Source organism: Thermobia domestica, chromosome 15 (genome assembly GCF_964235325.1).
Source record: "Thermobia domestica chromosome 15, izTheDome1.hap1.1, whole genome shotgun sequence".
Lineage (NCBI taxonomy): Eukaryota > Metazoa > Arthropoda > Insecta > Zygentoma > Lepismatidae > Thermobia > Thermobia domestica.
In genome coordinates, this window is record NC_137468.1 from 5,407,599 (window position 1) to 5,535,881 (window position 128,283).

General features: G+C 36.3%; 1 protein-coding gene across 1 annotated transcript; it reads right to left on the reverse strand.

Annotated features, from left to right (window-relative positions):
- Positions 1 to 5,064: 5,064 nt before the first annotated feature.
- On the reverse strand, positions 5,065 to 120,385 carry Exn (Ephexin). Its single transcript, XM_081741262.1, has 17 exons — positions 118,219 to 120,385; positions 113,914 to 114,025; positions 103,249 to 103,349; positions 41,449 to 41,582; positions 38,839 to 39,022; positions 35,111 to 35,324; positions 33,760 to 33,977; positions 28,659 to 28,784; positions 25,829 to 25,938; positions 20,453 to 20,621; positions 17,774 to 17,956; positions 16,640 to 16,811; positions 15,278 to 15,482; positions 13,126 to 13,382; positions 12,578 to 12,740; positions 9,007 to 9,211; positions 5,065 to 6,418 (listed from the first exon to the last, which is right to left on the reverse strand). The coding sequence occupies exons 1-17, from the start codon at positions 120,326 to 120,328 to the stop codon at positions 6,225 to 6,227; spliced, it is 4,857 nt and encodes a 1,618-aa protein (XP_081597388.1). The 5' UTR covers positions 120,329 to 120,385; the 3' UTR covers positions 5,065 to 6,224.
- Positions 120,386 to 128,283: the final 7,898 nt, after the last annotated feature.

Below are 128,283 nucleotides of genomic sequence, written 5' to 3' on the forward strand. Positions count from 1 at the left end.
TGGTCTGCTAATCTTGAGACAGAATTTGTCACCAAACTATATTATATAAGCTCCATTCAGTAAATAACCGGGAAGTATTGAAGATTCAAAACTCTCGCAATGTTGTTGTTCATGACACCACAGACATAGCGTCCTGGGCGTGGCGAATCTTCAACACTTGTTACACCCCGTTTGAACTTATCTGCCCACTCATAGACTTGTGTTCGATTCAAATAACTTTTACCATATTGCACGGCCAATCGACTGTGATCTTCGATTATTTCAACCCTTCCACTAACGTGTCTAATGATACTCCGGTGCTCCACGTTGGTGCAAACCTGCAAGGGTGCTGCCATCTTGTTTCACTGATTCCCATCATACCATTCGCGAGGGAGGCATGCCAGACCCATCTGATACTAGTAGTATCACACCACCAAAAATAAAGAAGCACAATCTTAGTCGAAGTTTCGTACTTTTTATACAACTTTTCCGGTTATTTATTGAATGGACTATATATAGTACACAGGAAGTTCTATAGTGACATGATATGGGGTTGCCGGAAAAATAACAAGGTCATTGAACAAAACGGTACATATGTGCTTTCGTAATGTTATTTTCAATCTATAAATACTGTATATTCAATTTTTACCTTCATAAGCTTACACAACCTAATAGCGAAGACAACGTAAGGTACTTATTTATGTATTGGCGACACTAAATTAGCTCCATTTCCGCTATTCTTAAACTTCCTTGTTACTACGTAATGCTTATTTGAATCATCCTTATGGAACTCGTATGTTGCATCATCATGTATAAGAGTACTCTTATGCTTGTGGCGTGTTTCTATTTCATTTCCTTCATTAAAGCAAGTTGCTTTCAGCTTAACTCACTGTACATTGTCAATATAAATCAGCGTTTCCCAACCGGTGTGCCGTGAGGAATCGAAACAAGATTATTAATTTTAGAGGAATCAAATTCTAAAACGTACGGAAAAATATATATTTGTATTTCACATTACTATGAATCTATAATTTTAAGTTTCATACCGTGTTACTGTTCTGTACATTTCTAATGTTGACAAAAGTATTTGTTGTCATTGTTATGACCATTATTGCTTCTTTATTGTTGCAGACTATTTCGTAACTTGAAAATTTAAAATATCATTCAATCCTTTCGACAAAGTATCTACATGTGTGTTTTAAAAGTAAATGAGATTTGTTTGTTCGTTCGTTATTTAGTGATCTACCTTCTTAGTAAAAGGTTGGATACAGTTTTTAAAAAGAAAGCGTATTTTTAAAAACCTGAGTCCAATATTTCATTGCAGTTTTCTATTTTTAAATTAGAATGAAAAATAAGCATAATGATTAACCACGGGGAAAACCCAGTGATAGAGCTTTCTTCTCTGTGAGAAGGAGACCAATAATCACAGAAAAAATACCACTATGTCATATTTACAAATAATATCTATAAGTGTGCCGCGAGAATTCAAGTAACACCCGTAGTGTGCCGCAAGTTGAAAAAGATTGTGAAACGCTGAAATAAATTAAAGAATTATAATGGATGTATTTTATATACTTCTTAATATTCTTGAAGACACCCTAGAAGGCACGATGGTTCAGTGGTAGAGCGTTCATTTCGGGTGCGAGGGAACCCTAGTAGGGTGTTATAAATACGACTCCATGGAAGACGTCCAAAGGCCAGCGACGAAGGTATTCAACGAGATTCCAAAAACACTTTCCGAGACGCCCCCAAACAATGAGAAAATCGCTGGATTCACTGTATTGAGACCGAAGATACTTTCTTGAAGAATACTAGGCGATTAAAAGATTTTGTCAAAGTTTGTTTGCTATACTCGGTCTCCTTACTTTCAGGACATCATCTGTAATTAAAATTTTAATTGGTCTGTACTCTTGGATTCCAATATAATCCTTTGATTTATAGCATCCAAACTTCGAATTTCTAGAAAGAAAGAAAGAAAGAAATGGTTAATGAATGATTATTATCAAAGAAATGGTTGAACAAAAATGTGGGAGAATACGGGAGAAACTAGAAAATCCAATGACATGATGCTGTCCACGACAAAATCAAATGGCCAGGGGCTCCCTGCACCAGAGGGGAACGCTCTATCACAAAACTTTCATCAGTAACTAGGGAAATTCAAATAATATTGACAATAATAACCAGAATAATTAAACGTTAAAATTTTATTTTGCTCAATTTAATTCTATATACAACTCCGTAATCTAATTACATCAGTCAATTATACATAACAGTTCAATGTACAAAGCACATTGTAACTGGGAATGCCTTACGAGGAGGTGTAGTTATTTGAAGCTTCTTTTACGCAGATTTACCATCCAAAACAATACACATACAGCATTATTGTCATAAGAAAAAATTAGGTATTGTACGTGGTAATATCTCTGTTGACCTTGGCTAGTACTTTTTTGGTCTAAAATGTTTCCTTATAAATCAAACGAAGTTACATCCTACAGTAAGGGATGGGAAAAATTTCGATTTTCAATGACAAGCAATTGTGTGTAGTGTCCCAGGAATAAAAAAACGGTAACGTCGCATATAATTATTTGTCCCAAATTGGTTCATTTTTCTTCTGCAACATTTTCTTTATCACTTAGATCGGAGTTGGAAAACTTTTAATGAATATTAGGTTAGTCTTTTAGCATTATACTTAAAATTAGGGCTGCTACGTGTCTCGAATTAGACGTGACATCCCAAATTTTAAGAGAATTTTCCGAGTCCTGAATTATGACTAAAAGGCATGCATTAAATAGGACACCACCTAATTACTGAAAACACTTGCAGCATATGCAAGTGATATTTGTAAATGTTGACGCACGACCACTGAGGTGTCAATATGGTTCTATAGACTTTTTTTTTTTTTTTTTTTTTACCACCCGCAAATGATTTTTTTTTTTTTTTTTTTTTTTTTTTTTTTTTACCGGTTCAATGGTCAGTAACTTTTGTGGAACTAACCTGAAAGAAGCTAACGCTACGAGCTTTCTGTTTCTGTGTTTTTAATTTTCATTGCAATTTTTGTATTACCAATCTGGGTATGACCACCAGGAGATTTGCATCTGTTTGACAAATGGATCCTGCTTTAGGATTACCAAAAGATGACAACCCTACTTGAAGTATCAGTTATTTAAATATGAGAGAGCTGTGTTATTTGTTGACTTACATTTTCAAATTTTCACTGTCAATTCGAACAGTTCCAAACAGACTAGCCAAGTTCAACATCTTTTCAAGGATGTAAAATGTTGTTCGAGATTAAATTTTATCAAACTTTTAGATTTTAATCCGGGAACACTATTAATTACTGTACATAAACGTAGAATAAACTATTTTATTACAGTAACACATTGGGCTAATTATACTGCAATAAGTTTGCCACCAGTACGAAATATTTTTATACTCCGCGCTAAAATATCAGCACACCCAATTCTATACGAACTATCCTGTTTCTCCTGTTGTATATTGTACGTAAATTCATTAAAAAAATATAACTATTACATTAGGACAGCTGGGACACTGTGCACAATGTATTTTTATACCGTATACTCACATTAGAAATTGGGGAAACTTTTTTTTTTTTTACTTCTTTTTAGAAACACCAAATCCAGCTCCAGTTGCACTTTTTTTTTTTTATCGAACTCCCACACTATTATACTCAGGAGAATCTGGAAGAGTGAAACACCAGTCTCTTATCGACTAAGAAACAAAGTCAAAACGGCCACCATCAATGTAAAAACTACATGTGTCGATCAATCTTATCAGATTTTCTCTCTGTAATAACTGGTTACGCATTTAGTTGTGCAGCCAGAAGAGAATTTATTACCTTGAGAAGTGATAATACGACAGCTTTTCAGACTTTGCAATCTTCTATGAGAGTTGGCAATCTTAATGCTGTTAATATTCAAATAATTTTCGTATTGAAATAATACAATCTTCGAATAATAAATGTTCGAACAAATATTCGAATCACGAGTTATCCGAAAGAAAACAATTGTTTCAATAACTTTTATTCGAGTAATTTTAGCAGCATTAACGAAGATTCGTGTTACAACAAGTCTATCGCTAAATTCCCTTTTGATAGCTGATGCAAGAAAGAAAAAAAAATTGGCTGCATACAACTTTGAGTTAAAACAATTGAATTCAAATGACTGTATTCCATTTGGCTCAGACGAGGCCGAACTTGCTGCTTCGACAATATCTTTAATACTATGTTTGCTGTAAGATATTTGACAGTCTTTACATCTTGCTCAAGTTATGCCTGTCGAAAAAGTCCCAGATGTTTTGGCCTATCACGGCAATGGGCGGGCTAGAATCGCCATCTTGGTGTCAGAACGTTGCCACTCAGTATGCATCCAGCTGTGGTGGTAGAATGAGGACTGTAATGCTCTTACTGTGCTTTCTGTGACGTGTTACAATGCGTGCTGCAATAGAAAATCCCGTCTTTTGTGAGATGCGTTCTGTGATTAGGTTCATGTTGGCACAAAAAAAAAAAAAAAGCCAGCCCCGGGGACAACTTCGCCTGAGGATTGTATTGGATGGGAGGTGTTCGATCACCCACCATACAGCCAGGATTTGGTGTCGAGCGACTACCACCTCTTCCCTTCGATACTGACGTCGAACTGCATGCCGGTGTAAGCCAGTGGTTGAAATCGCAGGCGGTATATTTCTACCGCGACAGTATTGAAAAACCTGTGCCAGGGTATAGTAAGTGCCTTAATTTGCATGGCGATTAATTTGAAAAATAGTTAAAGAGTGTACCTTTCAAACGCATATAATGCAATTTGGTTTGTTCATTCTGTTAATTTCTGGATAGCCCTCGTATGATATTTCACTTTCTCCTGATACAATCCCAGCGAAATCACCTTTGTATAAAATGCTTCACAACTTAGTAAAAGATAGAAATAAAAAAAAAAGTTACAAATTCAAATCAAATAATACACAAATTCAAGTCCCATGTGTTCTTCAGTATTCCTAAATTCGTACATGAAGCACCAATTCTTGACTTGGATGCAGTCACAAACTAATCACATTTGTATTATTTGAAAAAAAAAAAAAAAAAAAAAAAAAAAAAAACGCCTAAATTTCATTAAGTGCACTTAAAAGTTCACAAATAATGCAATTTGAAAAAGAAAAGAAAGAAAAAAAACATGCAATAAAAAAATCTTTTGCAATCCTTATAAATGTAATTATTTGAAATTCAGCTTACGCAACAGAATACCTTGTAATTCTTCCATTTTGCAAACTTTCACGTTTGTTGTACAATTTCTTGAAGTCGCAGTTACACTATACGTACTGCACTGATAGCAAATAATGAGATTGTTTCACAAATAAGATGAGCAAAAGCTGCAAAAACGTTGGAAAGCATGCAAACTATTTTCACAACACAATAAAATGATCAGCAGTTTATTTCCTGTAAAAGAATTCGATGTTGCCAGGTTTAGTGAAAACTTGTCAAGTAGTCAATGGAAGACAAGCAAAGAAATAAACACTCATAAAACACAACAATACAAAAATATCAAATCGCCGTTAATATATTAGACTATCTTTGTTTAAAAACAACATTTACACGAGCAACAAATGGCGTGCGCTTTTTCAAGAACTGCTAAATACATCTGTCGCAACAGAGAGCGAGTATTAAAATATTTATTTCTTGTACATATAAACAATGACTCACAATTGAAGTGCTTAGCGCAAGGATGTGTCAAGATCAACATTTTGTCGTCAACAAAAGGAATATAGATATATATATCCATCTATGTTTGTCAATATCTTCACAATAAAGGCAACGATCTAAATATGGTTTTCCATAACTATGATAAATTACTATGTATGGGGTAAGTTCGCACTTTTTCTGGTGATTTCGCATGACTTATTACAGGAGTTATAATGCTCACATTATGTTAAATTTGTGGTAGTTTAATTATCGACTTTTCATCACGATACTTAAATGCGCATTCAGAATTTTGACATTTTCTAATTAAGATTTTTTTTTTTTTTTTCAAACTATTTCGAGTCCTTGCCACTCAGCACCTCAATTATTGCTAATCGAAACGCTCAACATAGAAATTTACATTACCATATACATATAATCTATCAACAAGTGTGTTTCGTGTACAAATCATTTATCATGCATAGGAATAAAAAAAAAATACAAGTTGTATACATGTTCTTATGGCAACAAACTTAATCTCTGAATAGAAACCACATGAATATCAGACGACTTTCTCTCTGGTCTTCCTGTCCTTTTCCTTCCTTTGTTTTTCGATATAATTCCCTGATAGCGCTAGTAACCGGTAGCGTTGACGTAAGTTCTTGGCGCGAATATGGGCAGACGCGATTTCCACACAGAAGTTCCCTGGGAACCAACCTTTTTCTCCGTCTCGAATTCTTTCCCCTTGATACCAACCTAAAAAATACAAAATACAATTATTACATTCTCTTATATACAACATAAACCTTCTCGGGAGATAAAATGGGATTAATGAATATATATATATACCGAAAGAAAGGAAACTTAGGTGTTTAATAATCCAGGATATCCGCAAAGTCTCACAGCATAACGGCAAAGAATTTTAGGAATTAAAAGGGGAAAAAAATGCGATTTTGGCTAAGAATTTTAGGAATGATCCAAAAATGTATCAAAAGACTGCAATCTTGGGCCAATAATTAATTTTTGGATTAGGGACCACAACATTTTTGAACGGCCTTTTTTCTTTCTTTCTTTCTTCGGAATAAGCACATCATACTGAGTTAACTGATAGTTTGGGTTTGGCTACGTTATATGTAGTTCTCCAGATATAAGGCCTACAAGAAAATTTTTGATTGAAATAAAATTAATCTTTTGATCCAAAAATTAAAAGTTTTGCTGTAGTGAATGATGCTGTCGCTGGATGAATGTGTAGAAATACTGCTGTGTGGGCGTGAAGGTTAGTTCATATCGAGATGCTGCCAATGAGTTCAGTCGATACGATCCTGAATAACCAACATTATCTCTACACTATCGTCACGATACAGGATTTGGAACTAACCAGATTGATATTAATAAACTCAATGTCTTGGAAGATATAAGCAAACACATATAATCTTCTAAATAAGCCTTTGGTGCAACCACAAGGCACTCTTAACGGTGTTTCCATTGTCGGTCTGCCTTCACAATGGACCTCAGTTGCGGAGGTTTCTCGTCACGGCCTTTTGAATAGCTTCTATATGTGTCCTTTCAGGTCTCTTTTCAAAGCGGAAAGACAAAATCGCGGGGAGATAGGCTGGCATTTTGTTGTCGGTCAGAAACTCCCTCTTGTCAATAGAGTGTGCTTCGACGCATTCTCATAGTAGAGGATCCAGTTGTCAGAGATCTCGCGAAAGATGAGATTTCGAGGTCTTGCGAGTACTTCGATGTAAAAAAGCTGCATTCATTTTCGTTCAAGGGGGTTCAAACTCTTTGTGAACGACCCTTTTCGAATAGCGCAACAGCATTGTTTTGATCTTGAACTTCCTCATCCGAACCTTCTTCAGACGGGGTGATTATGATAAGTTCCATTCGGAACATTGGCGTTTTGTCTCCGGATCAAATTCAGAGACTCACGATTCGTCTCCTGTGGTCACATGCTGCATAAAGTTTGGCTCTGCTTCCACACACATTCTAACAATTCCAAACACATTGCCACTAGTGTGTGCGTCTGTCTTGCCGTCGGTCAGAACTTCCGGCATTAACTTTGCACACACACTTTTCCCATGCCCAATTTATTCATCACAATTTTGTCAACTTGCTTTTCGGGAAACTAGCTCGTCCCCACATTCATGTCAAGCACTGTTCAAAAGTTGCCCAAATTTTCGTCCGTTTTGATCATGGACGGTCAACCCTTCGGTTTTTCATTCTCCACGTCCTCTCTCTCCTCTTTGAAGGCCTTAAACCACGTAAAACCTTCTGTTCTTTATAGGCACTCGTTTCGAAAGATTGTCTGTGTTGGGTAGGTCAATTAGTCGGGCAAGGTATTGCTAGTAAATAATCGGACAAGGTGTCAGAAATTTGTAAGAACAAATGAAGAGCGTAACTATGTAATTCAAACAGTGTCTATTTGTATTGATGTTGGAATGGAGCCATAAGTGGCTGAAGTTGTTAGTAAAGTGGATATGAGCCAATAGAGGCTGAGTGCATTGTGAAGTTGTTAAAGTGTAGTATCTCTGAACCTTGATGTTTGTAACAGAGTATGTAAATGTACCCAGAGATATATATATAGATGGAGTAAAAGGTTGATGCAGTCAGGTAGTTGTTTACACGTGCATTGTAGAACACTAGTAAGATTTGGAAAGTTATTTAAGATAAATACCCTTGCACTGATTATTAGATTAACATAACAGTCTGCAATATGTCAAATGTCTCCGTCCCAAATTTTCCGAATTGCATACAAACTTGATGGTGTAATGCTGCAGTTTCTTTCTTTTTTTTTCTTTCTTTCTTTCTTTCTTTCTTGTGACACGTCACTTGCACAGAGGTCACTAGATTCACGATCCACTCGTTCCCACTTGTGGCCGGTTGCGATGTGTTGCTAAGCCCCCCCCACACACACACAATATTCTCCCATCGCAAGTTTTCCCTCCCACAACGCTCTAAAGCCGGTCCGGTTATTTATAGGACAAATCTTATATGGCCCATCTTTGCATAAGAATCAAGGACGTATGCGAAGCAATTGGTACAGATTATTTCCCGTGGGCTTGATAATATAACATTCCATCTACAAGCATCCGTGAAACTCAACGGAGAGCATATTGGGCAGATAATGATTTTCTTACGTTACAACAACACTTTTCTAACATATCGAACATAAAGTGGTAACTTATAAGAGTTATAACACGTTTAAAGAGAAAAAAAATATGCTAGCCAAGTACAGCACAAAAATACAAGACATTTTACAATACAAAACACATTTTACACAGAAATGATACAATAAAAAGAGAGAAACTTAAAGGAGTGCACTCATTAACTCTCATACTCACCGTCAGAAAGCTTTCTAAGCACATTCACAACGTCCGAGACATTGAGTGAAAGCTCGTCTGGCTGTTGGGCAGTGTACGAGTGAATAGCTTGCACCTGGGGACAATCCCATTCCTCATACACTCGTTCGTCGGGGTTATCGGACACGGGGGGAGTAACAGCGGCTAACCAACGGTGTCTGTCCGATTCCAATGCACATGACAGGAGCTACAACAAAAAGAAAAGCAGGTTGGTTCATCCGCAACGATATTTACAACAACTTCTTACCTCTAAATGCGTCTTACTTTCGAAGTCTCCGTACGTTTCAACAAGTCATTTTGTCTTTCTGAGTGGCTCTGAAAATACTAGTGGCTTTGAAACCAAAGACGAGGGCGTTAGCGACTACCACTAGTTGAATTTGTCATCTGAGTAGTACCGATAAAAAGAAGATTACATTTAACTGTCATAGGATGTGATGTAAGTTTATAGGAGGAGTTTGAAAACTACTTAAGAGAGACGAGAATTTGTTGAGACTTATGGAGATTTCAGAAGTAACATGCACTCAAAAGGTAAGATTTTCTGAGTAATGTGTCAATTCAGTTCTTTGAGTCAAATATAACTGCAACTGACACCTCAACCACATGACGTATTTACTATTACTACATGAAGTACTGCTACCCATTTATCAGATTTTTCTTTTTATTATTATTATTATTATTATTATTATTATTATTATTATTATTATTTATTTATTTATTTATTTATTCAAGAGCATTTTATTTTTTGAGCTTGTGTCCTTCCAAACCTTAAGAAATGAAGGAAACGGGCATAGCTTTTTGAAACTGGCTGACGTAACAAAAGGTCAAGTTCGCACAATCAACACCACTCGAACCAAAAATCTCCAGAATGAGATAAATATGATACATATAACACCTGTGCCTTTTAACAGATTCTCTTTCACTTCGGCATAATCAGATGTTACGTGTTGAAACACTAACTACTAAAATATTTTACAGAACACAGAAAATACTCGCCTTTTTTCCCTCCTCTTTAAACTCAATGAACGAAGAAATAGTACATGAAAAACTAAAATCTGACTTCAAATTTACCTCATAGTTTACAAATCATAATCAAAATTGGTTATCCAAGTCTGAGTCAGCCACAAGTAGTTAGGTATACGTAATATACAGGGTGTTTCAAAACAATACCGACAGCGTTTGGGAGGTGATTCCTGACATCAAAATAAGATAATGTATAGACCAACCTGGGTACAGAAATGCTTCCATTCGAAGTTACAGGCTGCCGAAAACATGAAAAAATAAACTTCAAGGTTCCATACCTCCAAAACTGTGGGACCTACTGAAGTCGGTTCCAGACTTCACTTAGGAACTAGTATGCACCCTATCTAAAAATCCATGTTTCAGAATCCGAAGTTACTCACGCAACAATTTTTATAGAGGGAATTTGGCTACGGGCATATAATTTGAAGTACTCACCAACTACCTTGATAAAAATTGTTACGGAAGTACCGCAGGATTGATATATGCCTCATCTTTTGATAAGATTACAATTAAACATGAACAGTTAATAATGATTTTGGGTTCTCTCTCATCAGCCTTACATTTATTATATTTTACGAACAGATAGATCCTAAGGGGTTTAAAAGAAAACTCAATTATGTCCGGGAAAAAAATCACTACCAGGAAGTCTCCCAACATTTCAGATTAAATAGATGATAATTTTATGTTACTAGGTTACGATGTACAATGGAAATCAACATTGAAAAATCGGAAGTCATGAGAATATCCCGTGGAAGCGTGCCCTTACGGATGTGAGTACAACAAAGAAAACTTTAAGAGGTCTGTGGATAGTGTCTAATGAAGCCAAGTGGATAATTGGCGAAACTGTTACACGTTATTGATTTTTACAATAAACATACTGTTTTGCTCAGCGAGTAGTTAAAACAGATTGAAGAGGTCGATCATTTCACGCATCTGGGAAGTATTTTGACGAGAGAATCTTACTACACCAAAGAGACTAGGTCAAGAACTGTGTGATGTTTACCCCATACGATGGAGATACAAGTAGAGTAAGCATTACATTAGGTAGTCATTGATCGAATATTTCGCCCGAGTATTAACAACGAAACAAGTCATCACTAGAGTAATAGCTTCTTTCACCGCTAACCACACATAGGCAAAAATTCAAACAACAACCTTAAACTTATGAATAGAATAAAACTTCATCATTTGAACTGAAAATAAAAGAAATCTAACTTTTACGTCCCACGATCATGCCGGTTAGGCTAAAGGAGACGGTGATGCGAGATGAGTTAAATGGCGGAATGAAGAAAGTGGGAGGAAACGGAAGAGCTCCGAGAAAACTCACGAGCACGGTGTTTGTCCGCCACAAAGTTCACTTGGCGGGGGCTGGGATCGAACTCGGGACTGCGAGCACCACAGGTGAACGCTCTACCACTGAGCCACCGCGCCCCCTCATTTGAACTGAAAAAAAAAATAATAATTCGTTTATATCAATATATCTCACCGGGAATACAATGGACGAGCATGAGGTGACAATTTCCGGGTCAGAATAATGCCAATGGTACGCATAAAATGGTGATTATATTTGATATTGAACACTATACTTACATCTCTACAAGTGACATAAAATTCTAGCAACAGAAAATGTGGATGTATTCTGAGTATAAAAATACAAATGGATATGCACAACTTTACATTTTTCTATGAATTTTGTTGAGCAGCATATGTAGTGCTGGTCCAGAATCGGAGTCCCCGCGCCCAATGCCGGCTACGTCATGCAGCTTCCTATTTGTCCCTGCTGCTCACGTGAGTCCCACCTACCAGAGTGACGTAAGCACAGGTAGAATTGTGATTGGCTGCTGGCGACCTCTAAGGCCGTCGACTGCTATCATCTGCTCCGCTGCTGATATATCCGTTGCGAAAACGTACAACGATTACTTACACTATGCGTGGAAAAGTAGCAGCATTTAAAATGAAATGATTAAATTGTCTGAGGCGGGCACACCAAAAATAATGCACATATAAGTTTATTACAACTGTCATAACCAAAGAAGCATTCAACAAGAAAAGATCACTCTTAACTAGCAGCCTTAATAATGGACTAAGAAAGGAATTGGTCAAGAGCAATATATGGAGTACTGGACTGTATGGTTCAGAGAGTTGGACATTACAAAGTTAAAGAAATATTTAGAGCGCTTCGAAATGTGGTGTTGGAAGAAGACGGAGACGATAAAATGGACAGAGAGTAACAAATGATATTTTCAAACGGATAAGAGAGAAGAGGATGCTTTTAGTCAGCATCCTTCGTAGGAAGGCCAATTGGATTGGACACATCTTGCGAAGAAATTGTCTTCTTCATACCGCCATAGAACGAAAGATGGAGGGAAAGCAAGGAATAGGAAGAACACACTGATCGATGATTTTAAAAACGTAAGAAAGTATTGGGAGTTAAAAGATGAAGCTTAGTCCCAGGACCTGCCAACAGAAATAATAATAATAATAGCAGCAGCTTACATTTAAATACAGTAAGGATACATAAAAGGTTACTCACCATCTCTACAGTCTTATTCTCCCTGTTTTGTAACATTGTAAGGAGCATCATATTCTTCACCCCCTCACCAGAGTATTTGATTGGAAGTTGCTCAATGCTATCAGCACTCGCCAACTGAACCATATTCCGTGGGCAGTAGTCCACAACCGAGTAGTTTTCCTCACTAGAAGGAGACAATTATATAAAAGGATTCAATTTCCTTACAATTCTGTCAAACACAACGAACTCTTGCTTGATAATTCAAAACTGAAAATAACTAATTTTTCAGACTTCAAGAGACAAGGAAAATTAGGTTTAGTGTTTAGATTAAGTGTGAAAAATAAAGTGTGTTAAAATAATCTTATTTTGAATAATTAAATTGGAACAAAGCAGTTGTAAATCAAGCAGCAATTAAATCTGCAAACTGCCTGCACGCTAGCGTCATCTATTAGAGCGACATAACTATTAGGAACGTTATACACAAATTGAGACGTTCTTCTATTATAATAACGATTAATTTGTAGTAATATAAACAAACTCTTACTACTATTACAATTCTGAATATTCACCTTTTCTTCTTTGTAATGAGAAGCAGATCTGTAAAAAGAAAGAGATGAAGAGTTTGTTTGGTGAATTTCTTTCCAAAAGTAAGTTTGGCTTCTTCTTTGTACACCAGTTGTATTAGTTCTCCACTTTTGACTAGCCACCGAGTACCCGAGATCACGGGAATAGATTTGCCTTCACCGAAATCCAGCTGCTGGCTTAAGATCAGCATCTCCTCCATTCTCTCCATCTTACGAGCTTCCTCGTTGCAGTCCTGCACGATCTACAAAAAACAACACGTTACGTCAATACATTTAAAGTTATTTAATGACGTAATAACATGGATATTAATAATTTAAAATTGAGATTTACAAACTAAAACACCTAAATATTGACGACAAATCATCTTTATCTGGTCAAATTTAAATGGGATTTTACAAAAGGAAGACTCACTCGTTCCTCAAAGTTAAAATAACATCCACTGTTCGTGATAAAGGCTGACTATTTCCAGTCAAAATATTTAAAAAGCAAATACCGTAATAGTCGCACCTTTTATGACAATTTTTAATGTAAAAATCCAACTGCGAATATTACGCGAGGGAAGATGCCATTCAATTACCACTACGATCAAAACAATTTTGAATTTTGATACATATAGCAATGTGTCAACATAAAAAAATATATAGCCTCTGCTTCCGTAAGTAGCACTCGAATACGTAATGCCCAGGCTATGCTCTCTTCCAACTACCGTAATGATGAACGTCAATGACCTGAAAGTGAAAGTCGCGTAACAACGAAGGTGGCTTGTATCGCTTTGGCGCCAGAGGATGTCTGCAAGTCAGGAAGTGATTTTTGGAATCACAACCAGATGTTTGAAACCCTCGAGGCAATACGAAGGAATGCCAGAACAGACGAGGTGGTTGTAAACAGGTGCTATACTGGGATGAGTCACACTTGGAGAGGATTGCACAGAATGGAGGGTGGAAGTAAGTGCCTGATCTCTGTTGACAGGTAAGTCACGATGTTACGTATCTGTAAACATGAAAAATTCTTTTGCTCGGACTCGTGCGACTTTTATGCGGGGAAACTTTTATGGCGAATGTTTTTATTTCAAACTTAAGGTGCGACTATTATGCGAGTAAACACGGTATATAACAAACGATAAACTGTGGTAAGAATTCTTTTCTTTTTAGGTTTGATTACATTCAAATGATCGCGTAAGCAATAATTTCAATTGAACCAGGAAGCTGTAGCAACAAAATCTACGAATAAAACAACGCTAAGATTCCGTCAGAAGTCTCGAAAGACATACTGGTTCCCTATCGTTTCATTCTTTACCTTCTTTACTTCTAAAACTATAATGCAAATTTAAAAGACACTAAATTAAATTTAATTTTGATGGGAATGTCAAAAAATAGTAAGCTCTGACTAACAAGAATACTCAAAAGACAAAAACTAAGTAATTTTATTATTATTATTATTATTATTGGAAATTAAAGATTGCAGCCATCTAATGATTTAGAGTTCAATGTTTTATATTTTAGTTTTCAACATTAGCTGCTATAAAGAAAATTCGGACGATAAATTTGCCTGGATAAACTACCAAAAACGAAAATAACGAAATATCGCTTCCAACTGAACGCACTCACAGGTAACTATTTTAAATATAAATCTGTGAATGCTTACATGCTATCTTTGACATTTTAATTTGGTTATTTCCACGCACTAGAATTGACTGGAGGATAAAGTTTTTCTAGGAATTCACAGATTACACGTCAACTGGGAAAATATATCAAGAATTTATCCACTCTCACTTTTTAATACCACAGTTTAACACAATTAGGCTACAATAAAGTTTAATACTACTTCCTGATCGTATTTTACTATTTTAAAAAATGCACCCTACTTTAAATCCCCTACAATGTTTTAGAAGTTTTTCAGAAAAGTAAATGTGAAAGATAAAAACTAAGCTAGGCTATTTGTAATATAAAAATCTGAGGCATTACTTATACTAAATTTCAGTTTTCATACAACGTAAATCTAACCATTCTGGCTATGAACTTTCTAACTTACATATCGCAATGTTTGATGTTACTAATATTACAAGAAAGTCTCCCCCCCCAAAAAAAAAAAAAAATTAATTAAAATCCTTAAAATACATTAATATTGAACTCTTACCTTATTAAGAGTGGCCAAAGCCAACTTACAAACTTCATATTCAGCATTATCACTAGAGATTCGTCGGAAAATGGCATCAACAAGCAGTGGCATTCTGGTTATCCTCTGCATTGGCAACATCAGAAACGAATGAAGAGAGAGTGACTGACACACAGAACTACCTTCCAGAGTATTTAAAACAGATGCAAACTGCAAATTCTGCTCCCTAGAATAGCATCAAGTGATTTTATTGAGCTTGACACAAGAAAGCATTTATACCAATAATATTTACTTGACAACATGTAAATGAAAAACAAAACATTCGCAACAATTACCCTGAACCGGTCTCAGAACTGAATTAGCTTTGAAATGGAATACAAAATGAAGACATTTAAGTTTCTTGTCAGAGCGAAAATTTATATTTTTATGCAACTATTTACAATATTTTGTTTTACTACTTAAACCACAGCACAATTTACTGTAAAACTGTCTAGAAGACCAAAGAATGCTTATATAATTAAAGTCACGGGTTCATCACATTAATTATCTTGCTCAACTGATTATGAAGTTCCGATTATTCCTAAACATTTTACTCTATTTGCAGAAAAAGAAAACTTTCCTCCCAACCCTAATGGGGAAGAGACTGTTATACATTCCTAATAATATATCAATTTACTATTACCTATTTAAGAATTTAGTCATACCTATGTGAAAGCTCTGAATTTAATCATCGACTGGCACGGGATGAAGTCATGGTGTGACAAGCAGGAAAATTAATGTTCTATCTTTGATACAGTAGTCTACGAAACTAAAAAGGATACATAGTTGCTTTTGTTTAACTTACTAATGGTCATAATAACAGAAAAAAAAAAAATAGTAGGGTTAATTTTGTATCTCATCTACTACCAACACAAAGACAAACTGCCGATTACTGACAGCCTATGACGTCACATGGTGACGTCTAATCGAACGTTAATGGTTCTTTTTCGCCGGGTGGATATTTAAAACTGATTTCCTCAGCGCATATATGAAGATTTTTTTGTTTATATTATCATCTATGACTTCTATCGTGTGGAATCCCTGGTTTGATACCAGCTTTCGCCAAGTGGACTTTGTGGTAGACAAATACCATGTGCATATTGTATCTCGGGGTTCTCTTTTTCCTCCTCCTTTCCTCACTCCACTATTATCATTATTACACTCAAAATTCAAGGCGTGGAACCTGTATTTCTGCCCATATTGACGGACCGAAACAGAAAATTAGCTTCTTCCACCATTACCTTTTTCTATTTCTAGGCGCTAAGAACAAGATGATGATAAATTAATATTAAACAAAAATAAGTTTCTGAAATTTGAATTAATCAGCTCATTGAGCTCTCTTACCTTAAGCGCTTCAAAGTTCTATCTAAATAGACTTGATTTGAGCAATATTTGATGTAAACAGCGAAATTACGCTTAGCGTGCCTATATACAATATCACACATCCCACTGAGAAGAATATTGTCTTGCCAACACTTCTCCAAATCAGACAGGAACTTCTCTGAACACTGTTTAACTGAAATAGGAGAGGTAATAAATTCATTAGAAACACATATAAAAATCACTGAAAAGTGTTTGTCTTTCTCAATTTATATTTCAATATCATCTCACATTAAAATGTTCTGCAAATCACAAAAGATAGCAAGAGTATATTAAAATACATAAATCTACAAATCAAGTTATAGATTAAACTTTGGTAAAATGTTTCACCACACTGGGAAAGATACTATTATTTATTTATTTGTATTTATAAGCTTTTTCTATTTCTGGTAATTTTTTTGGATGCCTACTTCGAGATTCCGTTGTATATGGTAACACTTATGACAGGTAAGGAATATATGGTAAGAAATTATCAAAATGGAATATTTTGCAATAGTAAATCCTATTTTTTAATCCTAAACACATTTTCTCCTCCCTAATTTACTTTCCCTGAAGCCTGTTGTAGCTGCTACTAAGCAGGAAATGCAGTTTTTTTTTTCCTATAGAAGAGAGAAACGTTTGTTGCACTACAAATCTCAACATACTTAGAAAAAGCAAAAAAAGAAAACGAAAAAAGACAAAAAAAAAAACATGGCAATGTATTAGCTTTTGTAAGAATTTATACAAGAATACTACGTATAATGTGGTTAATTGGCTCCGTGCTACGCAAAAACCGGTTTCGGCTTTAAAACTAGTCCAGTTCTCTATCAAAAATCGGTTCGGTTGTCTATCACATCGATTTTGGTTTATTACCAAAAACCAACACTGTTTTGGAGGAAAAACAAATGTTTCTCGAATTTTATACAAATCGCTTTTTATTTTTTATAAAAACAAGTTTTGTCCATCCGTAATTTCTACACCCGAGTAGCAAAGAAGATAGTGAGGGAAGAAATAACGCACTTGATATTCTACATCCGCTAAAACTAATGAAGTATAATTACTCGTTTAGTGTCTATCTTTCTACTAGTTATATTACTTCAATACAATATTATGACTTACCTGGTACAATGTTGGAGAATAATACATGGCGATCATGCTTGGAAATAATTTGTTGATCTTGAAACTCTGGACACTGTACAAAATGTTTAATAAGGACCCGTAATGATTTCAAGTAAGAGGCTTCCGATGTTATCACTTCAAATTTGGCTTCTTGTAATTTTCTTTGTGACTGGCTTAATGTATCTGAAACATTTAAATTTATAGTAATAAACAGGTTTATATACATTACGATACACGTTACTGCTCGATAAACAAAATATTTACTTTGATTAAAAAGAGAAATTATCTAAGTGTATGCACATGACCTAGATTACCTAGCTTTACAACATTCGAAAAAATTTAAAATACACTAAAAACTCCATAAATAAACTAAATATTGAAAGAATAATAATAACAGGACAGAATAAAATTGAAATTTGTATAATTTACGTGCAAGGAATTACAAAAATAATTCTACACTTTATTATTATTCATCGAAGTTGATATAAAAAGCACAACACAACGTAATACTTGAAGATTACGTTATACATAATAATTTACTATTTAGACAAAATACAAGAAAAGCGGTACAGTCCCATAATTTAAACGTAATTCTTAATAAACGCAACTTCATACTACAGTACATTTTCCTTTAACAGATTTTTGTTTCCAAAAATGTGTATTATTAAGGGACAACACCCCCCCCCCCTTCTCTTTTACAGACACGAACAGTTTTCTTTTTTTTCCCCCCAACGTTTTAGTGGCTTCTTTATAACTGACACGAATAATTCTCAATGCCGTCCATAAAGAGGGGCAATCGACCTCCTTCCCCTTTGGCAGCTTAAACCTTTTACATCTAAGAAAATAAAAATAATACACGTAAAATGAATATTTCATTTTCACATACGCATGTAACTTGTCAATTGATTTGGAATCGTAATATCGTTGTGCTCCCATCAGAACCACACGTACTGAAGGTCAATACCTTCGTCACTCGGCTACACAGGAGCTTAAGTAAAATAATACCGCAGCTCTTATTTATTTATTTTAATTTATTGTTCACGAAAACTATCAAAATGGCAGTGCATTGTGCAATATACTGCAAGTCGGTTGCATTGGAAATATTTTATTAAAATTTTTAAGTTTGTTTTAATAGAGGAAACGAACATAGTATTTGATCTTTAACAATTACTTTGTTCAGCTCCTTCGTGGCTAAGTGATCTGGGTTCGATTCCCGGCGGGAGCTCTTGTGGTTCGGATCCCATGTTAAGTTGTAGGTGCACGTCTCATATACTCTCGGTACTGAAAGATACTCTAGACTTCGAATGAAACCAAAATTACATTTATTGTTTCATGTATTTGGTCTAGGAATTAATTCGTGCGGGTGGACAAGAGATGGCGCAACGAACGGAGCGTCCCACAGTTCCGTGTATCCACACGTGTTGCAAACCCCTGTCATCGCGTATCGTTCGTAGTATAGGGCAGTGGATTAAAGCGGCAACAACACCAGTTTGTAGTTAAGTGAACATGGCGCAATTTGTGCCTGATAAAGTGTTTTTGCGGGGTGTCCTGCTGCATTACTTTAACATGCAGAAAAGTGCGACTGAAAGTCATCGTATTTTGGTGGAAGTGTATGGTGACCATGCTCTAGCTGAGCGAACGTGTCAGAAGTGGTTTGCACGGTTTAGAAGTGGTGATTTCGGCTTGGCAGACCAAGAGCGAGCTGGACAGCCAAAAAAATTTCAAGACGAAGAATTGACAGCATTGCTCGAGCAGGATTCGTGTCAAACGCAGGAACAACTTGCAGCAGCATTAGGCGTTGATCAAACAACAGTCTCCAAACGCTTGAAAGCCATGGGAATGATTCAAAAGATGTCACATTGGGTTCCACATGAATTGAAAGACAGAGACGTTGAAAGACGAAAAACCATTTGCGAATTGCTGCTTCAACGACAGAGCAGAAAGGGGTTTCTGCATCGAATTATTACGGGTGATGAGAAGTGGATCCATTACGAGAACCCTAAACGAAAAAAGGCCTGGGTGAAACCAGGTGAACCATGTCCATCACAACCAAAACGAGATATTCACTATGCAAAGGTTATGCTGTGCATATGGTGGGATATGAAAGGTGTGGTGTACTATGAGCTGCTGCAACCGGGTGAAACTATGAATGGAGAACGTTATCGACGACAATTAATGCGTTTGAAGCAAGCTCTGGCCAGAACACGACCAGAATGGGAGAACAGACATGATACACTTATTGTTCAACATGATAACGCTCGCCCATATGTCGCAAAACCGGTAAAACCTATTTAGAAAATGTCGGATGGGAAGTTTTACCCCACCCGCCGTATTCACCAGACGTTGCTCCTTCGGACTACTACTTGTTCGATTGCATGAACAACGATTTGATTGGACAGCGGTTTACTTCTTCAGAAGATATCGAAACATGGGTCTCTGACTGGATCGCTTCCAAGGATGAGGACTTCTTTCGCCACGGAATCCGTACATTGCCTGACAGATGGGCGAAAGTGGTGGCTAGCGATGGACAATATTTTTCTTAAGGTATTTATGTATTTTGTGTTTGTACTACAGCTTCAATGTGTGCGTACCAACCGCACGAATTAATTCCTAGACCAAATATAAAAAAGTGAGTGTGTTAACAGATTATAAATAATATCAATAGAGCAAGATCTTTACCTAGGATACCACTGCTTATGACTTCCGGAATCTCGCACCACAATGTTCTATGGCTCTCAGATGGTTGAACTAGATCTATGGCCTTTGGCCGAGTTGTAGGTTTCAATGTATTGCCTCCAATTTCTTCATAGCCATCGGAATCAAACTCATTTTGTGACCCTCTTGCTCTCTACAACAGACATGAAATATTGATTAGAAAATCAACAGACATGAAATATTGATCAAAAGTTGCACCACAATTTCTGTTTCGCTTCTTTTGACTATAATTTATTATGTATAAATTGAAACACACTATCACTTGCAGGAAAGCAAAATGCCTTGACTAAAATATTTTCCTAACAATAAATGTTGCTGCCTAAACTTATTATTATAAATAATCTTCAATTCACTGACAATTTCTAACATGAACTATTTCAATATAGAATTCTGAATAAAACTATGTACGACTAATTTCTGAAGTTTTATTGCCAATTAATTCACAATATATCGGTTCAAAACATAAAAAGCATGTAATATAGCTACCAAATGGAAGCAAAATAAAATCAGTCACATATTGACCTCATAAATAGCAACAAATAAGAGGAGAGCACAAAATGCAAAACTGTAAATATTCTTTAAAAGAGACAATCATAATCATCGTAACACAATACATTTTCACCTATTCATTATATATATATATATATATATATATATATATATATATATATATATATATATATATATATATATATATATATATATGGTGTTAATGAACTATACCGAGAAACTGTAAGAGATTGTCCCTCACATCAAAATAAGAAAGTTTATATGGACCTATGGCGAAAAGTGCATAGTTTCAGAGCTAGGGTTGTCCAAAATTGCAAAAGAGAGAAATTTCAAGAGGCCCTATTTTGAATTCGAGAGACTGTGGATGGTGGTCCTTATCAGCGTAAAGGAAGTCACGCATACGCAATCCAAAAATGTTCATTGGGTGTACAGAGTATTCCGTGCAGAGTGAAATTCCCAGACATGCCATCAACCGAATTTTGAGATACGCTCTGACTTCATGATTGGTCCAAAGTAGGCAAACGATAATACTTGATAGCAGTGAACACGGAATTCTTTGGCGCGGTGTCGGAAGTGTTAATGATCGCCAGCAGCACGGTCTCTCGTACTCAAGAAAACGCATGGTGTGATGTTTTCTTTCACACTTATAAGTGAAGAATACGTGAAATATGGCGTGACAAAATACATATCATTACACGTTATTCTGAACACAAAAAAAACATGCAGCTGCCAGTTCCTAACACTTCCGCCTTTCCTCCGAAGCATTGGATGCCCATTGTAGTCAAGGCTTACCTGCCTACTTTGAACCCTTCTTGAAAGCAGGGTATATCTGAAAACTCTAATGAAAACATATCTGAGAATTAAACCCTGTACGGAATACCCTCTACACCTATTGACAATTGATAAAATATGCACTTTTGGAATGTGTATGCGTGGCTTTCTTTACGTTGATAAAAACCATCATCCACAGTTTCTGGAATTCGAAATAGGACCTATTGAAATTTAGCTTTTTCGCGATTTTGGTCAGCCCTAGCTCTAAAATTATGCACTTTTCGCCATAGGTCCACATGAACTTTTTATCTTATTTTGATGTGAGGAATCATCTCTTACAGTTTGTCGGTATAGTTCATTAACAAGCATTACGATCGTGAGTCAGTCACTTGCACTCAAGCGCATTCTAATATACACGAATATGTGTACGACTGAGTCGCAGAACAGTTGACTACACGGTGTGCGCGTTGGTGGACATTTATGCTGCTAATAGAATCCCCCAACAGACTTTAAACAAAACAAAAAACGAAAAACAACGATGAGAAACCAATCAACAGAGCATATTGAAATGAGAAAAATGTTACGGGTGAGGAATAATCTTCACGTGTCGACTTCGAGTTGATTTTGAGTTTAACGCCCCTTTCAGCAGAGAGGCTATATGAGACGCGGACCTACTGATTAACGTGAAATCCCAACCACATGAACTCCCGCCGAGAATCGAATCCAGGTCTCCCACGCGCGTCGACTTCGAAAGGAGAAAGAAAAACGAACTTTTCATAAACCTAAAAATCAATGCTGTACGGCAATCACGGCATATATTACGACGAAACTGATATTGAAGTATATTCTCATCGAACTTTTGGTAAGAGTTTCCTATAGGCATTTCATTCAATTGAAACGTTCAGTGAACGAAATGTCGGTAGGAAATTCTTGCCGAACTTTTTATTAGGATACTGACAAAGACAATACACAGTAAAGCTAATTAGATATAGCCCAAAATTATGACTTACTCTTGAACTTCCAATTTTAGTTCCCTTAAAATACTGTCCAATTATAAGACAAATTAATCGGTAAATCACATCGAGCTTCTTTCTCTAACGGTGACGCACATTCTATTTGCAAAAGTGACAGGAATCTGGAATCCCAGATATCCATTCCTACATTTGAACCTCACCCAGACCCATGCAACTTCTACTATTTAGAAAAGATGATAGATTTCATTAAATTCTGGGCAATCAGCGTGCCGCACCAAACATATTGCGCAGAATTTCTGAAAATGAGTTTCAGGAAATTGCACAGGCGTTCAGCAAAATAGACTGCTTCACAAGACAACCACAGCTGTTAATGTATAGATAAGTACGCAACAGATTCCAGGAATTAAATAGTCACACTTCGTACTTATTTGATTGCAGTTCACAATTTAATAACTTAAACGGAGTTATACTCTTTAGTATTTTCCATCTCTAGCAAAACAAGTAACACTACACAAACAATCGCATTAAAAGCAACAGAAACTAGCAGGAATACATGTAAACAACTAAGCAACAAAATAAGATGTTCAACATGCAGAGCGTAAGGAACAAAATATTCAACTAAAAGAGCAACTGCGTCTTAACAAGTAACCTGAGAGTGCTGCAAGGAAACGTACGTGATTTACTCCCACTGGAAAAAATCCATTCGTCAAGAACCTGTTAGAGAAACGCCATACTGGTATTACAAATCTAGTATTTCCAAGAAGAAAACTAATTTACTTCATGGTGAACATTTTATAATTCCATCTCCCAGAAGTTGAAAGTAAAATTGACACTTTTTATATTTTGTAATAATTTAGTTTAATTATTATATTTATTCTCGATCACACAATAATTAGTTACGGACAATAATTAATATTCTGTTATTTTGATTCAGTAGATTTATATTTTAGAAACTTGAACTATTGAAAGATTATTGCGTCTTCTATACAGAATATCAGTTTTGTTTATAGAAAATTTTATTGTAATATTTTTACTATTCAATGTCGTATACACTTCATTTTCCAAAGCAAAACCTCACAAATGTATAGTAGATTAAATATATTATTTTATTATTATACTTTTTAATATCAAGGTAAAATAAAATTTAGTTTAAACTCTTAAGAGATATCTAGGTTTAAATGTCGGTTGTCTATGTTAGTCAGTCTCTACGAGGGTAAGCGATAGACAAAAGTATCACAGAAAAAAACAGTAGTACTCTTAAATGAAAAATCATTCATGATGATAGCCGCCTTATATTCAGTTTACAGTCTTTTATAGTTAAGTTACCCCATTTCAAAACCAGACAACCTAATATTAGCTATTAATTTAGACATTAATTGATGAAGATATGTTTTATCTTCCCAATCAGAAAAAGGAAATAAATACAGAGTGAACTGCAGTTTAAGAAATAATCCCACAGTAGTAATATGCTCGACACTGCTGACAGGAATATAGTTAACGAAATACAGCAGCATTTTCTCAAACGTCACGTCACAACACATCACATCAGGTGAACGAACTGACTTATCAGAAAATAGTGCCTTGAAATGCGTACCTTAACCTTATTCATCTAAAGGTTATACAATTCAACATACCCAGGTGTTTGACTGATTCTTTCGGACTTAATTCATTCACCAGGATATACAGAGTCTAAACATTAATCCACGTGAAATACAATGTGTTATGCCTTACACCTTCTATTGTCTATTTTTAAAACTGTCCAAGTTTCATAATATCGGTTTAGAAGGTCCACAGAATCCAAGTATCAAATACAAGTGAAGTCTTCACCAAGACGAACGACCCGGACACTTGAATTCCACCCGAGATTTTCACAGAGTTAATATTTCAAGAGCGTAGGTTTGCATCTTCGAATAAGGATTATGTGAGCTAAACTTTGTGATAGAAAAATTACAGATGAGTTTCCTCCAGATTCGCCCGTTCTTCCATCATTCACTTGTACTGGCCACAGTCTCTTTCAATATAAAAGCTTAACCACGAGAGATTACAATCACAGTTTTAAATTTGACAATAATACGCATGCATGCAAAGTATTTTTTTTTTTTTTTTTTTTTAAATCTGTAAATTAATTTATTTTCTGAACGGAAGATGTTTCTTAAGTTTGATCAATACTTTGTTGTTTTCCATGTATATTCACTAATTTCAGCCATTTACATAAACCCTCGTGCTTCAACCATGTTGCTGATTATACTTAAATTACTTGTAACACGCAGGTAGAACTTACGAACTCTCCACATTTTTTGGTTACTAACAACATTAGCTCATTTGGCAGGGAAAAACAAGACGCAAAATGAAGTGCTACTCTTTCACAAAAATATGTTTATTATTATATGTATTCATATATTTATGCTAGAAAGATCCCTCAAAAAGACACTGTTCTCTCTCTCTCTCATATGTGTAAACATCTGGCTAAAGAGAGCATTCGTGAGTATCGAAAACTTCCGCAGAACACCAGAAACGTAAGCAGAAAAGTACACAATTGTGTACACTGTTACACTTCCTACATGGACATTATTCATAATCTTCACTGTATATTTTACGATAGCAATTTCAAAAGGAAACTACTGTCTGATAATACATAAACCTAAAACTTAAATATTTAAGGGTCTTCACTACAGCGAAATTAAACTACCGCTAATTTTAGTGTTTTTCTGTAATATCTTCAAAACAAATAAAAATATTCGAAAAGCAGAAACGTAGTGAATTAGACAATACGGTTTTTCATGTGATATCTTTACCACAATTCACCGATCTGCTTTTGGTATACTGCTATTTACAGAACCCGCAAAAAAATACTAAATCTATCTACAATGGAAAATCGAAAGCAGATAGATGAGTTGTGATAATGGTATCACATGTAAAATCGTATTGTCTAGTTCACTACGTTTCTGCTTTTCGAATATTTTTATTTGTTTTGAAAAAAAAAAAAAAAAAAAACTCAAAAATTAGCGGTAGTTTAATTTCGCTGTAGTGAAAACAAAAGTGCCACAAAAATTCTCATATCGTGTATACATAGAGTAAATCTTACCTCCACAATAGCAGCAGTATAGAATTGATAGAAAGGTTCATCCATCATTTGTCTATGGAAGTAATTCTGTCTAATAGATGTAGTTTCACTGTCAGCAGTTGAGCTCTTATCTGAAATATAATAAATACATTACTATCAACCAAATCTCTCAAATCTATGAATTCAAGAGCTGAAATGAAATAACACAGTGTTACATTTAAAATACAAAGTGGATACTTTCAAACATCAAGGATCAATATTAACAGACCCAAATCATATCCACGAAGAAATAAAACGTCGACTGAAAGCAGGGATTTAGTGTTATTTTGCGGTTCAAAATGTTTTATCGTCGCGAATTCTGTCGAATTTAAAGCTTAAAAAATATATATCGGGTGTTCTAAAAATGGTGCCCATGGACTACAGAGCACTCTTCTACAGGTCAAAATAAATCGAAAATGTTATATGATGGAATGCCCTCCGGGGCCTCCTGCAGCCGCTATGGGGAACTTGGAGCCATTAGCATTACTCTATGAATACAACAAAGCAGTTGAATAGATTGCTACACTAATAAATGATGCTAGTATCAATTAATATTAACTTTAGTTGCCATCTGGAAAGAATCGATATAACTATTTGATAGATTGATACATCTAATCTATGGTTCTTTATTTGCGACGTTGCCACATAGTGCAATTTGTGTCTCCAGACGATGACTCGAAAGGTATACAAATAAATAAGTAATAAATAAATAAATAAAATAAATAAATAAATAAAATAAAATAAAATAAAATAAAATCAATAAATCTTTATTTTGACTTGTAGAATAATGCTCTGTGGTCAGTGGGCGCCATTTTTAGAATACCCGATATAAAACGATAATCAAGCCTGTTGTACTGTATATGGTTGGGAAATATGGTCGCTTGCACTGAGGGAAGAACGCAGACAAAATATTTGAAAATAAAATCCAAAGACGAATATTGGGACCCAAGAAAAACGAAAATGAGGAATGGTGGAAACTTCATAACTAGGAACTACATAATTTATACCGTTTACCAAACCTTGTTAGAGTCATCCAGTCTAGAAAGATCAGCTGAGCAGAACGTGTAGCTAGAATGGAAGAAAGCAGAAGCACTTTCAAATTTTTTTACTGGAATTCCAATGAAAAACTACCATTAAAAAGATCTAGGAGGATAAATAGGAGGACAATATTAAGACGGATCTAGCAGAAATAGGAATACAAAGTACAAACTGGGTCCAGTTGGCTACGATAGAAGTCAATGGAGAGCTTTTGTGAACGCAGCGCTGAACCTCCAGATCCCATAGGCCATAGAGTGAGCGAGTTACATCTAAAATAAATAAAAACCAGATAATTTAAAATGAAACTACATACTAATTCAACGTTTCGTGGTTACGCCGCGCTAAACTAACTGCAACTACTGATTGACAAATTTTTAATGACCCTTTCAGGAAACAAGGCTATATGAAACGGAATGTAGTGTTCAAAATGCGGGTCGGACCACTACCCGGGCTTGTGTTCGAGGAAGCACGGCTACCGGGAACGAAACCAGGGACAACACGCAGATGCCAATCAAAAATAAACGGAAGTTATGGAGAAATAAAACAGATAAAAGAACATAGACTGATCTTTACAAATATTTTAAGAAATCACTGAAATTAAAATTAAATTCATACGCTTCAACAATGATTAAATCTTTTTTTGATAAAAAAAAAAAGGAAAAAGGAAAGAAAAAAGATTCACTAAACAACTAACCTTTACTCATATGTCCTTGGAACCTTAATTAGATGATTGCCTATCTAGTATGATTTCGGCAACTAATCGTGCTGCCATAAACTGCCAGACATCTGGAATATTTCACTCCACTTTCTTTATGTATAATCATTACCTCCAAATTCTGAATTAGGATGTAACGGTGATCACCAATAAATGAAAACAAGTAACTGTTTCCTTTGTAGAGAACTAAGTTAAATAACCAGCGGCGCACATCTGTCTTCAACATTGGGAAGGGACAAGTAAGACTTTTTTTAAAGCGATGCTTAAAATATTTGTGAAGTTGAGAAACAAAAACAATCCTGTGGAGGACCAGGAAGCAGAGTTGTCTTCAACATTGGGAGGCGGGCAGATTTAAGGCTTATTCTGGAGGGACATCAATTTCATCTCACTTTCCTTTGTGGCAATCGGACACAAATCATCACATTCCCCTCCCCCCCCACACACAAAAAAGACATTTCAAATCAGATTATTGGGGGGACAGTCCCCCCAGTTTCAAGACTGGAGGGGACATGTCCCCCTCATCCCCTGGGATTTGCACCAGTGTAAATAACATGTAATAATCTTCATGAACACCATATTCTTTAATTAGTGTCTGGCAGTCAATGGCAACAGAATTGGTTGTCGAAATCATACCGGAAAGAAACTACCTGATAAGGATTCCCAGCGCACACCAAAGAAGTCAGTGATTCTAAACCTTAAATTCATATAGTTATGTTTGCGCAGCCACTATTTACACAAGTCAAACACGTCTAATATTTCGAACGTATGAATGAAAAATTAAATACAATGGAATACGAAGAATGAAATGCATGCTTGCATCAAACATCAAACCAGGATGTCTGCTTATCGTGCCTTTGCACTAATCACTGCGCTTCTCACATACGCAATTTACTGTAATCATGTACGGTATGTTTATGCTTATAATTGCGCTTATTCTTCTATGTACTTTCCTCACCACACTAGAAGAGCTCCTCAAAGACTTGAAATTTAGTGTTAGATATTTTGAACAGACAAATTGAACATTCTAAGTTAGTTAAAATTAGTTGAACATAATCTTACCCGTGTTGCCTGATGTTTCCGCGTCGGGGCTTTGGGGGCTCGAAGGTGCAGGAAGATCGAATAAACTTATATCAGCGTACCACGAGGTAGTAGAGCTCCTTTCATTTGCTTTGTTCTTTAGCAGTTCTACAACACAAAATATAGATAACCACATAGTTCCAACAGAAGAAAGAAAAAAAAAAAGTCTTATTTTATCTGTTTAGGTGAATGAGCAAATTCTCCTCAGAACCTAGATTTTATTAACCTAGTAAAACTACATTAAAATACGAAAATAACGAAATTTTGTATACTTCCGAAATATTTATACTTCGTTAAAGTAAATATTTTGTTGTACTAGAAAAAGTCAACTCTCAGGGGCTCATCTTTTATATCTATTATAGATTCTATGTTACGACGGCTGTCCACAAAGTAACAGACGTTTTGAAATTAAAAAAAAAAAAAAAAGTAACAGAATGAACAAATTAAAATTGTATTATATACATCTAAAAAGCACACTCTTAAGTTTACAAAAAATCGCCATGCAAATTAAGCCATTTATCATACCGTGGCACAAGTTTTTCAATACATCGCGGTAGAAATCTGCTGCCTGCGATTTCAACCACTGGCTTACACCGGCATGCAGTTCGGCGTCAGTATCAAACAGTTGTGTAGCGAGCCATCTTTTCATCCTTGGAAAGACGTGGTAGTCGCTCAGCGCCAAATTCGGGCTGTATGGTGAGTGGTCGAACACTTCCCATCCAAAATCATCCAAGAGCTCTCGGGTATTCTTGGGTGTGTGTGGACGTGAGTTCTGAAAAAACGTATACGTATTCCATGTCCCTACACTTCATACAGTTGGCGATGGATTTCAATTTTTTTTTTCTTCAACAAATCTAATTACAGAGCGCACATCACAAGAGGCAGGATTTTCTATTGCAGTGCACACTGTAACACGTCAGAGAAAGTACAATAAGATCGTCACAGTCCTTACGTTGCCAGGGCCGGCGCTAGCAGTTTTGCCGCCCTGGGCGGTACTATCACATGCCGCCCCTTTAATCTGCAAACCTTATTTTGACAGATGTTCAAATGTCATGAAAAAGATGCCCCGTTTAAAAGCATGTATGAAATGGAAAAGTAAACAAAAACTTGAACTACTTCTCTCGAATGCTTACGTAATATTTGAGGGCCCACGATGGCTCAGTGCAACAGTGTTCAGCTGTGGTGCATGTGGTCCGTGGTTCGATCTCAGCTCGCGCCAAGTGAATTTTGTGATAGACAAACACCGTGTGCGTGGGTCCTCGGGGTTCTCCCGTTTCCTACCACTTTCTTCATTCCACCATTTTCATAATTTCTCATCATCACTGTCTGCTTTAACCTAGGTCGGCATAATCGTGGGACGTAAAACTCAAAGATTTTTTAAAATTTTGCTTACATACTCCATATATGACACAATATTTAGTATGCTCGATTTTGCTGTGTACCTGTGATGTACAGCAGCGCATACAGAAAATAAAATAAAAATGCTTTAGTCACGGCTAAGAATTTTAATTTTTAAGCTTATTTTTATATCGAAAGGTGTTTCCAATAGAGTATGGAGCATAAAGATAATAGAGTGAATCAGATATTACGGCAAAACTAAGTGATTATACTTTAATTGAAAGAAACTTCTTGCTTTGATACGAGCAAATTCCATTATCACATACGCGTAGTCCAATGTTTCAGCCAATTCGTATTCTACTGATTTCGCTAGACTGCACAAGCGTGTTTCAGACGTGCAAGAACGTAAGTAGTTTTTAATAAACTTAAGTTTCGAGAAACTTCTTTCTCCACTTGCCACTGTTACCGGTAAGGTTAACAGAATCCTAAGTCATGGGAGCAAACTCATGTCCCTTAATTAATTTTTAAGTCCCTTTTGGTGACCTTTCGGGCTTAATTATAGCGGCACTTTCAGTTCGTCTTTCAAATCATTGAGGTTAATATCTTTCGATTAGGTGTGTTAAAATGCTGGCAAGTTTAGTCACTTTTCAGACAAACGTTCAGGTGGTATATCTTTAAGATTATTTATATCGTAAAGAAAATCGAAATACTCGCTGTGATGTTTAAGTTGCTCAAACCATTCTCTTAAAGCTAACACAATCACGTCTAGAACTTTGTAATAAAAATCGATCTTGTATCTTATTTGTGGATCTTCAATAAATTTATCCTCTGCCTCGCACTGAAACTGTCTCTTATTCTTTCGACTTCGAGCATGCACTGTATTACCTATCTGTGGATCATCCATATCTAATGCTGATGCCAACTTTATCGCATCAACTAAGTAAGATTGAAACTTTGCATCATTTCTTCTCCTCTCAAAGTACTCAAATACATTTTCAAGAAACCCGACTGTATCCAGCACATGACAATCAATGCTTTGGAGACTTTTGCTTACTATGTTTATGTGGAGTAAAAAGTCATACCAGATAACGAGTGAGCGAAGGAAAGTAGCCACGCAGCCGGTTTGCTATACACAGAGCATCGTGAGTGACCATTCTATCTGAACTATTGTCGTTACTTATTTGAAGTAAGGCATCATAAACCTCCCCTATTTGATATCTAAGTGGAGTCAGAGCATCAATTCGGCTTTCCCATCTTGTAGTGCTTAATGCTTTTAAAATGAGACTGCTAATATGTTCCTTTAGTATGGCCCAACGTTGAACTTATACAAAAACAAACGGCGTACTGAGGTGCTGTGGCTGCATCGTTATCGACAAGGTTTAATTAATGACTACTGCAAGGAACATAGAAGGCTCGTGAATATATTTCTAAAATGCTTTTCTGAATACCTGAATGTTTGCCTTTCATATTGGAACCATTGTCATATCCTTGGCCCCTCATGTCTTCGATAGGAATGTTCATTTCCTTTAGATGTTAATTATTAGTACTTCTGTCGGTCCTAGGCCAGCGGTGTCTGTTACCGGTACGAAACCAACAAGTTTTCAACCAATTTGTAAATTAATTAAAAACTCGCTGCTAGAACCTAAATGTCTCTAGATACTGTAGGCTAAACGCCCTGTCTCAAGTGGAAGTGTACCTTTTGCATATTTGGAGTGGAGCGTTAGAACATTGCTGAATAGAAAAAAATATAAAAGACACCTTGAAAATCTTATCCACCCTAGCTGAAAATCTTCGCCGCAGCAAGGGAAATATTGAACGAGATACCTGTGGCTGGTAGTTCGATAACTGAAAATGAAGGGGAATGCTGTGAATTTCCTGAGTAAGTAATTTCCTGAATGTGAGTGAAGTAAGTTCAATTACATTCTCAGGTAAATACAGTTTTATGTTTCCATTTGTGGGCCTATTACGAAGCATTATATTTTGATAGTATTCTTTTCTTTTTCAAATTTTGCCGCCCATTAGACTTGCCGCCCTGGGCAGTGGCACGGCTCGACCCCCCCTCGCGCCGGCCCTGTACGTTGCCACAGTTGAATGCGTACTGAGTGTGGCAACTTTCCGACACCAAGATGGCGACTCTACACTGCCGCAATAGGCCAAAATGTCTGGTACTTTCTGGATAGCCATCGTACTTTACTAAGATTGACAGACTAAAATTATTATTATTATTAATAATAATAATAATAATAATAATAATAATAATAATAATAATAATAATAATAATAATAATAATAATAATAATAATAATAATAATAATAATAATAATAATAATATAGAACAAAAAGAAGGAAATATATAACTGAACAATGAAAGCGTATAAGTGCAAGAACGAGAACCAAGTGCAGTCGCTCGGTATTTATTCATTCATTCATTCATTGTGTAACTGTATTGAGCATATAAATAATTAAAACTAATCCTTAATAATTGTACGAGATTGTCAAGAAGTAAAGATACAAACGAAAAATAATATGTACAAAAAATATATTGAAAGTAAGGAAAGCTACACTACATATATTGGTATAGAGGGTGGGTATATAAATCTCGTTTCCTCTGCTCTTCATCAATGTTTAGGTTCTCTATTCTTTTCTCCATACTTTTTAAGAAATTATTCTTCGTACCCTCATCCACATCACTTCTTTTGTGACAATACACTCCCGCTGCACATACTTTGTGGTACCAGGATGTAATGAATCCCTCTACCGACTTCTTTAATTTAAAGAGATTTAAGAGATTTACAGAAGTTTTGGACACAACTAAAGCGAAATGGATACAATGAAGAGAGAAAAATAAGAAGAAACGTAGCAAGAGAGAAGAAAGTAGAGGAAGAAGATAGAGCAAAAGATTGTTTGGTATAGAGAACCTAGGCAAAGAAACGAGATAAAGAGGATACAACGGAAAGCAGGAATTAGGACATACAAGAAAGGAGGAAGCAAAATAACTGAAGTAGTCAGAAGAGGAAAGCAATTATGGACAACGATGAAACGGAGGGTAATATATAAAGTGGGTGCGCAAGGTGCAACAATATTTACATACGAGAAAACAAAAAGAAAAAAGAAAGGATAAAGCACAAGAATGATGTTAAGATTGAAAAGGGACAATATAACCATCAGAAAGAGATAAACCACGGGATGAGGGGAGGAGAAAGAGAAAACAAACGAATATGGGAGCATAAACAAAAATAATTTAAGGAAAACACAAGCGTTGCTTTTAAATGAAGGGGCGGAGCCTAATTAAGAGGATCTCCGGAGATATACATAAGAGGTGACGAACTCCAAGAAGGCAGGAGGAGTGGAAGTCTGATAAAGACAATTATTGTGTTGAAACTGTTACGTGATTGATTGTTTTATATATATCACATAGTCTTGTTCATGTGTTGTTGTGTTTAGTTTGTCAATATGGAAACAGGCCTGATAGAATAGTTATAATTTCTTCTTCTGTAATTTGTTCGAGTTTTGATAATTGCTTTTATAGTTTTCCTGTAGTTTTGAAGTTCTCAAATACACTGTTCAAATATTCCTCATTACGTAGGATAGAATAAATTTCTATTGGGTAAACTGATTAAAATTTAAACTCAGCTATTAGAGCACACAAGAAGCAAACTGATCTTTTACAGCTCACACTAAAACAGTACCAAGAATGTTTAGTGTTTCATATCACTGATCATAAACATTTCTGAAGTGGAAATTACCTGTTGGAGGAGGCGGAGGAGGAGTCTTTGGTCGAACGACATTTATTCGCGATGAAGAAGGTTTCCTTCCCAGAGCGGACAACCGTTTTGAACTGCTGTCCTTAAAGCTATCGCTACCAGTGAGTGTTCGGCCACTACTCGCTGACTGACTGGAAGATAACGAGTCCATGCTACCAGGAGTAAGATACCCTGCAATTACGTTGCCTTCGCTAGCATGCCTGAAAAATAGATAATTAGCCAAATGAAAAATGTTTCCTAACAATTCAAAATTATTATTTAAACATTTCACATAGATACCCAGAAAACAACTTAGTCAAGAAAATTTCAGTAATTGCTAACTGAACGTAAGGAACAATTATTATTACAATACTCTATTCCAGTGAAGATCAAAAATTCCTCAAAAAATCATCTACATTTCAACCAAATTTATCAGTTGTTGTTCTTCAGGATGGTTTAAATTGTGCTATGTAGATGGCTAGTCACATAATAAGTTATGGTACTTAAGTGGTAATCAATTGAGAGTGTGTATAGATTCCGGTATTAAATACAGTAATAGACACTTCTCTATAGATTGTTTAATGTACACTCACTTTAAACTCAAGTTGTGCAAATTACTAAATAGTGTACTACTTTAAGTCAATAATTACTTTTTTATGTTCTATTTACATATTTTAATAATATTAACATTTTATGGGCAATTTGTGTAAAAAATTATCTTCACCACGTAACTCTTAGGGGTACAAAAATGCAGCAGCCATTTAAGATGCCGCCTCGGAAAGCTACTGTTTCCAGTATATAATTATGATCAAATTGGAGAATATTATGACAATTTGTTATTAAATTTTGTACAGAATCACAATTTGTTTTAGTAGGTTAAATATTCGCTTCGAATTTTTTTTTTTTTTTTTTTTTTTTTTTTTTTTTTTTTTTTTTTTTTTTTAATGAAATCATTAATCATGTTATCCTAGTCTGTCAAGATTTCCTTTTTCCATGCTAAACCTCGGGGTTTTTTCTGTGTAAGATGTAATAAGCCTGGAATAATTCCTTCAATTTAAGAAGTAGCGCGGTGCAAAATAGGAATATCTAACAGTGTTTTGATATTTTAGATGTTCATCTGTCAAGTTTTCTATTACTGTATGTAATACAGGATCCATAGACACACTCAAGTAATTTATTTCGACTGGGAGACCGTATGTTAGTGTATGATTGATTAGCCAACTATATAACACGATTTGAGCTTAAACTATACTAAAGAAGAGTAATAACTTTCTGTGTAACTTTAGCATTTCTTTCATACCTACTGACATTAAATGCAAATATCCGTGTGTTCTGAACATCATTCAATACACACCTATTTAGTATGCGTGGTTCTGGAGGGCCATCAACGTCCGCGGACGATGTGATGTAGAAGATGGAGGTTTGCCTCTTTTTGTTGTTTCCGGTGCCAGGCTCCTCCAGGGATTTTCTGCCGAACTTTCGGAAAGACCAGTACTTTTTCCTGCTGAGTTCTCCCGGGGACTTCTCTTTGTCTGGTTGGGGCGAAGGAGACGAACACACTGAATTATCTGGAAGAAAAGAAATGTGTTACTAAATATTCTATGCAGAACTATGCCTTACGATAAACTTACAGGGCTCATAGTGGTCTGGTCTCTTGTAAATAGTTGAAAAGTGACCAAAAAGTGACCAAAAGCACACGAAAGTGACCAAAATCTATCATGCCTCTTTTTCCCTTGGTCAATTTCTCCATCACCTCTCTCTTTGTTGTTTTCTTTCATCTTTTCTTCTTTACTTCTTTTTGAGCTTCCTCCTTTCTTAGGTTTCCTAAGTATGCTTTGTAGTTACGGTAAGCAGACTTAGCAGATGTAAGAAGCTTCTGAGTAAGTGGAACTAGTTCTGGCCTATTTCCGAATTTCTTCATCCCAGACATTATATGTAACTTAGCATTGAGAGTTCTCAAAGCCATGAAATATTCAAATTCGTTACCTACTCTTAAAAAGACCATACAAGAAGCATAACACACAAAACGAACGTGATGAACCACATAATCTCACACAACGTTGAGCGGAACGTTAACTATTACGAGAGAAAACTAAAACACTATCATGATAGAAGAAAGGATAGACACAGAAGGGATTTCAACCCCACCTTGAGAGCTTAAGCATCCACCAACCATCCACTGTGCTTTAGAAAGAATAAAAGCTGAAGTGAGAAAGCCGACTGTTTCACATGTGGCGGCAAGTACTGAAGCTTTCAGAAGAGTAATGAGTAACAAGTTTCTGCCTTTTTGCATTTATTTTTATAATATTTTTCTTAGAAAACTGCCAATGCAAACATAAATCACAAAGTCACTTTACCTCCCCAAAAAAGTAACTTTTAGTGACAAATTTGAAAAAAAAAAAAGTAACTTTTAGTGACCAACTTAAAAAAAAGTAACTTTTAGTATAAAAAAAAAATTGACTCGCTATGAGCCCTGAACTTAAAGCCTTTACGAAACCAAATGTATTTGCTCCGTACCTTCCTCAAAGTTATGTGAATCCAATAAAATTCAAGAAATAAAAAAGATGCAATCGGATCGAAGATTCATATTGGGTCTCCGGCTTTCCATGTCAATTAGATAATAATCATGCTATTAAGTTACTCCTCAGACTAGCTACATATTTACACTCCTAAAATCGATATTTAACTATTCTCCTATTATGCTTAGACTACCTAGTGTTTTTATATAAACATTTATGATGGAAAGGGCCACGGTGGCTCAGTGACTGTGTTTGTGGTGAACATCTCAATAGGTTTTCTCACGTGTCTCTAGTTTTCTCACACATTTTCATATCCATTCACTTCCATCAATCCTCCTCCTCTTTTAGCCTTAAGGCAAAAGTGTTGTACGTTGAAGATTCCCCCCCCCCCCCCAATGATGGTTGTTATATACATATTATAATATCATATTCTAAATCCAAGATGACTTTTCCCTCCTTTTTAAACAAAGAATTACAAAAAATGCATCTACAACACATGTTGGATATGCTTTCAGAACTGACCATAAAACCATACTAAAAATAAAGTCAGATACTACCTTCCTTATCTTCCTCACTATATAGTGATCTACCAATTTTTAGAACACTCATTTTGTGCAATAGCCTTAAAAGACTCTTTGTTCAAGTTTGAACCTCATCCGTTGGAATCTCAGACTTTCCTTGTACGTCACGATAGTGGTCCAGTCAATGAGAGTATCTGCAGACCGAATAAAAATTTGTATGAAACTAGGGTTTCGAGAGTACTTTTTAGGCCTGGGTTATAGACTCATGGGCAGTGCTTCGTCTGAGATGCGGCAAAAGAAAGAAAAAGATGGCAGCGAGACAGTCCAACATGCATAGAACTGTAGTCAATTATTTAGTAGTGAATATTTTTTTTTAACCTTTTTATGCCATTAGGTAAGTATGTAGAAATAAGCTTAAAAACACACAAAAAATATACAAGACATCATATCATATCGTCGCATGAGAACCAGAAGAACGTGATTCCAAAAATGCGGTGTTCGTTTTCTTCATGTTTGGACATAATTTTGAAAGCCTCACTTGGTGTAAAATGGAACGTAACGCCATCTGTTCTCCTTGTCGATCATCTCGCCTTTGGCGCGGGAGACCCGGGTTCGATTCCCGGCGGGAGCTCATGTGTTCGGATTCTACTTTAATCAGTAGGTCCACGTCTCATATAGCCTCGCTGCTGAACGGGACGTAAAAATCAATCAATCAATCTTGTCGATCATCTGTTGTAATGTAGATCAATTACCATCTTATTAAAAACACATCTTTCTAAGAAAATGATATTTTTATCCTCTGGCCTGTAAACCTACGAAAATGCAGTTACGTTTCTCTGGTTCTCATGCGACGATATGTGTAATTACAATATTTTCCTCGGTGCTCGTTATGCGCATAGCCCGCTAATTACGATGTATATTATGTTCTTTACAGTGAACTCATTGCTGACAATTTTCAATGTAACTCTTAATATTGTGGTTTATTGTGGTTGTTTATGGTGAGTTTGAAACAGAACTCAGTTTTGTTTGAATCGCATCACAATTTGCATTGTAACAGCATTTGTGTGCGGAAAGCTTTATATGCAATTAGGTAGACATTAGCGAAGCTGTGAATGCACGGGTGCCGGACGGATTCCAAGTTCGATTCCCGAGCTTGGTTATTACGCTTGTTTCCTTTGCCGTCCGTAATATTCATAATAACTAGAAGAGTAAATTGAACGGCTAAGTGGTAGGCAAGGAAGAGAGAAAAGTTAGAACTTAATGGAAGCACGTGGCTCTGTTCAGTAAAGAGAAACTCTGCATCATATATCGCTAATGCAAGGTGATCCCATATTTTTAAGCACGAAACTGCGGCTAAAAACCTTGTTTTGTATTCAGAAATATAGTATATGGGCACGAGGGGAGTAATTTCATTTCAGAACTTTTTTGGAAAGTTCGCTGGATTGAATATCTCTTTCAGCACCAAGCCTATATGAGACATGGATCTACAGGTTAACGTTAGATCCGAACCAATTGAGCTTCCACCGGGAATCGAACCCGTATATCCTGCGTGAAAAGACGCGTACGCTAACCATATACCCAAGAGGGAGCTATCGGAATTCATTTAGCTCTCATTATCGGAAACATTTACATTTCATTCATCAAATCCTCCAAATATTATGCTACTTGGTTCTCAGAATACAAGTTTCCCAAATAGCTATTTTTACAAAGTATACATTCAGAACACTATTCAAACAATAACAACACAAAGTACGAAACTATATACAATCACGAATTACATTGATAGTCGTTTAACCAATGTAATTATTATTGAGGATTTATAAAATGTTCATTACATTTTACGGTACAATTAATGTTCATTACAACTTCCCATACGGCTGACTTGCTCCGCCCGCCTTAAACGTCTAACATGTGATAGTTGGAAACAAATCATTGTCAAGATTCGCCCTGTGTCATTTTCTGTACCCTTCAGTTTGTTAATCTGTTTCTGTGCAAAATGTTTCGAAATATTAATTTAAAATATACAACACTTTTGAACTAACCAGCAGATCGTCTCTTCATTTTCTTCAGACTTTTGCTTATATCATTTTTGGTCAAGGACCAATTTCTTCGGATCTTCTGCATTTTCTTCCCGGCCACTTCGGCAATCCTTGTGAAACCATAGGTATTCTGGCATCGAGGAACATCCGGAAGCTGCCCAATATGGACATTAGAATTAAGTGGTTCCTGAAATTAATATACAGTAAACTTTCAAATAGGAACAAGAGATTACAATGAACAGAAGTAAATGAAGATGTAAAGAAAGGACGTAAAAACTACACACAAGAAGAAGTATTGATTCGAAACTGATGTCAGGTGCCGACGAAACTGTAATCGGAATCGACGAAAAAGGAATGCAGCACATAAGCTTCTTTATTATAAATGTAATATGCGGTAATTTGAAACTAACTTATTTCGTATATACAGTTTTTATATATACAATTTGAGTCTTGAATAAGGCTTAAATTCAAAGTAAACAAAGTTCTTGCTGTTCTAGAGCGGTGATAAAGAATAATACAGTAGACGTTTAGATTTAGAAGTAACCTCCATCTACATCCAACCTCTTCTGCCAACGTTCATCCAGAATGCAAAATTCCTTGGATGATAAAACTCGGTGGTCGTGGATGTAAAAAAGTCCGCCGCCAGTGCGTTTCGCAGGTCTCCCTCATTTGCGAAGGATCTTCACAGAGGTGGTTGTAGAGTTAATGAAACAGGTGGTAACCTGTTCGCACAAGGTCCGATAAATATGGTGTATGGCAGTGTCTCCCAGTCAAGTTGCTGAAGGGTCCTCTTTCCCACATGTGGTTTGGCATTGTCGTGCAGGAACAGCACACATTTGCTATTCACCAATGCGGCTCCTTCTGCCGCAATGTATAGTGCACCTTTTGTAACTGCTGCGAGTAGAGGTCGGCAGTGATGGTCTGACCAGGTGGAAGAAGCTCGTAATGTACACTCAAGTCCAAAATGATTGTCTCATATCTATAACTGTCTTCTTGTAAGAATATAATTTGATAATGATTTTGCAGGTTACTTTTAATACTGATACTATGTGTATAATCGGGAAATGCATCTTTGTGATTAATTTCATAGGAAAAGAATTACAAATACGAACATTAGAATGAGTAAAAGAAAATGTTACTAAATGGACAAGAAAATTTTATTTTCGTTTTATTGTTCTTATTTACTGCTCTTTTGACATGAAATTTTCCACATACATGTCCACATACTATGCACATACTAACATTGTAAGAAATACCGGGCGAATTAGCTGTCAAATTAAATTCCTGTAAACAACATATTTATAGACATGCGACAATAATTTTGGACATGAGTGTACCACTTGCCAACAATTCTACTGTACAGAGAACGATCTTTCGTACGTGCAGAGGTAGTCTTGAGGTGTAATGAACAGGATCACGTGGCGACAACCAATGTCTGAGAGTCTCAGAGGACCCACTTTTCGCCACCAGCCCAAGCTGAGTGTGTTCAAGCCCAAAGATGGGTGTGTTCAAGTGCCGCATGAGAAAGGACAGAGGCTGTGACTCGTTGCTTGTTCCTACTTCCTTAACTTGTACTTCTTTGTCCCATGCAGGTGCAGTCTGACTCTTTCAGCGGAAACATGGAACCTTTCTGCAAGTTCATCACAAGTTAGACCACTATTCTCAATAGCTGCTTTAAGGGCCTCGTCATCCAACACATGTGATCGTCCACTGCGAGGTTCATCCGAAAGATTCACGTCTTCCGAATGGAATTTCTGGAACCAATGTCTGGCGCTGCATTCGCTCACGACATTCTCCCCAAATGCCTGGCATATGTGGCGACTTGATACGGCAGCTGACAGGTCCACTTTCAAATCATACAACACATACACGTGAACAAGATGCTTCGATACCTTCATTCCTCTTCGATATTGGACGAGCTACGATTGCTGTATGTGCGCAACGTACACTCATGTCCAAAATTATTGTCGCATGTCTATAAATATGTTGTGAGAATATAATTTGATAACGAATTCGTCCGGTATTTCTTATAATGTTAGTGTGTGTAAAGTCGGCAAAGACATGTATGTGGCAAATTTCATGTCAGAAGAGCAGTAAATAAGAACAATAAAACGAAAATAAAACTTTCTTCTTCATTTAGCAACGTTTTGTTTTACTCACTAATTTTCGTATTTATAATTATTTTCCTCTGAAATTTACCACAAATATACATTTCCCGATTATACACATAGTATCAGTATTAAAAGTATCCTGCAAAATCATTATCAAATTATATTGTTACAAGAAGACAGTTATAGATATGCGACAATCATTTTGGACATGACTGTACCTGTATTATTGAAGATCGATAGTCAGACTAACTACCGATCGATTGGCACGTACGTGCGTCATTTCGTCCCCTCTCTGTCGGCACATGATTAAGGGGACGTCAAAAACGACACGAACATTTTTGGTTGCCTTGTATTTACTAGAATTGGCGCATTTATAATTTGGTATTCTTATTGAAGACTTACTGAATTCTAAAATTTATTTTCCTTCAACCTGTTGTTAAACAATTTTGATTACGCCAAATTAAAAGCAACTTTCAAAGTTTACTATAAGTTTCAAACTTACCTTCACAGAAGGCGTAGTAGGTGAATCTTCCGATTCATCCGACTCAAATGAATCGGAGTAGTCCTCATTTTTATGATCGATTGCCTCGTACAGAACTTCATAATGATTTTCAGTATCCGAATCAGAATTGTCACCTGCAATACGAATTAAAGATGATATTAGAACACAATGAAAATACTTCCTACATTCATAATGCCAGTAACTTGACATGCAACAATAAAATTATTATTACATTTAAACTAGATTCCTACAATAAAATCATGTTACGCCTGTGTGGGAATTATCAGGAGCTTTGGAATGCTTGTCTGGTTAAGTAATTCTCGAGCTATTTGGAAGCTTGAAAATCAGATATTGTGACACGAAATACGCAAATTGTTTGTCTTACTGGATATTCTTATCCTTTCTCAGTACAGAAGTTACACGATACATATAACATTACATACGACGAAACCCGGTCTCAAACATCAAAGGCAAGACCGTTGGCCACTAAATCACGAAGAAGCGCTCACAATTTCTTCTCGATTACGTCATTTACAGCGTCCGAATATAAATAATTTCCTGATTTGCGAATTAAATCGAAAGATAAAATAAAATTTAGATAAGAAAGCTCTTCTGTAAAAAATAAATTCCACAACTAGTATGTTGTGAGCAGACCCTGTGGAAGGAAGCTACGAATCCTCTTCTTTCCCCGTTTGATATGTTCGTAGAATAATGCTAATTTCTTTTAATGATAGTTTTAAGAATACATTTGAATAGAAATTTAAGTGAATTTCAAGAGCTAACCACGTAAACACTAATAAAAGCTTGCTTGCTACACTCCTAATTCAACATTAAGAACCTGACATACTAAAAATAGTACAAAGTTTACCATTTTTCTTTTGCTTGTTTTTCGTAAGTGAAAGGAGATAATGAAATGTAACTTACCACAATCATATATAATGTTACTCTACAACAGAAAATATGAACCTGAAGAATATTCAGTGTTTCCATCGATAGAAATTACGGTGTTGCCAGAATAACAATTCCCCAAAAATCTAAGTTAAGGCAGTAACTAGAGGAACGAACTCAACTGCATTTGATTACGTATCATGTTATTTTTGAATCCTGTGAACTGCCTTTTAAATAATAAAGTTTTTTAAAAAGTAGTTCACAGGATACCAAAACAATATGATACGCAATCAAATGCAATTGAGTTCGTTCCTCTAGTTGCTGCCTTAACTTAAGATTTTGGAGGAAACATTTTGGCAAGACTAATTTCTATGGACAGCAACATTGAAAATTCTTCAGGTTCATACTTTCTGATGTAGAATTATATTAACTATAATTGTGCTAAGATGTATCTCATTATCTCCTTTCACTTACGAATAAACAAGAAATAGAAAATAGTAAATTTTGTAATATTTTTTGTATGTCAGGCACTTAATTCTCAAATATTTTTTGCTTGGCTGGTGGTAGATCAGTGTACCTTTTCAGCAACGATGCTATATAAGACGTGAATCTACAATTTAAGGTAGGATCCCAATTACCATAGTGCGTTTCAAGCCTCTCCCCCGGGAATCAAATCCGAGACATTGTGCACAAAAAGAAACTTCAAGTATGCATACAGGAACACATTTCGTGTTTTGTAACTTTGAAACTTTTATGCCGGATGTGATATACAGGGTATTTCAAAACAACACTCACAATGTTTGGGAGGTGATTCCTGACACCAAGATAAGACAAAAAGTATAGACCATCCTGGGTGCAAAAATCTGTCATTTCGGAGTTATAGGCTGCCGAAAACATGAAAGAAATGAACCTTAAAGGTCCATAGCTCCAATACTATGGAACCTACCGTAGTCGTAATCGGAACTTCACTTAGGAACTAATATGTGCGCTATCCAAAAATACACGTTTCAGAATCCTGCGGCACTTCCGCAACAATTTTTATAGAGGGAGTTTGGCTACGGGCATATAATTTGAAGTACTCACCAACTACCTCTATAAAGATCGTAGCGGAAGCACCGCAAGATTCTGAAACATGGAAATTTGGGTAGAGAATATACTAGTTCCTAAGTGAAGCCTTGACCCGACTACGGAAGATCCCATAGTCTTAGAGCTACGGACCTTTAAAGTTCATTTTTTCATGTTTTCGGCCGCTGGTAACTCTAAAATGACGGATTTCTACACCCAGCTTGGCCTATACTTTTAATCTTATCTTGGTGTCAGGAATCACCTCCCAAATGTTGTGTCTTTGTTGTTTTGAAACATCCTGTATTATTCTTCTTGAATTTAAAAATGAAATGAAATCTTTAAGTTTTACGTCCCACGGTTATGCCGGTTAGACTAAAGGAGACGGTGATGATGAGAGATGAGTGAAATGGTGGAATGAAGAAAGCGGGAGGAAACGGGACAAACCCGAGAAAACCCACGAGCACGGTGTTTGTCCACCACAAAGTCCACACGGCGCGAGCTGGGATCGAACCAGGGACCCCAAGCACCGGAGGTGAACGCTCTACCACTGAGCCACCGTGCCCCCCACATTCTTGAATTTATTTTTCAGGCAGCAAATCATTGAAGCACGAAGCTGTCACAAACTTATCTGATGTACAAGTGAACTGAATAACAATCTTGTACTAAATATTATAATATAAAAGCAATCAAACTCAAAAAGAACTTTGTTCTTCCAAATTATTATATAAATAGATTTAAAAGGAGAAGATGAAGACGAGAGGAAGAAATTAGAATAGGGAAGAAAGAGTAAGAAAAAACTGCAGCCGACTAGATTACAGCGGATTATAGCACACACAATTATACCTATCACTTTTCATTACATTTAAAACAATCTATTAAAATGCTACAATAGCAACAAAAGCGCCTGAGCTCCAACCTATAAACTTTGATTTACGGTTATTCGTGATTTCATATTTAACAGAAACAAATATTTTAAACTATGTGTACTTTAAATAAATTATTTCAGTAGACCTTTTTCATATAAAGTTTATTTTTTTTAATTATTGTTCAAAGCCTTTGCATTTTAATAAGCCTTTTCCAAAATCAATGCAAATGAATTGTGCTGTCATCTTTGGAGTACTTTTAAACTATACGTTTGTGGGCGTTTATATGTTTGTGGCCAATCCTTTCGACAATGAGATGTCGGAAACTACAGGACCTAAAAAGATGACGTTTCCACTGATCGATTGCAAATTTTGCGTAGAGTATCTAGTTCTAATTGAATATTTAAAAAACATGGCAATTATTTCTTTATTACATTTTTACGGGCACACTGAAGGTCTTGAAACATTTTTTTTAAAAAAAGCATCATATCCTACGCATTATACATTCCAACACCATATAATTGTATATAGGGGTTGTATATGTCTGAGGAGTTTGATTCATGGACAAATGATAATGAAAAGGAAGGATAACCATTTCTCCAGTCTATGATTTTTTTTTTTTTTTTTTTTTTTTTTTTTGAGTGTTTTGCCTAATGAACACAATATATCACTGACATAATTAATTGTGTATGTACTCTATTTGCTTATTACATACTGCATGCAAAAAGAAAGAAAACACTGATCATACATGAATTAGAAACTTCAACCGTAAGTAGGTTCATATTTTGCAAACGGTGCGATATTGAAAGCTTAATAAAATTTAAAAAACCTCCCCTTTATGGTACAACCTTGCTTTTTTTTTAAATCAAGACGTCTCATTTGTGTCTGTAAAGGGACATGTACAGATGTGAGGAATGACAAGGAGATTTATGCTCATATGTGAATCATGAGCTACGTAGAGAGCGCAGGTTCAGCTAGTAATAATAATAATAATAATAATAATGTAGCCATTCCTACCGCAACATACATATCCGACGGAAGTTCCAACAGTAGCTGAGAATTACCTCAGAAAAAGTCTCTATATAGATATTAGTAAGTAGTTTCGAGTCATATTTCCCAAATTCTTGTTCCTGGAGCACCAAGTGCTCTGTAAAGAGGTTAGAAAAAAAATTAAGTGAAATATTGTAAATGTGAAGAGATCTTACTTAGTAATATATGTTTCAAGAGTAGTGCTTCGCGATTCAGCAAAACCTTGAATTACTGCTCTAAAAGCAACTGTTGTTTCAAGTGTATTTCATGGGGATTATACCACAAAATATGTTTCACATGCAGTTATCTCTAGTGGTGGCAATTCCAGAAAAATGTATGAACAGAGAAACAGAATTATTGTTTCTACAATCGCTGACCTTCTGATTCGAGGAAAAAAGTAATTTCTTGGCATTCTTCTTTCTGCTCCCTCTTGCTGATAGTTCGCAATGCAACGGAGTGTTTTAGCACACATCGTGAGAGATAATGGTCAACTGCGGAGTTTAGATTGTTCGATACGTGAGACTCATTACTGCATATATAAATGTATGAACTTGAAGATAGCCACACTGAAAGAGAGATCAATTACACTAAATACAATAATTATTTTACACATATTTAACTCCTTTATAGCAAAGTATGAACTATGTAAAGACAGTTTATTGTTTTACATCAACTATATTACATAAATTTATTCTTCATCTTAACTTTCTTTACAGATTCACCTTGTATGCACTTGCTGAATTACCAACAGCCGAAATACAAATTTTTATCGAATTTACTTCGTATTTCATCTAATTTTACCTCCCGCCCAACAAAAAATAAAGAAAAAACACCTAACCCATAGCTTGAGATCCTAGGATGAGGCCCGAAGGGTGTAAGACCAGCCACAAAATTTTTAAGCAGATGGGTGTGTGGTCAGTGTACTGCGAATCAACTCACCACTGATGCTGGTTTTCTTGGCTGAAATCTTCAGTGGTTTCATTCAATTGTTAGTTGAGTTGGAATTGAACGTCAATACGGGGCTAGCCGAGGCGTGCATCAATCTACAGTTTAAGATGGTTTCCGAGTCACTAAAATGGGTTCAAATACTCCCAACGGAATTGGAGCCCGGGATCACGTGGAACGAAGGCCACGCACGATAACCACTTAGAAGCAAAAAGAAAGGACAGAGAGGACAACATGATTTGTTTCTGATCAGAGGGAGAACATATTTACACCCTCCATTCCGAAAGAAACCGAACGTTTTAAAAAAACAAAAAAGCAATGTACATTTTGGAACAAATCATTTTTATTAATCAATGTATTCCCCTTCTGCATCGATACACATATTTGCACGCTCCAACAAGTTGTCAAACGACTTCTCCATGTCCTTTATTGGAATGGTCTTTAGGACGGCGGTCGTTGCCTTCTCAATGGCATCAATCGATGCGTGCCACTTTCCTTTCATCGCCAAATGCAGTTTCGGGAACAGATAGAAATCGCACGGAGCGAGATCTGGTGAATAGGGCGGATGATGCAACCGAATAATGTGATTTTTGACCAAAAATTCAGTCACAAGTCGCGAACGATGTGATGGTGCATTATCGTCCAAAAGAGTCCAACTGCCGATTTCGCGATATTCGGGCCGAATACAACGAATTCTTGCCAGCAAACGCTTCATGACGCCCAAGTAAAACTCTCCAGTGACTGTCTGGCCGGGCTGAACAAATTCTTTGTGGATAATTCCTTTTGAATCGTAAAAACAAATCAGCATCACCTTAACTTTTGACTTCACCAAGCGACTTTTTTTGGGTGTTTCTTCATCCGGCGCTCTCCATTCAGCACTTTGCCGCTTTGTTTCAGCCTCATATTCAAAACACCACGTCTCGTCACCAGTTACAATCGATTTCAAGAAGTTTCGATCCTGCCAAGCACTTTTAACGATGCCTTTGCAATGCGCAATTCGATCAACTTTTTGGTCTTCGGTGAGTTTGTGTGGTACAAACCGCGAATTAACCTTCTTAAGGCCCAAAACTTCGGTCAAAATGCGGTATGCGGTTGTTTGAGGAATGCCTAATTCCATTTCAATAACTTTCACCGACGATTTTTTGTTATGTTTGATGAATTCACGCACTTTTTCGATGTTTTCTTCCGATAATCCGGTTCTGGGACGGCCTGACCTTTCGTCATCATCCAGCGTCTCTCTACCCGATTTGAATCGCCTGAACCACTCGTAAACTTGCGTACGGGATAGACACTCATCACCATATGCATTTTGTAGCATTTGGTGCGTTTCACTAAAAGTTTTACCCAGTTTAACACAAAACTCAATTGCAGCTCGTTGTTTGAAACTCATTTTCCGACCGATGTAAACAACACACTGACAGTTGAAACGCAATAACTTTGTTGCCGTGCATCCAAATGTCATGACATTTATACCAGTTGTCAATGAGGGACTACGCCATCTACCAGTAAAATATTACAACAGATGGCACTAGTGGTACTATTTGTTTTCAAAAGTTCGGTTTCTTTTGGAATGGAGGGTGTAATTCGAACAGCCCTTCCCCTCTTTACTTGTCCTTACGATGCTAACTGAACACCACACTGCCAACACCACCTGGTTTTCCCAAATGGTTAGACAATCTGGAATGACAATGCTGACTACACATACAGCTGCCCATGCTGTTGAGACAATTCAAAATTTCGGTAAGAACTTTACATACAATTCCGACTTTGCCTCTACTTTTATTATTATTCTTTCTTTCTCTCTCTCTCTCTCTCTCTCTCTCTTTACTTGAAAAAGTGGGTTTGCTTCCCAACGTTTCAATGACAATGAAGTTATCAGGACATGAGTTCTCAGCTGGCCAATTTCTACATAGAGGGTTTATTAAAAAAAAGCTTGGGCCATTCCTACCGAAAATGTTAGAAGCTTCACAGAGACTACGCAGAAAAATAGCCAAGGTATGTGCTTGTACAGAATCAATCTTTTTTTTTTTTTTTCTTTCTTTCTTTCTTTCTTTCTTTCTTTCTTTGTAATTTTAAGACGAGCTTCGGATATTCATTCCAAAGGTGTTAACACAAGAGGAATCGAGAATATAATGCAACTTTAAAGTGAAACAGGCTTATCATTTTAGCTAGCGCATACAAGGAATATAAACTAAAAACTTCCATACAACGTTCTTTGAGGGTTACAAATTTCATGTGCACAAAACACAGAACATCTTCGCAAACTCTTTCTGTACACCAATTTCACAATATTTACAATAAACTAGGTGTGTCAAAAGTCCGGGGTCATAGGCCATCTCCGTTCCTAGTAAGATATGAAACAAATGGATAGAGCGGAGAGCTCTTGGAAATAGATGGGTTTCAAATTAAAATGGTGGATTTTTTTCAATTGCAACAGCCGTTTGGGTTCCAAATTGGTAAAGAACCCTATACTAATTGAAAAACCAACGTTTCCAGTTCAGCAGGCTATTCGAATGATAAGGGCACAAAAAATGACACGGAGAACATGCACATTGTTATATGAACGGAATTTTGAACATAAATTCACTTCCCAACAACGTTGTATTGCCAGTATGATGAGCCCAAGGAAAGAGTTCGCTGAACTATCAACGCTTCTTTTTCATTTAACAAGGGCACATTACTCGTGTGGAACCCAAACGGCTGCTGCAGCTGGAAAAATTTCGCCTTTTTAGATTAAAGAAATTTCTAGAATATTTATTGATTTAGAAAAGGCGTTTGACCGCGTGAATTGGGAATTGTTGTTTGGAGTTCTAAAGAAGATAGGGTTAGAATGGAAAGATCGAAGACTCATAAGAAACTTATACATGAACCAACAAGTACGTGTTAGGATAGGGGAAGAACTAACGGAAGAGAGTGCAATTGGAAGGGGAGTTCGACAAGGATGCTGCCGCTCGCCAACACTATTTAATGTGTATCTAGAAGAGGTAGTGAAAAAGAGATTACATAATGATGACGGCATTTCGATAGAGGGTAGAATGATTAGATGCGTAAGATTTGCAGACGATATGGCGCTTGTTGCAGAATCTGAAAAGAAAATTAACAAAATGTTAGAAAACCTGAGGATGGGCTTTGAAGAATATGGGATGAAAATAAACGTTAGAAAGACAAAAGCCATGGTGACTGGAACGAAGAGGTCTGTGTTAAATATAAAAGTGGGATGGGAGCAAATAGAACAAGTGAATAGTTTCCGATATCAGGGTAGTATTCTTAGTAATGACATAAAGGGTGGACGTGAAATAAAAGCAAGGATAGGAATGGCGAAAGAAGCCTTTAGGAGGAAGAAAAGTGTTTTGTGGGACCTTGAATAAAGAGTTGAGAAAAAGACTCATAAAATGCTTCGTGTGGAGTGTTGTACTGAATGGGGCAGAAACGTGGACATTATGTAAAGGTGATGAAAATCGACTGGAAGCCTTCGAAATGTGGGTGTGGAGAAGAATGGAAAGAATTAGTTGGGTCGAGCGGAAAACGAATGAGAGAGTGTTAGAAATGGTAGGGGAGAAAAGAACACTTTTAGATATTATTAGGAAGAGGAAGAGAAACTGGTTGGGACATTGCCTAAGAAGAGATTGTATCATGGGGGACGTCCTAGAGGGTATGGTGGCGGGAAAGAGAGGGAGGGGGCGAAGGAGACTACAGTTAGTGGATGATATAGAAACAGAAAGATCATACGTGAAGACGAAGAGGTTAGCGGAGGATCGTGGAGCATGGAAGCTTTTCAGCTGCTGCAAGTGACCTGCCAATAAGGGCAGAATACCTATGATGATGATTAGATTGAGCGCTATCTATTTCCAACAACTTTCTTCTCTTTCGATGTTTTCGTATTTTTACTCATAAAATGGTTAGCCTATGACCCCGGACTTCCGATATACCCGGTATACTTTCATATAATGAACTAATATATTTCCTTAAATCATTCAATACAATAGTAACAAATTATGAATTCAACGCTAATATCTAGGGGGCGGAAGTTTATGAAGTGTCATTTTTTTTTTTTTTTTTTCTGGTATTGTGGATACAATGCCCATCAAATACATATATTACTTTGTTCAGAAACAACTGTAATTTTGAACTGCATAATTTGTCAATTTTCAGCTTTATTATTTATGTTTCGGTCTTTTTAAAGATTCTTACTATTCTTTTGATTTCGGCAATACGATGGAGAATGCACAGAGGTAACCAGAGTTCCTACTGATCTGGACAAATCTATTTCCCTGACAGGTGTTGGATGACGTTGACATAAATAAGGAATAAATAACCGTGAATATTTATATATGAGAACATTTATTCTGTAGAGACAAGTAATAATCAATTGCTCATACGTATATTCCACTTACTACCCATAAGAATCTGAGTAACATTCCATACTGTGATCATTAATGGTTGACTAAGCTAAATTGATGCATAATTAATGTTAAAAAAAAAAATACATTTTATAAAATCTCCCTGACCAGTAGGAACCCTGTAAACACATTTTCTATAAGATGATAATTTGCAAGAAAAAGAAACAGGATCTGAACTCAGAAATTAGTCAACATTAAATTTTTATGTTGTTAAGATAATGGTGCTGTTCTGCAACCACATGTAAAGTGGAAAAACCTGGAGTTTTCCTTTCAATTAAATATTTCCAAAATTAATTTGTGTATGTGTAATATCTTTTAAATCATTTCTGAGGTTTAAATTTACTTTTTCGAAAGTCTGTATCTCGATGGAAAAAGGCAGCGTGCCTAGAAAGTCTCCCCCTTCCCGAATGTATCCCTGATTTTTCAATTTCCGATTTTTCATATATAATTTGTTAATTCTAAATAATAATAACATTATTTACGTGGAGGCATTATTTCCTTATGTCTGTAGTAAGGCGCAGGACATGGAAACAGACCATGCTACATAGTAGGTCAAGATGCAGGAAAAAGTATATTTTACGTTGAAAATTTGTTGTATCTGTCTTAATCATTAAATTATTTAAATTTATAATTTATTTGGTTGTTTTTATTTAAAATCAAACTTACGTATTTCAACTGAAGAAGCTACCTTATTATTTCTCTGGTATCGCGGATACAATGACCATTTCGTATGTTTCTTGTACGGTATTCTTTTAATGCTCGAGTTTATCATTAATCATTGATTTCACAATTTTTACGTAATTTTTTCATGTTTTTAAGGGCATTTTATAGGTGATATATATTTATACTTTTTAGGTCATAAACTTCCGCCCCTTACTAATAACAATACACAAATTATTTCACATTTGTTGGAAATTTACCACTCAGCTTCCAGGAAGGATAATGCATACTAATGATTCACGATTAAATTTGAACATAACATTTTGGAAAAGTTCTCTCTCACAGCTTCTTTGCAAAAATATAATTCAACTAAAAATGTAACTCTCTCTCACTGTTGTGTGTGAAAAAGATACCAGTTTGGAGACTTATCTATATAAATCCAAATTATCTTGAGAATTACAATTTCATCATCAATATTCAGAAAATTTAATATTTTTCGATTTCCTGCAAACATTTGCTTCAGAGATGTGCCCTTTCGAAGTTCCTCATTTGCATACTTCCCAAAGCACTTCCCAAATATGCACATTACATATTGAGCGAAACAGACCTTGCTATCAAAAGATCTGTGTTTGTAACAAATAGAAGGAATTATTTCTTTTTAGTAAGAAACTGACCCAGTTAACTCTCTTTTGAAAACTAGGTCTCTTAAAACTAGCTTCAAGAACTAAATTGGCCAAAGATTATTCACATTTAAGATCGAACGCAAGGTACCCACACTGAATCCAAAAATGTTTTTGCTTACCCAACTATGTCCCAAATCCTTGATATTTCGATAAAAAATACCCACTTCTTCGACAAGTTAAAACATAAGACGTATATAATCGAATATCACGAATAATTTAAGTCCGGAACATAGTAGGGTGGATAAACACTAGAATTAACATTCTTTAATTAACTTACTAATAGAAGACATAGCTTTTTCAATAATTACCTCAATTAACGCAGGATAAGTCTAGTGCCTTTAAAAAATTATGAAAATAGTTTCCCACAACTTTCTTAACTTACAGAAACCCACAGTAACACGATTTTATACAAGTTAATACTAAGAATAAACTACACTTAATTTTCAGACTGTATGGAGTCTGATTTTTACAATCTTCAAAATGTATTAACTTTCAACTAAGTCTCTCAATGTTAAAAACAAAGAAAAGTATGGAGGCTACTGACTTCTTTATCGTTAAAAGGTCGGAATTCAGTGCAACCGCTCGTAAACGCCATATTTTATAGTAATATCGGAACGAGAGGATCAATTTATGTCCAGTTTTCTTTACGAGAGAATAATTCTCCGTATGTTGTACGAAAAAACTATACTGAAATTTGTCAAATCATTACTGTAAGAATTATTCTGAGTTCAATATTGAACACCCGATTCACAGCCAAAGTAGCACGTAAACTAATTTCCATTTTAACGTATGAGTAGACATATTCTTTTGCTGGTGACTGTGCATACAAGTTAGAACAATGCATAACATTTTAAAGTAGAAAAAATTACCGTAATTTAGAATAAAACTAAGCTTTCTCCAAACTGGAATTCCAGACTCACCACATGCGAAACATTGTATCATATTTTCGCAAATAATTATTTCTCCAGAAGAATGTATTTTAAATTTAAAATTAACGCAAAATTTCTATTGGTACTACTGGTACACAAATAGCTCAATTCTCATTCAAAAAGTTCCATTTCTTTACTCAATTCTCAATTTCATTAGTTTGTAATAAAAATATCGATTTGTATTACCTTCAATAACAATAACTAACCTGGATCACTAAAACGCTGCTTGATTGGTGGAAGCCTTTTCTGGACAAAAGAAGAACTATTATGCAAGCGATGATTGTTAAAAACACCACTATTCATGTCTTCATTGTCCACCGGTTACCCTGCGTCAGAAATAATTCATTTTTATTTTTCTTACATTTTTTTTTTATCGGATCACCCTGCGTCACATCAACTACATCACTCAATATCCCACTGCTGTAACTTCACACAATTATTTCCTCATAAAAGCAAGCAACAATGTCAGTTTATTTTTTATTTATCTCACTCTGTTCCAATTACAGGTCTTAGAAGACAAAAGACTGACAAATGTAACTCAGTTTATAAAAAAGAGCAACTAATATATATGAAGTTAGTTTATCATTCATAGTGCAACAGGAGTGATAATTCATCAAATATACTAAATAATCAAATCTGAAACAATATAGACTTTTGATGCGACTCTTACTTCAACGTCCTCCCCCCTCAGGTTGTTATTCAACCAAACCTAAAGTCTAATGTTACAAATCAATATGTACTGTTTTACGTGATGAACTAAGACTGCCAAAAAAGATGGATGTGGAAATTCTGGTTTACGGTTGAATTTATATACAGGGTGTTTCAAAAGAATAACTTTTGGGAGGTGATTCCTGACACCAAGGTAAGATTCAAAAAGTATAGACCACCCTGGACATACAAATGCTTCCTTCCGGAGTTGCAGACTGCCGAAAACATAAAAAAAATGAAGTTTAAAGGTCTATAGCTCCAAAACTATGAGACTTGCTGTAGCTGGGTCAAGACTTCGTTTAGGAAATAATGTGCGCGCTACCTAAAAATACATGTTTCAGAATCCTAAGGTACTCACACAACAACTTTTATAGAGGGAGTTTGGCTACTGGCATATAATCTGAAGTACTCACCAACTACCTCTATAAAAACTGTTGCGGAAGTATTGCAGGATTCTGAAACTTGGATATTTGGATAAGGCACATACTAGTTCCTAAGTGAAGTCTTAACCCGACTACGGTAGGTTCCATAGTTTTGGAGCTATGGACCTTTAAAGTTCATATTTTCGGCAGTCTATAACTCCGAAAGGAAGCATTTGTGCATCGGGGTTGGTCTATATATTTTGTCTTATCTTGGTGTCATGAACCACCTCCCAAACGTTGACGGTGTTTTGAAACACCCTGTATAATGACCCTCTCGATAAATTTCACTTTAACCCTTTCATAAGCATAATGTGCTTGGTACATTTCAGTATCAATGTTACTTTTTTTGAAAATAGGAGTAGTCAAAATACATAATATGCTCCCTTTCAATAATTAAATATTAATGTTGTTCTCAAATTTCAATATCAACATAACCTTTTCAATACACACTAAACACTAACTTAGATTTTTTTTTTTTTTTTTTAAATTTGCCTTTCAAACATTGTCTATCAAATTATGAATCCAGATTTTCAAATTTCGAATCATAAGAAGAAAACAACCATATGAGAGAAAAATTGAAAAATTGTGCCTAAAATAAATTCCAGAGTTAAAATACTAATAACACCCATAATTTAAATTTTATTTGAGAGATCTGGATCATCCAACGAGTGAACAAGATGAAAACTTGTAAAGCAACCACTCGTGATGTTCTTTCTTTAAAAATAAATATGTTCGTCCAGTCTCTAACATCATTGACCCACTGTTATACAAAAGTTATTAATACGAAAAATCCAGACCCACTGAATCATTTGCTATGATTACTGTCCGGTAAAGTTATACTGATTATGAACTTCATTATACATGCCTAATAGAGCGAACGTAATACACATTCCAAATAAAATTCGTACTAACCTTTTTTTTTTTTTTTTTTCGTAAGAAAATTATATTCAATATTTCGGATATTTTACTGAGTATCTATTATCAAGGGCTGTAGAGAATTAAAACAATGCAGCAACAGCATTTTCATATGCCTGAAGCTTCGACTTGAATGAAAATCTTTGATTAAAGAACGTAAATTTTTTTCACCCAAGAACTTGTATTTCGGAGGACTACCTTGTGTACGCGTTACTCCTTTCAGGAATTTAGTGCAAATGCATTTATCAAATTTGATAGCATGACTGCCAATATTTTAATCCATTTAATATCTTCAGTCTCCCTAGATCAGGGCACAAAATTTTTGGTCGCAAGGTCGCCATTGGCGACTAGAAATTTAGAGCTGGCGACCCGTGTTTAGTAGGAATGGTTTGTGCCTAAACTTTGCATGCAGATCCCCGCGTACCACTTCTAGTACTTCCCTAGTAAGTGAGAGAAAACCCGGAATGTGAAGTCTTCACAACGAACGGACAGGAAGGTGAAGTTCTTACAACGTTGTAATTCGCACAACTCAACATGTATATGAATTGTCCCATTTAATATTGATTATCTTTAATCTAATTGAAATTTTATGCTTTGGTGCAATCTCTTTGTCAAACCAAAGGCCGTAGAGGGAGGACCTCATAATTTATACGAGGTACTGGCGACCAACACTTTTGGATTGGCGAGTGCGTCTGACTTTGAAATTTTGCGCCCTACCCTTTAGGCTAAGGAAGACTACGATTATGCCCTTTAGGCTAAGGAAGAATTGGTGGAATGAGAAAGTGGGAGGAAACGGGTATGAGAAAATCCACGAACACGATGTTGTCCGTCACAAACTTACTTGGCCGGGATCGAACCAGAAACCCTACACATCAGAAGTAAGCGCTCTACTACTGAGCTACCGTGCCTCCTCTTGCCTGGAGCACTCGTACCAGAGGTGAGCTCTCCCCACTCAACAGTAGAAGGATCTTAGGTTGATTGCAGTTTAACGTAAGATTAGCAGGCATCCCCGAATTCACAAATCTTGGGATAAGGGCAAATATGGTGTTTGTTGATAATAGATGCCATAGAATATGTATCAAATGATTCAGTGGCGTACTCAAAATTTCATCAAGGAAGTACCTAAGCATTGAATCTCATCCTTTCAGGACAATATGAGCTTGAGTGCTTATATATATTAGATTGTCTAAAACGTACTATCTTTGGTGGTCAAAGTTGAGAATATATCTTTTGTGCTTCGAAAATACCGTTATGAAAACACACCGCGTCATTCTGTTTGATGATGACCTGCCATTTTTCAGCCAAACCCATAATTCCGTCGATATAGAAATTCTATGGTTTGTGATCAAAAAATGGAGATGTGTTTCTCACAAGCCTCTTGTAAGACTAACTTAACATAATTCAAGGAGTGCTCCACCGAACCAAATAATAATCTGGTTGTGCCAGGTCATAAAGTGTTAAAACCTTCCAGCCAAGTCTTCTCAATTCCTAATGAGTCGTTAAACATATAGCGTGATATGTAACACCTTTTCTGTTGACCAGTTGTGACAGTTTCTTTTGCATTGATAGGTGCACTCGCGGTAGCTGTCGATGATACAGATCGGCGTCTATCGTTCTGATCGGCGGCAGCATTATCATCTATGATGCTCTTACAATCCCACAAAACGCTCAGCTTAACCTTCCTGGGTGTCAATATGGGCCTTCCCCGCACTTCAATCATTATCCTTTCCACACATTGTTGTTACTCCATTGTTGTTAAAATTGCAAAATGAAATTTCGTGACTTTCTCGTGACCGTTTCTTTACCAAAGCATACAATTTCGCAACATTCTCAAGAACGAATTTGGGTGCGAATTAGTCCGAATTTTCATACATGCGATAGAGGCATGCTTTGCTTGCGATTTGGTAGTGTCTAAAGCTGATACATAGACAATTTTGGTGATGGATTTTGACGTTTTATAGAACAAAATTTTCCAGTCTGTACTTATATTTGTACAGATTTAAAATATCGTGACCCAAAAGCTAAATTTCGTGACGTTTTCTTGACTTTCATGACCGTTTTCTGATTTCATGACTTTTCCACGACTTTCGTGACCGATAGACACCCTGTACACATTTAATTTATTAGGAAATCAAAATTTGAAATGTAACAACATACAGATTTAAACGTGTTTTGTTTCCCCGTAACTAATTTTAACAACGATCTATCAATAGAATTCTTGACCTACATTCCGGAGATCTGATGAAAATAGCATCTCTGCATTCAGTTTACACGAATTTACGACAAAAAAAAAAAAAAAGTATAACGTGAGCTCTGTGAATCGAACATTTTATATATGCACAGTTTTTTTCCAAATCAAATATCGGGGCCACGGCGGCTCAGTAGTTGTTTTCATTTTTGGTACAAGGCACTTGTGGTTGGATTCCATGCCATCTGAGTTTATCGTAAGTAACATTGTATCCGTAGGTTTTTTTAGGTTTCTTTCGTTTCCTCCGCCATTTCCATTCCATGCCTTCATAAGTTTATTGACATTAGTCTATTTCATGACATTCTTCGACATCTTGAGATTTGAAGTACTGCTAATAAAAAGTAGGGAAAATAATTTTAGGTAAGTTGTAGGCAACAATTTAACTAGTTATAACCAATGCCACCCATTAAATTATATCGATTGGTTGTTATAGTTTAATGGGGACGTGTGTGTATGAGCTTCCCCGGGGTTCTCACACTTTCATCATTCCGTCACTATCATCCATTTCATCATCGTCTCCTTAGCCTCGGCACATAACCGTTGAGCCGTTAAATTAAAATAAATAAATAAATAAATAATGAGGATGACGCCACAAGTGAGGCTATTTTCCCCTCCCCTCCCCATCACCATAAAAGCCATATAAAATTATATCATTTTTTTTATATATACACAACCACTTGTGGGCGCTACCATTATTTTTTTTTTTTTTAAAAAAATCTCACTAATGTATTGACAGGCTCTATAGTAGATATAACGGATGATTTGGAGATGGAAAGAAATTCGAAGTCGACACTGCGATATTTACCTCCCCCCCCCCCACCAAGAACGCAATTCAGCACCCATTGCAACTTAATGATCTGGGTGCCACCACATTTCTATAGTAATTTTTTGACAAAATAGTCCCCTTGTGTCTTAAAATACTAGGGTAATCCTACAGATAAGCGTCATCGATTAGAATTTATAATTTGAATGCCGCCAACTATTGCAAACTACTTATTACGAAATTCACGTCACCAACGGAAATCGTAACTACAAGTGGCATCCTGCAGGGCTATCATTTGGGAAAGGCTGTGGAGCAATACTCCCCACCCCCTGAGTTTGATAAATATTTTTTGATAGATTGTATACCAATAATAAACCTGAAACGCTTGTCAGTTCAGAAATTATAGGCATTCCTACAAGTATAGATCTACAGTCCGTCACACACACACACACACACACACACACACACACACACACACACACACAAAGCACCACTTTGAGAAAACTTATATTTTTTAATATTAGCACTATTCTTTTCTTCTAATAGTACCCTATTTTTTGTGTTGCTACTGTAGTACACATATGAACATTAAAAGAAAACTGTAAGCTTTACACATTAAGTGGCATTACAATCCACAAATTCAATGTAACGCATATCAGGGAACACGTACTATTGTTCTCAGTGGTGCAATTTTTTGTGCTTAACTGTAAAATACCCTTTCGAAGCAACTCCTGTTCTGCTCGGAACTTCAACGAAGAAATATTTCACCCCCTTTATCTTAACTCTCCAGAAATTCAGTGGCTTTCTCACCATAACCCCATGTAATGTTTTCTGTGGAAGAACTTTCAATTTCGACAAAAAAGAGATCAGCAGCATTTCAGATTTTCCTGGCAGGGGAAAGGCAAGGCCGAGGAAAGGCGTTTCATGTTTTATTATTAGTATACAAATGATTAAAAATATTTCTTACTAAGGGAGGCAATTCCCCCCTTCCCAAACCCAAATGACGCCACTTTCAGTTATGATTTACATTGACAACGCCTCGCTGCTGAACGGGACGATAAACTCCATCACCTCATCTCACCGCATTTCGTTATTAGTAGGTTGCAATAATTGGCGATCAAATTATAGATTCTAACTGGTAATGCTTATCTGCAGAATTACTAAATACTCGTTTTATTAGATATCCTTGCACTAGTGAATGTTTCGTAACCCACCGGGAGTGTGCAAAACTGAGTGAAAGAAGGTATACGAGTAACACAGAGGGGTTACGGCTCCGAAAGATAGAATGTCCTTATTTGCGATGTGACAAAGTATAATACTCATGAAATTTAGATTTTTCGAGTGTATATACTGCATGTACAATTTCTTTTCTGAAGAACTAAACAGTGGTAGTCCTTATATTATTCGTGACACTTCACCACTTTAAGAGGTACGGCATGATCATATTTTTAGTTGCAAAATATATTAGGCCTTGCACCTAGTACTTAATTTCTACTGAGTAAATTAAGTAAGAGTTATTCTGAACGTTTACATCACACGAGTGAATTGACAACCGAACATGTCCTTGACAGCACTCCCACACGCCTCTGGAATTTAAGGCACAATCTTTTAACGTGAAATACATATTTAACTATCAGACATTTAGCTTTTAACTAGGTATAACTACTGGCAAGCAGAAATCAAATAAATACTAACAAATCAATGTAATTATTTTCGAAAAACAATTACTACTTGGAGCTTTCTATACATTAATACTGATCTCCCATAATTAAGTTTAACAATAAGCATATTGGCAACAAATTACTTATTTTCGTGTACTGTAATTCGTACATCGAACAGTAATTATCCACAAGAATGTAAGTAATGTATGCAAAACGGAGAAAGTTATTTCGGAAACAAAAATTGACAACTATCACTATGTATATGTTTACAACTTACATAGTTCATTTACAAGAATGGACCATACCTGAACTTGTTGTCAAAATATAAAACATCACATTTGTTTGTATCAAAGATCAATTCCATTAACTTAATTCGTCCTTATTTCACTTCCGTTTGTTTCCAACTTTTCCTTTCCTATCTTCGACCAACCACCTGTTACATCCTTTTCGTCGTCTTCTTTTTCTTCACCAAAGCGAAGCGAATTCTTGACACCCACAGTGGAATAATTCCGCCGCTGCAGCATGATGGCGCTAGTGTCGCGCTTAACACCACACTCATCAAGAACCTCACAAACCCATAATCACAATTTAACTTTACAAAATATTTTCTTAAAAAATTCTATCCAAGATACTTTCATTGCAGGAAGGTCCACAAGGTTTATCGTACGTTTTGTTCTTTTGGCCGTGCTCGTGGACTCCAGAAGAAATCATGATTAATAACATTTTACAGTACTTTGATAACTTCTCAAAATTAGGATATCTTCGTGACAACTAAACCAATCAACTAAACACATGTCTCAAAACTCATTACAGAGACGTACGCAGGGGTAAGTCATGAGAGTCCAGAGCCCCGAAATCCTGACTTCTCTGTAAATTTAGTCTAATTTTAGAGGTAATTATGCAAGTTTTAATGTGATTGATCATAATTGAATTTGGATCACCCGAAATAAATTCCTGTGTACGTCTCTGTTCACACATGATATTGAATAAAGTAGTAAATAATGTGATGGAAAGTAAATACGAGCAAAATCGGTCCATGTGATTACATTACTTTGCTGAAATCAGGAAAAAAGATCGAAATATTCTCCAAGTAGTTTTCAAACTGCTGCGCAGTGGGGCGAAAACGCAAAAAGCTGGCCAAAATATGATAACTATATTCAGATTGAATGAAATTTAGTATTAAGGGGTTATTGAGGTTGCTGATTACGATTCTGCAACTAACGATGAAAAAAACAAAATGGCGGATCCAAAATGGCGGAATAAAATTTGCAAACGTCGAAAAAGTCGTAGAAATGTTCTCAAAAGTGGCGATAAAGGGGTTATTGAAGTTGCTGATTACGATTCTGCAACTAAAGTTGAAAAAAACAAAATGGCGGAATAACAAGAAGGTCAACATACTTCGTAATTTTCACAATGTATCTTTAACAACATTCACTTTTTTCACATATTTTGATGAACAATTACTTGTTACTTACGTTCTTATTTATTAGAAATGTATTATTACTTAAAAGACACAAATTATTGGTATTTGATTCGGTTATGATAACTGCAACGGCTTGTCACTATAACATTAATGAGCAATAATTAACATCAACACGTTTCGTAATTGGCACGTTTTGGCAGCTACGTTTCCATCGACAGCATTAATTAATATTCAGACTATCATTCTACAAAATATGAACGTGGTGCACGAGGGTGCACATAATGCTTTCAACGCTTTAAGTTAATAAAATATATAAACAATGTGAAAATTTTGTCTGACTTGCGATTCAAATTATAAATTATTACATCATTATTATTAATTTTTCACTTCATACACTTATTCTACTTACCAGTACGATATAGGAAAACTTTACAGATTTAAAAACTATGAACGCGTTCGAAAGTTACAACCGTTTAAACGGACGCGTCACAATTCTTCTATTGTTCTCTACGCATTTGATCTGCTGAAGGGTCTACTTAAGAGTGGCTCAGGTAGTCGGAATAAAGTAAAAACCCTATTCTATTTATGGATTTGGGCCCTTCTAACATCACTCTAGCCAACTACATTAAAAAATTCCTATATTGCTAACTTACTTTTGGCCAGCTTTTTGCGTTTTCGCCCCACTGTGTGCTGGTTGGTTGTAAAAAAAGGAATTTTCTTGAACATTTGTTTTACGTATTGGTTATCTTGGAACCAATGTCGCAAACGACTCATGAATTACAGTTCTTTGTGAGTAAGACATTCTAGTAAATTAACTTAAAAGTTCGCTGTAGAGTCTTCAATAAGATACAAGTAGGCTTAATCTCCAACGAAAAAGAGACTGTAATAATGGCTCTTGTGCAAGGGTCATTCAATATTGAATGACTGACTTTGTACTTCAAGACAGGTAATTCAGGCAATGGCGTAACTTCTGTGTGGACAGGGTGGACAAAGGCCACGGACCCCGAGCCCCGTCCAGATGGTGAGCGCTCCCCCCCCCCCGGGGTGAGCTGGCACTCCTATTAAAATAAACGATTGGATAGCTTCTAACCTATACCTACCTACTATGTTTCACAATAAGGTCAAATTTGTGGAGACCCTTTTCAGTAGCTGTCATTCAACCATGAGTCTTTATAAGTAAAAATGGCCAATTAGTTACAGCGGCACTTTTTTGGTATCTCCTACATTATATATGTTATTCTTGGATTTTCTATACTGTGTTTACATTCACGAGTGTTTGAACTGAGTTTATCCTATACTGTGGAGTGAATGAGACTACGGCTGGCGGGATTTTGTTCATAGAAGAAGGCAGTTTATTTATTTTTTTAAATATTGTTTCAATTTAATTTTCATATTAAAGAGTGCTGACAATACTGAGGTAAGAAATATAATTAAGGGGAATTAGTATTAAACTGTTAAAATAAGTGTACTTTAGCGGAGTATTCCCTTTACATATACAGTACATACATATACATTACATATAAAGTCGGGAAATCCATTCACGAGTCAGCTGGGAACTGACTCTCCAGAATTGAGTCTTCTTATTGATATGTTGAAGAAATTGATCGAAATATCGAAAACCGAGAAAAACACCGAAATTGACGACGTTTTTCTCTCCACTTGCACAAGCTACAGGTAGCTTTGAAGCTGAACATGATGAAGGCCAAAAAACGTAGTCAGCAATAATGAACAGTATGCTAATATCCCAGGACTTGAAGATTTTGCTCATTAAATTGAAATTGAAATGGGCGAGTGTAGTCAATATAATAGAGCTGAAGAAAGTGTGGCTGCATCGAAACAACAGGAAAGTCGTGCTACCAGCACTAAAAGTGATGAAGATAGAAAAACATGAGTGTTGCAGAGACAAGTGAATCCCAGTTGGTTTTGTTTGATATTTATCGAAAATATCTGATAGAGGTCCCTATCCAGCTACAATTACAAGGAACGAATTAAAACACCTCATAATTGAACATGGTCCGTGCCAACCCACTGGTCCATTTAAAGTACAGAAACAGAATAGGCCTGTTTTCTCAACAAAACATTATTCCAGTGTAACAGCAGGTGGACTACAAATTCACAGCGAGGTATGTTGGCTTTTTGGTGATCAGTCATCACCTGACATGCGTTGGGAGTGAATTAACGGAGTAAAAAGCTAGAGCAAACTTCTATCTTTAAAGATTCGTCGGCATGAGACAAATGTCTTCCATCGACAAATCAACAATCGTTGGAAATATTTGACTCCTGGAAAAAAAGGAAAAATCATCGACAAGCAATAGGAACTCCAATGCCGTAAAGAGACCAACTTCTGGAGGCAAAGTATTACCGAGAATCGTGGCGATCATTCTCACTCTTGCTGTGCTTGAATTGCCATTTCATCGCCATGAAGAAAGTGTTAGTCTAGAATTTTGTGAAGGTTGAAATTTTCTTAGCATTGTATATCTTGTAGCTCAGTTTGATTTAGTGCCACAAGAATTATTAAATCGTTCTGCGCATAAAGTTAAGTATCTTAATGCCAAAGTTCAAAATAAAGTTAAGTTGATAGGTGTTATAGACAGTGGCGTGCCGTGACTTTTCTCACAGGGGACTAGGTTCGAAGAGAATGTGTGCTGTAGAGTGGAGATCCTGAGTAGTATTGTTGACACCAAATAACACAATTTATATGTTTCTGTAAACGCTTCTTCTACCAAGCCTCTTTCTTTCAAGAAATGGATAATTTCAGTCAGTTTTATTTGAAAAATCTAAGAGTCTGTAAACCTATATTAATTCACTCCGCAAATTGTTAAAATTAAAAAAGAAAAAAAGAAAACTCCTGTAAATTGATTTAAGGGTCAAAAACAAGCAATCAGGAAATCGAGATTTCAAGCACTGAAATTTCTTTAAATCTAACAGCTCAAGAAATTGTAACTCACTGAGATCTTGAAATCACAGTATCAATAATGTCATTGAAGATACGCACATTTAATTTCTGAATCTGTTCAGTCATCTACTTTACGTCTTTTATTAGAAGGTTCCCGTTGTCATCCAATTCTACTTTTCTATAAGTCTTCAAAATCGTTTCTTGCATTTCTAAGTTGAGATACCATCTTTTGTACTTTCTGGATGCAATATTTCACATCCAAGGTTTTACTTTAAAGAATGTTGAATAGTATATCCGTGCGGAGAAATGCAAAATCGAAATCCTTCAATGATAACTCTCACATTTTTTTTTATTTTTTTAATTTTATTTATTTATTTATTTGTAGTCATGAAAGCTTTGGTGTCGCAATTATCTGAATCTTCTACAATGTTCTCAGAACACCGTAAGAGTTCTATTTGATTTTCATTTACTGCATTCACAATTTTGGAATTGTAATTCCATCTTATAGTGGCAACCATTGGAAATCGCTTAGTTACTTCTGATTCAGCAAGCGCGTAACAGCGTTTCGATAAATATGAAAAGAAATTTGGAATGCCACTTATTCTAAAATATATTTCACATTCCTTGATGTGATTAACAGACTGTGGAACAACGAGATTGAGTCTGTGATGATAGCAGTGTATGGTGAGTGCACTCAAACACCTTTTCACAAAAGATTGTAAACCGTTCAAATACCCAGAAAATGTGGCAGCTCCATCCATAGCCTAGTGCTATAAGCTTTTGCTTACAATTAAAATGAGAGAGAATTTGGAAAGCTTGCTCACTTAGAGCAGTCGCAGTGCAATCACTGCTTTTTTTAGTAGTAACATCTGCAAAACAAATAAATCTTTCACGAATTGCCGTCTTTCACGTACCAATTGAATGTTGAGAGATCTTTGCAATGTCCGTAGTTTTGTCCAACATTATTGCTGTAAGAAGTGTATTGTTTATTTCTGACTTAATTTTATCCAGAATTACTCACCAACACAATTAATAATATAATTCTGAATTCTGTTTGACGTTCCTTTAAACACTCCCATGCTGTGAAGATGACAAGTCAACATGGGCGCCCGAACGAGAGGGCAGGGTGGGGCCCGGACCTTCCTCTGGCTCACGAAAACGTATACGTAATATAGCAAACCACGTATATTAATTACCAGAAATACCAAATGCAACATAGCAACCATGGAGATGGGCCCCTCCCTAGAAAATTTTCTTCATGCGCCCCTGCAAGTCCATTTAGTATCGTACTTAGAAAGTAACTGAATTACTTCAATATAATTTCCCTAATTGACAGAATCTTCCTGTTTGTTATAGCTCTTATTTAGCCATAAAACAAGAGGAATAAATCAATCGGTTCATTAGTTCTCGGTTTGTATCAACTTCTGCATTGCTTGCTCAATTAAAAATCAATTCTGGTTTCCCGAAAGTTTTCAATTTAGTTATTGTAAACAGGTGTGAATAACATTATTCTTGGCGCAACTTGGGTTTGTGAAAATTGTTCATGTCACAAAAGCCATCATTATTCCACACGTCCTTTTCTATGTGGAACAGAATACAAGGCCAGCAACACAGTTCGTTTCTTGTCTTACATGCAGTTAACTATTTTGAAGAAGCAAAATAATCCGTTTTGATATTATGTATATAATCTTTCATTTTTGTCTAAATGGAAATGCTTGGAGTTGTTCTACAACTGGTTATTATTTGTTGCATTTCTTGAAAATTAAGGAATCCAATGGTCCAGAATACAAGACTGAAACAGCCGATCCCCACCCCTACTGTCCCCTATACCAATTGAAGTAATATCACTGCTTGCGACATCGCTTTGTTGCAAGGGACTCGGTTTCTCAAACGAGTCCCCTTCCATACTTTATTCTTTGAGTCATTTTCAAAATATATTGATAATCTAAAAAGTTCACACTTCACTAGATTTCTTAAAGTGTCAAGATTAATGCTGTAAATTTAATAGCGTTAAAACTATTAACTGTAAAAAGCAAACGAGCATTAAATTCGCTTACGGCAGAACGCCCGTGCTTAGAGCTTAGACAACATAATATGAGGACTAGGTGACTGGACCCTGTTCCCTTCCCCGAGAATAGCCGATTAAAACCCGAGCGCTTCCGATCTCCACTTCCCTATCGCACCCAGCACACGGGCGCTGACTATAATTGTGTCATAACAATTGAAATAGTGTTATTTTACAAAAATAGAGAAATGTTTTCGTTTTCTTTGGTATATATTTATCACAAATACTTTAATTAAAATTCCAGGGGACTAGCCTAGTCCCCTAGTCCCCTTGACGGCACGCCGCTGGTTATAGAGTAGTTGTTTGACAGAAATATTCCATTATTGTAGTGTTTATTTGAAAACCTTTGTTAAATACAACCTTTAAAACTGAGTCCTGATGCCACTAAGATTTCTTGTACTTTTCAAGCTAAGGGCCCACCACCTTCGTTGTCTACGGGCCTCACCTGTTCTTGTTTCGCCACTGAATTAAGGCATGATTAGGACATGTCCGAATTTTAAGACTAAAAATTTCCCAACGCATACGTTTTCTGAAAGTCCCACATTTGTCTGCATTTTCTAAGTATATACCATCTTCTTAATATAGTGCATCGTGTTAATAATAGCTGGCTACCTTGGAATGATAATTTACTGTCATAGCGTGTGGTGTCGGTTTCATATTCCGTTCCTTCCGTATGCTTGCTTCCGGTACTTTCATTCGAGTTTTGGTATGCTAGTATTCTATAAAACATTTTGTCACAGTCATATTTAAACTGTTAACTCTGAGCACATTGTGATTCTATTTCTTGTGTGTAAAATATGCTCATACATATGCCGGACACACTTCCATTGGGCTTTGTCGTTATGTATTTAGAGATAGCCAGGCAGAAGTATATGCCCTACATTTTGACATTTAAAAATGTGATTGTAATTTGAACTTATGAAACGAAAAAATGAAATCTCTCGTTTTACGTCCCACCATTATGCTGGTTAGGCTAAGGGAAACTGTGATGATGAGAAATGAATGAAATGGTGTAATGAAGAAAGCGGGAGAATCCCGAGAAAACCCACGCACACGGTGATTGTCCTCCACAAAGTTCACTTGACGCGAGATGGGATAGAACCAAGGACCCTATGCACCAAAGGTGAACGATCTACTACTGAACCAGCGAGGCCCCTTGTCAGTGGCGTAACTGAAGGCTTGGGGCCCTCCCGCAGACAACGCGGAGCGGGGCTCCTTCTCTATGTCCCACTTCACGATTCGGGGCCCCAGCCACAGACAAAGGATATATTGTAGTCTGTGGCCCCAGCAATGAAGAGCCTTTATTTATCTCCCTTCAGTTCCACGCAGCATAGAGAAGAGCTAATATAAGGTCAACATCTGTAAGGCGTGCAACGTCGTAACCTATCTATTTAAATGTTACAATAGCAACAAAGGCGCCTGAGATCGAACATATAACTGAGTTTCAAATATTCAATTTACGGTTATTTGTGATTTCCGTTTAACAAAGACAAATATTTTAAATAAATTATTGTGTTCTTTAAATACACTATTTAAATAGATCTTTTTCATAAAGTTTATTTTTAAAATTATTGTACAAAGCCTTTGCATTTTTATAAGCCTTCTTCAAAATTAATGCAAACGAACTGTGCTGCCATCTTTGGAGTTCTTTTAAACTATATGTTTCTGAAAGTTTATATATTTTTGCTGCCAATCCTTTCGACAATGAGATCTCGGGAACTACAAGCTCTAGAAAGATGCTGTTTTCACTGATCGATTGCAAATTTTGCGTAGATTGTCCAGTTCTAATTGAATATTTAAAACCATGGCCACTATTTCTTTATTACATTTTTACGGGTACACTGGAAATGTTGAAATTTAAAAATAAATAAATACAATATCCTACGCATTATACATTTCAACACCACACTATATGGGTTGTATATGCGTCAGGCGTTTGTTTCATGGCCAAATAATAAGGATAACAATTTCTTCAGTTTAAGATTAATCTTTATTTATTTATTTATTATTTTTTATTTTTATTTATTTATTTTTTTTTTTTTGGAATGTTTTACCCAATGAACACCATATATAACTGACATAATTGTGTATGTAATGTATTTGCTTATTTCATACTGCATGCAAGAAGAAAGAATACACTTATACATGAATTAGAAATTTCAACTGGAAGTAGGCTCAAATCTTCCAAACAGTACGAGATATTAAGATAATCGAAAAAATCTCCCTTTTATAGTATCCTTTACGATTTTTATCACTACGTCTTTAACTCTTGTCTCTGAAGGGACATGTACAGATGTTGTGAGGAATGGCAAGGAGATAGATGCACATATGCGAATGATACGCTATGTAGAGAGCGCAGATTAAGCTAGTATAATAAACTTTGTCATTAAAGTATATATAACAAGAGACAATATAATATTAGTAGTACATCTATGAAAGAATAATAGGTTATTATTAAGTTACAAACAGATCTCCATATAAAATAATAATCGTATATAGATATTGAATAACTATTAACAGTTTCAAAATTATGAAATACTTTACATTTCTATTGGACAGTCAAAATATTTCTGTAAAGAATAAAAATGCTTTTCCATTAACCATTTGGGCAATTCCCTTTTAAATCTACCTACATGTTAAAGTTAGTGTTTCACACACCTTATTACATATTTCGAGTATATCATAACTGTTCAACGTTTTAAACAGTCGTTGATGATGGACATTTATATGTTTAGTATTCCTAATGTCGTATGGATGGACCTCTTGTTTCATGTGTAAACTATGAAAATTACTTTTTATATGGAAAACGACCAACATAGACGACGTTGTACAACCTACTTTTTTATTTTTGAAAGGAGGCTATATAAACGCCAGATATCCACAGAAAACCACGTATGTATAGTATGCAGTGATGCAAGCCCAAGCTGTGTAATAGTGTAATGGTTTGAATAATTTGAGTGAACAGAAGTCAGCGGTCAAACGAACTAATTCTGGATTCACAGTGCAAGAACTCCTGGGAGTCTCTTTCGGTACTGGTTTGCGTTAACGCAACGCAAAATATGCGTTTTAGTTTGCGATAATTGATGTAGCACTTAAAATTACATGTTTCAGCTTTTGCGTTGCGTTGCAAGTCGGAAAATTTTGCAAAGACTAGTACGGAATGATTCAAGTTGTGAAGACAGGAATCTGACTATAGACGAAAAGTGTCAGAACTTGTAATATCTCATGGAACAGTGTGCGCAGTACTCTATAAGAAGTTGAAGCTGTCAAAATTTCGAGCACATTGTGTTCTCGAAATTTGACACCTGAACAAAAGGAAATAAGAGCTTCTAAAGAAATACCAGGAACATTTATACCATAGGGCACGGGTAAAAGTAAGGGGGAATGCAGTCGTCCTACCTTCAAAAATTATGTACGGCATCCCCTCAGTTCCTAAAAAATACAATGGGGAAAGATAGGCAGGGGGACGGCGTGACGTCATGTCGCTACCTACCGTCCCCCTACCAGTGGAGGATCCAGAGGGGGCGATCAGGGCGTTCCCCCCTCCCAGAAGAGGAAACTCATTTTATATATAACTCATCCCAGAGTTTAGAACTCTTAAAAGTAGCTCTAAGTACCAGTATTATAACTCACTGCTCCCCCCAGAATTCTGTCCTGGATCCGCCTCTGCCCCTACCTTTTCAAATCCACTTTTAACCCTGCCATAGGGATATTAAATACTACTACTTCAGGCTTATCGCTTCTGCTGAGTCGTGTTTTCATTAAACCATATGTCTTAAATAGCAAATTGAATCGACGAAAATAGGATGTCACCTCTCTAATCAAAATGCAGTGTCAACTTCTGTTGGAAAGGAAAGGGCTACTCTCTTCTGCGACAGAAAGGAAATAATTGTTACTACTTGGTTTCCAACTACATGGCGAATAGTCTTGCAAATTGAGATACAAACTACTTCGATGTAGAATACAGTTAAGAGAAGTACCGGTAGACGTCATACACGAGGAACGTGACTTCTCAATATCTACGAAACTTTGGATATACAGTCCTATCTGATGTTCCATATTCCACAAATTTTACCCTCTGTATCAAAATAAAGGAGCCTATTCGTTGATTTTTTTTTTAAAAGCTAGACTGTTAGGTCTCAACCTAAAATGGGCCTTTGAATATTTTTCTTTGGAATATGAAATAAAATTTGACATCTCTTAGCTCAACTAAATCGTAATAAAATCTAGCTTCCAAATTACTACCAAATAAGGCGCCATAGTCTACGAAAAAATAAAAGGAAATAAAGTACGGGCCACCACACTGAATATTCAAGCTCAAAAGCTCAAATTTCTCAAGCTAAATTATGCTACGGTCATTACATAAAGCTTTAAATTGTGAAATACGAACATTTTTTTTTTTTTTTTTTTTTTATGAGAACCTCATAATACCCTGAAGTTTAAAATTTGGTGCGGTCGTGCGGATGTGATCTATGACAGTGGTTCTCAACGCAACCATTAACGCTCCAGGGGGCGTTCTCGTACCCGAAGGCGGCACTAAACAAAAGGGGAAAACTAGGGCAAGAGACTAGTTAGGGGGCGTTTGAGATTACATGACCTGTTGATATTTTTTTCTTATTGTTGGACTAAAGTCGATATGTATTGCACAAACTATTAAGTTTAAACTTTTACAATTATTATTATTATTATTATTATTATTATTATTATTATTATTATTATTATTATTCCCACTCATCTCGTTAGTGACACTAATGAAGCCATTCAAGTGGGTGGGTTGGGTTAATGTGATGGAGAGCGTTAAGGACAATCGTATTCACGGGTCTGACTTCATCGAGGGATTTGAGGGACTCGAGAGTGTAAAAATATTCACTCGAGAGAGTAGAGGGAGTAAAAACATTCATCGAGAGGGTAAAAATTCCCTCGGGTGAAAATTTTTACTCCCTCGAGTGAAAATTTATACTCCCTCGAGTGAAAATTTATACTCCCTCGAGTGAAAATTTATACTCCCTCGAGTGAAAATTTATACTCCCTCGAGTGAAAATTTATACTCCCTCGAGTGAAAATTTATACTCCCTCGAGTGAAAATTTATACTCCCTCGAGTGAAAATTTATACTCCCTCGAGTGAAAATTTATACTCCCTCGAGTGAAAATTTATACTCCCTCGAGTGAAAATTTATAAACCCCTTGACTTCCTGGAGTGAATATTTTTACTCCCTCGATTGAATCTTTTTACTCCCTCGATTGAATAGTTTTACTCCCTCGATTGAATAGTTTTACTCCCTCGATTGAATAGTTTTACTCCCTCGAGTCCCTGGATGAAGTCAGACCCCGCATTCACCCCACGGGGCGACAGATTCGATAAAAATGAAAACGACTGTAGTATGCTATGGCTTCTAGGTATCATATACGGTACATACATCGAAACGAACGAACCAAACGTGAAACTTGTAGATACGGTACAATTTATTATTGTTGTTATCACTGTACTTTTTCCCCTCCTATCGTTGCGTGGAAAGTAAAAATTAAACCGCAGAGGTAACTAAGCGAAGTACCTACGCGTATTAGTTATTTCGTGAAAAACGCGAAGAAACACTACGCAAATATTTTTTTCCATTGTTTGTTCACAAATAACCTTGACACAACAATCCATGCTACTGGAAAGTCACGTACTGTCTGAATTTCGTTAATAGATGAACGCTGAATAAACATTTATTAAAATTGGCATGTATAATTAATGTATTATAATTGAGTTTCTCTTTTACATAAGATATACATACACATGATGATATACTCGAAGTTTGTGGTGATTTTGAATATCATCTTTATATTAAGAAAAAAGTATGTATATTCCTTGGTACTATAATAACTTTCTTGTTAAAATGACTAATACTTGCATAATTTCATCAGGAAATTAAGAGAGGGGGGAATAGTACCACGCTAAATTTCTTAAGGATGGTGTATGTATGCGTCATCTGTTTTTAGCTGAATGATTTATACGAGAAATTACAAGTGTATATCACGATTAGGAGGCATCAAATAATAGACAGTCTGCTACTAAATTGTTCTTATATGGTACAGTCCGCAGCAAAAAAAAAAAAAAAAAAAAAGCGACACGAGCATGTGTTTCTTGTGAAACTATGCCTAACAGCGCAGGGAATCAATATAACGTCTGAGTGGCATGAATCACGCCAGGAGAAAACTCGGCGTCCTCCCCTGCACATTTATTTTGGTACAAAATACTTCGTCGTTTCACAATAAACTTATATGCTCATGTTGCAGATTTTTTGCTGCGGACTGTGCATACATTAGTAACAAAAAAAAAAAAAAAAACTATCATATCGACAATGATCTATATACTTTTTAACGCTATAAAAATTAGTTCATTTCACTTTTCAGGCATGTCACTTTCTTCATCTCGATGTAACTAACGACCCTTCATTCTTATTTTTGGACAACATTAGTCAATCGAGATCCCAAAGTGCGCAACCCTCTTTCCTCAATCCAGCCTCAACCAGTACGAAAAGAGACAATTTGAAATGTTCAATCCATCTCGAGAAACAAATTCCCATTTTGCTCTTAAATTTCCCACGCTATAGTAACAACAAAATTTTCTAAATTTTGAATACATGATCAATGAAATTAGGGTGTATCAGTAATTTTCTTCTCAGTAATATACGAGTGAAATATCCAAAAAATCCGATTGTCTGAGTTCATCAGTTAGCTTATGAACACACATTTTCCTTGTCTTTATCCCGGCGAAATTAAAATACCGCTAATTTTACAGTAATTATGCGGAAGAGATCGTCTCAAAACTATTAGCAGTCACTATACATATACCTAACAGTCTGAGTGACGTCACAGTAGAAAGAAAATTAAGAAATAGGATCTTCGATGGAAATAAATCTAAGCGTCCTCATTTAAAAGAACGGAAGGAAAGCAGTGACCAACTTGAGAAATATCAAAAATAATATTTTGGCCAAAGTGGGAAAGGATGCAGTGCTATGACCTAGTTCGGTCAAAGTTACAGTTTGTGATGTGGAAGAGATGAGATGGTACACTCATGTCCAAAATGCTTGTTGCATAACTTACCTATAACTGTCTTCTTGTAAGAATATAATCTAATAATGATTTTTGCAGGGTACTTTTAATGCTGATACTATGTGTATAATCGGGAAGTGTATATTTGTGGTGAATTTCATATGAAAAGAATTATAAATACGAAAATTAGAATAAGTAAAACAAAATGTTGTAAATGGACAAGAAAGATTTATTTTCTCTTATTGTTCTTATTTACTGCTCTTTTGACATGAAATTTGCCATATACGTCTTTGTCGATTACACACATACTAACATTGTAAGATATAACGGGCAAATTCGTTATCAAATTATACTCCTACACAAACATATTTATAGACATGCGACAATAGTTTTGGACACGAGTGTACATAATGACTTGGCAATCAGTACGAGTCACACCTATGCGTGTGCTGGATCTCTCCGCGCAGTCTTTCGTGGTTCATAACCCGCGAAGGCCCATCCGTAAGCTGTATTAAACTCAGGCCCAAAGTGTGCTTGTGCCTAAGCCGCCTTGAGTATACGTGGCTTCTTCTCGTTGTTATATTTTTGATTAAGTGGGTAGGATGGTCGTACTTAGGTAAATATTATAAGTGTAATATTACCAGTATGCACGATTGATTAATCAAGATGACACGAGAAAAAGTTAAATAGGTCTCATTATGACACTGGCCCAGTGTATTCTAGAGTAGATTGGGAGCTCAATATTGCTTTCTTTCGTAATTCGTCTTTATGGCTAATAATTCTTTGAATTCACTATTCATTGTTCTGTGTATTATTATAAGTCATGCTAATGCTGTCAATTAAGGATAGAATGTTTTCATGTTTTTGGACAGCACGATCCTCGAATCCAGAATTTTTGTTACTATATACTACCGTTGTAACATCTTTTGTAATTAATCCAAATAATACTCAGAAAATTACTACAATAAATAGGTATTGGAAATAAATTGATTTGCTTTTATTTACATAACTGAAAGGAAATAAATGTATACCTGTGGTATCCACTATTTCTAGGTTAGGTCCTGGGTTAAGAAAATCGTGACAATTTCAACGAATCGTAACATTTCTATTATTTCTAGTTATATATTGCCTATTTAATAATTCTTAATTAAGGTTATGTGAAACTAGCTTTTACTTTAATCATCATGGGTGACGAACGCAGTAGTTGGCGAAGGCAAAGAAGAGAATGTAACTGTGAATTTCGGCCTAGGAGAAAAGAATGCGAGAGGTGCACGATTAGTTTAGTTCTGCAAATACCATAATCCGACTGTAACGAACACTCTCTTCGAACAACCACTAACAAAAGATACACATGGACAAGACAAGTAGACAAAGAAAGGTACCAAATAACTAGGGCCTATATACTGGTCCGACAAGCATTTAGAAATAAAGTGGAGAACAGTAAGATTTACCCAGGTGCAGACGTTGACTCAGATCATAATTTAGTTTTGATGAAGAGTGAATTCCGACTAAAGAGGAAACGAGTGGTAGCACCAAACAAAAGATGGAACACAATCAAGCTAAGAATGAGTTGATTTTAGTTTAGCGTCCCTTTCAGCAGCGAGGCTATATGAGACGTGGACCTACTGATTAACGTGGAATCCGAACCACATGAGCTCCCGCCGGGAATCAAGCTAAGAAGTGACGAAAACATGAAAAGGGAATTTGCAAATGCGACAGACAAAGAGACATCTACGATAGCTTTAGCAGGTGATGACATCGACTCGAAATGGGAAGCCATGAAAGCAGAGATTACAGAAGCTGCCGACAAGCACATAGGAAGAGAAACGAGAACCCAATATAAACCCTGGATAACAGCAGAAATATTGCAAATGATGAAGCAGTGAAGACAGCTCAAGATAATGAACAAAGAGGAATACAGAAGGTGCAGAAATCACATCAACAGAGAAGGCCAGAGAAAACTGGACAAACAACTTGAGAAAAAATATAGTCAAAGGCAACACAGAAATGGTATATATATGTATATATATATTTGTAGAAATGTTAGAAAACAGTTCGGTTAGAAAAAGAAATAGAAATTATCATAACTTAGACAAGGACGGGACTACGCTAATAGAAGCGGAACAGATAACAAGAAGGTAGAAGAAATACATTGAAGAACTTTACAAAGGAGATAAGTGAACGAAGAAGAGAGAGAGAAGATGTCGATGAAAATGAATAGCACCATCAATTTTACTGTGAATTTGACAATGCTTTGAAGAAAATGCAACATGGTAAAGCTGCAGGAACAGATCAAATACCAACGGAAGTGATTAAGAATCTCGGAATAGCAACAAAGAAAAAACTATTTAATCTTATTAATGAAATGTACATCTCGGGAAAAATACCAAGGGACTTCGAGAAAAACATATTGGTACCTATCCCGAAGAGGAAAGGCGCACGAAAATGCGAAGAACTCAAAACGTTAAGTTTGCTTTCATATGCATCAAAAATACTGTGCAAAATTATTGCACAACGAATAGGAGGAAAATCGAAGAACGGTTGTCGGAGGACCAGTTTGGATTCATGAGGAAAAGGGGAACAAGGGAAGCAATACTGTTTACGGTTGATCATGGAACAGCACATCAGAATAAACAAACCAATTGTGATAGCATTTGTAGATATAGAGAAAGCTTTTGACAACTTAAATTGGACTATCATGCTCAGAGTGTTGAAGAATCTGAAAGTGGATTACAGAGACAGAACAATAATATACCAACTTTATAGGAACCAGACAGCTGTTACAGGTAGAGATCAAAAGGAAGCAAGAATAAGTAAAGGAGTAAGGCAAGGATGTGGACTTTCACCTCTCCTGTTCAACGTCTATATAGAAGCAGCTATGAAAGAATTCTTTAGGGATGCGCTCGAGTCGAGACATATCTCGACTCGACTCGACTCGAATTCGAGTCGAGACACTCTTTGTAAAATTCGAGACGAGTCGAGACAAACTTATTTCTCGACTCGAATTTTCGAGTCGAGACTCGAGTCGAGTCGAGACAGCTGGTAAAAATCTCGACTCGACTCGAATGTCTCGAAAATCTTTCTATAATTTTTAATATTATTTTGAAGAAAGTACTCGCTCAGAAACACTCGGCACGAGAATTTCGGAAACTGCAGAACTTGTCAGGTGTTCGAGAAGTGCTGTGGTGATTGTCTTCAACAAATGGCGAAACCAAGAGGAAAAGACGTCCAAATGTCGAGGGGTTGGGCGCCCCCTATTTCATTAAAGATGTGGAGAATAAGAACGAGGACAGAAAAAGAGAAAGAGAACGAAAACAGAAAAAGAAACAGACAAAGAACGAAAATTTAGATGGCTCACTGACCGTTGGGAATTATCCCTTAGTTGAAGCGGTGGTTGGAGTAATAAAACCAGTTAGTATTTCCGCTGTTGTATTGTTGATTTCACAGAAATGTTCAAAAATAACCAAACGTGACTCTGCACAAGATGTTTACTTACCCATAGTTTTATTATTGTCAACTGAACCCTGAGTGTCTGGGATGTTTCTGTCCCTTCTCACTTTACAACTTGAGAGGGGAGGGAGTATTATCATCAGGGTACCACTAGTAGTACACCGCTAAAAGAAATGCTTTAGTGCTGCGTCGGAAGCGGCATGTTTTGTATATATTTCTTAAAATGTTATCCATTCATAAAGTATAAATTCCCCTCCTCTCATTCTGTTTCCAATACAGAGAACCGTCTCTTTAAATGAAGAACGAACCCTGAACCTTCCCGAAAATGCTAAAATGATTGATGCGTACAAATAACAAATCTGTGGATGAATCAGAAAATGCAGATACATGAGTAGATGACGAAGATAACAGTGCTTGATGCAGGGCAGTCCACCACATGTAAATAGATTTGAAGTGTTCATATTTGTGTATGTGTACGTGTGTATGTGCTTGTTTCTGAGTATTTATATGCGCGTGTGTCTTGTAATTGTTATATTAATATCCACTGGATTAAGTGAAAGTATAAAATGGATTTGATGACTGCCAAATTGACGTCACATTGGTAAGTCATTATTTTTTAATATTTAGTAATATTAAATTAGATTATAGTTTAGCGTCGTTTTTAGGAGCAAAGCTCTACAAGACGTGAACGTACAGTTTAATGTCGGATTTGAAACACATGAGCTCCTACCATGAATCAAACCTCGTTCGAGAAAGGCGCATCGCTAACAACATAGGAACGGGGAGCTAAACATTTAGTAATATGTATATTAAGTTGTAAAATTATATTCGTTTAATTTTCACTAATATAATCTTCACAATGTAAAGCATTCGCTAGACACGTTATCTTGTTTAAAAACAAAAAGCCCATCTCTTATGTTTCCGTCTCGGGGTTGGACTGCGGGATGATAGAAATCCGAAAGAGATGTTTTTATTATATTTTGTACAGTAGATCTGCTCCTTCATAATCTCCGTGTTTGATAAGAATGAACCTCCCTGGCTCACGAAAATGTATACGTAATATAACAAACCATGCACATTAAATGCCAGACTAATATAGCAAACATTGAAGACGCCCCCTAGAAAATTTTCTTCGGCCGTCCATGTCTGGAGGTACACAATTTCGCAACTCAGTGAATACGATGTGGATGTATTCAAAGTCCACTGATTTACCCATCAAATTTAAATTTTATAAAAATATTATAAGTGGATACTAACCTGAGGAGAACTATTTTTTTTAATTCGATCGCAAAAGGTTTTTTTTTTTTTTTTTTTGTTCACCAGGTCTCGGTAATCGACCGGTACGAAAACTGAAGTTTGTACAAGTGTTTCCCCAGCAATTTTTTTGAGAAAGGAGTCCTCCAGGAGCGTTATTTATGGGGCAATTCCTGCGTTTGTTATATACATATATAGATATAAATATAGATATACTGTATACATATAAAGATAAGCAGGAGCGGGTCTTTAAAATTAGTTCGGAAAGATAATATGAAAATCTGGTGTAATTTGCAAGAATCTATCTAGTCTAATATAAATAAAATAAATAGTTTGTTTGTGTGTTTGTCTGTCTGTATGCGGCCTGGGGACCAGACGAGTGGACCGAGAGTTATCAAATTTTGGTCAGGGGTACCTTGGCCTAGGCCCGAGATCAAGACGAAAAGTTGTTTTCAAATTTCGATCCAGGGGAGTCTCAGGGGGAGGCGTTTACCGGAACCGGCTTGGGAACCAATGGTTTCTAATGGTTTCAAAATTTCCGAAATTTTACATAGAACAATGAAGATATCTCTATGAAATATGTTTGATTTAACATATTAACTAAAATGATTCTGTGATTAACAAAAATGATGATTCTGATAATACCCAAATTTTCCGTTTCTTCCCCAGCTCGGGAAAACCGTAAAAAAAACTTTTTTTTTTTTTTTTACAGACCTTCACAACACTAGTCTGAACACACAGTGAACCGAACACTCCTAACGATGGCGAATATTAACACCACGACATCGGCAACTACAACTGAAATGAACACGTTATCATCGCCACTAGAGCTTGGCACAATGGCAGAGCGTTGCATTATCTGATGAATCCCGATATTATCATCATCATGACGATGTGAGGGTGCGAATCCGTCGTGTCCAAGGGAACAGCTCCTTGACATCTGCACTGAGGGGCGGAGACAAACTAGCTGCGGCTTAATTATTATCTGGGGAACATTCAGGTGGGCATCCATGTGTCTATTGGAGCTCGAGCAAGGCACCATGACGGCCGAGGCGTCGCACGCTGCTTGCAGACTACGTACATCCCTTCATGACGGCCATGTTTCTCATCGGTACTGGCATTTTTCGACAAGATAATGCACCATGTCACAAGGCCAGGAGTATGGTGGAGTGGTTCGAGGAACACAGGAGCGAGTTCCAAGTGATGTGCTGGCCCCCAAACTCTCCGGACCTGAACCCAATCGATCACATCTGGAATGTGATTGAACGTGACCTGAGGGCGCATCACCCCTCCTCGGAATTTACGGGAATTAGATGACCTGTGTGTGCATATGTGGTGCCAACTCTCTCCAGCGACCCACCGAGGAACATTGCGACCATGCCAAGACGCGTTGCCGTTGTTATACGTGCCAAAAGGTGGACATACTAACAATTAGGTAGGTAGTCATAATGGTCTGGGTGATGTGTGTGTATATTTTAACTCGTATATTTTGTCTCGACTCGAATTTCGAGACGTCTCGACTCGAATTCGAGTCGAGTCGAGACAGAGACTGTCGAGTCGAGACAGCAACATATTTTCGAGTCGAGACAACATTTTCTCGAGTCGAGACAGACTTAAATCTCGACTCGACTCGACTCGTGCGCATCCCTAGAATTCTTGAATAAAAACGACAAAGGCGTAAAAGTAAATGATCAGGTTTTCAGCACAATAAGGTTTGCTGATGATACAGCATTGGTAGCGGAGAACAAAAAGGACTTGCAGGAAGCACTTTCAAATCTGACCAACCTACAAAAATATGCAAAATGAAGATGCTGTAAATAAGAACAAGAGCAAGGTAAGAGGCAAACATGGCTAGATGGAGAGAAAATCAAAGACGTTAAGACATTCTCCTATTTAGGAAGTCTAATATTCTTGGACGGAAAAAGTAAAAATGACGTAAGTTCCAGAATGGCGCAAGCTAAACAAACCTTCAACAGGAAAAGAGGACATCAAGAAAATCAAGAAGTGTGTCGCGGGACGTTCGTAAACTATTTATTAAGACACTGGTATGAAGCATGGCGCTTTACGGATCAGAGACGTGGACATTGCGGAAAGCTTAAATGTCCAAGCTGGAAGCATTTGAAATGTGATGTTGGCGCAGAATGCTACGCCTATCATGGACCCAAACTAAAGGAAAAGGAATGAAGACGAACTAAAGGAAGCTAATGAAGAACGATAGATTATGAGGATAATAGGAAAAAGAAGAAACAACATGCTTGGTCATCTTATTCGGCACTCCGATTGCTGATGGAAGGAGAGGTAGAAGGAAAACCAGGGAGAGGAAGACCAAGGATAGAATATCTAGATGCAGTTACGAAGAAGAGGCCTTATCAAAGTATAGAACAGCTCTCCCAAGCGAGAGAAAAAGTTTTAAAATTTCCATGTTGCCCACCAACCTATGGTTGAGGTGAACAAGAAGATTATTATTATTAACATAGTTAATACCTACCTCCAAAAGGGTGGCTGTCACGTCTTTTTATTATTATTATTATTAAAATGCGTATCCTAATGGCGGAGAGGGAGTTGAAAATGCATTCCACAAATAGAATCTCTCATGTTGGGAAGATTAAGCTTGATATTTAAAATTCTTATTAAAAAATGGTGGCACGGTTTCTAAGCCTTTTTTTTTTTTTTTTTTTTTTAGAAATTTCGGTTTCAAGTAGGGAAGAGGTGAAATTCGTATAACTTTTTTTTTTTAATATTGCTTTTGTTTTGACCCATGCAACGTTGTTCTGGTGAGAATAAAACCGGAGAAATTAGTATTATATATGAGGATATAGCTTCTGCAAGCTCCCATTCAGCTACGCCACTGCCACTGTCCTTTGAATTATATTTGGGTAAAGACATCGGAGTTTATGAGGATCAGAATCAATCTTTTTATATCGGTATACATCGAGAATGAAGTTTGTTTGACTTAGAACTTAAAATGTCTTGTTCTATTTTAATCAAAGAGGAAGTAAGTGATAAACTTTACTGATAACTTTGCTGTTTTCATGGATAGTGGGCTTTATGTTTTATATATAGTTCAATGTCCTTCAATTTATGTTAAGTGGTCCGCACGAGCCAATGGAGAAATAACTAAAAACGGAACTATTGCGCTCCGTAGGATTATAGATGAACGAGGAGAGAGGGGATATAGAGGGTCTATTTTACGCATAAATTGAATTGAATGAGCGAGTTGAAAAAGGTACACATTCCAGAAAATAGGCAAGCTAAACTGAGATGGTTATAATTATTTTATATGTACCTACACCGCATGAGAGGAACAAGGAACGCATTCATTAATTTTAGGTCCTCTTTACTAAAGTCTACGGGAACATATGAATGAAAAATCGAACATATTTCTGGAATGTGTTCATATTTCCACCCAATGTTTGAAAGTTGAGGTTTTTAGAATGTGTTCCTTTTTCAACTCACCCATTCAATTGCTTTTACATGCAAAGACAGGTATAGTTTGAAAGGAGGAAAAGGCCAAAATTAGAGCTTGTTAGTTGAGTTTTTCGTTTACATCGAAGAGCTCTCTGTGTTAGTCATATTATTTTGATTTCGTAGTGCTGAGTACTGCAGGCGTTGAACGGTCTGCCTCAAAACTGAATTTAATTGTTACATGCTTCGTGGTTTTTAATTTCTAAATTTCGCGACACAGGTTGTTTGAATCCTGCCATCTTTTAGCGCAGTGGTTCCTGTCATATAGTGATTTGGTTGGTTGAAGTTCAGAGTCCCTTTTAGCACTGAGGCTATATAAGACATGGGACGGGGGTCATTTTATATATCAGCCTTCGCAAGAAAAAAAAACTGTGGTGCATAATGCAACAAAAACTTACAAATATAAATTATACTTGTAACTCCTATGCCTATTGTCGCAAACTAAAATGAAAATTTTGTGTTGCGTTGCGTCGCCAAGCCGTTACGCAATATGGCTCATGGACCAACTACGAGTCAAAAAGTTCATGAAATCACCTAGAAGGTGAAGAACCACGAACCATCTGAGATATACATATTATAGTTCGGTCCTTTTATTTTAACTCAGATTTTTTTTCGGCTAAATCACTGAAGATATGCTTGAGGCACGGAGCGTCATTAAGTTCCTCCATCTTCAGGGGAAATTAGCAAAGCAGATCCACAACAGCGTCATTAAGTTCCTCCATCTTCAGGGGAAATTAGCAAAGCAGATCCACAACAGCGTCATTAAGTTCCTCCATCTTCAGGGGAAATTAGCAAATTGATCCACAACAGCGTCATTAAGTTCCTCTATCTTCAGGGGAAATCAGTAGATCCACAACAGCGTCATTAAGTTCCTCTATCTTCAGGGGAAATCAGCAAAGTAGATCCACAACAGCGTCATTAAGTTCCTCCATCTTCAGGGGAAATCAGCAAAGCAGATCCATGAAGAGATAAAAGAAGTGCATGGGGATGAAAGCCCGTCCTATGATAGGTATCCAATTGGAAACAGCAATTCCAAACTGGACACAAGACCACCGCGGATGCCACTAGATACGGAAGAGGATCTTCCACTGATGGTGCCGCCTTGATGGACAAAGTTGAGAAAATCATAATAGAAGACAGGACCACAAAGTGTTATACATGTGTAATAAGCATGAGTTATGGGTGTGCCTGGAATATCATTAATAAGCTGCATCTTCAGAAAGTGTTAGCACGGTGGGTGCCATAACTGCTCACACCTTTCCAGAAAAGAAATCGCGAGGACGCTGCAAGAGAAATGTTGCATCACTGTGAGGTGGATGAAGAGGACATTTTCGGAAGACTAGTGGCAATGGATAGTTGAATTTATCTTTATGGCCCAAAAACAAAGGAAATTAGCCAACAATGGAAACACCCTTTACCTCATCTCTAAAACGACATGAGTACGAAGTCTGCCGCCAAGGTAAGGATTTCCATTTTCTTGGACTGTGAAGAGATCATCAAGGCATATTACCCATCACAGGGGCAAACTTTACTAGTACCTATATTCCCATCTCTTGACTAAGTTAAGAGAGGAACTAAGAAAGAAACGTCGTTGACTGGTCACAAAAGGGTTGCTGCTATTGGCAGACAATGCACCAGGTCATTCCCTTCCCTGCATCCATGATGAAGATAGTGGAATTAGAATATAAAATATTGCCCTACTTCCAATATTCACCTAACCCTGAACCATCCACTCAGAGGACATCATTTTGACAGTAGGGATGACGCCATTTCTGAGGTTGAACTGCATCTTAATCTTCTGAGGAAGATAATTCATTTCAGAAGCATTCGTAGTCAACTCTGGTTCCAAACGAGGCGACCCCAAGTATATAAGAATCTGCTACTCAGCAGTTGTAACAAGGCAATAGTGAATACAGAGCAGATTATTCAAGAATGGTAAACAGGGGTGCTAACAAGAGAGTTCAGCCCCTGAGAATATTCGGGGGGATGTATTTAGAATATTCATTTTGGTGGTAGAACAGTAAATTTAGGGGGGTCAATTGTCAATTTAGAGGAAGTAAATTTGGGGGCTTGCGCCCAACTCCTGAGTGGGAATGTGCACCAATGATGGTAAAGGTATTTTAATATCAAATTCCATTAGCTGATCACACTGATTCTGGTGCACATAAAACTTACCATAATAACTCTATAATTAAACATATTAATTCAAATTGTAATATAAAAAGCTATATAAACCTAACATATACAAATCAGAGACAGTGACAAATTTACCTTCTATACTCAGCGGTCAGTGGCGTAGTCAGAAGCTCTGACACCGTATCAGTAATCAATCTATTTTTTTCACTTGCCTTGGCGTCAAATACCGTTGTTTATTTCTCATTCTCACAATGGTATATAACAATAGTAAGATAGGGGCCGCAATGGCTCAGTGGCAGAGCGTTCACCTCTGATGCATGGGGTCCTCGGTTCGATCCCAGCTCGCACGAAGTAAGCTTTGAGGTAGACGAATACAGTGTGCGTGAGTTTTCTCGGGGTTCTCCCGTTTCCTTCCACTTTCTTCATTACACCATTTCATTCATTTCTCATCATCACAGTCTCCTTTAGCCTAGCCGGCATAATCGTGAAACGTAAAACAAAGATTTTTTTTTTTCAGTAGTAAGGAATATCCTACACTAAGAGGATGATAGTCTTTGAGAATAATGGTTCATTGCTCATGTTTCACCGACAGTGGTGTATTTAAGGGGAGCTTCCGGGCTTAAGCCCCCCGAAATCTTACTATAGTAAAGTAAATGAAATATCTTGCAGATTTTCACATTTCCAGGCAAAGCCCCCCTCGAAAGTTAGAAAATCCTCCGAAACAAAATCGTGAATACGTCACTGTTCACAGATAACACACAACAGAGTAAATTAATAAAAACTGTATTCTTCGTAACCAACAATCAGAAAAATTCTCGATTCTCAGATTTTCAAGTCAATTTCGTACTTTTAAGTGTTGAAAACTAGAACCTTCGAGATATTTGGGTAAAACTGACCTTAATTCGTCTCCACGTCAAAAAATGCCTACTCCTTGGGATTTATCCCTCAAAATAGTAACAGTAGCCTCAGAAGTGGTAACTACACTAATCACCTTACTCTATTATAACTACACATTATGACACTGTGGATTTGTCATGGACAAATTTACTCTCCGCCACTGGATCACTCACAACACTGAGCCTCTCTTTTCCTAGTATTTTATTTTGCACTTCGTCGAGAAATATCCGTATATGGACATGAATTCTGAACAGGTGAAGCCATATCTTGTTGGAAGCCGCCTTTCAAATGTGCCCCTGGTGGCACTGCAGACGATGTGGGTTTTCCCGTACTTCCCTCGGAAGAGAAGGAACAAGTTGCTTTGACCGAGATCCTTGAGTACATGAATGCGGAGGAGTGTTGTAACATTGAAACATTCTGAATTATTTCACGGGCTTCGCTCTGCACTGTCTTATTAGCCATTCTAAGTAGCCAACACAGCCGAGGTCATTCAATTATTTCCCCAAAGTAAACGGAAGGTTTCCTCCAGAAGAGGGCGGCGGAGGTGGGCCGAAGTATGTTTCACATATTTTCCGAGGGCACACTTGAATAAGAAGCCTCTAGCAATTCCGCCGATTCGTCGTCTTCCTATTTGTGACGCATGCTACCTTTTGCTTATTTTACACATTTTATCCAAAAACGCCAGTGTTATGAAGAGAAAACCTTAGTGAAAATCAATTACCTAATGACAAAACGAGTAATAATGTTGTTTCTAATAATTGTGCATCTTTAATACTATTTCAGAATAGTGTTTCGATGATTTTTTTTTCCTCCTTTATCAACAGCCTGTTTACTCCCTCCAACAGACGGCCCAAAGGTGAAGGAAATAATACATCCGCCTTCAGTGGGTAGCCACCACACGAGAAGAATGTGAAGACACTCTTTACTATAGTTTGGATGAAAGTTTTTTGTACATAATTTGGAAGTACTATTACCAAAAGTAAATTATTACAATGTTCGTTATGGAAAAGATACAGGAAGATAGAGTAACTGTTTATTTTACTTTAAAAAAAAATGAAAACACAAGAACAAGTAGTTGGTCTGATTTTTTTTATATCTGCGCGTTCATGATAAAAATGAAATCTGAGTTTTACGTCCCACGGTTATGCCGGTTAGGCTAAAGGAGACTGATTATGAGTAATGAATGAAATGGTGGAATGAAGAAAGTGGGAGGAAACGGGAGAACCCCGAGAAAACCCACGCACACGGTGTTTGTCCACCACAAAGATCACTTGGCGGGGGCTGGGATAGAACCCGGGACGCGTTCATGATAAAATTTAAATTCTGAAAGAAAATTCAATGTGATAGCAACAATCTGAAATGTACTTGTGGTAACTTATTTTTTCAAAAATAAGTGGCGAAATCAATTGTATTGTTTATTAATCTACTATAGAGTAAGCATTTTGTTTGGTGTTAAGCTACGAGTTATATTCGTGTTTTGCTTTCTTCTGTAATGAGCTGTTGGAGAAAGAAATAAGTATCCACGCAGCTCGGAGGTGTTGACCTACCTGTGTACCGCTCGTATGTGAATTTTCTGGTGAAAAAATGTGATTTGTGATTTCCGACTTATTTCTTCCGTATTCCGTCCCGGGGTGTATGAAGACGTAACTGGGTATCGAACCGGTGACCATTCGACAAACCACAAGCCTTTTTCTTTATTTCTTTCATGTGCAGTGTTACCAGATTGGGCTGCAAGTGGTGGAATGGGCGATTTTTAAAACGACCCGCTCGGGAGAGTAATACTCCCGGAAGTACGTTTTTTTGCGCGCTACTCTAGCCAGCTGTTTTACGCGCTATCCTAGTCAGTTGTTTTAAGTGTCACAAAATCTGTATCATTTAGTACAAGGGAAACAAAACTAGCCTTATATCATGGAGTACAAGGGCAACAAAACGAGCCCTGTGGGGCTTCTAACCCGTTCCTACTACTACTACTACTACTACTACTACTACTACTAATCTGCACAAAAGTAAGTAAATCACATTTTTGAGTATTATTTTCGTATTATTTTAATTTAAAAAGTGTTATAAAAATGTAAAAAAAAAAAGGTAAAAAAATTTTTCTCGGGCCGGGTTTGAACTCACGCCAAAAGAGGTTCTCGTTACTAGCACACAGCGCTAGCCCACTCGGCCACGAGGACCGACAACACCAAGCGTCTGAATTCTGCTGCAACGTGGCAAGACATAGATAATGCCAACCAATCAGAACTGTGTTTTTCGTTCCTACTTCCGGGAGCATCACTCTTCTGAGCTAGTCCTTTTTTAAATTGCCTTCGCTACCAAAATTACAAATTGGGCGACGTGCTACTTTTAAGCTACTTTTAATTATCTACAGGCAATTACTCTTAAGAATGGGCTACTTTCTTATTTTCAAGTGAAATCACAGATTATTAGTTTTATATAATACAATAAATATTCTATTCACAATGAACAATAGTTTTAGTAAAATTAACACGTTCGATACTAGTTTGATTCTTGGTTTAGTACTTTCTAACCTCCAGATCTGACAACACTAGACTTTTATTAAGTTTGTGCTATTGCAGAATCACTGACACTGAAAATATTTTATTTAACCCTTAATTGGTGACATGAGGTCCCACGGACACAGAACACCTTTTTTTTTTCTTGTCCCTCTAGCAGACGATTGACCTTGAATACGTGTCACTCCCAGTACCTTTCTCGCTCGCAATTGGCTACATGTAGCTGAAGAGTTCGGTTGTCTAAGCGTCACTGTTACGATTTCTTGCAGTTAGTGGAGTCCCAGGGGCCACACGTCACTAATTGTGTTACTATTTTGTTCCAGGGCAGTTGATTTTGAGTTTTAACGTCTCTTTCAGCAGCGAGACTATGAGATGGGATCTACTGATCAACGTGGAATCTGAGCCATATGAGCTCCCTCCGGGAATCAAACCCGGGTCTTCCACGCCAAAGGCGCGTACGCTAACCGCTTAGTCACGAAGGATCTTGCCAGTGTTCATATTTTATGCATTTTGAAATCTTTATAAATCACTTTTTCTCGTTCAATATATTTGACAATCCTGGCCCATCTAGTGTGAATGTGTATGATTCTGAATTTACAGAAAAAAAATTAATTACCTGTTACATGTTTCATGTCAGAAAGTAAAATGCATTGAGAAGTAAGGTAGAACAGACCTTTGCAAAATTGGCGAAACTAATATATACTTCAAAAATTTCATAAATTTGTAAATGTCTTGCCTTCCATTAACAATTTTGAGAACTTGGTTTATTATAATTTGCATATCAGTGTCAGTGTAGCCAGATATGAAGCTATCTACATTCACATTAGAAAACTTATACCAGGCTGGTTTGAGCATGTTATATTCATGCACATTGCTATATTTCTTTATTATATTTATGGTGTATTATGTTCTACAGCAACAATGTATATTTAAAACAAATTTGTCTTTCAAAAGTAATTGTGCTCCTTTTAATAAGGGATCCCAGGGACCTCGCATCACTAACTATGCACTAAAAATTCACTACACCAGTTGAGGGTTAATGCTTAGGTCTAATAGTTGTACGAAGCTGTGTAAACATGAACATCGCAAATTTGTGTTACTGTATTACCCATATTAACGTAATGAGGAAGTGGAGTTACAATAAAATCTTCCAAAATTCATGGCTCCCAGAAAGGAATTTAAAAAAAAAAGTATTAAGGAAGTGAGGAATAACAGTGAACCAGGGGTGTGCAACTTGGAATTGTGGGCGGGCCAATCACAGAGCACTAAATGTCGTCGCGGGCCTCACTGTAGGTAGGCCTATATCATTTTTACGAGAACTGAACAGTATAGTATTAAATGATGGAACATGTTAATCGTAATTTACATCAAAAAATCACACAACACAACTGTTATACTGGTAACCAAAATATTTACTCACTAAAGAGGTGCAGAATAATGTATTTAGAACTTTGTCGGTACATCTAGCAATCCTTATACCGAGGGAAATTTCCCCCAAGTACCTACGCTTGCCAAGTGCTTTTCTTCAGAACGTTATCACGTTTCGCACTCTGTGATCGATGGAAAATTTCCAGTTCACTCTCAACAGGTTTTGTAAAAAAGAAAAACTATAATAACTATTGTTTTCAATAACTGACCAGCGGGCCGGCAGACACGGTTGGGCGGGCCGCATATGGCCCGCGGGCCGGCTGTTGCATACGGCTGCTGTAAACTTTGTAAAATGTATTTAAGAACCTACAAAACTGACGTAAGCAAACACGTCTCCTTGAAAATCAAAGATCGCCCATTATGTACTATCACCGTCATTCCACATTGCAGTAGGCCTACTACTGCTCTTTATGTAATATGGAGTATGCCCTAACACATCACCTCCAACAGTCCGAAACACCGCTATGGCCCCCATTGGATCCGCCACTAAAATTTTATTATATATATATATATATATATATATATATATATATATATATATATATATATATATATATATATATATATATATTACAATATTATTTTATATATACAATTAGTAAAAGTGTATAGCTTATTTTTTGTATTTGGGCTACAAATAGTTCAAATCCGCTACTTTTGATCTTCGGATTTGTCAACACTGTTAATGCGTTTAACCAATATTTACTAACATTTGTATTTGCTTTATAGCCCACTGACTTTTGACATTAACAAATTGTCTTTCAGGTGTTGATGTTAGGGACTATTGTATGACAAGAGCGTACCAAACCCAGGACATCAAATATACGGGAATCCAGTCCGTATCTATCCAGCCGCAGAGTAAAGACAAGCTATGTTCTGTATTCTCAAAGTGGTAAAGCACTGAAGCATGGGCATAAACGACCCACTTATGCTTCTCTAAAAATTGTTGTTAATTCTGTGGTGATAAATCATTTTGCTTGTTATAATAATGGTGCTGAATAATCTTACTTCTGTCATTTTACTAATGCGCACCTTCAATTTCTTGTTTCATATGTAGAAAGGCTGTGAAGAGTGCACATTTTAATCATACTAGCTGAACTCTTATAATATTAAAAGCAACTTCCTGAATAAATGTTTACGTAAACACGAAAATGTATGACATCTGTATCAATTACCAACAAGTACCTGCGTGCTGCCATCTGTAGAGCATAATTTAGACTTATAAAGAATTGTAAGTGAAGGTAGAGTAGGACCTTCAAGTCTAAGCATTGAAAAGTCTCAATAAACTATTATTTCACTTGATAGACAGGGAGAAGAGAAAGGCAGTACCCCGCGGGAATATTACCTGCGTGCAATTAGCCCCCCCTCATCTTAAATTTAAAATTATTTTTATGTCAATCGTTTGATCAGGTATGATCAATAATTTTCAACGTTTCATCAACGTTAGTAACACAGATATAAGGGTTTTAAAATGGGTAGCCAGCCCCCCTACACCTTCGATTTGACTTACGTCATCGTTTGATCAGGTATGATCAATTTTTGACGTTTGATCAGCTTTACTAACATGAACGGGGAGGGGGGTAACTATAGTCTGCACTAACCTCTTGCCAGATTCGGAATTTCTCGTTGCTAATCGTTTGATCTTCATTTTATCAAATTTGATCAACGATTTCCTACGTTTGATTAACTTTGTTAAGAGATTTGCAATCCCGGGAAGACATTATTATTTGCCCAACGTCTATGAAGGTGCCCTCCCCCTCTTTCAAATTTCGACTGAAACCAATTATTTGTTTTTCATTTGTTATTGATTGTTTTGGACAGAAAATCATTTGTTTCGAACAACTTCAAGAGATAATTACAAAATAAAGTTGGGACAGGCACGTAGCCAGGATTTTGCAATAGGGGGGGGGGGGGGTCCGTGACGAAATACTGTAGTTATCACACCAGGGCTCGATCATTCTAAACTATTTTACTGGCAACATATATTCGTTCGTTTAGCCAGGATTTCATAATTAAGGGGGAAGGAGCGTGACATGAATTACTGTGGTTACACATCACGGTTACTGTGGTTACGAGCAATCGAAACTATTTTACTGACAACATACCCATATTGGTTTGTGAGGACAATAAAATGAGGATATGTTAGTAAGTATAGCAACGAGATCTCTTTCGGCAGTAAAGACTTTCTATAAAATGGATTACTGTTGCCCCAAAATTCAAAATGTGTCAAATTATTGGTGATTCTGGGCGTTTCTTAAGTTCTTATCGAACCGGTTTCTATATCGTCACTTGTAGTCCATAGGATTAGCATAGAGACATATGGAATTCGGAATACTCCGTTAGAATAATATCCATTTTCAACTTAATTCCTCACCCCACCCCACCCCACCCCGTTTCCTCCCCACAAAACCCCTTATAAGAAAGAGTAACCAAACGCTTGCTGTAGCTTTATATTTTTGACGCTGATTCATCTTTTTCTCGTTTCTTTTTGTTTCATCCTTCCTTAATATTTTTCATTTCTGGATCCAAAGGGGGGGGGGTCCGGACCCCCCGGACCCACCCCTTGGCTACGTGCCTGGTTGGGAGAATCTTCACACTAGCAACCTATTTTCAAATTTTGATTCGAAACTTAACCCGATTGTTTGTTTTCCGTTTGTTATTGGTTATTTTGAAGAAAAATTAGTTTGTTTCGCGAAACATGATGATATAATTAGAAAATAAAGTTGGGTGCCAACTTCGCACTGCTCCCTCGTACTTTCAAGTTTTGATTTGAAACCGAAGCTAATAATTTGTTTTCGTTTGTTATTGATTGTTTTGAAGAAAAAATAGTTCGTTCTGAATATTATAAAGATATATTTACATTTTCACTGGCCTCCCCCCTTCACACACTTTCAAATTTCAATCCAAAACCGTAGCCAATCGTTTGTTTTTCATTTGTTATTTATCACTTTGAAGAAAAAATTTTCATTCGAAAATCACAAAGGAATATTTACAAAATAAAGGTGGGATGGGGCCGAATTTGCCCTGGTCCCTCCACTTACAAATTTCGATTGAAAACCGAAATAAATCGTTTGATATTCTGGTACGTTTCTTGTTGATTATTTTGAAGAAAGGCTAGTTTGTTTCAAAAAACAAAGTGTTTATAAAACAAATGAATGATGCAGGTCCCCCCATTAGCGTCACTTTAAAATTTGGATTCAAAATCCAAAATATATTCTTCTTCACTAGAATCTCTCTAGTAACACCAAAGTGGCAGAAATCAACCAGTTGTAGATTTTACGTTGATCGCTTCCCTGCAATTGATTGAACGTCTAAAGAACAAGTATCATTTCCATACTTCAGTATTTATTAAAACGGGAACTTGTAGAAATCCATTACGATTGTAAGTCTCAATATTGTTCTCTATATACAGTATGGCGCTAAATTCGTTGTACAAAAGCAGAGGAGTGATTCCTGAGAGTAAAACAAACAAAAATGTTCCAATAAACATAGAGCGAAAACCCCATCGTTTACGAGTTATAGGCTGCCGAAAACATGAAAAAATTAATTTTAAAGATCCATAGCTACAAAACTATAGGACCTACTGTAGTCGGGTCAAGATTTCACTTAGGAATTAGTATGTGCTCTATCCAAAAATACATGTTTTAGAATCCTAAGGTACTTACGCAACAATTTTTATGGAGGTACTTGGAGAGTACTTTTATATCATAGGCCCGTAGTCAAACTCCATCTATAAAAATTGTTGTGGAAGCACCTCAGGATTCTGAAACACGCATTTTTGGATAGGGCAGATACTAGTTTTTAAGTGAATTCTTGACCCGACTACAGTAGGTCCCATAGTTTTGGAGCTATGAACCTTTAAAATTCATTTTTTCCTGTTTTTGGCAGCCTATAACACGTAAACGATAGAGTTTTCGCTCTATGTTTATTGGAACTTTTTTGTTTGTTTTACTCTCAGGAATCACTCCTCTGCTTTTGTACAACGAATTTAGCGCCATACTGTATAGCAAAAAAGATAAAGAGTCCGGTTTCAACGTTGACCGTCAGAGTGAAAACGGTACTATAATGCAGAAAACGGTTTTCTGCAATCACTTAAGCATTCCAAGAATATATTCTGTCTCCATTCTAATATTTCTACTAAAACCGGAAGTGATATTAATCTACTAATACTTGTGACTTCAATAATAATAATTGAGAAAAGATATCATGCCATAAAAAGCAAACTCCCTCACGTGGTGTACACGTGACATTGTTACTTGTTTAATGTATAAAGGAAGATCAAGCACAATTTTTGTTCAACTTTTGTTCGTTTCAAATAGTACCGTATAACTCTCTTTCTTCTAACTTTGTAATGTGTAAAGCTATTATACAACATTGCGTTATTATCCAATCTGTATTTGTTGTAGTGTTTCAATTCTCATTTTACAAGTTTAAAATAAAATAACGAAATACTGGTTCATTATTGAATCTGCATTCGCTTCACGTATTATTATTACAGTTTTTTTCTTTTTCGATTTTTAAAGCCATAAAATGTATTGCGCTATCATAAAATATGTGCTCCTGTCAAATAGAATTAAGAGGCCTCATCCCGGCGAAATTAAAATGCCGCTAATTTTACAGTTATGTGATATCTTCAAATAGATAAAAGATAATCGAAATATGGAACAAGAGCGCCCTAGACAATATCATTTTACATGGGATACCGTTATCACAACTTACTTATCTGCTTTCGATTTCGAGCCATTTTGAAAATTGGCATTTATTTTCGCGTTTCTAAACGGCTGAAAATGGAAAGCCACTAGGTGACTTGTGATAACGGTACCTCACGTAAAATAATATTGTCTAGGGTGCTCTTGTTCCACATTTCAATTATCTTTTATCTATTTGAAGATATCACATAATTATTGTAAAATTAGAGGTACCGTATTTTAATTTCGCCGGGATGAGGCCTCTTAATCTGTTCAGTGGGGTATGCAACGAGAGGGATTTCGAAGTTTGAACTCCCCCCCCCCCCCCGTTGGGTTAGATATGATGCAAAATTAAACATTTATCATGTTAAGATAGATACACAAACAATGCGAACTTGAGATCCTAAACCTCCCATGACAAACTCCTGCATACACTACTCATTGTTCTATCTTCTCATTTTTAACAATTTGAACGATATTTTGAAGTGCAGGGCAAGAGTGAAGGTGACAACTAACTTTATTATCAAAATGTCCTGAATTCTTTTCGATATTTCTTCAAAACAATCAATTACGAACGAGAAAAACATGATTTAGTTTGATTTTGAGTCGGAATTTGAAAGCCCAGTGTGAAGTTGGCATACGCAACGTTATTTTGTAAATGACTTAATATTTTTCGAATCAAACTATTTTATTTTCAAACTAATCAATAAGAATCGATAAAACTCATTGGTTTCAGTTTTCAATCGAAATTTAAGAGTGGAGGGACCAGGGTAATTTTGGTCCCATTCCAAATTTATTTTGTAAACATCTTTTTATGATTTTCGCATCAAACATTTTTTTCTTCAAAATAATCAATAACAAGTGAAAAACAAACGATTGACTACGATTTTGGATCGAAATTTGAAAGTGCAAGTCAGTGTGAAGTTGGCCCCCAAAATTTATTTTCTAAATATTTCTTGAAGGGGGGAGGGAAATATTGATATTAAATATAGGGGAAGCTTTCGTGAAGTTAACCCCCTTTTAATAACAAAGTGTTACGTGAATATAGAGATTAGATCAAAATTAATTATTGGTGTCCATTTCAGGATCACTCAGTAATATGTTTTTAAGTGGTCATTCTATTTAATTTAATTTAATAACATTTCATTAAAAATGAACAAAGTTAATCAATGACTTTTTAAATTTGGTTTATAAATATCTATGTAAAATAATTGACTCCAGTTTCACGCCGACATTCAGGTCACGCACTAATGTAAACTTTAATATAGCTGTAAGGGCCAATTAAGCTCAATCGGATTACTTCACTTAATTGTAAATAAAATAATAAACTAGCAATAAATGTTATCATTAAACTTTACTAATTGTTATTCAAATCCCCGTTCTTCACCCGCATGACAAAGTAATTTACGTGTTAAAAATAATTACATCATTCAAACCATTATACTATCAAATAATCACGTGTAATCACGGGTAAGAATGTGTTAAAAGTTTCGTTTCACGTGTGAAACTGCAGTTGACTTCTAAACTATGTGAATTCAACACTCAAACTTAAAATAATACATCTACAACTATTGGTTGCAATAAAGTAATAGATCAAACATATAACCTTTTTCTCGAACGATGAACCCATATTAAAAAGACATTATTCGCTATCCCTTATTGTTTTAATTCTATGGAGACTAATATCGAAACTGGAAGTTTTACATCTATAATTATTGGTTGCAATAGAGTAATAAGATCAAAGATAGAACCTGTTCCTCGGACGCTGAATCCATATCAAAAAGCCATTATTCGCTATTCCTTACTGTTTTAATTCTATGGAGACTAATATCGAAACTGGAAGTTTTACATCTATAATTATTGGTTGCAATAGAGTAATAAGATCAAAGATAGAACCTGTTCCTCGGACGCTGAATCCATATCAAAAAGCCATTATTCGCTATTCCTTACTGTTTTAATTCTATGGAGACTAATATCGAAACTGGAAGTTTTACATCTATAATTATTGGTTGCAATAGAGTAATAAGATCAAAGATAGAACCTGTTCCTCGGACGCTGAATCCATATCAAAAAGCCATTATTCGCTATTCCTTACTGTTTTAATTCTATGGAGACTAATATCGAAACTGGAAGTTTTACATCTATAATTATTGGTTGCAATAGAGTAATAAGATCAAAGATAGAACCTGTTCCTCGGACGCTGAATCCATATCAAAAAGCCATTATTCGCTATTCCTTACTGTTTTAATTCTATGGAGACTAATATCGAAACTGGAAGTTTTACATCTATAATTATTGGTTGCAATAGAGTAATAAGATCAAAGATAGAACCTGTTCCTCGGACGCTGAATCCATATCAAAAAGCCATTATTCGCTATTCCTTACTGTTTTAATTCTATGGAGACTAATATCGAAACTGGAAGTTTTACATCTATAATTATTGGTTGCAATAGAGTAATAAGATCAAAGATAGAACCTGTTCCTCGGACGCTGAATCCATATCAAAAAGCCATTATTCGCTATTCCTTACTGTTTTAATTCTATGGAGACTAATATCGAAACTGGAAGTTTTACATCTATAATTATTGGTTGCAATAGAGTAATAAGATCAAAGATAGAACCTGTTCCTCGGACGCTGAATCCATATCAAAAAGCCATTATTCGCTATTCCTTACTGTTTTAATTCTATGGAGACTAATATCGAAACTGGAAGTTTTACATCTATAATTATTGGTTGCAATAGAGTAATAAGATCAAAGATAGAACCTGTTCCTCGGACGCTGAATCCATATCAAAAAGCCATTATTCGCTATTCCTTACTGTTTTAATTCTATGGAGACTAATATCGAAACTGGAAGTTTTACATCTATAATTATTGGTTGCAATAGAGTAATAAGATCAAAGATAGAACCTGTTCCTCGGACGCTGAATCCATATCAAAAAACCATTATTCGCTATTCCTTATTGTTTTAATTCTATGGAGACTAATATCGAAACTGGAAGTTTTACATCTATAATTATTGGTTGCAATAGAGTAATAAGATCAAAGATAGAACCTGTTCCTCGGACGCTGAATCCATATCAACCAACCATTTGCAATACTTGTTATCCCTTACTGTAATACAGGGTTAGGAGATGGAACCTAATCTTTGGACGTTGAATCGATTGGAAAAGATCGCTTTTCGATCTCTCTTACATTTTTTGCTCTACGGAAATCAGTATTCACACCTGTAGTAGTAAATTTCAACAAAATTTGTTCTTTTGGTGAAGTGTTTGGGGTTGTGATTATATTTTCTTCTGAGACCCTTAATCGATTGCAGAAAACCTCTTGTGCCTATCTATAACCATTTTTTTTTTTTTTTTTTGTTTCCTGGCGAAAATTGATGAAACCGGGAATGGCTAATTTGTACCGATCCCAGTTTGAATAGGGTGTTAATGGAATAGATGGAACCTATTCCTGGGACGCTAAATCAATTACAAAAGAACCGCTCTCGATATCAATTACCAATTTTGCTCTGATACTGTGGACAGAAGAAAAGACGGATAGACGGACAAAGCAGTACTATAAGACTTCCGACACTGACGCATAGCACAATTTTAACATCTAAAGATGGACAACTTTGGTTTTTGGACAGTGATCGGAAATGGCTGATCTAATCTGATTTTATATATATATATATATATATATATATATATATATATATATATATATATATATATATATATATATATATATATATATAAAGAACCAATGATAGACCTGGTCAGTGCTCACCAGATGAATGTGGGGTGGCTAGGTCCCCCTACTTCATCGACTTAAATCTCGGCAAAAGGACTAATGAAACTATGATGGGCTGTATCTACTGGCAAGGGGGAAAAAATGATTGTGCTCCCTTGAATTTATCTTCCTAATAAAAAAAATGACTAGATTGGGTTTTGGGGCATTGATCAAACGCCGAAAATGTCTGCTCAAGTCTGATTAAAGAAAGACATAACGATTGTCGTTGTCGAATGTTTAATCTGCTGGATGTGGTGGACTGCCTTCGACCTTTGTTGGCATATATCGAGATTAGGGGAGCCAATTAAACATGTATCGTTGGTAAGGGGGGGGGAGACATTAAATTGAAGAGCTGGTATTAATGTTTGGTATGCACCAGTTACATGAGTTGAGACAGAATTCTCTTGAATTACGAGACGGAACAGCTCACTTGGAATTGAACGTTTCACCAGGCGAGACAACTCACTCACGATATTTTCGAGACGAGATTGAACCAAATCCCTCCCGTATTGGCTGCAACGCTAGATTCAACACTTCATCACATCGCACGTTTCATCATTGTTTGACAAGACTTACTGAACAATTTGCAGAGTTTGATCGACCATGCTGACAGAAATGTAAGCTGGTTTTAGTAACAGAGCTTAAAACACGTTGGCTCTACCAATAGTTTGATCAAACTATTCGATCGGCATCTAAACAGTACATATAATATGTTTATTAATTTAAACAACGATTTCCGCTTTCGATCGATTTAATAATAGACGTAAATGTAGGCTATCTTCAAAGAAGAGCCAAGTACACGCCAGCTATTCCCCCCCTCACGCTAGGCTAAATTCGTCAATTCTCCATGAAAATCCTTTGATTTTTATTCGATCAGATTAGTCAATGGTTTTCAGAGATTCATCTTCAAATTTGATAGATATAGCTCCCTATTCTATTATTTATATCTCTTAGTAAAGTCGATCAAACGTTCGAAATTGTTCATAAAACCTGACGAAATGAACATCAAATGATTCGAGAAATTTTGAATTTGGTGTAAGGGGGATCCTGTAGTTAGCCCCTCTACTAAATAGAGTTTATATTTATGTTAGTAAAAGGGATCAAAAGTTAAAAATTGTTGATCATACCTGATCAAACTATTTACATAAAAATAATTTTAAATTTAACATGAGGGTAGCTAACTGCACGCAAGTAGAATATTCTCGATCCTCCTTAATGGAGATTACCAGTATATTTGAGATTACCATTACCAAACTGGCTTCCATAGAAGAGTTTGCGGCAAGTCAATTGACCTGCAACGGCAAGTTTGGTGCAAGTTTAAATTGCTGTCTGGGAGTGATTACTCAGAGCCTTGTCTTGTACAGTCAGTAGAGATGCTGGGTTTGGGTGGAGAGTAAGAAAGCAGGTAAGTCAATAATCTTTCACGAGGTAGGGCACTGGTCGGGAGTAGTGTTAGCTCTGCGTTACCTTTCTACAGAAACACTTTAACCCTCTTTTTGCGCAGGCGTACAATTTCATATGATACAGTTACTGAGAAAGAAATTTACATTATACATACTCGATCGTCACCGACTTATATTCTCGTAACAACAGGGCCACTATAGTCATAAATTTACATTACAATTTAGTTTGAAAGTGAGATATTTACGATTGACATAAAAGAAACCAATTAAATTTTGATTTATTAAGATTTAAGCATCAAGCTCTACTCAAGCATCATGCTTAAATCAAGCTCTACTTGGTAACATTCGTGGCCGCTCGGGGTGTTCACAACCCCCAAATAAACTTAATGTTAATCACTCATACGAACTATTATTGAACGAACGCATTAGAGATACGATTTGCAAAATTTAATTGCTTTGAAATACACCACAATTACGTAGAATGGCAATATGTATTTGAATAAAAGTACCAGTATGTGAGCCACAAAATACTTTTTATTATTTAATCTGGGTCGCGGAAACAAGTTTGAGAACCACTGAGTTATGGTATATTGCAATTCCTTTTGCTCCTGTAAGTTTTCATTATGGCACATTTTCAGAGGACTGGAAAATTATTTTTGCAGGTGGATCTGCATAGTTTTATCGTCACACTACTGTCATCGTTGTTAAGTTATACGTTGCCCTTTGAGCCGCATTATTTTCATTTATTCCAAGCGGGATATAAAGTCTTCAAAAAGGATATCGCCTCTTCCCAGTACGCATAATTAGCACAAAGATTGAAGGACGATGTTGAAGCAAATAATTGTTGTGTCAAGACGAAGGATTAACTGAGAACAGGGGGCGGATCCAGGAGGGCGATTTGGAAACTTCCCCGTCCCCTAGAAGAGGAAACTTTCTTATTTTATATATAAATAAGACCCATCCCAGAGTTTGGACCTCTTAAACGTAGTTCTAAGTATCAGTATTACAACCCTCGTCCCGCAACAAGTACGTCCTGGATCCGCCCTTGACAGAACTGTAATGCTACCTACAGAAGTTTCTCCACCTCATCGGTGGCAGGATACTCGAGATGGGCAATGCTGTAAAAATAACAATTAATAACTATTGATTCATTCTAAAACAGATCGAAAGCCATTTTATTCATTCTTCTACGTATGTTTCATTGTATCAGGGATTATTATTCTAAAATATGAGAACCAGAAAATCTCGTATTTCTGAAGCCAAATATGTGTTACACTTATAAAAATAATAATAATTTAAAAAGCCGAACTGCCGTATAAAGTTTACCGTTTTCAAATTAAATCATATTCTTCAGTTATTACTGATAAATTTACTTTAAAAAAATAACAAAATTATAATCGGCGTTCTCGGAAAGCTTTGAAGTGTGGTGTAAATCACAATAATATTTTATATATATCTGTATAAGAATGAATATATATATATATATATATATATATATTCATTCTTATACAGATTGAAGAACCAGAGATTTATTTCTTGATGTTCTTTGAATTAGAAGAGACCAGAAGTTTCCACCTAACAGTATAATTCTAAGTACAGGGTGTCTCAAAAGTCCTCTGACATAGGGTAATTGTTATTATCAGGTTTGCAGCAAAATGTAAGAGGAAAAACAGTCTATAAATATGATTTTTTTGATCTATCTAAAGTGAAGGAATTTTTTGAATCGGATGAGCCGTTTGGGTTGTACACTCTTTATGTGACCAATGTTAAATGAAAATACAACGTTACCATTTATCGGACCTACAACAAAACGTGAATGGCGGCATGTTTGAAATGGGGGCTGGCCATCGGCACGTTAGCGTAAAAGACAGTAACTTCATACACTTTTTGTGTAGGTCCAGGTAAACGGCAACGTTGCATTTCCAATTAACATTGAGCGCATGAAGAGTGTACAGCCCAAATGGCTCGTCCCACATGATGTATATAAAAGACTGCCGTAGATTGGCTTTGGGGTCACTCAGATCGGCGGAGAAGCAAGCACTTGTCTTCGGTGGAATTTGTACTGTACGTCTTTCGAAGTCTACGTCATTTGGAGTTTTGACATGCATCTCTCCCGTTCATCAAAGATTGACTTTTCTGGTCTCTTCTGTCAAATATTAAAGTAACAATCCTTCTCTTATCCTTGAATATTGATCAATGTCTACTTGTGATTTATAGGAAATGTTCAGAATTCTTACCATGTAGTAGGAAATGTCTCCCATTTCAATCTCACTTTCGTCATTTCAATTAATGTTTTATGTTGAGTTTTTTTTTTTAATATATTCAATAATTTATTGTAATTATCGAGTATCCTTTCGTACATCATTTGTATTTGCTTATTCAAGTTTTCTACGTATAATTAAATCTAAAAGTGTAAATTATGAAGTAGTGACAGGCGTTTTGGAAAAAATCTATATTCTTTCCAACAGAATTATTTAACATTTATTTATTAACGCCATTATGGCTAATAGGATTTAAATAACACCACAGAAGAAACCTCATCCGATATTTTTAAGAGAGAGGCTTCTAATATAACAATGTAGGGTTATTAATGAGATTTATTTACAAAATATGAACAAAATCGCCTTAGTTTGGAAGAAAACAATCAAACTCGTCTCAAGTACCTTATTTCTTTTGAATTCTTGATTTATAAACAACTGACAATCACAATTTTCGTTTCTCACTTTCCAATAAGCTAATAAGAAGCAGTCAGAAAGTTCCCGGAATGATGCAGTTCTGGTATTTTTGATGCAGTCACAATGAATTTTGGGCAATACAGTCCCTAGGCATAGGCGTGCGTACGTGGGGGCAAGTGGGGGCGCTCGCCCCACCTAATGTTTTGGCACTGCGGTTTTTTCTTTTTTCGATTTTATAAAATAATTTTCCCTTTTGGGTTGCCCTAGCGATTACGTAAATGTGTACTTATATTGTGGTAATAAAGAACCACAACAAAATTCTGAAAACTTTCCGACTGTCCCTCTTTTTATTATTTCTGAGTATAGGAAGATTTTTCTTTTCAAAATTAAGAAGCTTATAAAAACTAAATTTCTAATTCAAAATATATCGAAATATCAATCAATCGATATATAGAAATATCGCACAGTCCTAATTTCAAAAATATTCATCTCGCTGTTCTGGTATCACTTGAGCAACGTCAAAACAGATGAATCACGTTTGCCGTGTGTTTTAGAGAAATTTTGAAGGATTTTGTCGTTTTACTTGATTTTCACTTCATTAATGAAAATTTGACAAAGTTCATCACCATCATTATATTAAGAATAAGAAATTCATTGGTGGCAGATGAGGTCAACGAGTGACCTGACCTTGAATGAATCTGAAAAAAGAAAGAACTTGAAAGATGTTTCAAATAAGGACAAAAAGATTTATAATTTCAATTTTCACGAGGCTATTTACAAAAAAAAAAAAAAAAAAAAAAAGTTCTTTCCCATACACGAGTAGTTTATGGTCATATTACAGAATACACAATAAATAACAGAATACATACCTTGTGATTTTAAAATAATTTCTTGCTAGATCGATTCGTGGATTCTTAATGATTCCAGTGTTAATTCGACCTGCATATTAAAGTTTGTTAATTAATACAGTTACAATATAAATTAACTCAGTCATTCTATGACTTATGGAACTCGAAGGCTCAATGCAGCGCTCACAATACAAATTAGATACGGTATTATACAGGGTGTTCCAAGATAAGTATCGCGTTTTAAGGCTTTGTACTATTTATTACAATTAACTTACAGATCATAAATAATCCATCTAATGAAAGAGAAACTCAAACAGTTTTGTAAACACGCATGAGGATGCATGGTTTTCTTTGTCTGCCGTTAGAAAGCGCTAGTAGCAAACATGGACTCTAGTGAGCAGAAATCTTACATTTTGCAAAGACTGAATCTGTAGTTACAGTGCAACCGTGTGTGCGAAGAATTTTAAGGAGGCGCTTTACAACTGTCTCCTTATGGTTTGCAGGTGCTACAAGCTCTATAGACTTCGATTTACGTGTCAACTTTACAAAATAAATGTTGCTGCATGACGAAGATTTTCTGGATTGTGTCGTCTTCAGTGATGCATCGACATTTCATGTAAGTGGTGCTGTGAACACTCAATATTTGCATCTGGGAGTCAGCAAATTCCCAGGAGACGACACACTTGCAACAAGACTCCCGTAAATTGAATGTGTTTTGTACCAGATTCCGGGGAAAAGTTTATGGGACTTTCTCGCCTATCGACTTGATGTGTGCCGTGTGACGAATGAATGGTGCTCACATTGAACACTTGTAGCAAAAACTGTTTGAGTTGCTCTTTCATTTCACATATTATTTATAATTGTACGTTAAATGTAATAAATACTACTAAGCCTTAAAAAACCCAATAGTAATTTTGAAACATCCTGTATATACATTAATAATTGAAAAGGGGATAAAATCATTATCTGTGGAACAAAGTGTCCTACAAGAAAGTACTCTACTAAACAGCTAAGTCTTAGCGTGAACTAAGAAATACATTATGACGTGGTAACATATTTCCCAGATGTGAACATGATTTAAGAAACTTCTAAGTCATTGCTGTCTTTTCTTTAAAGATGTTTAGAAGAAAACAAAAAATGAAATGAAATCTGTGTTTTACGTCCCACGATTATGCCGACTAGGCTAAAGGAGACGGTGATGGTGAGTAATGAATGAAATGGTGGAATTAAGAAAGTGGGAGGAAACGGGAGAACCCGAGGAAATCCACGTGCACAGTGTTTGTCCACCAGAAAGTTCACTTTGTGGGGGCTGGGATTGAACCCGGGACCCAAAACACCAGAGGTGAATGCTCTACCACGGAGCCACCGCAGCCCCATTAGAAGAAAACAGTACAATGGAATGAATTGTGTTGTGAATTTCTTAATGAAATGGCATCTTAATAGACAAAAAAGGAAAGAAAGAAAGAAAAGATTTCTACAATTGTTTTGTCCAATTATCTTCACAAATAAATAAATAAATATTATATATATATATATATATATATATATATATATATATATATATATATATATATATATATATATATATATATATATATAATAATCTCACTTTGTCCTTTTTGAAACATCTTGCAGTAAAATATGAAATTCGTTAACTTACCGCGTGGCTGCACCCTGATTTTCCGAGACAGTCGAGAACGTTGGCGACGAACCTTTCGGGATCTGCTAGGGCTCACTCGTTTTCTTATCTTTCCGTAAGACCTAAAAAAGAAAAATATGAGATTACAGATTTGACTCAAATAGAGCACAAATATATATATATATTATTTCTAATACATCGAAATTAATTAGCTTTTATTTGCTACACAACCCTCACATGACAGGATTTGTCTAACTAAAATATCTGGCATTAGAACCCTGAAAGACTATGGTTGGCCACAAGATTTTTTAGTTGCGTGATGTCCGGTCACAAATCTGATCTTATTCAGTGCATCCGGCGCCTGGACCGGAATCTGTATTACAATGCTTTTATTAATTACTTTTCTGTTATTTCACATACTTCCATAGTCAATAGAACTACAAAATTTTGTACATGTAAGTACATCCGATTGCAATACAGTATTTTCACGTAAGTTTCACTCTACTTTGCCTTCTTACTGTATAATTAATTATTGAAAAAATAACTTTTGAGTGCCTGTTGGGTATACAACCCTAACATCATTGAAGTTAGTTTGGTTGCAGACGACAAGGAGTTATGTTGACAGTATCAAGTTGAACATTCGATGTTCACGTTTTTTGAAAATCAAACTCTTGTAAAGCTTGTGAAATGTCTAGAAAATTCTTATCTATTTTGATTTGAGTTTACCGCCCCTTTCAGCACCAAGGGTATACGAGGCGTGCACCTATAGCTTAACATGGGACCTTAATCATGAGATCCCGAGTCTCCCAAGCCATACGCTATCCACATAGCCACTAGAGAGCTCATTTCTAGAAAATAAAATATCTAAGTTCACACATTGCAATCATGTAGAGTTTTCGAGTTAAGGAAATTTAGAATAAATAATTGATTCTACTATATGAAATAAAGACTGAAAAGTTTCTAAAAAAAATAATAGCCGTTAATACACTTTTAGAAAGGATGCTTTTATAAAATTAAAAATGAGAATACTTATTTATTTATTATTTATTTATTTATTTATTTTGTGAATTAAAACAACGGACAAAGCATTGGGCACGAACTCTCAAAACCTCAGAACAGCCGCCAATGCTTTTAGTGTCTTCATTTTACCTGACCACAAAGCATATTTTTTTCACCTTTTCACTGCATTTTATATTAGATTTGTATGAATGGAATATCAGTGGGTTACTTTAAAAAATACTTAAAACTACAATAGTCGCTGTCTGCAACTACACACTTCCTCCACTACTAAAACATCGACTGGATTCCGTGCGAAAGAAGTCTGGACTATGATGCGAACAAGTCCTCAATAGCACATTACACTTCCTGATCAGGAAAATGATGCGAAGAAGTCCCCAACCGCACATTGCTCTGCTCAATCATCAGGGAAAATCTTCCCTCCCAAGTGGTTGAGATGATAGAAGAGGTGCTGCTACTAGGAAAGACATCAGGAGTATACGGTGGGTAAGGAAATTGTTTCGTATTGGAAACTCCTGGAGAGTATGCAATGTCCTTTGAATGACATGGGCATTAATTGTACAGTAGTGCAATATCAGAACACCATCCTTGTTGACAATTCAAGGATGGTTGCGGACAACTTTAAGCTGCATTTCAGGGAGTTCTGCACTGGTTTAGCCTCGGTGGAGAACATGATGGATCACATTCACTATAACAGCAGCAACATCTGCGGATAGAGGGACACTGTTCTGGGTGTTGGTGATAACCCAACTGCTGTGCTGACCATTTAGGATTGTCAAGAGATCCACATTTCATCAGAAGTGACGATCTAGTGCAGGGAATCTTACAAGTTACTACATACACTGACAGAACTGCACGTCTCCGGACAGCGATTCTTGTTGGAGGGTGGTGTTATTCACGTATCGACTTTTTCACCTTTTTGGTTGCAGAGCTGCAGAACGAAAGTGGTATCGTGACTGCCTAATTAGTCTTAATGGCACAAACACTTCAACCAGAATCTACTTCCACGGTTCCTTAGGAGCTGAACCGAACATGATGTTGGTCAGTGTTCATGAAGCTAGTTTGTAATGCTCCGTCACCGGAACTAACGGTGACACCGGAACCGGTTCAAGAACCAACGGCAAACAAGGCATTCATACGCCATTCCTGGTCCAAACGCACTATTAATGTTTTTTTGTGCAGAATGTCCCAATTTGAATTCGTGAAGAATAATACTTACAATTGTGTTACAATTTCATACGTCCATGTTCAACCACGCAGCCTCCTGATTGTCAGGGTCCCCCAGCCTATATTGCTGGACGCGTACAACAGAGTTTGTGACGTTAGGCGTATGACTTGTTCAACCAGCCCCTGAGTATCTGGATAAAACCAACCTGTCTGCTACGAGTCAACCCTTCTGTTCTGTTGCAGAGGAGAGTTTCCCCAACAGACGTCAAAGGGGAAATTTCACTTGTACCAACCTGGATTATAAGTTGGTTCTTTTCTTTCTTTTTCTTTTAGTTTCTTAATTTTCAAATTATTACGCAAATGCCTAACTGGAAATTAAAGGCCGTACCAGGAACAAAACTGTGAACTATGTGCAAAGGCAAAAGAGTTAACCATTGATTAACACAGAAATTGCACAGGATGTCAAAAACAAAATAAGAAAATACAGAAACAAAAAAAAAAAAAACAGAATTATACTATTCGCTTTTATGACCATCTACAAGTGTCAAATACTACTGAGTCCAGATAAAAAAAATGAAAGCGGAAAAAGGAAGGAAACCACAATTTATTACATTCCAAGATAAATGATCGACAACAGATATCGAGTGGAAGAATAAAATCACAAACTATTGCTACATAACCTTATTTCCTTAGGAAAGAACTAACGTATCTCCACATTTATTACGACTTGAACTTTATGTTCAGCTGAATCTTAGGATGTTAGAATTGAATTTATCACCCTAATTTTCTAAACCTGTAAAGCAATAGGAGTGATCCATAAGCAAATTCCATGTTTTCTACAAATCTAAAAATAAACGTAGATGGTTATCAAAATAGTGGCAACTCCTTAAAATGTAACCTTATTAAAACTGGTCTCGCGAAGAAGTCCGCTCAGTTATTCGATTTCTTTGGGTGAAACATGTAACCGCAACTGAAATTCGCCAGCGGCTGGTAGAGGTTTACGGAGGGACTCTTAATGTCTCGTCAGCATATCGCAGAACTGTGTCGAAAGTTTGCAGCTGGCAGAGAAAAAGTCACCGACGAGGTGCGCATTGGCCGACCCAGCACAGCATCAACAGATTTAAACACAACTGGGACATCGTCGACCACCCTCCCTACAACTCGGACTTCGCTCCAAGCGACTTTCACCTGTTCCTGCACTTGAAGGAGCACTTAAAAGGCCATCGCTTCGCTTCAGACGAGGAGGTTAAACACTTCGTGACAACGTGGATGAACACACAAGGACAAGATTTTTACCAGGAGGAAATCTTTAAACTCATCCCACGATGCGACAAGCGCCTAGACTGTCGAAAAATAACCTAATGTATGTACTGTCCGTGGCTGTATTGGTTGTATGAAATAATATATATACACGTTTCACTTTAGGCTTTGTAACCTTATTTTCTGATCAACCCTTGTATATATAAATGAATAAAACTGTTGGTACGCAAACTTCTAGACCGCTAGATCAATTTTGATTTATGGTATATAGCTGGACCATAGCCTAACTTGTTTTTATCATGTTACATTAAGTGTGTATCCTAAGGCGGAAGCGGGGGGTTAAAAATTCATGAAAAAAAAAATTAGTATCTCAATTCTTTCAACTTAGGAACATGAAACTTGGTACATAAAGTGTTCATTTAAAGTAATAGCACCCATGTCCTAGCGGATGTGTCCATTTTCGTACATGAGTGTACCTTGGCCTACGTTAAGTTTTTAGTACATTTTCAGCAAGGAGGTGAAGGGTAAGGCGTATAACACGTAAAAATAGGTTTGATGGCTAACTCCACCTAGATCACTGCACAAATTTTCATTATTTTTGGAGCATGTATGAACCATGGTATAATTCAGGTTTGAGTACATTTTTGTAAAGACGACGACATGAGGGTGTAATATTAAGAATAATCGAAAACGTTCGACATTAGTGTCCAGTTCATCGTCTTGGGTGTTGAGTCCAAGTCCAAATTTGAGGTCCCTCGTGGCTAAACATTTAGCGTACGTGCCTTTAGCATGAGAGACCCGGGTTCGATTGCCGGCAGGAGCTCATGTCGTTGGGATCCCACATTAAACTATAGGTCCACGTCTCGCTGCTGAAAGGGATGCTAAACTAAAATTTGAAAATAAAAATGGAAAAAATAGAATAATATGTCAATTTAACATCTCACGATTACGCTCTTTAGGCTAAAGGAAATAATGATTAAGGCAAATGAATTATGAAAGAATTGGTGGAATGAAAAAGTGGGAGGAAACTGAAGTACCCCGAAAAATCCCACACACACGATGTCATCAGAGACCCCATGCACTAGAAGTAAGCGCTCTTATCACTGAGCCACCGTGCTCCCTAAACTGAAAATTAAAACAAAGTCCAAAATTATCACCCATGCGTGTACCAAGAAAAGCATGGGGTTCAAATACCTAGTCATAAACCTATTTTTCCCGTGCGAGAACGGGCATTTCCACTCGTAAGAAGTTACATAAAATGAAACAGTCACGGAATGAATAATAGTTTATTTGTAGTACCAGGAACAACGATTACCCAGATAAGCACTGTCAGATTAATAAATATAGCCACAATAACTTCAAGAATAGAGATAAGAAAGCGTTCATTTCCTTTCTCGTAATTTCATACCAGTTAGATACACAAAGATTTTTTTACCACTCACATATTGCTTATGATAATAAAATTATATTAGTGTTTGAAGATAAGTTTAGGATTTACTTTTCTTTAAGTTACTTAATAACCCATCTAAAACATGCCTATTACCGGTTATTAATTTTTGTATCTTGCTAAAATAGTTTGGACCGCATAATTACTATATGCTGGCACTGGACAATTTGCTACTTTCGAAGTATTTTTACTAGTAGTACTTGATCATTTAACACTTGTCTATTTTTCAACATAAGATTTAAAATTCTTGCCCATTATTCATACGTAAAAGCATTAAAATAGCATTTTAAAAGATCATTACATATTTAAATATAATAGTAACTAGTATCAATTACCCACTTCGCTGAGTTAAATTAAGAAAAAAAAATGGTAATAAGTTTCGTTAGTCACTTTTTACTATGAATGAAGCTGTCTGATATCGGACATTTTAGATCATTTTTGTATATATCCCCCAAGTTGTGGGGCTGAATTTGGATTTAAACGACATCCGAAGTGTCACTGTTCATCTCACAAGGGATGTATGCGAACCGTGACAGCTAGATATTTATGAAAATTGGTACCCTGACTAATTGTGGATCGCTAATCATCATGGTGATAGTCACTCGGTGCGGAAATGCCTTGTTTACCCACTATGTAAGATATATTCCAAGCAGTGACCGGGTGAAGCTGGGCCGAGTTATATCCCAATAACGCCGGAAAGAGCCAGAAAATGAAAAATGTGTGCAGGTAAAATCTGATACCTACGGGAGGGGAGCACGTGACCAAGAATACAACAGTAGTGTCACACAAGCAGTGTTGTCATCCCAACACAAACATATAATTTTTCAAACAGAACGTATACCATTTTATGGTATTAAAACAATTGGCATAAAATGTGAAAGAAATTAGACAAATAATGGGTTATCCGTGTTGCCAAATATGGGAGATATGAGGCTCTAAAGTTCAGAAATTATGAGGTCCGTACACAGAAATGAGCACATGTACAACAAGAAGAATGCAGATACATTAGGGACAGATGTTCAGCATCCAGTAACTAAGGGCTTGATACAGGATTCACCCAGAAAGGACACATTTTAAAGCAGTCATAAAAAAAAGTCCCATGTGACAATACGGAAATATGAACAGCAAGTCTTCTTGTAGCGCAGCAATTCCAATGGCATTTCTGTGGAACTGATATCGGGTGCGGACAGTTTCGGAGAGCTATAAAACGAACTGTATTGGGGCTGCCTAAAATCCTATTCTGCATAAAATCCTGCATGCCGTCCAATCCACAGAAACAACGGCGTACCTCCTGAAAAGAGTACAAAAAAGGTGTGGCACGAAAGGTAATAAATCTTGAGAAGAAAGTACTTCAATTCGCAAAGATTACTGTCCTGTGGTAGATGTCAATCGGGACTGCAGGAAACTATAGCATTTGAGACAACGATGAAGACAAAACACACTGTATTTAGGTTACCAGTAATACACAGGCGCCAAAATATTTCAACATAATATAACAGTACACACAACAGAAAAGCCATAGAAAGTATGGCAAAATACTACATTTCTCGTCCTAACCGCACACCCGATATGACGTATCAAGTAAGTTAGTCACTGGATGCTGTGGTTTACTCCTTACTGTACATTTGTTCCTTCTGCAGTCTTTCTGTTGTATTACGGACACTATAATTTATCTCCCTTATTTGACAACACTGATAACCCATCTTTGCCTACTTTCTTTCACTTTTTATGCTAATCGTTTCAATGTCATAAAATGGTGTACGTTTTATTTGAAAAACTAAAAGGTTGTGTTGAGATGGCAACACTTATTGTGTGACACTACTGCCGTATTCTTAGTCGCGTGCTCCCATCCCGTAGGTATCAGATTCCCTGCACACATTTTTCATTTTCTGCCTTTTCCCACGTTTTGGGGTATAAGTCGGCCCAGCCTCACCCGGTCATTGTTTGGTATATGTAGTTATGATACGTAGCAGTAAATAAGGCATTTCTGCACCGAGTGACTATCACCACGATGATTAGCGATCCACAATTACCCAGAGTACCAATTTTCATAAATATCTAGCTGTCACGGTTCGCATACGTCCCTTGTTAGTGTCCCCGAAAACTATGGATTTGGCACTGATATAGGTCATTTTCGATTATTTTTAAGTATCTCCCCATCCCCTAAGTTGCATCGTCAAAGTGATATAATAACAAAATATCCCAGGCCAGAACCTCATCTATGTTGAAAATTTTGAATCGAGATCGGTCGTATGGTTCAAGAGATTAAGAGTCACAAACATAGTCACCTGGTGGCTGGTGTTTTCTGGTCTCATGCAGGTACAAATAAAAAACAAGAAACTTACATCATCGTGTATATTAGATGTACACTCATGTCCAAAATGATCGTCGCATATCTGTCTTCTTTTAAGAATATAATTTGATAATTATTTTGCAGGGTACTTTTAATACTGATACTATGTGTATAATTAGGAAATGTATATTTGTGGTAAATTTCATAGGAAAAGAATTATAAATACGAAAATTAGAATGAGTAAAACAAAATGTTGCTAAATGGACAATAAAGTTTTATTTTCGTTTTATTGTTCTTATTTACTGCTCTTTTGGCATGAAGTTTGCCACATACACGTCTTTGCCGATTATACACATACTGACATTGTAAGGAATACCGGGCGTATCCATTATCAAATTATATTCCTACAACAACATATTTATAGTCATGCGACAATAATTTTGGACATGAGTGTACATTTGTATTTATTTATTTATTTATTTATTTATTTATTTATTTATTTGAATTTACGTTTCTTATCAAAGAGTGACTGTATAAAGAACAAAATTTACAGATTTAAAGTGGAATCTGAACTACTATAGTGCATTTAATGCTCTCTTACCAGGAATTGAACTCAGCATCTCTTACGTAAAAGCCACGTGCTAGCCACTTTGCCCAGTGAAGAGGGTATTAATCAGGGTTGATATGTTTAAAACAAAATGTTTAAAACAAGTGTTTAAAACATGTTTAAAACTGGGGCTGTTGTTTTATTCAGTTTGTTTTAAACGTTTTAAACAAATTGTTTTAAACGTGTTTTTTTTTCGATGCTGGTTGGACAAGTTTTAAACAACTAAAATATCATATTTAAGAAGCTAATTTAATTTTCTAACAAACAACCCATCCTCCGCAGGATTTGTGCATGGAGTAAATTACAAGCAGAGTTATATTCTTATTATAACAGCAATTACTGAACGAAATTCTGCACATCAGTGTGCGTGTAACTAAACCAACAGAAATTCAAGTGAAGTATTTGAACATTTCTTAATTTCCAAGAATAACGGAGGTTAAACACACCATACACTATTCTAAGATCCAAATTCACAAATTCAAAACTTGGGTATTTTTTGATCACTATCATTTCCATAATAATAACAGTTCTCACGTCATAAGCTAGAAGAAATGCTCTGACAAATACAATACAACTCATAGAAAAGAGCAGTGACTAGCCTACAAGGAGCAAATGACATTTTAACAAAACAATTTTCAAGATACATCTCTATCTGCAACATGGGTAGCTAATAATGATTAGTGTCTACGGCATAACAACACAATTAACTCTAGACACCCGTCAGGAATTTTAACAAAATGGTAGACTCTCACGTTCGGGGCTCTGGTGACCCCACCTAATTATCACAGAGTCATGAGTTATACACTATTGGAAAGCTTATAGACCACAAATTCCAACGAAGTAACATTCGTGAAATTCCCGTCGTATTCGTAGAAAAAGAACAGACATAAAAAATCATTAAAAATATGAAAATATTGACTTTGCGGGGCCCTGGCAACCCTTGCAGCCACCCTACGCTGACAAAATGATGCTAATGTGTAGGCCACATACTTGTGACAATAATATAAGAAATGGTAGCCATTGCTGCCATTGCGTAATGAATTCGTTTTATGTAGGAAATATTTTTTTAAATAATATATGCGCAGAAAAACATTCATTGAATTAGACATTCTCTCTCCTCCCCCACTATAGTACCATGTCCATATGCAAATCATTTTTGCTGCATACATCACGTATACGAACAATAATTATGCTTCTAGACCACTTCAGTGAAATATATCTTGTGTTATATGGGACCGTTCCGAAAACAAATGTAAATTAACCAAATTTGACCCCTCTTCCTCTATAAACAACAAGTACACATACAGGTTACTATCATGTAGGGGGCTACTTCATTGCTTCATATACCAATTTTTATGCATGTACCACAAAGGGGGGAGGAATACCCGCCAAAACCTGATGGGGAAAAAAATTGATGAAAAAAAACCTCATCCTCCCTCTCTCGGCCGTACATACGAACCCCCTATATACATAAAATGCAACTGACGGAAAGCTTTATCCCTCAAAAATACTTTGGTACCAAATCATCTTTCTAGCTTAATTAAGGACTGAGCTATTGATGTTTGTTGTAAAAATAAATGTAATTTACATCAAAAAAATTCAACTCCAAAAATTGGCTAACTTTGCCCCCTCCCTGCTCCCCCATATAAGCAAGAAGTACAAATACACGATATTACCATGTAGTGGCCTACTTCATTGCTTCACGTAACAATTTTTATGAATCTATCCCCCAAGAGGGGGAACGGCCCCCAAAAAACTGTTGAAAAACAGAAAAAAAACACGATATTTACCCTCCGCCCACATACATAAAATGCACACCAGCGAAGCTGCATCTTTCAGGAATAAATTGCTACCAAAACCATCTTGCAGGCTTAATTTGAGGTTTAAGACTGAGCCATTGAGGTTTAAAGCCCTGACACAGCAGTTGCGTCAATGGGAGTTTAAAGATTAAGAATGCAGACGACCAGTAGAACGTAACACAAAGAAACTAAACTACATATTCTGTGAACGGAGATCGGGAAAATCCCGATTTCTTTCTCCGGAATTGAACATTTGGGCGGATCGAGATTAGGGAAGTTCCCGAAATTTGATCTAGCGGTTGAATATAGATGGCAAGCGTGTAAAAATGTGATATATATACCTATTTAGATTATTGTTTTAAACAAAATAAACATTTTAAACATGTTTTTTTGTTTAAAACAAAGTACTTTGTTTTAAACGTTTAAAACGTTTTAAACAAAAAAAACATGTTTTAAACATAAAAAACGTTTTTTTTGTTCTTTTTAAAAAAAAACATGTTTTTTTTCAACCCTGGTATTAATTGCAGTTGTTTGAGAAGTACACAGGTAAAAGTAACCAATAACAAAATTCTTTGGCTATGAACGTTTATACAGGAAGTAAACAAACCTGTCGTTCTTCATACAGTAAAAAGTAGAATCGACTAAAAGAAAACTATTGGAACTAGCTTAGAAAACCTATTGACCAAGTTCAATTGGTTCATACAGTAAAATTGTATTCCTCACCCTCAAATCGTTCGTAAATGAAACTTTTTCTGAAAGTCGAAATTTAGAAAAATGTCGCACCTCGAAATGTAGATCCAATCCATTTTATAGAATACTCGTTGTCACACTAGCAGCCCCAATCAAACAATTTGAAACTAGAACAGAATTTGAAACGGCTAACGAGACAATTAATTAGATCCACCATATTGGATAACTACACAGTTTATGAGTAATTTGATCCTGTGGTTTAGTTGAATCAGAATTAGTCCCCAGAAATTCTCAGGGTTAAAATAAAGTTTACATTAATAATAATAATAATAATAATAATAATAATAATAATAATAATAATAATAATAATAATAATAATAATAATAATAATAATAATAAATCTTACGGATTTTGCTTCTCGTCTGGCTCTACATCCACCCACTCATCACTCATTTCGTCGTCTGCTACGGTTTGGATTTTATTCAGTTGATATGTACGGAGTTCATGGCACGAACTTTCTGTAATTGAAAGAAAAACGTAAGTGACAGAATAGAACAAAAATTACAAATAAATAAATCTAAATTTCAGTGCTCTAATAACTTAAAAAAACTATTAGATGCTGTCACATTGCGGGTAGAATGTGAAGTGAGATACGGAACCTAGTTAAGAAAGGTATACACAAACTACCAAATACTTAAGAATATCAACAACTAACTACCAAGCACGGCATCAACAGATTTGAACACGGCTCGCGTGGAGGAGTTAATTCAGGATAACAGGAGGATCACATTACGGCATCTGATGGCGGAATTGGGAATATTGGTCGGAAACGTTCATGTTGTGCACGATATTCTGCAGTTCCGGAAAGTTTGTTCCTGATGCGTTCCACACAATCTGTCTAATCAACACAAGGAGAAGCGCATGGAGCCAAGTCTTCAACTTTTGGAACGGTCCTCCACGGAAGGGAACTGTTTTCTTCACCGCATTGTCATGGATAAGAAACATTGATCCATCATTACAGTTCCCTGCAGTAAGTGGTCAACGGTGTGGAAACACCCCTTCTCTCCAAAAAAACAAGAAAGTTAAATGTGGCACCATCTGTCTGGAAGGTGATTGTCACAGTGTTTTGGGACAGCGCCGGTGTCTTTTTTTTTTTTTTTTTGAAAGAGGGTGCACAGTGACTGCTGACCCGACGGCCACGACTTCTCACCGAGGGCGTCATCTTTCTTCACAACAACAGCGCCCGCATACAGCCCAGAAGACTACCACGCTGTTGAAGCAGTTTCGCTGGGACATCATCGACCATCCTCGTTATAGCCCGGGACTTGCTGCAAGCGACTTTCATCTGTTCCCGCACTTGAAGGAACACCGCTTCGCTTCAGACGAGGAGGTGAAACACTTCGTGACAATGTGGCAGAACACGCAAGGACGAGATTTTTTATCAGGAGGGAATCTTCACTCATTCCACGATGGGACAAGGGCCTCAACCGACATGGAGGCTATGTCGAAAAATAACCTAATCTGTTGGCTGTATTGGTTGTATGAAATAATGTATCGTTTCACTGCAAACTTTCTGATCACCCTTCGTACATTAAACCATAACTTTTATTTCTACAATTCAGTTTGTGCAATGTAAATATATCAGTAGAGGGTACTAGTGAGCCGTTGAGCCTATCAGAGGCAAGCGCGCTCTGTAAGCGTAGTTATCAGGAAAAGACTGCTACACTGTGTAAGAACTTTGTATCTACGAGCTGTATCTACGTGGTATCAAATACGGTCGAGCTGTTATTAATGCAATACTGTCGTTCAAAGTTGACAGTCTCTTAGAAGATGGCGGGAAGAGTTCATTAAGTGAATAGCGGATTGTGGCAGAGTTGTTGATCGGCTTAAGGCGAAGAAAAACATCAGACGTTGCACGTGTGATGAACGTTTCAAATAGTTAATCTCATAACGCCGCTGTCGTGATTGTACATTGTGAATGCCATGCAAGTTGTACAACAGTTGATAGACACAGTATGTAGACCAGTTTTCAGAAAGAAATCAATCTGCCACTCCAGTCCAAATTGTGCATGTCTTTGGAGGGGATCTCTGTGTCCCCCAGAACCAATTCACGACGACTGAATAGTATTGGGTTGTATACCCGGAAGACAGTGAAATGCGTTTCATTATTGTTCACTCACCATCATGTCCAATTACAGTGACGTAGAGAATATCATTACTAGGAACAAGAGAGAGAGTCAAATCTGATGCTTCAGATGAATTATGGTTGTGTGAGACAGAATTTTGGACATCCCATGGTGAACAGAACAAGAAGCACGATAGCCAGAGCATATGGCAGTATGGGAACCGTGAAATTATTGTATGTGGGAGCACAGTGAAAACTAAGATCACTGCACATCGTTGACACCTGATCCGTTCCTGAAAAACTGTATTCTACAGAGATCGTGAAAAGCTTTGTTTGTCTTTTCCGCTATGCAGTAGATCCTTACGTCGTTTATATAGTCGCTAACACGCATCCACACACAACTGCCTAGAGTTACAAGACTGATAAGTGAGGACATCAACCGTACGTATTGGCCAACATATTCCCCAGATACTAACTCCATTGAACTTGCTGTGATTGTGGAAGGAAAGTTGCATAGAGAAACCTAACAATCCACCCTTCCCCCAGTCTCTCCTAATTCCTCTTAAGGATGAAAGGAACAACATACCCAAGGCTCTCCTGAGCTCTCCTCGAGAGCATGTCAACTAGATGTGCAGGATGTTGTGCTGGCCGCGGCTGCTGTACTGATGTAATCATGTTTTCTCTCTCTCTCTCTTGCTTTCCATTTTTTTAACGTCCAGTTTATCTTTTATAACAGGAAGTACGAAATACTTTTTGAGAATAAAGCTGGACTTATATTTGTACTCGCATTGGTCGCTTGATGCAGGGGAGGCATGAGTAATACGAGAAAAAAAGAAAAAAAGATTCTAGAACTTTTATTTATTTCTTGAGGAACTAGAAAAAATGCATGTGATTGTACTAAAAAGAAAATGAAACCTGATGATGTATTAACACATTTTCCAGTTACTTTTTCATGAAAAAAAAAAAAAAAAAAAAAACACGAAAACACGAAAAATTTTGTTAAAGTCCGTGTCTCTTATTACTCCTTACTGCTCATGCAAATAGAATAGAAAATGAGTAAGAGTTTTAAGAAACGTCTTCAGACAATTCTGAACAATTCACTTTTTTCAGATCTGAAATATGTACACTCATGTCCAAAATGATTGTCGCATATCTGTAACTGTCTTCTTGTAAGAATATAATTTGATAATGATTTTGCAAGGTACTTTTAATAATGATACTACGTGTATAATCGGGAAATTTATATTTGTGGTAAATTTCATAGGAAAAGAATTATAAATACGAAAATTAGAATAAGTAAAACAAAATGTTGCTAAATGGACAAGAACGTTTTATTTTAGTTTTATTGTTCTTATTTACTACTCTTTTGACATGAAATTTACCACATGCATGTCTTTGCCGATTATACTCACATACTAACATTATAAGAAATACCGGGCGAATTCGTTATCAAATTATATTCCTACAACAACATTTATAGACATGGGACAATAATTTTGGACATGAGTGCACATCTTCCCGAAAATATCAAGATTAAAAAAAAATGAAATTCAATAGTTCGTTCGGAAAATCTAGTTGCCTGAGTATTAAATATCAAAAACCATTAAAACAAAGTATAGTTGAGTTTAACGCAATCTAGATACATCATGGACAAAACTCTCACTACGAAATAAAAAAGAATGCTGACAAGAAATGTTCTGGAGAATATCGAAAATGAACTTAAAAAGTGCCTAAATTCGCAATAAAGAAAAAACACCGCATTTGAAAAATAGTTTTAGCTAACTTAAATGGATTGAAAAAGCTATTAAATTGTAATCATACAAGAAGAGAACAATGAGAAATGTTGAAAACCTATTGTTGATCAAATTTTATGTAAAATGTAGCCTATGTAGAAAACTATATTTTCGAAAATATGTAAGATGAATATTAAACCTTTTACGATGTACAGTAGAACGAACATATGAAAAATGTGCAAAAAAAAAAAAAAAAAAGTTTGGAAATTCTATGCTAGCCTATTGTAAACTCCAAGTTAACATTTAAAAACTTCTTAAATATAACAAACTTTAGTGCAACATAATTATAACAGGTAGGCCTTTTTAATTATCTTAGGCTGGACCACTTAAACATATGAAAAATGTATAGGCCAAAAAGAACTGTTGGCATACACCCATAAAGCATGGCATACATAAGGTACGAGTTTAACAAATTTTAAGAATAGTCCTACAAACACCTAGACCTACCAAAAGAAGAAGAGTCATATTTAATCTCTCTTTTTTAGTTTCAAAAGTCCTTTTTCAGTTTGCTATTTTAAAAAAAATTTTTTTTGGAGCTATCCTCTGGAAATCTGGAATAGCCCATTAACATTCCGAGATTAACATTCTTCTAAGGAAAGGTATAAGAATAATGTGTTTATGTTCCATTTTATGTTCAAGTTATGTTGCTAGTTTCTTTACTGCAGTCCTTGAAGCATAATTATGAGCTACCCGGTACAGAATAATTTAAATCTACTGAAGTTCATCCATGAACAGAGTGAAACAAAACATATATCGGAAAGTTTAATAAAAATAGATTGATACTCCAACTTACCTGTTGGTGAATCCGGGACATCCCGTTGCGATTCGTAAATACTATTCGCCAGGTCGTAACTTGCTGCTCCTGCTGAAGGAATAGATTCATAGCCACCATTTTCTTCCTCACAATCGATGACGTTATCCTGTCTATCAGCACTCGCAACATTGTCCACTGTCTGGTAGCCTGATGCAGTCTCTTCAGCTCCACAATCATCATAGCCCACAGCACCACAATAATCGTACAAAGACTCAGGCCTGCCGATGTCGTCGTAATTACTACCGCGAATGGATGCATAGTCACTTCCGGTTGCGGGGAAAATATCGTCGTAGTCATATACTGTAGATGTAGTGCTTGCATCACTTGGTTGACTGATATACGATACTGAAGGTGCTGCGTCGTTGTAAATTTCTTCGTCTACCTTCTCGACTCGGGATTCACGATTACCACTTTCACATTTCCATGCTGCAATATACCGTTGACGTTCCCACAAAAATGAAGGGTTAGGTTTAGAAGCATTTTCACCAGTTAACTCACTAGAACTTGCAATGCCTAACTCAGAACTAGGAGCCTTCGTCACAACCACTTTTATTTCACTTTGTTTCGCGATATCGGCACTACTATCATGTTGGGGGTTTTTAGAATTCTTCTCTAACCTTTGAATAATTTCTTTCACATTGTTGTCAGTATTATCTCTATGTACAATAGCTTCAACTGTAATTCTATTTGGAACTGCACCTTGGTCCGTTTCCTGATTTTCACTCTGTTTATCCTTTGGCTTCTGTAAGTTATCAGAAAGGTCAGTAGGTTCAGCCTTCTTACCATTAGATGGTTTCTTTAAAATTTTACCGTAATTCGATGAAGCAGACACAGGTACGTGACTCCCATTTCTACTTCGCCTCTTCCGCATTTCCTCTAAGGTTTTGTACATTTTTAATAGTTCATCAGCGTACATGCTTCTCCATTGAAAGGTCTTGGTAGAATTACTTGGCACAACAGATTTAGTTTCATCGGATGCTACTTTACCACTACTTGTACCTACACTACTAGAAGGTTTTGGCTTCGAACCCTGAGAGTTCTCTACTATAAGTGCATTGAATTTCGAAGTCAGCTCAGCTACTTTGTTTGAGGTCAATGTAAGAGGAACACGATTGCTTTTACGTCTGAACGGTTCACGTTTACGTATCCTAAAACTGACCTTTCTTGTGGGGTGTTCTTTCACAATCTGAGAAGGGGGACTATTTCTTTTTGGAGGACTACTTTTGTTTGCCGGGGGACTACTCTTTTTAGGAGGACTATTCTTTTTACCTTTGGACTCGTAGACACTTTTCACAGTACTTTCACCTTTGTCAATACAGATTATAGTCTTGTAACCACTTTCCTTTTGTTTTTCACTAGAATTTACACTTTTTGCATTTTTATCACTATTAGATATCTTTACTTCCACTGTTGTCCTATAAGTTATGCCCGAGTCATTGCTACCGCCACTAACTGAAGAATCTCTTCGTACAATTTTGTCTTCAGTCTTTGGAACAGAATAATCGCTTTCCACAATTTTATCTTCAGCCTTCGGAACTGAAGAATCTTTCCTCGAATCCTGAGTCTTTGGAGCCGAAGAATGATCTTCAGACATCGTTGGCACTTGTTCTAGATCAATCGTAGAGGAGAACACACTCAAAGGACAGGTTTTCTTCACCACTGATGTCTTTTGTTTATCTAACAAACTGAATAAAAAGCTTTTGTTCGCAGGTATGGCATATTTCTGTTCAGTTTCACTTTGACCAGATTTGACAGGTTCATCTGCCGATTTTCGTTTGTCTTGGACTTCTAAACTGCTAGTCCTCTTCCTCGTGTAACCTCCGTAAGTGCTTGATTTTTGCTGAGTGCTAAGAGATGCGGATTTATCACCAAGAGATTCGCTGAGGAAACCTTTTCCCGGAGGACCACGTCCTCTTTCGAGGGACGTAGCTCTAACTTTTCTCCTGAACAGATTAAGGGCTGAAGAGTTCGCTGTAAGTTGACGGTGAGGTGGTGACTCACTCGCTCTTGCTGCAACCGCTCCTTCTTCCATCACACGGGCACTCTCTGGGGAAACCTTTTCCGTACTCATTCCGTCCGTCTTCGCCATCTCTTACACACTTGTTGCCTCGGGATATTGGTAGGCTTAGCAAGGTCTACATCTCTTCAATCTGGAACAGAAAATAAAATTCAGTATTTAGACTTCTAAATGTTGGATATGAAAGTAAACTTAAATAAGACATCTTATTATTTAAGTTTCTTATTTTAATAGTACTTTGAAGTTTTCGGCTCAAGATTGAAAATCATTTTTCACTGTTGCTTTAAAATGCGAAATGTGATTGAATATTTCTCTTTTCGAAAATTAAACTCAAATGTAATAGCATTGCTTTAATTCACCGTTTGAAGTACTTTCTTCATTCCAACATTTTCTTATGTTCCGAGGCTACGGAAGACTGATAACGTGGGAGGATAAGTTTTTATATTATATAAGAATAACGCTCATATATATATATATATATATATATATATATATATATATATATATATATTAGAACACCCAAGCGTTATTCTTCGGGTCCAGGTGTAAATTCTATATAAAGGCATACCCTCCAGAGCCTCCTTCAGCTGCTATAAGGTAATCAAAATTTCACTATATGACAAGGTCGCAAATTAATTTAGAACCATCAGCATAGCTCTATGAATCAATTAACCAGGAACATCGATAATTGTACTAATAAGTGGTGCTAATGTCAACGTATATCGACTTTAACTTCCATCTGCAATGAATATGTGTAAGTATTCGATAGATTGTTAGATCATATATTTTCTTTTTATCTGCGATGTTGCCACATAGTGCAACTCGCCTCTTCAGACGAGAACCCGAAAGGTGTACAATTTTATATATGAGGATTTTAAGACAAATTGCATTCAAATTACGCCAAATATTGTATATTTATAAATACAATAGCGGTCCACATGAGCTTTGAGGGGCCCGGGCCCCCAGGATCGGCACCCTTGACGGTGGACCCCCGTGGGTGTGCCCGAGTACAGCAAATAATTACATATTCTGCAACTGAAAACTGTTCGTTGTCTAGGTCAGCGTTTCTCAACCGCTGTGTCGCGAAATTTTTTATGCTTTCTGAGATCTTCCACAAGGAAATTATCTTTAGAAAATTTATCGTCAATCGACTTATATTTTTGATGGTAATATTTCTTTCTCATATTTCTGCTTAAGAGTCATAAGTTTCTTTTATGTTAATATGTTTCTATTCAAGAGTCTTACGTAATTTGCTTGTGAGATTTTTATCTCATAGTCCTTCCATAATAAAAACAAGAATTTTAGGGGAAAAAATGATCAGAAGATTGCGATCTTGGCCAATAATTAGTTTTTTTGGATTAGGGACCACAAAATTTTTGAGCTGTCCCTAAATCGAGTTTTCGTATTTTCTACGGAATAAGACCATCATACTGAGTTAAGTGATGGTTTGGGTTTGGCTACAGTATATGTAGTTCTTGAGATATAAGGCCTACAAGAAACGTACTTTGGAGTGTCCCAAAGGTAAAAAAGGTTGAGAAACGCTGGTCTAGGTACACTTAAAAGATCATAATACGACGCAGAATTGTCATTGAACACTTCTCTTGCTACCAAGTGCAAGGGTCTTCGGCTAGATATCGTAATTTTGTATAGTAGATGTAACACTGCAGTCTTACTGCAGTAACTTCATCAACTATGATATTATTATGTCTAAAGAAAATTATGTAACGAAACTCCTTTAATCGTTTTGCATACCTACAAATATTATGTTTAGCCATACCTTCAAAAAGTAATTTTCTGGATAAACGAAAAATCCACTTTACTCATCATTTATGAAAAGTCAATTGCGAAAAATAGGATGATTCAAGCAGTCATGAGCAATCGTACATGAGAGTACTGCTGCTGGAACTTTGCCAGTGCTAACAGCCATTTCACCATTTAAAAGCTGAACTTTGTATTGTTTACTGTGTTGGAATTCGTTACATATTTGACGTCATATCAATAGCATTAACTCAACACACGTTTCATTCAGAATGGTAGTACGAAATGGATCTTCGGGTATCCCAGATAGTGAAATGAACATATATTGCGTGCCAGTGATGCCAGCTCGTGGATAAAATTCCATTTTGTGGGATCTTTTTGACAATTTTCCGAATAGGCATAAAGAGAATTTTCGTCAAAATTACCAGCATAAATGGGATTTTTCATATAGGCTATTTTTCATTGACATCAATAAAATTCTCTATGAACAGAATGTAAGGTAACGACGCTTGAATAAACGTGAAATCAGGGCTAATTATCAAATTTTGTTGTTGCAAAAGTGCATATTAGTGTGAAAGTTATTTACGCAGGAACTTGTGAACCTAAAAACGTTAATTGTACTCTGTGGAGTTAAACAAATCACGAATGGTGAAAAGTAAATTACTAAACGACAGTCAGTCAGTTTGTGAAACGTCCTACACGAAATAACTAGAGAATAAAATTTGTTTAATTTCACTTCCTTCAATAGATTGTGCCACAAAAGCAAATTGAAAATACTAAATTCTGATAACAAAATGTACTTGTTTGCATCAACAATTTCAATAATCTCTTAATTAAAAGAAAATGCTTATTAGGAGTTAAGAAAATCGGAATTTACGAATGATTCGCTCAGACGTTGAAGAAACTAAGTGACGTACTACAATTTCAATTTTCATATTTTATAAATTTTGAAAAATTTGTACTTAGTATGGCGTGGGGAAATTTAAAGAGCGAAATGGGAATTTCTGCGTTTCGATATTGGATTTCTACGGCCCCAGGTTAACATCACTGTTTCGTACTATTTAACACATAGTACCACTGCGAATTAGTATAAATATCGGTGTATTGGATTTATATATATATCATAGCTAGCTAACACAGAGACTATGGTGCTTAACGAAAATTTAGAGAGCGCAGTGTTTGAAAAACATTTATTTAAAAATAACCAAATTTTCTAAGTTTGAAAACTAAATGCCTTTGAAAGTATAGGTGTGTCTAACAATAAGACAATTTGATTTTAAGCGCTTATTTAAGAATCTTCCATGCTCTATGATATGTCGTTAACCTCTTCGTCTTTACGTACAATGTTTCTGTTTTGATATCGTCCATTAATTGTAATCTCCTTCGCCCTCTCCCTTTCTTTCCTGCCACCAAAGCCTCTAGCACGTCCTTCATGATACAGTTTCTTCTTAGCCAATGTGGAAACTATTTTCTTTTCCTCTTATTATTAATATCTAGAATTGTTCATTTCTTAGTTTCCGCTCAACCCAATTCTCTTCATTCTTCTTCACACACACATTTCAAAAGCTTTCAATCGTTTTTCGTCATTTTTGCGTAATGTCCGTGTTTCTGACGTATACAGTACAGTACTCCACAAGAAACATTTCATGAGTCTTTCTCAACTCTATCATTGAAGGTTCCACAAAATAGTCTTCCCTTCCTCCTAAAGGTTTCTTTCGCCATTCCTATCTTTGCTTTTATTCACGTTCACATTTTGCATTATTACTAATAATACTACTCAGGTATAGAAAAATAGTCACCTGTTCTATTTTCTCCCCTCCTGCTTCTATATTTGATACCGAACCGCTTCGTTCCAATCACCATGGCTTTTGTCTTTCTAACATTTATTTTCATCCTATATTCTTCACAGCCCTTCCTCAAGTTTTCTAAGATCTTATTTATTTTCTCTTCAGATTCTGCAACATCCACCATATCATCTACAAACCGTATACACTTAACCATTCTAATTCCTACTGAAATGCTGTCTTCATTGTATAGGCTTTTTTTTTTTTTTTTTTTTTTTTAAAAAAGTAGGTAAGTACAAAGGGTGTTCAAAAAGTTTTGCACAGTGGTCTCTAATTTTTTCATTCGTTTCAGGAGGAGAATGAATTTTTTTGTGAACATACTTGGAACATTTAGCTATAAGTTGGTATATAAAAGTAGTTTCTTTTCTTTACAGGTGAGCCATAATGGACCGTGAAGTAGATGTCAGGTTGCGACAACGGTCGGTGATGGAGTTTCTCTTCAAGACCGGCGATGACTCTGCCACATCAATTCACAGGAAGTTGCTCCCTGTTTATGGGGAGGACACATTGAATCGCAACAGTATCCAGCGATGGTTGCAGAGGTTTAGAGAAGGTGATTTCTCTCTACTGGACAATCCACGATGCGGTAGACCATCGACGGTAATGAGTGATGTGAATAAGGACACCATTAATCAAATCCTCCAAGGACAAGCTCCACAATTAACAAGAACCGTTACTGTTTGTCATTGGACAAGCTGCGACGTGCCATCAAGACCCACAGACCACAGCTTCAGGGTAAGCTCATCAGACTATACCATGACAATGCCAAATCCCATACAGCCCTTGCGACGCAGGAGAAAATCACGAAAATGGGTTGGAAAATTTTTCGTGATCCTCCCTACAGTTCGTACTTGGCTCCGTCTGAATTTTTCCTCTTTGGTCGTCTGAAGGCCCACCTCTGTGCGGTAGAATATTTGATAGTGAGAAAGACCTTATTTCCTGTATCAAGCGATGGTGTAAAAATCAATCCCCAGAATTATACCAAAGTGCATTTACAGTGCATGGAAAGAACGTTGGACCAGATGTGTCACAGCTGATGGAGGCTACACTGAGTAGGCTCAGTTTATAGCTAAATGTTTCAAGTATGTTCACCAAAAATTTCATTCTCCTCCTGCAACAAATAAAAAAATATATATAAGAGACCACTATGCAAAACTTTTTGAACTCTCTTTGTAATATTTAATTTAAAGCATAATAAATTAGGCTAAGTATATAGGCTGAGAACTTCAACATACTTCTCTAATGTATCTATAAAAAAAAAAAAAAAATGTCACTGGTCCCAGTCACAAAAAGTGACGCGAAAGAAAAAAAAACACAATCACACATGAAATTATCGTCTTGTTATATATGCATTTTTCATACTTTTTACGACCTCCTTTAGCTTGGCACAAAAGTCATTCGCATTGATTACAGAGCTCTGCAAGCTGTTCTCAATTCAGTCCAAGTACAAAGAATACTTTTCTTCAATTCAATTCTAGTTGAGAGTTTCTAGGTAGGAGTTTGCAGACATTTTTTGAATTCTTAACATTTGGTGTTACGCATCTGCAGTGGCGTATTTACGATTTTGTTTCGGGGAGGGCTTTGCTAACTTTCGGGGGGGGGGGAATTTGCCTGAGAATGTGAAAATTCTGCAAGATATTTCATATACTTTACTATAGTAAGTATGATTTCGGGGGGGGGCTTAAGTCCGGTAGCCCCCCTAAATACGCCACTGCGCATCTGACAAGTTCGTGTTTTTGTTTTGTGGAGACGTTGTGTTGTATTTATATGCTGTTATTGGTTGAAAGAGTTATTGGTGGAAGAAAGGGAAGCTTTACAGGGTTGAAAGAACATACGAGCACAAAGTCAGAGAATGGTTTGTTATATTGTCGAACAGTGGCGGATCTAGCCCGGAGCCGGGGGGGGGGGGGGCACCCGCCAGCTTTTTGGGTGCCAAAAATAATTGAAGCCATTCATATATTTTTGGAAAGTTTACGGTGAATTCATGGTATACTATTTACTTAATGGTCATAGTCTGGGGTCTGGCTGGCCCCCCAGCTTTTACCTTCTAAATCCGCCACTGTTACTGAAATGATCGTTGTAATTTGAAGTGGAAAGTGGAAACGAAAAAGAAAAATCACCAAATAACGTAATGTATTCCGATATTAGAAGGCCTACATAAAGTATTAAAAATTTCTAGAAAAGAAAAAAAAAGTATACCGATACTGCATTTAATAAAACAAACAGCTGCCTGTACGGTAGATAGAAGTGTGAGAACTCTTTATTAAAATTTATATATTTCGTTCAACCATACTACTGAAAATATATGCGTAAATTCACACTGCAGACCAATGGCGTAAGGGTAGGGGCTGACACTCTTAAGTCTACCTCTCTTGGTATAGTGATATCAAAAATTGATTCTGCTAATATATGTCCGCGATAATACCACTTTCCGTATAATTTGTTTCAAGTATTACAGTCACGAAAAAAAAAAACTTTCCAGAAGCTCCCTTTAACTGATTTATGTTTCTGTCTACATAAAGACACCATTTTGTTTCACATTTTCATTTTGATTCACTTGTTTATTAAAATTTAGTACCCTTTTTCAGCACCGAGGCTATAAGAAACGCGAAGCTTGCTGTTTAAAGTAGAATATGAAGCACCAGATTGCACTCGAATTTTCAGAATTCCACTGGTATGAAACCCGAGATCATGTTCAAACACACGCGCTCTATTTACTAGATCAGCGGTAAAGGCTATTTTGAAGTATTGTTTTAAAAATTATTAATTTCTCGTAAGACTTTACTGCAGCTTTTTTCTAACACCTAGAAATTATTAAAGATACTGAGTCCAAAGCACTTGCATTTATTAATAGAAAAATTATTATTATTATTATTATTATTATATGTATAATCGAACGTAATTTTTTTGTTTCATTTTTGTGTGCTTAATACGAGTTCTTTGCGAGGTACTTTGTTTCATCTATCTATTAAAATGCTACAATAGCAATTAAAAGCGCCTGAGCTCCAACCTAACTTTGGCTTTCAACTCATTTACGGTTGTGTGTGATTTCACGTTTAACAGAGACAAACATTTTAAGTATTTGTACTTGAAATAGTCTAAATTAGTTAACTATATCTTTTTCATAAAGTTTATGATATAAAATTATTGTTTAATGTTCAAAGCCTTTGTATTTTAATAAACATTCTCTAAAATCAATGCATGTGAATTGTGCTTCCATCTTCCGAGTTCTTTTAAACTATGTTTATATGTTTGTGTCAATCCTTTCGACAATGAGATCTCGGAAACTACAGGCTCTAGAAAGATGACGTTTTCACTGATCGATTGAAATTTTGCGTAGATTGTCCAGTTCTAATTGAATATTTAAAAAAATGGCCATTATTTCTTTATTACATTTTTTTAGGGTACACTGGAAGAGTTGAAATTAAAAAAAAAAAAAAAACTACAGCATCATACCCTATGTGTTATACATTCCAGCACCACAATGTTGTATATTGGGGTTGTATATGTCTCAGGCGTTTGTTCCATGGCCAAATAACAGTGAAAAAGGAAGGATAACCATTTCTCCAGTCTAAGATAAATCTTTATTTTTTGAGTGTTTTGCCCAATGAACACCATATATAACTGACATAATTAATTGTACTGTATATGTAATGTATTTGCTTATTACATACTGCATGCAAGAAGAAAGAAAACACTGGTCATACATGAATTAGAAACTCCAACCGGAAGTAGGTTCAAATATTGCAAACGGTGCGAGATATTGAGAAAAAAATAATCGAAAAAAATCTCCCCTTTATGATACCCCTTGCCGATTTTTTTTAAAAATCAAGACGTCTTTCACATGTACATGTTCCTTTACAGACACAAATGTTGTGAGGAATGAGGAGATTTATTCTCATATGCGAATGATGCGCTGTGTAGAGAGCGCAGGTTCAGCTAGTATTAATTAAAATTGAAGTATTTTTTTAACAGTACAAAATTATATTACAGCAATTTTAGATTATATCAATACAAAATAGAAGTATATGTTTTATTCAATGTTTGCATTCAATTTTCTACCTTCCTAAATAAGCCAGACACTACAGTTTATTTATATTCACAACTATCGTTGTGGACTATGATAATTTTGTTTGGAAGTGCACCTAGTATCCTTGGATGCTTGTCGTGGTTGCATTAATAGGGTAACGATTTGAATTTCTTGAAATGATAAAGACAATAGAAGATGTTTGGTGCATCTACCAAAAAACAATTTTACACAGAAATAAGTAGAATTCGCAAAGTTGAATTTAATTTGGTGAATATAATTGCAAGAATTTCACTGGTTTTGAGTCAGTTTGAAAATTCTCTTCAGCGTTATTTTTAGAGGGGGCAAAAATAATTTAGGGGGCAGTGCCACCTCTAGCCCCTCCGTGGCTATAGGCC

Bases quoted from the DNA above. Each gene is read 5' to 3' on its own strand.
- Exn (XM_081741262.1), bottom strand. From the start codon at position 120,328: ATGGCGAAGACGGACGGAATGAGTACGGAAAAGGTTTCCCCAGAGAGT. The intron at 114,026-118,218 runs GTAAGTTGGAGT...TTTCAATTACAG, and splicing joins TGTCCCGGATTCACCAACAG to AAAGTTCGTGCCATGAACTC. The intron at 103,350-113,913 runs GTAAGATTTATT...TTTCTTTTTTAG, and splicing joins CCAGACGAGAAGCAAAATCC to GTCTTACGGAAAGATAAGAA.